General features: G+C 53.2%; 11 protein-coding genes across 13 annotated transcripts; 4 read left to right on the top strand and 7 right to left on the bottom strand.

The window, feature by feature from the left end:
* Positions 1-1,548: 1,548 nt before the first annotated feature.
* On the top strand, positions 1,549-8,336 carry PRKRIP1 (PRKR interacting protein 1; the record flags this gene model as incomplete). The annotated part of the gene is made up of 6 exons (XM_079545154.1): positions 1,549-1,668; positions 2,063-2,141; positions 3,549-3,649; positions 4,427-4,512; positions 6,240-6,307; positions 8,221-8,336. The coding sequence occupies 6 exons, from the start codon at positions 1,549-1,551 to the stop codon at positions 8,334-8,336; spliced, it is 570 nt and encodes a 189-aa protein (XP_079401280.1).
* A 3,975-nt stretch (positions 8,337-12,311) lies between these two features.
* Positions 12,312-18,407, top strand: ORAI2 (ORAI calcium release-activated calcium modulator 2; the record flags this gene model as incomplete). 2 transcript variants are annotated; one of them, XM_079545056.1, is made up of 3 exons in its annotated part: positions 12,312-12,424; positions 13,259-13,499; positions 17,862-18,407. In XM_079545056.1, the coding sequence occupies 3 exons, from the start codon at positions 12,312-12,314 to the stop codon at positions 18,405-18,407; spliced, it is 900 nt and encodes a 299-aa protein (XP_079401182.1). The 2 variants fall into 2 exon arrangements, with proteins under 2 accessions (XP_079401182.1, XP_079401183.1); XM_079545057.1 differs by lacking the exon at positions 12,312-12,424 and having other exon boundaries at positions 13,272-13,499; positions 17,823-18,407.
* Positions 18,408-25,048: 6,641 nt separating this feature from the next.
* On the bottom strand, positions 25,049-27,198 carry ALKBH4 (alkB homolog 4, lysine demethylase; the record flags this gene model as incomplete). The annotated part of the gene is given in 4 exon segments (XM_079545270.1): positions 25,049-25,690; positions 26,422-26,619; positions 26,940-27,029; positions 27,031-27,198. Coding segments are annotated over 4 exon segments (1,098 nt in total).
* A 963-nt stretch (positions 27,199-28,161) lies between these two features.
* LRWD1 (leucine rich repeats and WD repeat domain containing 1) lies at positions 28,162-39,953 on the top strand (the record flags this gene model as incomplete). Its single annotated transcript, XM_079545050.1, has 15 exons — positions 28,162-28,241; positions 29,579-29,813; positions 30,256-30,375; positions 31,386-31,538; positions 32,463-32,603; positions 33,216-33,554; positions 34,148-34,274; positions 34,502-34,611; positions 35,074-35,281; positions 36,799-36,871; positions 36,956-37,096; positions 37,401-37,498; positions 38,060-38,221; positions 38,792-38,916; positions 39,813-39,953. The coding sequence occupies 15 exons, from the start codon at positions 28,162-28,164 to the stop codon at positions 39,951-39,953; spliced, it is 2,253 nt and encodes a 750-aa protein (XP_079401176.1).
* A 550-nt stretch (positions 39,954-40,503) lies between these two features.
* Positions 40,504-41,605, bottom strand: POLR2J (RNA polymerase II subunit J; the record flags this gene model as incomplete). 2 transcript variants are annotated; one of them, XM_079545062.1, is made up of 4 exons in its annotated part: positions 40,504-40,539; positions 41,036-41,210; positions 41,330-41,419; positions 41,553-41,605. In XM_079545062.1, the coding sequence occupies 4 exons, from the start codon at positions 41,603-41,605 to the stop codon at positions 40,504-40,506; spliced, it is 354 nt and encodes a 117-aa protein (XP_079401188.1). The 2 variants fall into 2 exon arrangements, with proteins under 2 accessions (XP_079401188.1, XP_079401189.1); XM_079545063.1 differs by lacking the exon at positions 41,330-41,419.
* A 227-nt stretch (positions 41,606-41,832) lies between these two features.
* Positions 41,833-48,597, bottom strand: LOC306954209 (ras GTPase-activating protein 4-like; the record flags this gene model as incomplete). Its single annotated transcript, XM_079545271.1, has 20 exons — positions 41,833-41,936; positions 42,059-42,123; positions 42,197-42,317; positions 42,387-42,522; positions 42,605-42,742; positions 42,813-43,127; positions 43,197-43,334; positions 43,604-43,790; positions 43,863-43,975; positions 44,151-44,215; positions 44,471-44,624; positions 44,706-44,829; positions 44,905-44,996; positions 45,069-45,200; positions 45,289-45,370; positions 45,566-45,689; positions 45,772-45,833; positions 46,038-46,151; positions 46,333-46,389; positions 48,533-48,597. 20 exons carry the CDS (start codon positions 48,595-48,597, stop codon positions 41,833-41,835), a joined length of 2,388 nt encoding a protein of 795 aa, XP_079401397.1.
* Positions 48,598-49,697: 1,100 nt separating this feature from the next.
* On the bottom strand, positions 49,698-51,179 carry LOC306954210 (uroplakin-3b-like protein 1; the record flags this gene model as incomplete). Its single annotated transcript, XM_079545272.1, has 6 exons — positions 49,698-49,797; positions 49,873-49,996; positions 50,076-50,152; positions 50,337-50,568; positions 50,639-50,782; positions 51,125-51,179. 6 exons carry the CDS (start codon positions 51,177-51,179, stop codon positions 49,698-49,700), a joined length of 732 nt encoding a protein of 243 aa, XP_079401398.1.
* Positions 51,180-51,721: 542 nt separating this feature from the next.
* Positions 51,722-52,774, bottom strand: LOC306954211 (uroplakin-3b-like; the record flags this gene model as incomplete). The annotated part of the gene is made up of 5 exons (XM_079545273.1): positions 51,722-51,875; positions 52,021-52,141; positions 52,239-52,315; positions 52,381-52,591; positions 52,663-52,774. The coding sequence occupies 5 exons, from the start codon at positions 52,772-52,774 to the stop codon at positions 51,722-51,724; spliced, it is 675 nt and encodes a 224-aa protein (XP_079401399.1).
* A 3,054-nt stretch (positions 52,775-55,828) lies between these two features.
* Positions 55,829-77,527, bottom strand: DTX2 (deltex E3 ubiquitin ligase 2; the record flags this gene model as incomplete). Its single annotated transcript, XM_079545051.1, has 10 exons — positions 55,829-56,053; positions 56,257-56,346; positions 56,779-56,940; positions 57,032-57,190; positions 57,279-57,349; positions 58,325-58,369; positions 63,295-63,426; positions 68,129-68,187; positions 72,628-73,222; positions 77,221-77,527. The coding sequence occupies 10 exons, from the start codon at positions 77,525-77,527 to the stop codon at positions 55,829-55,831; spliced, it is 1,845 nt and encodes a 614-aa protein (XP_079401177.1).
* Positions 77,528-77,585: 58 nt separating this feature from the next.
* LOC306954213 (G2/M phase-specific E3 ubiquitin-protein ligase-like) lies at positions 77,586-86,647 on the bottom strand (the record flags this gene model as incomplete). Its single annotated transcript, XM_079545274.1, is given in 13 exon segments — positions 77,586-77,606; positions 81,246-81,485; positions 82,882-82,962; positions 83,099-83,174; positions 83,665-83,771; positions 83,896-83,944; positions 84,151-84,224; positions 84,228-84,284; positions 84,289-84,408; positions 84,634-84,735; positions 84,826-84,852; positions 84,854-84,911; positions 86,502-86,647. Coding segments are annotated over 13 exon segments (1,158 nt in total).
* An 11,486-nt stretch (positions 86,648-98,133) lies between these two features.
* LOC306954214 (PHD finger protein 7-like) lies at positions 98,134-100,066 on the top strand (the record flags this gene model as incomplete). The annotated part of the gene is made up of 7 exons (XM_079545275.1): positions 98,134-98,454; positions 98,558-98,659; positions 98,885-99,009; positions 99,084-99,246; positions 99,370-99,476; positions 99,565-99,681; positions 99,913-100,066. The coding sequence occupies 7 exons, from the start codon at positions 98,134-98,136 to the stop codon at positions 100,064-100,066; spliced, it is 1,089 nt and encodes a 362-aa protein (XP_079401401.1).
* Positions 100,067-111,920: the final 11,854 nt, after the last annotated feature.

A 111,920-nucleotide genomic window follows, 5' to 3' on the forward strand; every position in this document is an offset into this window, starting at 1 on the left:
CAGCCATAGTGGTGTCTGGCCATCACTGATTTGCTGTTCTCCAGCAGCAACTGGCACAGTTGCTCACACCCCCGCTTTCGGAAGCTGTGTTTTGGACCCCGAGCTGGGAGAGCTGCAGAGACAGGAGCTCACAAGCTGGGAGACAGCATGAGGAAGATGTTTGCATGGCAGCAGCCAGGGCTGTGGCTGCAGGGATGCCTTCCAGGGCCAGCGCAGACAGCTGGGAACTCAGCCAGCTCTGAATTCAAGCCATTCTTTTATAAATCAGGTTGGTAAGACAAACACGAGGCATAAACTAGAGCCATTTCCATAGCAACCTCAGCAGAGGTAAAAAGTCTTTTGTAAACAAAGAGAGGACTGAACCTGTGGATCCGCTCTGATTTTCTTCACGGACGAGAGAAGAGCATGTGGGCTTAATAAATTCAGGTCAATACAAATGACCCATAAATCTCAGATGGAACCATTCCCAACCTCTGCGTTCCCTTTTCTCTCCCCTCTCCTCATGCACAGCACGGAGCTGTCTCAACTCAGCGCCCAGCTCCGTGCCCCAGCTTATCTCCATAAAGACACAAAGCCCGATGCCCCTCTTCTTCCATCACCGTTGACCTTTAGTAGCTAATTCTCTGACGCACACGCAGCCCCAGCACATGCCATGCCATTTCTGTATGGCCACAGCAGCTCGATGAAAAATTTGGCTTGTAGAGAGAGCTGTATCACGGCCAGCTCTAGCTTCCATTCCTCCAGGCAAGCATAGCTAGGGGTGTGCAAGCCCTCAGCTGGTCCATACGCTGACTGGGCAAAGCCCCTGTGTTAATTAAGCACAGATGAGGCAGCGACCCTCCTCATTACTGTGAGTCCATGCCACGGGGAATTGTGTTGCAGCTCCTCACTGCCAGCGGGCACAGCCTGCTAATTGCCAAAGTGACACGAGCAGATGGTGTTGCAGCCGTGCCGGGAGGCACCAGGAAGCACCGTATCGCTTACACCATCACGGGGCAGGGATTTGGCTGGGGCCAGGGCGTCCGTGCAAAATGCTGAGAATTCTCTCCTCACAGAGCCTGGAGTGTGACGGATTTTGGAGCGGCCTTGCTAACAGATCCCACAGGGGTGTGGGGTCACTGGGTGCAGCGCTGGGGGCAGTGGGGTGATAGGAGATCTGCCGAGCTCTGCTGTGGGGCTGGAGAAAGCAGCAGCAGCAACTCGGAGCAGCCCTCAGCTTCCAGCAAGGCCGCAGCGCACCGCCTGCTCCTTCCTCACAGCCCTCACCATGCCTGAGGGGGCATCACTTGTGCAGTGTGCATTTACTAATGACACATCCTGGGCCTCCCTAACAGCGAATACCCGAGCCCTGAGGAGGCTGAGGCACAGCTCACGCAGCCCACGCTGCCTCCTGCACCTCCTCTGAGGCGCTCCGAGCAGTTTGCGGCGGGCTGGCAGAAGGGCAGGGCCCAGGCCGGCCGCCATTACAGGCCGCTCCCATCGTGGCGGCCACGCCCATCGTCTTGCGTGGCGACGCCGGAAGTGGGCGGGGCGCTGCGGGACGGGAAGATGGCGGCGCCCTCGGCCCCGCGCCCGCCCCGGCCCCGCAAGGAGCCGCAGCCACTCGTCATCCCTCGCAACGCCGCCGAGGAGCAGCGCCTCCGCCTCGAGCGCCTCATGAGGAACCCGGTGAGGGGACGGGAAGCGGGCCGGCTTCGTGCTTGCGGCCGCGAAGGGACGGGTACTGAGCTCGTGTCCCACCCTGGGCTGTGAGGGAAGAGGCGCCCTGCGGGGAATGGGGCAGCCCAGGACTCCGATGTCTGCCTCTTGCTGTGCATTTTCCGGGAGCTGGTGGGAAATCTCAACCCTTGGGCTCTAATGAGGCGTCTTGACCCTTGTCCTGAGAGGTGTCCTCTGGTTCCTGCTTTCTGCCCGCTCCCTGTCAGTGGAGATGTATCCACAGCTGTGCTCCTTCTGGGGTCTGTCCTGTGGTGGAAGGGGCTGCGGGCATGCACGTGCCATCCTGTGTTAGAACTGTAGGTGTTGCCCCCGGAGGATGCTGATGGTTGGTTTGTTCTTACAGGAAAAGACTGTACCAATTCCTGAGAAGCTGAATGAGTGGGCGCCACGGCCTCCCCCGGAATTTGTCAGAGATGTGATGGGTAAAGGCACTGCTCTTCAGATAACTGTAGGATCAGCCATTTTGAGCTTAGACACTATTTAACAGAAAAACTGGAGGTGATTCCCTGTTGGCAATCATTTTGTTGGAGAAAAGAGGTATAAAATGAGCTTTTTGAGTTGTTTTCTCAACGTCTCATTGTTCGTGGGCCTTGCTTTAATCAAAGTCAAAACCTGTGGCACTCCAGTAGACAAGCTACATGTAAAGGAGTAATTTGTGCTGTAGTGATCACAAGGCACAAGTAAATTGTCTTTTCCACAGGTATGAAAGTGTTCTGGAAGCTTACAGTTGTGAATTACCTCTTTTAATTGATTTGAGTCTGAATCTTGGGTGGTGAGAGGCAGAGGCATGCAGGGATGTGACAGCACATGGTCAGCTAGGGAGCTGACAGCCATGGAGGGAATCCAGCCCAAGTGTTCTGCCTACGCTTCTATCTGGAGGAATTAGGGTTAGTATTTGTAGTCTAAAGTGCATCTGCATGTAGATCTGCAGATTCTTTGGAATCTTCATCTTATTGATCCTTCCTAAAGGCCAGCTTGTTCATATTTCAGAATAACTGATCTAAGATCAAAAGTTTTACATGTTTTTGTAAACTGTTCTCATTATTACAATTCCCTCATAGGTTTTTCAAATAGCTTTGCCAGGTGCTTCAGTAGAGCTGTTTTGTTTTTTTAGGAGCACCTGACGTGCTGGGATTCTGTTGGTATCAAAGTGCCCTATTGCAATCTCGTGTTTTAATTATTAGGTGTCTTCTTTTAAGAATGCTTTTGTGTACTTTGCATTGAGAAATGGCTTAGGAGGCACAGGGTGAAAATGAGTGCCACACTGAAAGCTCCTCTGAGACTTTAACATGTAGATTGGTGGTAGGAAAAGAAAACTGTAGGGATTTTGTTCATGAAGAAACGTACAAAAACTGTCAGTGGAGTCAGTTTTATGTGGGAAACAACAGTGCAGTGGGTTTTATCACCTTTCAGTTGATCTTTATTTTTTTTGTATGAGATGGGGAGAATCAGTGAGAGGCAGCCTCAGCAGGATGTTGTAGTTCACCCCTGTCTAGGAGACAGCAAGGTGTGCGTTTAACTCGAGGTCTTGTGCTTCTGTGTCCAGCTAAGGGTGAGTTCTCTTCAGGGAAGTAATTGGGAGGATATGGTGATTGCTGTTGGTCCTGACTGGTAGAAACTGCATTGAAATGTAAGAGTTTGCAGCTCACTTTGGCTTTTGATTGGGAGTTGTTTGCTCCTATATAAAATGCAGACACACTCTGTGTTGTTAATAGACTTTCTTTGTACACTGCACTTTCAGATATCCGGCCCCCCAGCATCTAGCTGTAGTAATTTGTGAGCATCCAGTGTGTATTATCTTCTAGCAGACAAACCCCTCCTTATTGCAGGTTCCAGTGCTGGAGCTGGCAGTGGGGAGTTTCACGTGTACCGGCATCTTCGGCGCCGAGAGTACCAGAGGCAGGATTTCATGGATGCCATGGCTGAGAAGGTCAGCAGGACTCTCTATTTTTTTCTCATAAGCCTTTGGTGTCCATTGCTATTTTTTTTTTTTTTTCCTTATAAAATCATGTGCAAACAATTCAGTTCCAAACCACTTCTCATCAAAAGAAAACATCAAAGGAATATGTGACACGTGGTGTCTTTTGTCAGCATTAAAACGTTTGATGCTTTGTGTCAGACATCCCCCATCTTCTCTGTTCACTAGAGATCCTAATGTGTAATACGACAGATGAATTTTTGTGTTCTCATGTGGGTTTGAGAATGCTTTAACAGCTGTTAGAAATGTCTCTAAGTATAAAATGAAATCCCTAATACCAGTGTCTTGCACAGACAACATCGAAGCAGTTGCATGCACGCAGAATACAGATCTGTTAAGAGTGTCTCCTCTTTCAGGGAGCATTGTTGTTATGTTCTCTCTTGGCCAAAATGAGTCCTCTAATTCACATGTTTCTGTTTGTGTCTCAGACTGTCCTCTTGTTTTTATTGATACATTCTTTAGGGCAGAAGCCCAATGTCACTCATCTGTTTTGTTGAGGATTCTTTCCTCTGAAGTGCTCAGTGGTTGGCTCAGGCTGCAGGTTACCAATGCTGTCTGTATACAAGTCTTCCCTAGAATTATGTGTTTTGTTAACGAAGCAGCCAGACAAAATCTGGCAGAGCTCCCTTCTGTATTTTGCTAAAGGACTTCTCCCTAAAAGGACATGATTTTGAAAAGAAGTATTTTAATTTAGGTTGTGACCAAAGTATAACATGTGATCAATTACAGCAAAGACTAGATGAGGAATTCCAGAAGAAACTGGAGAGGAATAAGATGATTGCAGAAGAGCAAACAGCAAAACGCAGAAGGAAGCGGTAAGGGCAGATTGCTCCCGGGAGGTTTGACATGGAAAACCTCATGCCCTGTGCCTCATCTGCAGCTACATCCTTTGGATAAATACTCTTGTTCTGTGTCTGCATCAATCAGCCAAGAAATCTGTCTGCATAAATTAATTTCATTAATGTCATTGGTTTGTAAAGGCATCTGTAAATTTGACACGCTTTGCTGGTGTGGTTTTATTTTCAGTGCCGTTGCAAGCAAGATAACGTTGGCTGCTTGAGCAGCTTTTGCTGACACTGTCACACTGACTGCAAGAAGCCTTACTGTGTATTTGTTTGAGCAGTGTCAGGAAAGTTCTGTACACACGTCTTGCTTGTCTGTAGCAGCTGACATCAAGCAACTCGAGTGCGAAAGTGGTGCTGCTTAACGGATGCTTGTATGGATTAGGAGTAGTAGGGTGTGATGGTGCATGACGTGCTGCCAGTGTGACTAGCCCAGTTCAGTGCATGGGTATAGAAAAGGCTGTGCAGTGTTGTTAAAGTCAGTAGCAGTTTCTACCTACCTCAGTAATATGCTGGCTATCTATTAAGTTAAATAGAAAAAATAAGAAATATGAAATCATTCCTTTCCCACGCGTTTTAGGCAAAGTGAAACAGAAGAAATGGTCTGAGAATCATTAGCAGAGATGTAAGATGTTACGTTCCAGTCTGCCATGCCTTTCAGAAATAGCAGATATCATGGCTGCTTACCTCTGCCAGCGTCTGGCCCTCAGCAGCTTCTCTCTTGTCTTTTTGAGAATGAGCATTTTGCATTTTGTAGCTGAGAGCTGCTGCTGAAAGGCCTATGCAAAGTGACTCACTGGCACATTAGCACAAATGTGCACAACACAAACACTGCTGCCATCTTACTTTACATGTAGTGTGGTCCAACAGATGGCCAGCACATCAGATCTGGCTGCTGCTTCTTCCTTGGCTGAGAAGCAGAACAAGTGTTCGAGCAGGAAATGCTGCCCAAACACGTAAACACCTCCTTGCATTGAATGGTCTTATGGTGTAAATATCAAGCAGTTGTGGCACGCAGGAGACCCCTAATGTATCTCACCACTTTTCTGTCCTGAGCTCCCAGGTGTGGTGTTGGGGTCTTTCTGTAGAACCCTCTGACTGTGTTGTGAGGGGAACACGAGTCCCAGATTGCTCTGCCTGGTGTCTGCCATTAGACTGCCTGTCTGTCTTTGTTAGGTAACAGAACTGAGATCTCCTCTTATCATCCCCAGTGTTATTCCAATGATTAAGCACAGCCGAAGGTGAAGATCAAAGTATATTGCAGCATTATTATTATTATTATTATTATTATTATTATTATTATTATTATTATTATTAAAAGCAGATTACTGATAATGATTTTTTTCAGTGTTGAATTCCAACAGCTTGGGATTTTGATAAAGTTTTCTCCACATTTTTATAGGTTGAGTAGCTAAAATGTAGGAACAGTTTCATTCTTGTTCCTCCTTTGTTGTGTTCTGGAAGATCCTTGTTTATCGTATGATTTCAGTTGTAGTTGCATCCATAGGACTAAAACCAACATAGAAAAGTTTCTGTTGGTCTTATATCTACATTTGCTACCACTTGTTGAGACCAAATTTGCACTTCTCTGAAGTCTTTTCCTGGGATGTCTGTAATAGGTCCTTAATCAGTGTGTAATTACAGTGTGCAGACACTTTACAATGTTGGATTTATGTGAGTCTTTTTTCCTTGCTTTTTAGCCAGAAGCTAAAAGAGAAGAAACTGCAAGCTAAGAAAAATAAACTTGAACAAAAGAAGCAGGAAAAAGGTCAGTGAGATTTAGTTTTCTTTTTTCAAGTCTCAGTTCTGTTTTCTAATAACCCTTAGGAGGGCTTATCCCACCTCCCACCAAGCATTCTTCATGGATAGGACTGAGTCTCAAGTGTGGTACTTCTGTTCGTCTGTCGAAAGTCCTCTTTGAAAGCCATATTTTTAGATGCACCTGAGAAAAAGGGGAAAAATGCACGGCTTGGACAACAGGAAGCTAAGTTATGGTTACGTATGTAAGAAATTAAGCCACCTTGGTGCCATCTGTTCCACACAACTATTTCATTTCATGTAGAAATAAGCTCTGCCTCTGTTCTCCTGCCGTCTTGGAAATAAACGTTCAGCGGTGTCGGAACAGATGTTTGTTCAAATGTTTGGATGCTCATTGCTTCCTTTTAATGAGTGAACTTTACCTTAATTTTTCAAAGAGCCGAGCCCATTGATCACAGTAAGTCTGGGAAGTTAACACAGTTGCTGGTAATTCTGCTAGAACATAACTTGTCTGACAGTTCTACTTTATTTCTGCTCTTGTTTGGATCTGTTTCAGCTGAACCACTGCCAGCCTCCCATGTAGATGTGGGAGGATAGATTAATCATTAGGTTAATTGTACTTGTGACAGCAAGGGAATGTAGCAGACAGAGTGCTTTTGGTCTGGTTTGTTTTTAAAAGCTACTTGCACATAAACTGTGACTGGGGGGAGAATCTGAGTGTGAGCTTAGTGAAATAGAATGCCTGGCTCTGCAGGGGGGTTGGGAGAGGGAGGAGCCAGGACTCTGTGCTACAGGACTGCCACGTAAAATAAGTCATCTTTGGGGAGCCGGGTTCTGAGCCCCTCTGTCTTTAGAACAGTTCTTTGCTTGTTATACTTTGTGATTCTCTATTTTAAAACCAAATAAATAAGCTGGAAACCACATACAGCTGTCTTTAGTCTGCTGAGAACAGGCTTGTCTTTTACTAGTTTTGTGTGCCTTGAGATCTGAGAGTTTTTTTCCAAATCAATTGAAGTGCTTGTCAGACCTGGTAGGCAAGCATTTACGTAAAGAAATGAATAGGACTTGTGGCCATCTTTCACCTTTGTGAAGGAAAGCTGTTAAGAAGAAGGGTTGGCACGAAGTTTTACAGTCCAACACAAACTGATAGGATTGAACTTCACCACACGGTGGCATCGCACCACTGATCCTACACACTGCGGTCAGAGCCTGAGCTGAGCTGAGTTGACCTGAGAAACAGGGAGGTAGGAGGGGTGTGACAGCAGTTATGGCTGTCAGATCCAGGTTGCTCTTTATGCCATACCTAATTTCCATATGCATTATTTAATTTCTAGAAGGTGTTTTCTCTTCTGGTCTTTCACTGGTTTTCTGTGATCCCAGCTAATCTGGCACCTACCTTAAAGGGTTCCTGTGCTTGTAATAAACTTAACAGTCTGTTAAAGGTTTTGGCACCCTGTGGAGTTCCTGTGAACCTGGATAGATGCTGAAATGCATGGAGCCTGGCAGGCAGCTTCCTGGTGTGTGCATTCTTTAGCAGTGTTTTGTGATACTTGAAAGTTTGTGCCAACACGCAGGGGTGAGATTGGGAATGAGATAATCTATGACTTTAGCACCTGACTGCCTCTGACTGAGATAGCATTCAATAGGAGGTGGAGTTCTTTAATGTTGGGCTTGTCACAATGGTAATGCAGCTTGAGTGCTGGAGGTAAGGGACTGCTTCTCCAAGGAAGAATTTGGTATTCAGAGCTCTGCTTCACTCACTGTTATGAGATTCTTCACACGGAGGACACGTGGGGCATGTTATCTAACGATTAATCTGTTGGTACTAATTGGTATGATCTAATACCTGTTTGTACTTCGTTGTGAAGTACATGAGGAGGAGGACATGGATGTGTTACCAGTTCTTGTGGTTTCTGTTTTTAGAGTCTGATCAGTCTCAAGAGCGAGTCAGCAGTGAGGATGACGAAGAGGATTGCAAGGAGGAGGAAGAGAAGGAAGATGATGCTGAGGAGCCAAGTTTTGTGATGGGAAGAGGATGAGGCCTCTGAGGGACAGCAGGAAACACCGTTCATTGCTTTACATGCAGAAGCATGAAAGTCTTTCATCTCAGCCAAGCAGAACCCATTGGTGAACGTTGTATCTGCTTAATGGTGAATGACCTTCGCATCGCAGGCCTGAGAGATGTCGATAGAGAAATGCCAAATAAGAGATTTTTTTTCTTAATTGCTTGTATAACTGCTGTGCAGTCTGCTCTGTTTGCTCTAATGAGTCAGCCATAAGTCTCTGTGACCTTAGAGTTCTTTCTGACACGGCCCAGAGTGTTTTTCTGTCTGAAAACTAAAACACACCCATTACCATTTAAGGAAAATATTACTGTGAGGACTACATAATCTAATGTTGTCAAAGCTGGTAGCAACCAGATACCTGAATCTAAGGGCAGAGTTCAGGCTGAAATAGAAAAGTGGTCTGTAGCCAGGCTGTCATGCACTGTGAGTGTTCTGAATCTGGGGTTTTGTATGGGGTCATCTCTAACCCAAGAAATCAGTTTATGTTCTAGACAAGTTCTATAGATTTTTAAGCCAGATCCCTTTTCTATTGCTAAAACTTTCCCTATTACTTTTCTTCCCTGTTTTTTAAATTAATAAAAGGGATGTGTTGGATTGTTCTGTCTTCTTTTATTTGAAGAGGATTTTGGTGCAATGAAGAGGTGTTTGCAATGCTGCAGGAAGGAACAGAAAGGCCAAGCGATTTGGCACATGAAAATATGGAAAAAGGTGATAGCTGCATTTCATATACTTTTTGCTTTTGGATTTGATCATTATTAAGGTTTTCCTAAAGACTGTGTGTGTAAAACCTCCAAATCTGTAAAGCAGAAGGGGTTGGAATGGAAGAGCATTGCTTGTGTTAAGCTTCATGTAGTGACACCTGGCTTTCCCTCTGTTGAGCTCTCTGCTTTGAACTGAGTTCTCTGGTAAGAAAAAAAATAATCTGTATGTATGTTTGTTGATGCTTAAATGAAAAGCAAATGCATTAATGGTTTTACTTGTAAATTAGGTTGTTGTCTTTTCAGTGCATCTTGAACTAGCAGTGCCCGCATCACACAGCATCAGCATCTGGAATGTGGCGCTACTTCTTCTCAAGTTCTTGTTAATGCCAAATTATTTAAAGCAAAAACAGTGAAAAGGAATCACTTGTTAGTTTTTAGTCCTTGAACAGTGCTGCCAGAAATCCGGCACTCTGTGCTGGCTTTATGCAGTGGTTTCTCAGTGGTATTTCTGTGACAGTGGGGGAGCAGATGTCATCAAGTGCTGTTTTGGATTAGATCCCCTGTGCCTCCATACCCCAGCTCGAGCTCCACATGGAACTCTTGTGTTAAATCTGGGTAGAACCACGTGCTTTGGGTAAGTTGTGACTGTTTCATTCTGTAGTGCTTAAGATACAGACTGGATGTCCCACAGTTTTGGTGTTATCACAGTGTAAAGTGCTGAGTTAGGGGAATTATTTCACTCAAATCCCCTTTGGGTAGGTACGCCCTGTTGATGCATCTGTGATGTGGGACAAGCCATGTTGTGGTGTTTGTTAGCTTTTGGTTGGAGGGAAATTGAGAGCCTTGCAAATAAACAAAGACTGTTCTGCCTGTGAGCTTGTCAGGCTTTTGAGCTGAATAAATCAGTGCTGGTTGGCATTAAGCAGAGCAGGCGTGTGCTGCACGAGGACTTCTCACAGTTGGGAAGAAGATGGACTTGAGTTGGTCTTGGTGAATTAAACACAGGTTGTATGACCCTGCCCTGGCTCCTCAGGACACTGTGCTGCCCATCCTGAATTATTCACGTGCTGCATTTGTGAGGAGTGCTTGGTTTGTATGTGAAACCCATAAGAAGCCAAGAGAATGTGTTGCCGAGGGTGGTGTCTGCCCTATGGCCATCCTTTTAGCGGCAGGGTCCGTATTCGGTATGCGTTGCTCTGGGTTCTGATAATACCATGCCATGCTGTGGTGGTCTTCCAGAATACAAAGACACTTATGAGTGAGGGAAGTTTTGGTGTGAAGACAAAGCACAGGTGCTGTGACATCTGTATGGGAGAAGCATCATCCATGGGGCGGAAAAATGGAAGCGCTCCCAAGTGCAGTAAAACAAAGAACAGTTCAGGAGTTGCTTCTTGCTCCAGATACAGCAGCAGTAATGTGAAGATTTTAAACAGCCCCAAAGCGTGACCTGCTTCCATTAAGTTCTCACTTTGGATTTCTTTCCAGAGGAGTCAGTCTGCATCAGAGAAAGGAGAGATGTCACCAGGGACCTGAATGGGCTGCCCCACTTCCACAGGAGCCAGCAGCGTTAGTGCTGTGACCGTGCGGAGGTATTCCTAATCTCAGAGATGAAAAGCACGGTCAGGAAAATACGTTTGTCTCTCTACCACGTTTCTAGGAATTGTTTTCCTTTGTTGCTTCCTCCCTTCCCCTGTGCTGATGCTATCAGGATGACAGACCGCTGTGCCATTGAGCTGGAGCACTGCGCTGCTGCCTCCGAGCGCTTTATCTCGTTTTCAGGGCAGGAGCTCCTTCCTATTTCCCGTAGTCTGCCCCCTCCCGTGCTCCTCTGATGGGTTTATGCGGGATTTCCTGCTAAGTCAACAGAGGAGGAATGCAGGGAGATAGCAGCAGCTCTCATAGCCCTCATTTACAAAGGGCGGCTCCTTCAGCGCTCAGCACTGCCTCTAGCGTAGGCTTTTGCTGTATAGTAACCGTAATAAAAGCGCATTTACATCCCGTGCTACCGGTACGTTCTCTGTGCAACGATGGAGAGCTGGGATCGCCGCACGCAATGAAGCATCCACCGGCCCGGGCTTCCCCAGCAGTACGCGTTCGGAGGGGGCGGGGCTATCGGCAAGAGGGCGGGGCCTGGCGTAGCCCTGGCCAATGTGGCTGCGGTCACGTGCCGAGGGGCGGGGCTACCGGCAGCCCCCCCCATTTCCTGCGGGTCACGTGGCGGGGGCCCGGCGTTGCCTTGGCAGCGGTGGAGGCGGCGGAGGCTCCGGTACCCGGCGGCTCCCGGGGCGCCGCGCTCGAACCGGCCAGCGGGCAGCAGCGGTGAGCGGGGAGACCGGCCCGGCGGGGGAGGGGGCTTCGTTCTACCAGGGTACGGGTTCAAAGCGGCGGAATCCGGGGTTGGAGGGCGTCTGGGGCTCCGGCCTGGCCGCGGGGCAGGAAGGCACCGGCACGCTGCTCCGCACGGGTCTGAGGGGCGGGGTCTGAAGGCCCACGGAGAGGCTGCCGTGCGAGCGCTGGGAGCCGGGCTGCCTACCTCAGTCGTGCCGTGCAGGAATCCCCGCGCTCGCACCCCGGAGGTCGGATGCAGGGCGCTGCCGGGGCTTCCCTTCCTCCGAGCTGGCGCTGCGCGGGATACCGACATCAATACGAGTCGGCGCCTTGCGTCTTCAGCGGCGGTTTGGCACAGCGGTGACCTGGCACGAGTTTGGCCAGAGCTGAGAAAGAGCCTCCGGGCACGCAGCCTCGTGCTGTGCGGTGCGGTGCGGTGCGGTGCAGCCCCACCAGCGCGTGTGCTTCTGTTCCGAACCTGTAACCTCCAAGGCAGGAGCGTGGATCTCCCCATAACTCACCTCTGGTGCAGACTGCTGCCTGAAAAGGGCTTCCAGAGTGAGGATGCTTCCAGCTGAAGGTACCGTGAGTGTAAAACGCTCCTTTGGTTTTGTGTTTCAGCCCCCGGAGTCCCCCGCAGCCCCTCCATGCCCGTAGGCAGCCAGGTGAGTGCTGTTCCATGGGTTTATGGGTTTCCTTCTGCAGATGTTTACTTACTTGGGAACATCTCTGGAGTTGCTCTAGAGTAAAAATTCATCCTTGTGGTATTTTCAGTTTATTTTTCTAAGGAAAGAAGCAGCTGTGATTGGATGTTCCTGTTCTCCCCTTGTAACCTCTGAATTCGTGTTTCTTTTAATGGAATTTGTCCCGGGCTTGATGTTTCCAACATGCTGAATTCCTGTGTGCTTTATGAAAACAAATGGCAGCGCAGAGACCGTCGGCGTCCCAGCGAAAACAAAGCCAGCACCCCCACTCTGCATATACAGGATGCCATCACAGGAAGCAGTGCCGTAATTCTGCCACTCACAGGCAGTCTCACAGCTCACAGTGCTTGGCTTGCAGCTGCAGCCTTGGTCACTGTTCCTTTTGAGCAGTGTGGCTCAGAGCTGGGGGCAGTTGGTGCTTTTTATCTCGGCTGCTTCCTCCAGTCTCCTGGCAACCATGACTTGATAAGCCCACACCATATGGCGGGGAGCTGGGCAGGGCTGGAGCTGTGCTCCGGCAAACAGCACGGTGCCTGTGACCCACAGGTGTGGGGCTGGGGCTGATCAGTTCTCCTTCAGGGAGCTGCTGGAGATTCAGGGGGAAGTTTCTGCTGCAGGAGCTTGGGAGATCCATTTGTTAACCCCATGCAGCGTTCAGCTCCGTGGCTGCTTTGGGCAAGAGCTGTGCCTGTGTGAGCTGAGCAATGGGTGAATGGAAAAACTGGTGTCCAAAGGGAGCACAGAGTGAGCCCTGCGCACTTCAGTTGGATGTACCCTGGTACGTTAATGCAATGCATCTGGAGCTGATGCACAATGCGGTGTGACATTAAACTGCCAACTTAAAAACCAAACAATGGGATGGTGACCGTATTTTCAAAGTGTATTTTTGTAAAACAAATGAGTGGGGAGGAATGAAAGGGGAAAGTTGAGATGTTGGCTTTGACGTGTAAAGTTGGGTGCTGTGCAACCTCCCCGATCACACTGGAGCAGTTCCAGGTTTCCTTCTGCAATCCCACCTGGTTCTCTTGATCAGTTCTAGCAGGCAGGTGGTTCTGTACATCATTTCCCTACTGACTGAGGATAGCCTCGTTCCAGCACAGCTTTTCCAGCAGCTCATCCTGTCTGCTGCCTCGTCCTGACCACGGCTTTTTTATTTCCACAGTGCTTCCCTCATGATGAGTTCTGAACTGAACGTCCCAGTGGATCCCTCCACTCCTGCTTGCTGCTCTGAGCCTGGCACCAAGGGCATGGATTATCGGGACTGGGTGCGCCGCAGCTACCTGGAGCTGGTGACCTCCAACCACCACTCTGTTCAGGCCCTGTCCTGGAGGAAGCTGTACCTGAGCCGAGCCAAGCTGAAAGCCTCCAGCAGAACCTCTGCTCTGCTCTCTGGATTTGCAATGGTAGGTTGGTTTTGCAGGAACGCTTTCTAGATTATGAAAAAGTAACAACAACAACAACAAATCTCTATTAATTGGTGTTCTGTCCCTGTGAAGAAGCAGGGTGTGCTGTGATGTGCTTGGCTGTCCCAAGACAGTGTGGATACAGGAGCTGCCCACACCTCCCAGTTATCCTCCCAGCCCTTTGCAAACACTGATCTCCTCCCTGCAAACGATCCAGAGAGCTGCCCCATATCCAAGCAGTGCCCCAAGGCCAGGTGTTGCCGGCTGCACCTGCTCACAGCTGTGGTCCTAATCTCATTTTCTGTATGTTTTTTCAGGTCGTGGTGCCTGTAATAAGGTGGAGGCTGGCTGGCAGCCTGCCAGGAAGCACTTTGCATGGCACAAACAGGGAGATCATGTTGTGAGAGGCCCCGCGGCCTCGGGCACAACGTCAGAGGGCTGTGCAGCCTGCAGGGAGCCAAACCGAGTGTATTTTTGTCAGTGCTGCCTGTTGGGAGTAATCCCTCGTCCTTGCTGTGCTCTGTGCTTGGGTGTTAGCTGGGAACTATTGCATAGGTCAGAGCTGTGTCAGGGAGCGCATAAATAAACACCACGAGATAGCGGTGTGGTGCTCAGGCTTTTGAGCTGTGATGCCATCAGCCTCCTCCTCTCCCCTCTGGTTTTATCCAGAGTGAAATCTCTTCTGCAGAGATTTTCTGTCCAGGAAGTGAGCTGCTGCTGAGGTCTGAACACACACATGCAGAGGGCAGGATGTGATGTAAGGGAGCTGCATGGAGGAGATGGGCAGGCTTGGGGAGCTTTCTATGTTTTGTAGAGTTTTGTGGGCTTTTTAAGCTTCTCCCACCCCTGCATCTCCACCCCCAGCAGATGAATGCTCCTTAGCATTACAGTGGGGAGTTCTGTTTTGTTGCTGCCCGAAGTGGAGCAGCATTAAAGCAAGGCGGTAGGTGGGCGCATGTTAGAGCTGGTGCCAGGGAGCTCCCTTTGCCTTGTCTCTAACAATAGGTGTAGTATTATTCATAGACCATCGGCTTAATACAGTAAGTACATCCCAAATTAGTGTTTCTCAGAAACTGGTGTTTTTGCAGTAAGGAATTCTCTTTATCAGCAGCCTGGTCACATTGGCCTTCCAGTGGAAGGTGATGCATCTGTTGCTGTCCATAGGTTGGTAGGCTTGTGCTTAGGATGTGGACACTGACTAAGAGTGGCTATTGATGAAAGTGGTGCAGTTATTTAGAGTTAAGTGGTTCCTGTGCAGCACTGTGTGCCCATAGCATGTAAACAGGTGTCACACAGGGCTTGGCTATTGCTTTATTTACTTCCCTGTCAGTGTGTGCAATTCCAGCCAGTCCCATATTGGCTGACAATTATTACAAGCTGATGGATATTTAATCAACAGGCGGTGGCTTTGATCCAGCTCCTTCTGGACAGGCTGCAGAATAATGCAAACCTCCCTCGTTACGCGATGCTATCTGTGGTATTCCTGGCAGAGGGCCGGGAGGATGTGGCTGCTTCCAGCTCCAGTGCTGCACAGAGGGGCTGCATGGCTGCACGAGCCTCCCTGGGCAGACTGCAGGTGAAGGGGATTGAGAGGGAGCATGGGAAATCTCCTTAATTTCCCTGCTTGGAAAGAAGAGCTGTTCCCACTAGCAGCACTTGTCTAATTGCTGTGGGATATGCATTTGATTTAGGGAGAGGGAAAAGAAGAAGGAAAAAAAAAAAAAAAAAAGCCCAACAGATCTACTGGAGTGATTGTTTGCACAGGCTGCCGAACCATCTGTGTGGATGTAACGTGCTCTATGTGAAACCATTTGTTATCCTCCTGTGTGATACTATCTGTGCTCGTCTGAATTTCTCAAGATGAGCAACTTCTTTGTTGTGGACAATCTGGGCTCCAGTGATCTTTACAAAGAAATGATGAGAGAAAAGCATCATAGCCCATAATCTAACTTGTGCTTAATTCAGAGCACACGCTCCTTTAGCAAACCTACAAGTGTGAGGTCCAGCAGGGCAATCCTTGAGCTTAACATTAAGCCCGTGCTGAAATCCTCTGCTGCTCAGCAGCGTGCTCAGCGCCTTGCAGAGTCAATCCCTTGATACCTTGGCTTCTGCAAGGAGGTTAAAGCAGAGGGGGCTGCTATCACAGAGGAGTATAATTGTATTGAACGTGACATATTAATAGTTTGACAGACCATGTAGCATGCTTAATGGCTTTTAAATGGGTTATGTCAGCTTGTCCTCTTTCTCTTATCCCGGTCAGAGGATGACATGACAATCTGTATGGGGTAAAGCAATAGAGCTCGCTCACCTTGTCTGTTTGTGTTAAACAAACTGTTTTTCTGCCTTGCTGCCCTATCTGGATTGTTGATGTTTTTCTATGAAATACCTCTTACTGAACCATCAGTCAATGTTAAAAATTCATCGTGTTGCACAGCTGAAGCCAGCCCTAGGGAACAGGTTTGTCTGGGAGGAAACATCCAATTAGCTGCAAAGTGCTGCTGATGCAACGGGTAACAGCTAGAAATTGATATGTTGGCATCAGCCAGCCTTTCAGCTCTGATATAAAGCTATGGACTCAACATGCTGGTACAGTTCCTGTTCAGCTTGCTGGATGCTGTGTTGCTGGGTGGTTGAGCCCTCAGGAATGAATGATGCACCTGCAGCTTCTCCTGCCTGGTGTAGCTTGACTGACGATCACTGTGCTGTACAGGTGTGTCATGCAGGGCACTGCAGCAGAGGATAAGTCTGATCTCCTCAAATCTGTGTGCAGGGAACTGGAAAAGGAACACAGGTCAGGTTGATGGCTGGATGTGGGGGGTCTTCAGGGTCTTTTCCAACCAAGATGACTCTGATTAGGGGATGAGAGGTGATGGTCTTAAGTTGTGTCAGTGGAGGCTCAGGTTGGATATTAGGAAACATTTCTCAGAAATGGCAGTGCTGCCGTGGCACAGCTGCCCAGGGAGGAGGGGAGTCCCCATCCCTGGAGGTGCTCCAGAACTGTGGACATGTGGCACTGAAGGATGTGGGCATGGTGGGCTGGGGTTGGGCTTGGGGTCTTCCCCACCCTCAGCAATACTATGATTTTAAGGCAGTGTGGTGTATGCTTTATTTCCATGGACCTTTCTTGCAATGGTGGTGAAGCCAAACCTGTGTTTTTTTTCCCTCTCTGTGACAGGAGCTACTAACAGGAACCTCTCAAAACAAACAAACAAACAAAAAAACACAACCACATATTTCTCACCAGAACACGGGGCTGGGAATGCCCAAAAACTGTTCCAGTGTTCTTAGCATCTCTTACATTGTTTGTAGTTGATGTAGGAATAAAGCCTGGGCATGCTGCGACTGCCATTTCCTACCCCACACACGTGTTGTGTCCTGCAGCTAGCAGATCTGTTCAGACCTGACCTGCTCTCTCCTTCGGGCTGCTGGTGATTTCAAGGTAACTGCAGGAAAGACAGCAGTCGTAGCACTGCTTCCATGCTCCTTAATCCTCTTCAGGGCCACCAGCAGGGACAACTTAATTTCCCAATGCCTAAGTAATGTTATAAGTAATGCCAGAGTGAATGGTGCAGATCATTACACAGAGCCTGGAATGGCTGTTCATACTTTGCTTCATTAAAGTAACTTAAAATGAACAGCTTCAGAGATTTGTTAGCTGATAGGAACCTGCTTTTCTGAACTCAGAGAATGGAGTTGTCACTGTGCCCGTAAGCCAGTAGCCATCCAGCTCCCTTCAGTAAGTTATGAGACCTCAAGGGAGATATTTGGGGATATAAATAGCTTGTATCCAGGCATATTTGTAATAAAAACCAACTTAGCGTTCGGAGAATAGAAGGCAGCTATTTTAACTATGGACTAACTTGGATTATTATGAAGTAGCTCTCATTCTTCCCTTGGGAGGCCGGGTAGGCAGGCTGGCAGCCAGCCAGCAGGGCTGCTGCTTTTGCTCTCCTGTACACTCACCATGTTGAAACTTCCTGCAGCGAGCGGCCGGCGGTGAGCAGAAGAGGAAGGTGTGAGAGCAGTGAGCGGGATGGCTGCCTGCGGGCTGTGAGCTGCGTAACGAGCTCCTGTGCTGCCTGCACGGTTTGGTGCCATTCGTATGGCTGCAAGGAGGGAGCTGCTATTTTGGAAAACTGCAGCACCAAACCGTGTGTGTAAAGCTTGAGATAGACCAAGCTGCAGACAGTGTGTGCATCATCAAGGGAAGGGGCTGGCTGTTTAGGCTGCTGTTAAAAGTACTCGAGTGTGTGCTTGCCCTTAGGTGCTCTTCCTGAGTAAAGATGCTTTCCTGGATTAAAGCCTTGAACGGTGGAAAACCAGCAGCCGTTGAGTAGTGGTCTCTTGTTCTTGTTCCCCCAGGTTGCCATGGTGGAGGTGCAGCTGGAGATGCAGTACAAGTACCCACAGATGCTGCTCATCGCATTCAGCGCCTGCACGACAGTGCTGGTGGCTGTTCATCTCTTTGCCCTTCTCATCAGCACCTGCATTCTGCCTAACGTGGAAGCAGTGAGCAACATCCACAACCTGAATTCCATCAGCGAATCCCCACACGAGCGCATGCATCCCTACATCGAGCTGGCCTGGGGCTTCTCCACGGTGCTGGGGATCCTCCTTTTCCTTGCGGAAGTGGTGCTGCTGTGCTGGATCAAGTTCCTGCCCGTGGACTCCATCCTGAAGAACGACACCACCACCATCCAGAAGCCCAGCGGCCACGCGGGCTGGCAGGCAGCTCTGGTCTCCACCATCATCATGGTCCCAGTGGGGCTGATCTTTGTTGTCTTCACCATTCACTTCTACCGCTCTTTGGTGCGGCACAAAACGGAGCGCCACAACCGAGAGATCGAAGAGCTCCACAAACTGAAAGTGCAGTTAGATGGGCATGACAGAGGCATGCAGGTGGTGTGATGGGGGCTGAGGCCGAGAGCAAAATGCCTGTTTGGCTGGCTGGTGGGGCACACTGGTGGTGGATTGTTTGGAGGCTTAAATATGTAATTGCTAATTGCCTGCCATGTATAGCTGTGGGTTCTAACGCCGTTTCAAACTCTGTGGTCTCTGGTCCTACACACTTCTGTACTTAAGTGGACACTGCCATGGAGCTCAAGGTCAAATCTTTACATTGGCACAAGTAGCCAAAAATCTGCATTATTTTACAAATGCGATGTTCTGTTGCCAAAAGTAAAACTGCATCAGCTGTCCAAAAAGGCTGTGTGTGTGTAGGACCTGTCTTAGTGTCAGAACTCCCTGGCTGTCTGTGCAGCAGCAATTAACTGGCAGTTTGTTTCTAGAGCTGAGCTGATTAATGAAGGTATTTGCACCCAACCCGAGGATGTTTGGAAAGCACAATAGGAACTGTCAGTGTTCATCGCCTTTGTTCCAAAGCAAATGTTCCATAAACATATAACCAGGAAGAAATCAGCCTTAGCTTTTATGTTCTTTTCTCACTATTCCTTTCCATGCTTCTACAAATTCTAAATGCAGGGGGCTGGGGACTTCTGTTGTTCTGTCTTCAGTAACATGTGTCACTTTAGACTGAACAGATGCCAAGATCACTTGTTTGTTTTTTTTTTTCAATAAGAGCCCAGGGAAGGCTTACAGGTGTTTTAGTTTTAACAAGGACATTCCTAAAACAGAACAGTGACGAAATTTAATGAGATGAAGCTTTGAAGGACTAGAAAAGCGAGTTTCAGGGAGGAAAAGTGGCAGCAGACAGTGGTAGAAACTCGTCCCTGTGTTGTTTGCAGTTATGTTCTGTTGGAATGTCTTTTTCATGGTGTGCTGGAGAGAAATGAGTCCCAGTCCTCCATTTTTTGCTGGTGCTGTTTGTCAGCTGTAGCATTTGCCTGTTGAAAAGGACCGCTTCCTTCTCCCTGCACCAAAGCAGGCAGCTCCTCTGGGGAACCTGGAGCTGCAGGGTGAGCCTGGTGGAGCTGGACCCAGTGGAGATCTGTGTACCATTAAAGAGCTATCACGTTTCATTTGGGCTGCTGCTTTTCCAGCATTAAAGAAAGAGACACTTTGCTGCTCGCAAATCCTGCAGCATCCTTTTGGGCAAAAACTGCCATAAAAAGTATTTCAAGAGAAAAGAGTTTTGCCAGTCATCAGCTCTTCTAGGAAATGTGAAGCTTTCTGACACAGGGCTGAAAGAAACATAAGCCCATTTTCTTGGCCCTGATCCTATGCCCATTTCCTGCTCTGCACTCAAACACTGCAGTCAGGATCTCCCAGCTCCCAGGCTGCGTAGGTTCCTGAAATCGTTACGGATGTCTGTAATGTTCTGTTTAACGATGGTCCTTTTTTCCACTGGGATCTGAGAAATCTAATGGCAGCATGTTCCATGTCAGCTTCCCAGAATGGGGAGGACACTCAAATCCCAGTGAGACCTTCCCTGTGCCTCTCTCTGATGAGGGTCTTGGGAAACTAACTCTCATTTCTCTTGTTTACATGTGAGTTTGAGCATTGCTGAACAAGTTGCTTAGCACCGTGTCTGTGCCTTTCATCTGTTGTTCTTGCCACAGTTGGCATGTACCATATTGGCTGATGTGCAGCAGAGAAAATAGTTGTTGTGTGTGACATGACTAGCCTGTACTTATGCACATATGCAAAAAATGAGGAGTGTCCTCCGGGAAGTGGATGGTCATGAAATTCATACCATCCCCTAGCAGCCCGCCTCTCTTCCTCCTCTTCTTACCAAAATAAAAGTTAAAGGTTTACGTAACAAAATCAGAGTTGAGTTTTCTGCCAAGTATTCCACACGTAGGCTCTTCTTCCAGCAAAATCTCTGTTGCGAAGCCAGAGCTACAGCAGATAGGATTCATGTCATATCCGTACTTTGCATTTTTTTCTATAACAGCAGTAGTAATTGGTCTCTGTGCGCTGTGGAGCCCAGGAGGTTTGAAATCGGTTGTAGAGGAAAGTACTGTAGCTTTTTTTTTTTTTCTTTCTTTCTTTCTTTCTTTTTTTTTTTTTTTTGTAATAAAGAAATTGTCAAATCTCACAGTGTGTACGTGATGCTGTGACAGCAGTGCAGCTAATGTGGAAATATAATAAATTTCAGCAGGTGGAGAAATGCAGCAGAGACTGTGCGTTGGCTTTGCAGAACGCCCTGGTGAGGCTTTGGTGGGATTTGGTTCACAGCAGGCTCAAGGCAGCAGATCTGTGGCTGGAGAGGGATTGCCTCACTCCACGAGGAATCGGGGGCTTCAGGTGGTTTCCCGATGGTTTACATGCTTAAAGCTGCATAATGGTGTGCTTTCTTCAATTCGCTCACAGCTTTGATTTCTGTTTCTCTGTGGGCATTGGGTTCTCCCCTTCCATGGGAGTATTTTTGCTTTTTGCCACCTGGGTTCTCTCTCTCTTACCCATCATCTTTGTGCTGTACGTCCTCTTGGTCCTTTTCCCAACAAGAGCACTCAGTTTCTCACCTCTTCCTCCGACTTGTTTACGTTTTCACTGCTGTTGGGTCCAGACTTGCATTGCAGTAAGATCTCCCGTGGTACCAGCAACAACAGAGACTTAATTAATCTGTAAATGAGTGGGGACAGTGTGCCTGTCCAGATGGCTGCTTCTGTGCTGCGGTGCCAGAAAATCTTCCCTGCTTCTGCTGCTGCCCCATGGCTGGCAGCAGGACTCCATCAGTCAGCAGGGAGATGCCTGCCTTTCCACACTGTGCTGCTATCCTGCAGCCTGGCAGCACCAGCTCATGTTTCGTGCCTGGCCTGAACACCTTGTCCCAATCAGCCCCGGCTGTCTGTCACCGATGTGTCTTCAGGTATGGAGTAAGCTCTGGGATACCTGTGTGTGTGCTGCTCCTGCACTGGGGCCAGGGTGGTGTTTGTTTGCTTTCTGCACCAGCCAGGGGCCCTGCGGTGCTGCCCTCATCCTCAGCTCTCCTCACAAGCTCTCATTTTGCTTAGGCAATCCCTCCAGCCTGTTCAGCAGAGCTCAGCCAGGTCTCGGGGCTCACCTTGCTGCAGGGAGCAGCCACAACCCCGTCCCAGGCCTTATGTTTCTCAGGGCACCTCGTGCCAGCAGCAAGATGCCACCGTGTGCTGCAGTGCTGCCTCCTGGAAAGGGGAGCAAGGGGTAGTGCAGCTTTGTGTCACCCCACGGCTGCTTCCCTCATTAGCAGGAGTCCAGCCTGGCCACGAGTGCAGGCAGGCACCCAGGGCAGTGTCAGGTTCTCTTGTTGGCCCAGCTTGGTGGCAGCTCCTGCTCCCTGATCCCCCTATTTTTAACATGGGCAGGCTGTCAGGTCCCAACCCATCCCATTGCTTTGGTGGGCAGCAGCAGCAGCCTCAGCGCTGATGCAAACAGAGCTGTGCTAGACCTGGCTGCCTGGACCCAATCCAGATCAATGAAATGATGTCAGGGCTCAGACCAGAGCATGCTGTGCTTAGTGCTGCAATACGTGGAAGAGCTGAGGGGGAGATGGTGGAGCATGCATCTCCTGGCTTCCTGGCTCTGAGGGCCCAGGGTGGCGAGGGCAGCTGGAGACTGGTGGATTGCAGGGCTGGCTGCTCCCATTTAGTGCCTTTCTGTGGTTTTATGTAGGATTTCACCGTGTCTCATCTCCCTTCCCTAAACTAACAAAAAGTTTCAAGATTCTCTATTTTCACAGCTTTGTTATCTTCTTCCCTTATCTTAAATCAGCTTCCTCAGCAGCCTCCCCTAGAGCCACAGCCTCGAGCTCAGGCCGAACACAGACAGACCTGTGCTTATCTTCTGATTATCCTCTCACAGGCTGCCTCCTCTGTGTGATGTCAGACCAGAAAGTGGCTCATGCAGTGACACACTGGCTGAGCTGAGAAACGCCCAGTGAACACCCCTGCACAGGGCTCAGAGCTCGCCTTCTCCAGGCTGTGACCACCAGTGCGACGCTGACTGCTGCCCACTAGGAGAGAACAAACCTCTGTATGTGTGCTTCACCAGCACTCGGTTTATCTCTTCGTGAGCAGTGCTTAATGTAGAACAAGGTATGCATCTCAGCTGTGAGCAAAACCAGACAGATGTGCTAAGTTTTGTGCTTCTTGCTGATTTCATGCTGGTGGGGTTTTTTGTTTTTGTTTTTTTGAAAGCTAGCTGAAGTCCTCCAGCATCCTCTATGGGTTAATTTGTGCTTTACCTCTTGTTATTTAAAGCTGACATAGATATTACATGTGACCTTTTAAAACACACAAAGAGATATCAAATAGGTGCACTTGCTTTTAATGAGAGAATGGTTCTTGGCACGTGTTTTACAAGTGCTAATTGGGGTTAAAAAGATAAACAGCTCTGATAGGAATTCCTATAATTTGAAGTTTGTCATACTAACAGAGTGGGCAAAAGTACTTTTAACACCTAATTAATTAAATCCTCCTTATGCTTTTCTTAAATTTCTGCAATACTGCTAATCCAGACCTGACCATTAATATCCCACAGCACAACTGTGGCTCTTTATGTACATTCTCTCCTAAAGTTTTAAAAAGCCAAACAGAGCCAATGTGTTTGTAATTGTAATTGCAGTGTGAACAGAGGTGGTGCCTAGGAGAGCGTTCAGCAGGTGAAAAATATAAAAGGTGGACATAGCAGTAACTGAGTCATGGCTACATTAAGTTTTGGACTGTAAAACCATCTTGACAAAGCCCTCAGTTCCTGGCTTGCAAGATAATTATTTGCAGATTTTAAACTGAAGATATCGAGTAGGCAGGGCTGGAATTTTCTGGCAAGAGCAGCAGCTTGCTGTACATCTCAAAGAAAAATGCAGCTAACAAATGCAGAGCACAAAATGAACTAATATTGTTTATCTCATTATCGTGGCACACTGATTCATCAGCAGCCAGCATCTGCTCCCATTGCTGAGACAATGAAACAGTGGGTACCCGTGCCAGAAGGATTCTCACAAGCTGAGAGCATGATGGAAAAGTAAAAGGGAATGTTGGAAATAATGGTCAAACATTAATGGAAGCAGTTGATTGCTGTATTTTGCTATGTGCAGAGCAGATTGCTGAAGAGGCTGAGCACCGGAAGGCAGCAGGGTGGTGGTAGATGTGGTCTCAAGGCTTGCCCTACCTGCAGAATGGGTTTCCTTGCCCAGCTCTCTACTGAACCCCAGCAGTCTGCCAGCCATCTCCTGCTTGGCCCAATGTCTTTTAGTGCAGTAGCAGCAATGGAGGGCCTGGAGACAGCATGCTATTGAGCCCATGGGTGCTGGCAGCACAGGGCTGATGGCACCAACCTGCCTCACAAAGGTTAGGAATTGCAATTTTGAGATTTCCGTGAGAATTTTCTTCTTATAAAGCTCAGCTTCCTCACTGCAGTGACAGCCTTCTGTCAGAGAGGGCATGCTGGAACTGCTGCTGAGGCAGTGATGCTGTGGGTGTGGGTGGAGGTTTGCAGTTTAGGACTGCCCACGGAAGCAGTGCTCGCTGATCCCTGCTGCAATCACTGTGTAGCTGTGTCCACAACGGCTTAAACACAGGGCTAAACTAAAACAGCTTCCCTGCAGCCCTGAAGGAGCATAGCAGTCATCATTTCAAATGTCCTGATTCACCTGATTTTTAGTAACCTAGTTTAGTCGGGCTGAGGAGCTGCCTCCTCCGCAATGCCTGCAGCAGAGGGCAGTCTGCAGCATGAATGCATTACTGATATGTTAAAAACCACATGCTGTGCCAAGGAAGTATTTCTAGGACAGGATATAGCTGTACAAGGATGCTGAAATCTCACCTAAGAAACAGGCCCCTTTTCCTAACAAAACCAGACAGCATTGCAAAGTATCATTTCATTACTATATCTGTGACAATGCTGAATGGTTTTGCTGATACAACTGTGTGTCATGCTTCTTCCACAGCACAGCTTCATTTTCAAGAGCACAGAAGTTAGTTCTGAACAGACAGATGGCCCTCAATCAGCGCCTGCTACAAGTGATGACTTGAATCTTAGGTACAAGGCATGATTCACACCTGACTGCTGGAGGTGCCAAGAAAAAAAATATGACAGCCACTGGTGCTGTAGTCTGTTGCCCAGCTTATTCCCAAAATCTGACTCTCAATACTGAGAGCTGACAGTGGGGTTCAGAGATGACAAATGACCAGAAAATAACACAGTCTGTGAGAGTCTCTGGTCTGAGCTGTGCCAAGCTGTCTCTGTGGAAGAGTCAGCATTGGCCCTCTGTAAATGCAGCTCTTTGGTCCCAGGAGATACAGGTCACACACAGCATTTATGGCTTATCCTCACTGTTAAAGTATAAATCTTCAGCAAAGGATAATTACTTTAATTAGTTCTTAGCGTTGTACTATCTGTGGGGAGATGCTTGCCTGCCCCCTGGAGAGCTTCTCTCTCAAGGAACAATCTGAAGTGGGTGAGAAGACAGGTGTGGACCTAGGGCACAGGTAACAGTAAAGCAGGATGACATAAAAGCTGCCATTGCCCAGGACAGCCTTCACAAAAAACTGTTAACATCCACGCATACCCAGTTTCTTATGTACACTTCAGAAATAAATCAAATTCTACAAATCCTGGTTTTTATTTTTCACATTTCTTAAGACACAATTCTAGCAGCCCTTTGCTGATCACACCGGTGTCCCTTGAAAGGAAAGAGCTCTCTCCAGCAGTTCTCTGCCCAGCTCCTCACGCCTTCCTCCAGCCCTGAACTCTGCAGACAGCTCTCTGAACGTGACACACACTCGCCGATGCTCGATATGCCTGCGGTGAATGGCGTGCTTCCACTTGTAGCGAGCCTCACCATACAGCACCACCAGAGATCTCCTGGGTAAGCGAATGGTAACAGTCACTTCCTTACTTGGGACGAGCCTTGGGGATAAAAGGCAGCTGCTTCCCTGTTTGCCTGAATTCTCACATGGTGACGTTCGTGTAAGAGATCCAGGGGGATTTAATTCCCTGTTTTCATTACTGAAAGTAGGAAATAATTGGATGCTGTCCTCTGAATCACAAGACATGGACAGCACAGTTTTTGAGAGCAAGTTTAAGCTAACCAGACGTTCTCCCCACAGCCACCAATCATCAAAATGTGGGTCAATGGCAGAACCTCTTTCTGGCCTGTAGTCCAGATTGCATTGTTCAACAGGCATGAAGCCACCTAGCACAGAGCAGGCCTCCATCTGTGCCACAATCTTTTTACTAAAACTTGGCAAGCCAGTAAAGCCACCAGCTTTCAACCTCTGTTTCTTGAAGTTCACTTTGGGTCCATAATCCTGTTGGAAGAGGGGGAAAAAAAGACAGCATTAAAGGAAAACCTGGGACAAGACCCCAGGCTACGATCCCTATGGGGTCAAGGCTTTTGAGTTCTGTTCTCTTCCAGCAGCTCCTCACCAGTTTCCAAAATCACAGAACCATTAAGGTTGGAAAAGAGCTCTGAGACCACTAAGTCCAACCATCAGCCCATCCCCACCATGCCCACTGAGCCGTGTTCCTCACTGCCACATCTGCCCTTTTCTGGAAAACCTCCAGGGATGTTGACTGCATCGCTTCCCTGAGGAGCTGACTTGGACAGGCTACATTAATCTCTCTGGAATTAGGTTTCTTAGCTGGCAAGCAAAAAGAAAAACAAAAAAACCCTTACTTCTCTCACCTAAAAATGTGTGAACTCTCCCAGAGAGGCTGTGGATGCCCCATCCCTGGAGGCATTCAAGGCCAGGCTGAATGTGGCTCTGGGCAGCCTGGTCTGGTGGTTGGCAACCCTGCACGTAGCAGGGGGTTGGAACAAGATGAGCACCGTGGTCCTTTTCAACCCAGGCCATTCTATGATTAATGCCTGAATGCGCAACTGGAATTTGCTTCTGCGAGCAGCTGATTTTAATCAGAAATCATTCTTGAAATTGATTTCAGAGAAAGTTCCCAAAGAAGAGCTGTTAATGAAATATGTAAGCGGATTGGGTTTGAAATGCAGAGGGATCTAAGAAGAAATGTGCTTGTAAAGCCAAACCTGCTTCTTTCGACCAGACTGCGAGGGCTTCCATTCATCCCTGTCCATCAGTTCAACCACCTCCACTTCTTCATCCTCGCTAATGAACTCCTCCGCCAAAAACACCCCTGGGAACGGAAATGCCCAGCCAGCAAATGGGGAGCACTCATTGCCTTCAGCTAAGCCCGTTGCCGGACAGTAAGTGAAATTATCCTCCCCCTGCGGAAATAACAAGAGATGACAAACACGTGAGGGGGGAAGCTCTCATAACGAGCCGTTTCCCTTCATTACCCCAAAACCTCAACGTGGAAACCGTCTGCCCGGCCCGCGGAGGTGCGAAGGATGCTGAGCACAGCCCGTCCCTGTAGTACCGTCTCCGTCCCGCAGCGATGCTGGAACGCAGCTGACGCCGTCCGGGGCGCAGCGCCGTCGCGCCGCCCTCAGCGATGCGCGCCCATCGCGGGGGTCCCGCACGTTCTGAAGGACCGCGTGCCGCCCCGCCCCCCGCCGGCCCCGCCCCGCCGCCCCCTCCCCGCTACCTGTGTGGGCGGAGCGGCCTGCGCGGGCCCCTCGCAGAGCAGACAGGAGCGGATCCCCTTGCAGCCGCAGCTCGGCCCCGCGCCTCCGCTCGCCGTCGCCTCCTCCTCTTCTTCCTCCATCCGCCCGGCTGAGCGCGGGACGCGGCCGTTCTCTCCCCCTGCCCGCCCTCGCGGCCCGGCCCGCTGCAGGTGAGGGGCGGCACGCGGGCTCGGTGCAGGCCGCGCGGCCGGGCCGGGGGCGGCCTCGCTCTCCCGGCATGCCTCGCGGCGCCGCCGGGGCCCGTAGCGCTGCTGTGCGCCGCGGGGGCTGCTGGGAGCTGTAGTGCCGCGCGCAGCCGGGGGCGCTCCGGGCCGCGGCGCGGCGGGGCGTCGCGGGGCACCGGGCGGAGCGGAACGGGGGGCCCCGCTGTTCCCGAGCGCTTCCTGGCGCGGGACTCGTGCCCGCAGCGCGACGCGGCCGGGCCGGGCCCGGGGCGACCTGCCGCCGCTCTGCCGCCGCGTTCGGGTGCAGCCTTTTTGTTTCCCTCCTCGAGGCCGTGCCGCAGCCCCGTTCGAAGCACTGAGTGCCGAGCGTCCGGCGCCTGTTGTGTGCGGAGGGGTGGGGGGACGCGGCTCGGGGCCGGCAGGGCAGAGCTTTGTGCCGGGTGCAGGTAGAAGTTGCTTACATTAAGGGCGGCCCGGCGAAGAAACGGCCGTACCGAGCGGCGGGTGTTGCTATGGGTGGTCATTAATCCCGAGTTTGAGGAACGCGGAGGCTGCCGGCAAGGAGTCCGGCCGTGTGGGCAGCTCTGCGTTCTGTATCGCCTCCCCCAGAGGACGCGGCTGCTGCAGGTGAGCTTATCCTAAGCCCTGCTGTGGGGCCGTCCTCGGGCCAGAGCCTGGCTGCACTGCACAGCCCTTGACGCCGAGAGCCCTCGCGGTGCACGCAGCTCATCTGCAGCCAGCCTGTGGCTCGCGGAGCGAGCTTTTGGGACGGGCTGGGTGGGCTCGTTCGGGGTGTGCGCCCACCTTAGTGAGTAGCCCCACTGTTCTCATCTCAGCCGTAGAAAAAGAGCGCTTCAAACACAGCAGCAGAAGCAGTAGCCGACCTCATCACGTTTTTTTCTCCCCTTTGGAGTCGGTCGCAAAGGATTTCTTCTTATCCCTGTTTGTTTTCCCAGGGGGGCTACGAGAAGAGTTCTTACAGCTGCTTGGTGATTGCAGCTGGAGGACGAAGATAAACATGTCAAAAATTACTACAGAGCTTCTTTTGGAAAGAGCGGTTCCGAAATCCACGAGGCTCCGAAAGATAGAGACACTGAAGTAAGTGCAAGCAGGCCTGTGGAAAATTCCAGATGAATTCAGCACGGGTAATCCTCCTTCCAGGCATTTCTACTGAAATAAGAGAAATCATGACAAAGCCTAGAATTAGAGATGGTGTTCTCAGTGCAGGAGCAGTGAGCTGCCACAATTACTGCCTCTCTTCACCATATATGTTTCCTGGGTTCTGATTTCCTAATGCTAAGAGGTGTTCCTTCCTTCCTCAGAAACCACTTCTGTCTTTGGTAGCAGTTGCTCAGTGTAAATAGGAGCAGTGCTTCTGGTCTGGATCTACAGGATTTTCTTAATGTTTTGGCATTATGTCCATTCCCTTTATTTTCCCCTCCATCACTTTGCTCTAAATCCAATTATATTACTATCTGCAACACTGCAGAAAGGGAGAGTGAGCTGACATGCTTAGCAGCCTCTAAAGCAGTTTTATTGCTCAGACTCTCTCAGAGGTCACTGAAAGTAATAAATGACTTTCCAAGTGGTAAATAACAGTGGGATGTTTTTTAAATTGAGAACTGGTCACTCCAAGTGACTCATCTAGCTGATTTCTGGCAGGTGTCTGTGTTGTTTTTGTTGCTGATGGAGGAGCTCTGTGTTTCATATGTACGTACAAATAACTTCTCTTAGTTTGTCTTTTGCTGAAATAATTGTTTTCAGGGAAAAACTTGAAAATTTATCCATAGAGTGTGGGTTGCAGGAATCTGGGTAACAAGGTGGTGTTCAGGTGGCAGAAGCAGTGAATTTCTAGAAGTAGTTTTTCCATGCAGCTACATGCCATGATTTTGAAGGGTAATATTTCTGAAAGTCCATTTGGGGAGCGCTGTGCTGAGTCTCTCCCAGTCCTTGTCTGTTCCCAGCCCCAAGTGATGCTGCTGCTTGGAGTCACAACAGCAGTCACACTCAGTCTTGCAGGATTTTCAGCTTTTTGTGCATACTTTGGCTGGTTAGGCTTCTGAGATGAGGAGTGGGAAGTGATCTTGCTTTCTAAGTTCACGTACCTGATTTATTTGCATTTTCTGTGTATGGCCCTTTATTTACTAATCATTATAGGTGGAGATTCTGTTTGTTAGAGGAACTCAGGCTTAGGTCCTCAGGAGACCCTGGCTGACAGTGCTGGAAGTTCCCTGTGGGCTTCAGCTAAATGGGCTAATCAACCCTGCACCATCCTTCCTGTAATACACAGTTTTCAGTTTCTCACTGAGGATGGCTGCTTTTTCCCTTCTCAAACCAGACTGAGGGGTGTCCCAAGATGTGGCCTCGTACCCTGTAAAGGTCAGCACTCGTTTTGCACTGAAATGCAGGTAGCTGATGTTCTCTTTTCCTTTCAGCCTGTCCAAGCTGCAGCTGAAGACTGGGGACTTAGATCCACGTTTGTTTTCACGTCTGAGGCATCTACAGAAACTGGATCTCTCTGATAATTTATTGGACAAATTTCCCAACAGTCTAACCCTGCCTGATCTGCGTGTCCTCAACTGCAACAACAACCAGCTGGAAGATGTCACTGCTCTGAAACAGTTCCCTCTGCTTGAAGAGCTAAATTACGAGAACAATGTGTACCTCACAGTGAGTTATTTCCCATTCTTACAAATATTACGTAGAGGGGGAAATAAACAGCAATTGTACCTAGTTCTCATGTGTTACTCTTAGGCAACAAGTGAGGGCACCTTAGAAAGCACTCAGTGCTTTTACTCTGCAGGATGTGAACAGAGTGCCCTGCCTTGCAGGCAGGTCAGAGGCCAGTTTCACCACCACCACCACCTTGTGTTGGTGTCAAGTACTGCAGAAGTGCGAGGCACTTGTCTGCATTGCTGAAGATCCCAACTTACAGAGGAATCCTAATTTACAAGTGAAAGTTATTTGGGTCAGAAACGCTGAGAAGATTTTATGGAGTATGCTTTCTCACATAAATACGTTCTGCTCTTCCTTGGCTTGTATTTTAATAAGCAATAAATGAACTGAAGCAACCACCATGTGTACAATTTTTGTAACTCTGCTGTCTTTCTAGCTCAATGATGATTATAAAGTGATGTTTCTTTTGCAAAATCTTCGGCTGCTCAATGGCAAGGACATAACCAAGCTGGCTAATCACGTGAGGCGTGTCAATAGCCGTAAGCTGACCAGCAAGGTAAGATGGGCAGTATTTTCTTCACTTCTGAACACCTGCAAAGTAACTAAATACCGTGCCACAGTATGGGATGTACTTTAAATGCCTCATTACTGCTTTCTCTGGTCACTGCTTGCATTTGTTGCCACTTCTACCTTCAGTTTCAATCAGTGTGAGGACATTCTGCATTTCCATAGTGCTGACTCTGTTGGAGTACTAGGCTGCAAAACTGGCAGGAACTGACAGCCAGAGAATTCTTGTCTAGCAAAGAGGATTTGTCATGAATGCTCCACAGGGGCAGGAGCAGCGAGGGCTGTGTTTGAGCCTCCAGTTTCTAGGTCACTCAGTTGCCATGCAAATATGGAAGAAACTGAGTGCTTCCTTACCAGCTGCGCGCGCCTCTCCATCTAGTTGATGTTACTTGTCGTGGCCCCAGGAATGGGAGTTCAAAACCAGGCTCAGGGTAATCTTGATTCTCCCAGCACGCTCCAGGAACAAGGACTTGTTTGTTCTTTTGCTCTGCGTGCCTGGAATGGTTCTCTCACTTGCATACGTGGTCATTCAGCTCATGACAAATTCTCCCTTCATTGTACCCAAGGTTCAGAAGCCTTTTGGAGCCCAGATATCTGGATTTACAAATAGTGGTGGTGTGTGTGCTGTGCTTGTGCAACACTTGAACGGCAAGAAAACTCAAAGATGCCCATTGTCACGTAGCTGTTATAGTTACCTGTCAGGTGCATTCTGGCAGTGAAGCATGGTGTGAGACTTCTTAAGAGCACTTGCTGTGAATCTAGAAGCACGAAATCAGGCATTGGTCTGAGTTCATGTTCTTTGCCACACAAACTTGGATCTGAGGGACTGGATTTTGTTTGCACTGAAGTTGTGCTTCAAGTGCTGATCAAATAAATCGAGTAAGTGCCATCATGTGTATAGTGGAGCCACAGGGTTAACAGCTGAAATGTTTTTACAAGTACTGTTGTGCTTTAGTTTTCTGTAGTACACTGTTGAGTAAGCCCAGTCTTTCTGTCTAGGTTACTGCTCACTGGGAAGAATTCTTCCGTGACCAACTTCCTGAGAAGTACACAGCTGAGCAAGTGAAGTCCATCAAGAAAAAGTTCCTGAAGTCAGTTCAGACTAATGTTGTGTATGGACCCAGCTCCCTGAGTGAATTCACCCGCTGGCGGGTGAGCTGCTTTTCATTGACACTCTTTTCTTCTGGCAAGGGCTCTGCAGCCTGATCCTGAACAGCTCTGATTGAAGTACTGTGTGGATTTGGGCTCAGAGGACTCTTTCAGGAGGATGGTATCTTTTCTTTTTCTCGTTGTTTTGTTAAGCAGTTACAGGAGCACCAATGCAAAGTGTGCACCAAGATGCAATGATTGTCATTAGACATCGGTTTTTAATTCATAAACAATAATGACAGTTGTACTAATTAACAAGACTATGGTATTCCTAGTACTTAATTTTACAAACTGCAGATCACTTTAATGGCAGCCTTTAATTTTGTGGCTTCCATCAAGGAAGCTGTATGAAAGGAGAAAAGGTAATGACAGAACTGTAGTTGCTCCTAGTGAGGAAAGCTACCATTTCATCTATAACACAGGGTTGTATGTGCATCAGCTTCCATCACTCCTTTGTCTTGTTTTACTGCTGGGATGTTGTTTTGTATCTTGGAAGTCCGTGACAGAGTGAAGTTCTTGGATCAAGTAGTGCAGACACAGTCAGCAATGCAGGCTGCCACTGATGATGTTGTGTGTGGAGGTGAACAGTCCACTCCAGCTGGCAGTGTGATGCACTGCAGGGTGGTGATCATCTGCAGAAGTCATTGTAGTCACTCATTTGCAGTGCAGATCTGCAGATTCTGGTCTGTCCTGGGCAGTTTGCAGCATCCACACGATTTGTATGGTTGATCAGAGAGGCGTGGTGCTGGTGCACCAGCCTGCACATTTCAGTATGATCAGTGAAATAACCTTGTGAAATTCATGTAGAATAGGGGGGAAGAACATACTTAAAAGCCCAGCAGACCAACTCTTGTCATGGCATATCAGAGTTTGGCTGTGGTTTCTTATTGTCTTTCTTTTGTATCTATCAACGTATTTGTTTATAAGGTGAAAATGATTGCAGAAGAGTTTCTGACTTGCTCGCTGGGTCTGGAGTTAAACACAGATACTGAAACAGAAGAAAACATGGATGAGAATGAGGAAGAAAGTGCAGAAAGCTCCAAGGAAGCTGCAGAGGAGGAGGCTAAGGTAGGTGATTTACATTAATGATTCACTTTTCTTTTTAAATTAGATTTTAGCAAATTCAGTAATGCTTGTCAGTTTCCTTTAGTGACCCTGTGCTGACTGTAGGGGCAGCCTCAGGCTGTGTTCCACAACTGGGACTTCTTTATAGCCAGATTGAAGCCATCCCAGCAATAAGAAGGTTGGGTTACTATTCAAGAAGACAGAGCTGTTCCATTCATAGGAAGCCCAAAAGATTTCATGAGTATAAACCAACCCACTCCACCCATCCTTTGGGGAAGCAATATTTCTGATGAGAGAACTGGGCTGACATGGCAGGCTGAGATGGTGCTGGCCCTCTTTGGAACAGCTGCAGACTGAATCTTCTCAGGCCATGGGCCAGATTTGTTTTTCCATGTATGTAAATCACGAGTAACTGGGGCAGGAGAAATGAATTGCAAATCGGGCTGTCATTAGCTTCTGCCTCTAGGAACTCTGAGAGTCTGAGCTGCCTGATTTTTGGAACCCAGTCTATGACTCCAGGAGGGTACTGGGATTTGAATCAAGGCTCTTTCTTACTTGCAAACCATCTGCACATCTTGGGGAAGCTTCTGCAGAAACTGACAGCATGTCTTACAGGTTACGGTAACTCCCAGAAAGAGGAAAAGAAATCGTTCAAAATCACGTTTTGGAAGGAAGAAGTCCAGGTCCCAGGCAAAGACTGAGGAGACGGTACCTAATCCCAGAAATTCCAGTCAAGAGGAGGATGATTCAGCTCCTGATAAAGCAAGAGCATCGAATGAGCCAGCCAAAGAGGCAACCCCTGAGCAGGGAGATGAAGGAACACATAAGAATGGAGAGAAGATTCCCAAAGGGCAAAGCAATAGAAGATCCAGCCAGCTGCCAGGAGAACAGAAAAGCCAGGAACAGGACAACGGGGTTGTTAACTTGACCCCAGTGAAGAACTCCAAGGCCAAGGTATGTTTATCCCCCCCTGGGGACAGGTTTTCAACCTCTTGGTTTAGTGGGAGGAGCTGCACTGAGATGTCAGCAGAGCTCTGCATATCTTGGAGCTTGTGACTGGCCAGGTATATTGTAAGTTACAGTTTTATTCTGTGTTTTGTTTTAAATCTCTGAAATTTCAGGGAAGGCCCCCCTTTGGAGACAGTGAATTCTCTGCAAGGAGTGGATGGACCAGCACTCTGAGGTGGTGCTCTGAAAGCCTGTTCTTAGAAATGGGACTGGCATGACTTGCTGTCAGGTCAAGCTAATGGCTGCATGGGGGAAAGCGTTTCCCTCTCAGCTCTTATCAGTGGGGTTTTAAAAGGGTTTTTCACGTTTCTCTACACGAGAAAAGAAAGTTCCATGCTGGGGTCTGCAGGGCACACCTTTTCCAGTTTCTTTTTCAGGGGTCTCGAGCATCAGTGGCATCTTAATCTCTCCTGCCCAGGAGGGCTGAAAAATACTCTGGTTTAACTCAGATTGCTGTGTTTGGTAGAGGGTTCTCCCACGGCAGTCACAAACTGCTGTTAGGGGGAATTAATTTTCTAAATGTGGATGGTTTATTGTAGGAGGATATCAGTGTAGAGCCATTGCATTTTCTCCAGTGTCACAGTAAAGGCAACAGCCGCGAGGATTTTAAAACGCAGCTCTGGTCCTGTGTCTTCGAGCCATTGCTGGACTGTGCACCCAGGAAAGGTGAGCTCTTAAAGAGGTTTGCAGGATTCCCTGAACCCCCTGGCTCTGGAATCCCAGCAGAACCCATGTGTTAGACCCCCAGCTTCATCAAGCTGTAATCTCTGTTGTCAGGAAGAGATTTGTGTACATATTTTGCCTTTGAAAACAGGAGTCTGGGAGAGCACCAGGCCGTGGGCAGTCTTCATGTGTTATCTGTGAACTTCTCACCTTCTCTTTTCATCTTTCAGATCCCATTGTGAGTTGTTCAAGAACTGTGGCGACGTGTGGAGGGGAGTCTGTCTGTCTGATCGACTGTGAAACAGGGGTGGTGCTGAAGAAGTATAAGGTGGCTACAGAGGTGGGTTGCAGATGTGAACGATAAGCATTAAATGGAAATTCCATAATCCTTTTTAATTCCATAGATAAAATTGTAAACAATTCTGAAAGAAGGTTGCAAGCATTACTGTGGGCAGGTCTTAAAAGATGGGTAGTAAATATTTCCTGCTAGTTCTTCTAGCCTGGTTTGTTTTCTTTTTCTTTTTTAATCAGTTTTATGCTTTTTTTTTTTTTTTTTTTTTTCCCCCCAGAGAGGCATAAGTGTGTGTGTGTATCCAGGCTGCTAAGGAAGCTTGACAGCATAGACTAATAAACACCCTGTTTTGATAGGTTTTGTTCTTCCGAAGGTGTTCTGAAACGCAGTGCTTATGCCTGAATGGTCGTGTCAGCTCACCTGGATTGCTCCATGGCAGCTGTTACATCTGAGCTAACAGCCTTCCTGCTGACTCTCTTTCATGCTGTTCTCTGTTTCTTTCTGTCCTAGGAGTTCTTCAGTGTTGCATGGACAACTCTCCCAATGGTGATCAGTGACAGTCGGAAGAAATCTCATAACATCTTGGCAGCTGCAGGGAGGAGAGGGATTGTCAAACTGATTCATGTGGCAGCTGACTTCTGCTATGGAGAAATAAAGGCTCATAAAAAGCCCATTGCCACCGTCTGCTTCAGCCCGACTCAAGAAACTCACCTCTTCAGTAAGTCAGTAGTTCAGAATCTTAGCTTCAGCACCTAATCTGGAAAAGGTTGGGCTTCCTTCACAAGGGGAACTGTCACCTTGCAAGCAGGTATGGGAAACTGAGTGCTTACTGGGACCACACAGGCATCAGTACGGACAGGTGAATGCAGGGAGTTCCTTTTGGATGGCATTAGAACACAGCACGGGCAAGTTGTTTCAGACAGAGTCTTATTCCTTAGCTGAGGTGCAGCAGCTCCAGTTTCTCACTTGGTAGCTCTCTGCTGTGCTGGCTCTCAGGGTGGCTGCCACACACTAGCCACAAACAGTTCAGTGTAGGATTCGTTCCGCAGGGACGGGTAAGAAGAATGACAGGCAGAACGGCTGCTGGGGGCCAGGCAGCCAGCTAGCAGGGCTCTCATCAAGCATGGCAAGAGGGACATTGCAGCATGTCGTGGCCTGTTGGGTTTTGTTGTTCTAATGAGCAAAGCAGTGCACTTAATTGCTTTGAAATAAATGAAAATCTGTGCCTCGTCAGAAATTTCTATCTGGGTCCTGAGGTGGAAGTGAGCTGCAGCAGGCAGGGCTGCTGAGATGAAGGCTTAAGGAGCGGTGGGAAATGAACCATCTGTTACAAATTGCAGCTGCATTGTTGGGTCTGTAAAGTAAGCTGTTACAGGGACATTCAGACCACACCTGCACCCCACAGCACATTGTCCCTCTTGCTTACAATTGCTCACATCCTGGAGTGGTTAGAGTGCTACACCAACCATTACAAGTGGAATGTCTTTAAAACATGGGCAGCTGCAGTGGGTACTTCACAAGAGTAAGCTCAACAGTGTAAAAAGCAGAAACCTAAAGAGATTGGGAAGTAGCTAGCACATCCCTGTAATGCTTAGTGCAGGGTTGATGAGCTTGACAGAGTTGCTCAGGCTTTTTTTTATTTAATAAAAATCTCTTGTAATAAATTATGTCTGCAAGCTTGAGGACAAGACACTAACTTGTTTGAGTTAATGCTAATTGATTGGCATTCTGATCACTGAAAATACTCTCTTGGCCTTGTTACTGCTGCCACTCAGTCAGCTGGGTGACAGAGACAGTAAGAGTCTTTTATTTTAAATCTGTCCCTAACTTTCCCAATGGGAGCTACTGTGGATGCAAACACAAACGTGTGGAATACAGCGGAATCTGTCTGAGAGTAGGGACTGTAGGCTCCACAGGAACCCACTGCCAGAAATGGGAACTTGAATGAGTGCTAATTAATGTTCTCATGAAGCCACAACTTGGTAACAGACACCAGGAACCAAACTTTCCTTTTGTCTGCTCCTCTTAGAGCACAAGAATGCAAATGACTGAATGTCTGACAATGTCTGTGAGGTGGTGTTTAGCTGGGATCCTCAATGACTGCTGCTGTACTTTAGTGAGCTCTGTGATGCCCCAGGCTTAGTGTTACAGCTCCTGACAGGTAGAATTGCCAGCTAGCATGAGAAGAACCAAACGAGCAGCAGTGTCACTGCCTGCCTCTTCTGTGTCCTACAGCTGCATCCTATGACAAGCGAATTGTGCTGTGGGATATTGGAATTCCAGACTGTGACTACAATTTCAAAGCAAGGTAAAGGTACAATATACCAGATGTGGCCAGTCTAGGAGGCTCTAGCTATTGCTTTGCAGCACCACTTCACTGTTCTCTTTTTAGCCAGCTGCTGGTACTGGAATGTTTGTCTGTGCCCTTACGGATTGCCCTGGTGCCCACCTGCCCAGAGCAGTACCTGCTGGCTGGCTGTGAAGAAGGCTGCTTTACGTGGAATATCAAACTGGAGAAGGAAGAGAAAAGCAGGTGAGAGCAATAGTTGCTTTCTGTAACAACAGAAGTAGTCCTAGCTTTGTTTCATATGGAGGTCTGTGCCAGGAATGCAGCATGGCTCACTAAACTTAAAGGGAGTAAAATAGCAGTCCCTGAAGCAAGCAGGCTCCTGGAAATTAAAAAGTCCAGGTATCTCAAAAATTAATTTCAAGTGGGGATTAATCTGCTTTATCTGGAATGAGACTAACGTGGATTTCCATTTCTTGGGTTCTGTATCTAAGCACATTTTCAGTGCTGCTCATTCAGGGCCTGAATTATTTCACTCTTCCTTCCCCAGGCCTTTTGAAGCCTCATTCAAATTTCCTGATGAGGAGGGAGAAATGTCAGCATCTCACAGGGTTGACGGTTTGGCTTTTCTGAATGATGATGTTGTAGGTGAGTATAAACACGACAGCCAGATCCACAAGAGGTGAGGTACCTCGGTGTGAAGGACAACGCAGAGGAAGTAAATGGGGTGTGACTGCATCTGCTGTAGATTCTGGAGTGCTGTGCTCAATGGAGTTTCCTTCTAGACTCGCTTATCTTTGTGTAAAGATGAGGTATGGAGTCACATCTGAGCAGAGCTGGAAAAAAGACGGACTCAACACAGCACACCTTGCTTAGCAGTGCTGAAGTGGGAGGGAAGAACCCTTTGCTGTTCAAGGGCTGCTGGAAGCCCTTTGCAGAGGATTGGGAGTTCCCACAATTTGGAGGCTCTGTAAGACCTAGGGTGGGTCTTTCTGAATAGCTCTGCCTGTTGCAGTTTTGGAACATGTGTGGGACTAAGAATCCCCCTGAATCCTCCAATTATCCTGAAATAAGGTAAAAGAAGTGGAAGTGCTTGCTGCTGCTGTCAGGTTCCATGTCTTGAAAGCCACTTTCTGGATGGACTGCCTTCCCCAGCTGTTTTGAAGCACTTCTCAGCACCTTACATCATCTTCCACTTTTCTTCCCTAGTTTCCAAGAGCTCCAAACCAGGATGCATATACTTATGGAGCTGGAGTCGATCTTTTGACAGTAAGGGGAAAGGAAGCCAGAGAACAGTGTCTGCAGTTATTCTAGCTGAACTGGAGTGGTCCACAACAGACTTGTCCTATCTCACACTCAGCACCTGCCCAGGTAAGGCAGCACCCTTCAGCACTCGCAAGCATCAAGGCTGCACCAGAGGCAGCCATACTGCTCAAGGTTTACTTGTTCACAGTTGCAAATGTCTCCCACTCGCTGGAGGAGCCTGTTGTTTAAAGCAGAGGAGTGGATTTAATTCCCAGGCTGAGAGAACGTAGCAGGCCTGCCCCCCGTGAGCAACAGGAGCCCTTAACTTGCAGCACAGTGCAGCTAATGGGCACCTGCTGCATGTAAATACTTGAGACTGTTCCTTGACTTCTGAAGGCAGAGGGGTTTTACCTTGGTGTGGTGCACCTGTCCCAGTGCAGTGTAGGACTAACAAAGAGTAAAGAAACCTGATCTGAGCATCACTTTTCAAAATGATGAGACTGTGGAGTCTGAATGGAGGCTTTTTTTTCCAGAGCTGGGTAGTTTAGTATTGGTTTTTTTGTGCCAGAAAGATAACTTTGCTGGAATGTGGCATCCTCTGTTGAGAGGATAAAGCACTGCCTTGAGCTCAGCTTTATAGACCAATGTACCCTCAGCTCCATTCTTGCTTTTCTGCTGTTTCTTTTGGTCTTACAGCAAAACTGCATGTGTTCTGTGGTGATGAGAAGGGAAGTGTGTGGATATACCACCTCTCAAACTACACCACAGCATGGAGCTCTGCAAAGGGAAAACACTCAGACAAGAGAATCCCACCCACACAGGTAGGTCTCATTTACCCTTTGTGACAGAGCTGTGCTCCCCTCCTCCCCAGGGCAGCTCTCCTGAGCAGCTTCACAGCAGAACATGCCTACTGTCTTCTCTACCTAACATTCATGGCCAATTAAAACCAATCTCCAGAGCGTGACCACGGCCACTTCAAATCACACACACACAATTGTGACAGGGATTATGAGCTGCAAAGCAAATCTGTTCGCTCTCGTGTGCTGTAGCTTGACTTTTCCTAGGAAAAGGCCGCTCTGAAAAAACCACAGTGGTTAAATGATACGACCTGGCTGTTCCTGCACTGCTGTCTGGTGTGCAGCCACTGTTTCCCTGCCTGGATGAGTAGAGGGTGACAGCAGCAGCTGCTCCTTGGCAGAACTGCGTGTGTTGCAGAAGGGCAAGCTTCTGGGATGTGTTCCTGCCTCCCTTTTGCTCATTCTTTCCCTGGCCTATGAAAACACTCCTGTTTTGGGTCAGTACTGTGCCCTTATAGAGGTAGCTGAACAATGACACATTCACAAAGGCTGTGAGGCACATGAGCTCTAACTGTATGTAAATATGATGTGACCTCGTGTTCCATAAACGTAAGCATGCTCAAATCAACAGTCAGCTGCTAGAGGAGTGAGGGGGAGCTGCTTTCAATTTTTCCTTTCTGATCAAGTCCCTCTTGCACTGAACTTCAATCCTTCAGTAGGACTGGCATGTACCTGCCTCCCTCAGGCAGGGGAACAACCTTTCTATTCAGCTTCACCACGTTGGATGTGAGCCCTCTGTTCCAGCAGTAGACACAACCCAGGCCCAACTGTCAAACCAGGTGTTGCAATAATTAACATTCACCAAGTTTTAGGAACAGTGACACCATTCCTTTTCTACACAAACTCTGTTCTCCTTGCAGATTCTCAAGTGGCCAGAGCTTCGAGCAAATGGGGAGCACCTGAGTGAAGTCTACATAAACAACGTGATAACAGACCCTACTTTCACTTACCTTGTTGCTCTCACTAGTGTGAACATTACAGCAATTTGGAAGAAGTCATAGTTACTTGTTATAGAATTTCATTCCCATGCTTTGAAATAGTGCAGTATTAGTGACTGTTACCCATGTAACCATGAAGTTTTCTAGACCAGCTGTTACGTGCAAAAGGTACAGAGTTTGTTAAACACATCCAGTCATCCAGTTCTTTTTTCTGTAAGTTTACACAATTTGTGCATTTGTTTTATAGAAACAACACTTAATAAAACACAGTAACAAATCTGCTGCCAGAATCTGGATTTCTTGAAATGGAAAACCAGGAATGTGATCTGCTGCTGCCACTTAGCATCTCCAAAGTACAGTCAAATTGAGCTACAGCCTGGTGCACATAGCGGCATTAAGGCTCCAAGTAGAAAAGTAAAAATCATTGTAGTGAATTAAGCCATCAAATCAAACAAGACTTGGCAGACACAAACCTCCCCTCCCAATACTGCTGCCAAAAATAAGCAGGATGAAAAGGAAAGTAATTGCCATGAATGAAGGTTTAAATAAAGCATTCAGCTCCCAGACGCATCATTCTTCATCAGAAGTGCAGTCCAGTCTTGGTGTGCTCATTTTACTCGATTCCTTCCTGTTTGTCTTTGATGGCAACCTGTAAAGCACACAAACAGAACTGTCACTGAGCTGGAGGACGGTTTAAACACCAATCTCATCAGTCTGATATCAAACACCAGAACAAGTGCAAAATAAGGTGTAAGCACCCATGGAAACCTGAGCAGCCAAGCAAATACATAAAAGGGGGCTGGGTTGGAAGGGACCTAAAAGATCATCTAGTACTAAGTCCTGTGTCACAAGCAGGGTTGCCAGGCACTAAATCAAGCATCAGATCGTATATAATTTGATTTTAGTTACAGTGTTTTCTGTGCTAGCAAGATCATGAGAAAATCATTGGTAGCACTGTTATAGAGCACCCGTGTAACTCCTGCAGGGCACATAAATAACCCTCAGGAGGAGCCTGGCTTGCAAGGAAGTTCTGAGCAACTGCTCAGATGAGTTTATTGCCATAAGGCAGCACCACCTCTGGGATATACCATCCCTCCCTTTGGTTCAAAGCACGAGCTTCCTGCAGTGGAAAGAAATGAGCTCACCCTGAATCTCTCCTCGAGGAGGGACAGCTCACTGATCAGATCTGTGATGGCGTTGGTGAAAGCCTCCTGGGGGCTGTAATCTGGTGTTGTTTGGACACGGATGATGATTTTGTGTTCCAGGGGGTGTGGGACCTTGTAACCTGCAAACAACACCTGAGGGTCCTTCAGTAACTGCCTGGAAAGGAAAAGCAGCACTGAACAAGCCTGCATTAAAATATATATCTGAGCTTAAGGAAAGCCTCATTACTCTTAACCAGCCTCCCCTCAAATTTCCCCAGCCCCTCCTCAGCTCACGACTTGATGATGTTCCCCAGCGTGTGGTCCTCCTTGTTGATGGTGAACAGACAGGCGTTGGGCACCTTGGTGTCCTTGTTGATGGTGATCCTACACAGCACAGGGGCCGTTAGGGCAATGTTTCACTGCATTCAACAGCCTGGGCGGCCGTGGGGGGGACTAGAGGGGCACGGTGCCCTCCATCAGTCCTCCCCCCACGGCCGCCATCCTGGTTGCTGCTCACTTTTTCTCGCCTTCGAAGAGAAGGAAGGACTCGAAAGCCGGAGGAGCGTTCATCCCGCCGCCTCACGCTCCCTCCCCGCCGTTCCTGCGGCGCCCAGAGCGCCACTTCCGCCCGCACTTCCGGTGGTGGCGCCCCCTGCCGGGCGGGAGGACTGCGCGCACGTGTCCTACAAAGACTCCGGAGGCGGCGCGGGGCGGAACTGCACCTTTATTGCCACACTCGAGGCACAGCCCCCCCCCCCCACCCCCCCTTCCCTTCCGCCCCATCCCAGCCCGCTCCATCACGTCTGCAGCTCCAGCAGGGCGGGGGGCAGCTGGCGGTGGCAGCGTTCCAGGTCCTGCAGTGCCTCGAAAAGCCGGCGGAGCTCGAGGGGCACCGGGGGTCCTGGGGTGGGGGAGCACGGGGCAGTGAGACCTTCGGGGGCGGGGAGCGGGCCCCAAGCACAGCGCTTCTGGTGGGGACGGGGCGCTGGGGGTCCCTCCCTCTGTTCTCCCTTCCGCCTCTACCTTCACCGCAGCCTCGAGGGCCGTTCTGAGGTCCCCCCTCCTCCATCAGCTGCCAGTACTTTTCCCTGCGGAGAAGAGGGGCGGTTAGCTGTGGGGCAGAGGGCACGCAGGAAGCCGTCCCCGCTTCTGGGATCCAACCTGAGAGGCTGCTGCAGGCCGTGGAGGTGCTGGAAGAGGCGCTGCGCCTCCACGTCGGGCTGCAGCGGATCACTCCAGTCCTGCAGGGTGATGCTGTGCCGTGTCCTGCCGCACCCTGGCCCTGTGGGACAGAGGGGCTGAAAATGGTGGGGACACCTCTCCACCACCCCGCATCCCGACACCCCCGTACCCGTCCTGTCCTTCTGGTGGCAGCAGCTCCATTTGTCCCCCCGGAAGACACCGGGGTGGTAGGCGTGCAGCAGCTGCGGGTTGTTGCCACACACCTTTCTCAGGGCGGACAGCCACTGGTTCAGCTCATTGACGCACTGCGGCGGTGCAGAGCATGGTGACACAATGTGGTGACACAGCGTCCTGGTGGGTGACAGCCCCATCCCTGTCCCAGCCCACCTTGCACTGCAGGTACACCGTCTCCTGCTGCCCGGCCTCATCCACGTAGACCACCTGCATGACGTGGCAGCTCCCAAAGCTCTTCTCCTCCACCTTCTCGGCCGCACGGATGTTGGCCAAAGCAATGGAGCCACACCTCTGCCGTTGGGGACACAGTGCTCGGTGCCCTCCGTGCCACAGTGGGATCCCACCTCCCCTGTCCCCCTACCTCTGCCCCGGGGCTCTTGCTGAAACTGAGGGCCTCACTGGTGAGGCAGAAGTGCAGCTTCTTGGAGGTGGAGGCGAGCAGCGGCCCTTTGCCCCGCGTCTTGTGCACAAAGAGCAGCCCCTCCTTCACCACGGCATTGCGGGGGGCACACGGCCACCCCTCTCCACCCTTCTCCTCCTCCTCCATGCCCACCAGCTGGGTGATGAAGGCCCTCATCTGGGAGGCTCCGTGCTGTAGGGCGGGTTGCAGAGGGGCCAGCCATTCCTCCTTGGCCCGCCCTGCCGCTGGCTCCATGTTGCCCACCATCTGCACAGCCTGCAGACCACAGGATGGTGGAGTCATTGCCTCCAGTGCCACCTGTTCCCCGCTGTCCCCATGTCCCACCTTGGCCAGCAGCAGCAGCGTGCGGCTGGTGCGTGCGTCGGCGTGCGTCTCCCTTAGGTGGAAGAGTTTGGGGGTCATGATGGCTGGCGAGAAGAAGCGGAGGCACAGGAAGCTGGTGACAGCCACGAACTGAGTGTGCTACGGCCACCGGAGGCACAAGATGTGTGAGAGTCCATCCCAATGGCACCATACTTCATGATGCTTCAGGGTTGTGAATCTCATAGCCCACCCAGTTCCAAACCCCTGCCGTGGGCTGGTTGCCCCCCACCAGCTCAAGCTGCCCAGGGCCCTGTACAGCCTGGCCTTGGACAACTCCAGGGATGGGGCACCCACAGATTCTTCATGGCACGGTGCAACACCAAGTCCGCCCCATTCCTCCATCCCCCACCGCTGGATTTGGATCTGACCTGATGCTGGGGGAAGCGTTCCCCAACACGCTGGAAGAGCTGCCGGAAAGCAGCACGGATGACAGGAGGACAGGTAGGAGCTGACTTGCCAATGGTATCCAGCAGCTCCCTGAGGTAAGACTGGAGGAGCTGGCGGCCCTGCTCCATCACCTCACTCTCTGTCTGCACGCGGTGCAGCCCCGAGCACCTGCAGGCACCACAGATCCCATCAGTGGGATCTCCGAGCACCCCCACCCACTGCAGCCCCCGTGCTCCTTACCCAACGTCCTTGATCTCCACCTTGCTGGGGTCCAGCTCCACGTACTTCTTCTCCTCAAACACCCGGGAGATGGTGGGCCCCAGCACCGCATGCAGGTACTGCATCCCTGTCACCTGCCCAGGGGACACAGCACCCAACCTTAGGGGGTTTTCTCCAACGCTTGCCCCAGAGGCAGGCACAGCTCCCCATGCTCTCCCCTTAGGACAGCGTGGAGCTGTGGTGAGCTGGAAAGAGCAGGCTTTGGGGTGAAACTCCCTGTGGAGAAGGGGGATTTGGGGGCAGCAGTACCTTGAGGAAAGATTCCATTGACTTTGAGGCCAGGGAATTGCTCCGGAACAAAGTGTTGGGTTCACCTGTGAAACAGGAGAAAGCCTGTGGAGCAGCCCCAGGTCACCCACCAGGCATTTCCACCCCCTGCACTCTGTTCATTTTCACTGGAATTACGGGGATTTCCCAACCACACATCACCTGCCTCCACCAACTTCAGCCAACTTTAGCCAATGAGTTCCTTGGGATGAACCCAGCAGGTTCCCAACCAGAGCACTCCAGAGGTTTTACAGCACCAAAAGAGGTAAGGAAGACCCAGCCCTCCTCCGCCCGAGGCTTACAGGGCTTGGCCAGCTCCAGCTCAAAAAGCAGGTCCAGAAACTCCTTCACCAGCCCTTGGCCCAAGAAGAGTTTCACCAGGTTGACGGCAACATCCTGCCGGCACTCAGCCGTGGTGGTTTCATCGAGGAGGGTGACCAGGTGCACCCCGCCGGCCTGCAGGGACACGAGGACATGGTGGCACAGTGGCAGCAGGCACTGTGACCACGTCCCATTGGGGCTCTGCAGAGACCTCACCTGGTGCCCTGCCTTCACCTCCTGGCACAGCAGCTGGACCAGGGGCTGGTAGCAGTGAGAGGGCAGCACTGTCTCATCCCGCAGCCTCACCTGTAGCTGCAGTGAGCCCAGGCTGCCCCGGCGCCTATAGGAACATGGAGAGCAGATCCAGACCATGCACCCCACAGCACATCCCTCTGGGACACCCCAAAACACTCACCTCTCCTCCCTGGCCTTGGCTGTGTCTGGATGCAGCCTGAACCAGCCCTCCTGGTGCCCGGCTGCCTGCAGCCCCTGCACGCTGACCACCACCTGGGGAAGGTTGGGACAGGCTCACGTCCCACCCCAGTAATGGGGCCACGTAGGGTGCTTCTGGGAGCTCACCTTGCCCAAGAAGTCATTCTTGCTGACGAGGTCCCAGTCCCACACCTCTACACACAGCTTCTCTGCAGGGGGGTCGGGCAGCTCGAACTCGAAGGCTTCGTTCCAGCGAGGATAGCAGGACTTCTTCACCACCTGCAAAGGAGATGGCTTTGTCCCCATGTCACACACACCCGACCCCCATGGGGACATCAGGGATGGGGATATGCTGAGCTGAGCTCACGGTGCTCTCCTGTGTTTTGCCATTGTAGCTCACACAGACAAAGGGGTCGGACGCACCGTTCCGGTCCTTCTTGGCCAAATCCCTGTGGAGGAGAGGGAGAAATTTCCAGTGAGCCTCCAGAATCCCTACAGTGGGCACCCACTGCTCCCTGTCTCCCCTCCTTAGCTCCCCACTGTCTCAGTGCAGCGGGGAAACTGAGTCACAGAGCAGCCAGGACTCACCAGACACCACCAAAGCTTTCATCCCAGGAGTGGGACGTCCCCATCCCCAACATCACCTGGCCTCCAGCACGGTGCAGCGCAGCCGCTGGCCGCCCTCCAGGAGCTCCACACGGAGGTGGATTTCCCCCTGCACCTCTTCATCGGGGTCCACCTCGCTGAGGCTCACCCAGCCGCTGTATCCTGTGGGAACAGTGGGCACCATGGGCAGGGGGCATGGGGACACGGCTGGGTGTAGGGCTGGGGACACCCCGCCGTCCCCTACCTTTGGGGTGCTCTGCAAGCATGGTGCGGGTGATGCACACCTTCCCAATAACATCATCACGGCTGCAAGACACAACAGGGAGGTGGCATGGAGGGTGGCACTGAGGGGACACAGAGCTCCTAGGCCACCCCTTGCTGCAGGCAGTTTGGATGTCCCAAAGCCCTCAACTGCACAGCCACGTGTGGATTCTCTGCTGTCTGCTATGGGGTTGAGCATTGCCTTTCCCAACCCAACACTGCGTTGTCCCCAAAGCGCTCTGCCCATACCTGAGTGCATCCTCATCCATGACATAGATGGAGATGCTGTGGAAGGTGGGATGGAGCTGCACCTCATACTCTTCCCCCCAGAATGGGGACAGCGTCTTCCACACTGTGGCAGTCCTGTGGGACAGATGGCAGCAGTGACATCCCAACATCAGATGACAGGACTGGTGCATTGCACCCACACTGGGGTGGCTTATGGGTTGACCATGGATTATTGGACATTGGGATCCATGTCTCAAGCCCAAAGCAGAGCTTTGGGAGCCAGATGGGAGAGGGCAGCAGGGCTGGATGTGCTCACCTGACGATGGCCTCATTGTCAATCTTCACAATGCAGTACGGGTCGCTGCTCCCCGTGCTGGAAGGCAATGGCACGACCCCATTAGCACTGCAGTGACCCCGACTTCCCGGCCCTGACCACAGCATCCTGCTGGCAGCTGATGGCAGCTCCTTGTCCAGATCGGAAGGGGAACAAACAAATCCCACCCTTTCCCCAAAGCAGGAGCTCCAGGAGCCAACACAGCCCCCTCAAGCCTCAAAATGGACCCAGAACCCAGATCCTTCTGCAAGGATGGGGACAACCCTGGGGACACTGCGGTGACACAGATCAGTGGTCACAGCGATGCTCAATGAGCTGGTAATAGCTCAGGTCAATGCTCCTGTGTGCAACTGCCAAAAAAACACCACTTTATGGCCAGCTCAGTTCCTGAGGAGGGTGACTCACTGGGGCCGGAGGCGGCGGAGCTGGCGGAACTGTGCTGGCTATGGGGGCAAAGGACTTTGGGCCCTCAATCTGGGGCCGGCAGCTCCCAGGGGTGCTGGTGCCCTGAGCTGCTGGGGGAGAACAGGGGACTGGAGGGGTCCAGTAGGAGCCACGTGGCTGGGATGATGGGTTTGCTTGGACGGTGACAAGCAGCAGGTTGAGGAAAGTAAAATAAACAAGGAAAAGCAAACAGCTGAGAGCTGCCTTGGAGCTGCAGGGACCTTGGCCCCACGCGCTGCATCCTGGAGACCATACGGGTGTCCCCGTCCCGGGGTGTCCCCACGCAAGGCAGCACCGTGTCACGCTGGTTGCTAAGAGCCAGCTCCCCTGCGGGCAGCTTCGACACGAACGCGGCGGATGAAGCCCCATTAACCCCGCAGTATTGCTGACATTTCCTGCCTTGTGCAAACCATTCAGCGGGCGCTGAGCACACACAGCCCCGTGCCGTCTGCCCGGGCAGCGCACACAAAGCAGGAGATGCTCTTTGTCTTCCTGCGCTGGGGATGCAGGGAGGAGCCCAGCGATGTGCCATAGAGCAGAGCGTTATTCCGCCTCTTTATGGACAGCTGCGTGGGGTCCCTGTGCCAAAGCTCGTAGGGGGCAGGGGGCTCACAGGAGGAAGGGAGCACAGAGCAGGCAGGCAGGAAACTCAGCCTGGAAACAGCGTCGGTGAGGGTGGTGAAATGCGCTGAAATCGTAGCGCTGCCGTGCGGGAGCAGAATGGGGCAGCGGTGTCAGCGTGCCCGGGGACACAGCGTGCCGTGGGTGGGTGGCTGCGGGCAGATTCTGACCCGACGGCAGCGCTGTGACATCTCGGATTTCCACGGGGAAATCACAGCGATCCCAATGGAGGAGGGACGGGGTGCCGTAAATCCCGGAGCGCAGCGAAGAGGGGATGGAGCTGTGCCCGTGGCACCATCCCAAGCCGCGTTCTGCCCTCCGAAAGGCAAAGCCCCCCCCCGCGCCGGCTCAAGGTCCCCGCAGGGCATCGTGCCAAGGGACTGAAAAACACGAGCCCTGACACACGGAGCTTAAAAAAGCCAGAAGCTGTGCTTCTTTCCTTGTTTATCCTCTTTTTCCATGACGGCTGCGGGTTTTTTTTTGCTGCTTTTCCAGCATTCTGCAGTGCTCCTTAGTGGCTCCCCTTGGATGGATCCCCCCTGGGCTGTCCCCATGCCACCCAGTGCTGTCCCCAAATCTTGCCCCGTAGAGATGGGAGCTGGGATAATGCTGGGACCACAGACAGACCTTTGGGGGCTGCCAAGGAGGGAAATCCCCACCCGATGAGGACAGCAACCCCTGCAGCAGGTGCTGGAAAAGGGACAGAGTCAGGGGTGGCCCCAAGGCATTCAGAGCTGCTGGGACACCCCACATTCAGGCTGAAGGGAATCCCCAAAGCACGGGCACCGCTGGGAGGGTCACCTCAAAACCATCCTGGGGGAAATCCTAAAGGAAGGGCTGCCCCGGTACCATGCAGGGGGTCATCCCAAAGCCATCCAGAGAGGAAATCCCAAAGCCATCCAGAGAGGAAATCCCAAAGCACTGGGGGAACACATCCTGAAGCCATCCCAAAGAGCTGGGAGGGGGTCATCCCAAACCCACCCTCAAGGGAGACCAATGCATTGGGTGGGAGTCACCGTAACGCCCTGGGGAGGGATTCCCCAAAGCTCTCCCGGGGGCCGGAGGCAAAGCAGGATGCAGAACCGAGATGCCAACCCTCAGCCCCGGCAGCACTCACATGTCCTTGGCGGGCAGGTTCCTGCCCTCCACGATGCGGATGGACAGCACGCTGCGCCGGGCCATGGCGAAGGAGGGACGGAAGGAGCGGGCAGCGGAGCGCGGCCCCGAACCCGCGGCCACGGAGCCCCGAGCCCATGTGCGGACCGGCACGGCGGGCGGCCAATCAGAGAGCGGTTCTGGACCGGTGGGCGGGGATTACGGAAATGGGCGGGGCCAGATATAGGGAGTGGGCGGGGCCTGGGGCTGTGGGCGGGGGGGATCGTACGCAGCGTGGCCACGGGGCGGGGGGCTGCAGGGACCCCCACATTTCTAAGCCCCCCAAATGTGGCAGCGGGACGTGCTGCACCCACAGCTCGGCACCGTGCCTGCGCAGTGCCTGCTCACACACTAAGTGCTCCAATGCCCCAAAATCCCATGTACCCCTGGCGCACTCCCAGACCACCCTGTGCCATCCTAGCCCCTGCACTCAGCCCAGGGACACCACGGGGTCACCATGGGGACACCATGGAGGCACCATAGGGACATCAGAAGGACACCCTGGGGACACCACAAGGGCACCGTGGGGACACTATAGGGAGGGACATCATGGGGACAATGTGCAAACACTGTGAGGACACCATGGGGACACAATAGGGACACCATGTGGCACCAGGCAGACACCATCACCATGAGCACACCTTGGGGACACCCCGGGGCACCCTGAGGGACACCGTGGGGTCTTGGCAGGGGCATCACAGAGACACCGTGGAGATACCACAGGGACACTGTGGAGGCTCCATGGGGACACTACAGGGACAACATGGGGACACGGTGCCCTACAGCTGGGGGCGGTTGGCAGGCTGACAGTGAGGCAGTCATTATCATTGTTCTGGAAATCACAGGATTTTCTGCTTCCTACAACCAAATATTTGCTCAGGAGCACTGCAGGTGTTCCCTTCCCAGGAGCAGGTGCCATGGGGGGAGCCCAGCAGAAGCACCCCGGGCATCTCCAGCCCCTAAGTGATGCACAGAACAGCACAGTGTGAGCTGAGCCCTCCCCCAGTACAGCCCACAGACAGAGGCAGACGCACGGCACACATGAATCTGTTTATGTCCCAGTCCATCTCCGGGGGCGGGGAATGATGACATGATGACATGGTGACACGGTGACATGTTGTCCCCCCTCAGAGCCGTGCGGCCGGCTGGTCGTACACGTGGTGGGTGTTGTAGCGTTGGATGGACGCCGAGTCCGGCCTGAAGCTGCCCACGCCGCACGCCTCGGAGCTGGGGGAGGACACGGCATGGGGACACGGCACGCTGCTGCACCCGTCGCCATCCCTTGTGCCCTATGGGACTCACCTACACAGCATGGTCAGGAAGGCGGCCAGCAGGACAGCCAGCAGCACCGACAGGATGGCAGCGATGGCGATCATGGCACCGCTGCGGCCACCGCCCATCCCAGGGCTGCTCGGGATCTGCTGGGCTGCTGGGAGAGCAAAACAGGGCTGTGCCTCACCTGCCCCACTGTCCCACCCCACTGCGGGCCACCCTCACCCTGGTACCTGTCTTCAGTGTGATGGGCCCTGACCACTGCGTGGTGGCTATGGGCTCAGAGCCATTCCGCGCAAGGAACTTCACCCTGCGGAGGAGATCAAGAATCTCTAGGGCTGGAAGAGTCCTATCAGATCCCCGAGTCCAACCCCAACCTCAGTGCCACATCCCTGCAGCTCTTAACACCTCCAGGGACATTGAGCCCCCCTCCCTGGCAGCCGTGACACTGCATCACTGCCATTTCTGAGAAGAAATTGTTCCTAACAACCCACCAATAGGGCCCAGGGCCGGGCAGGGGCCCATTGCAGTTGGGTACGGAGGCGTCGTGAGCACAGCTGGTCTCGCTGCCCACACGCAGCACGGTGAGCTCCCCATTGGGTTCAAGGCAGCGGTAGTGATACTGCATGGTACCCAGCGTCAGGTAGGCTGAGGTGTTGGCAGGGAAGCGCTGGAAGCTCCACTCGGGCATCTCCGGCTCTGCACTGTCACTGAAGATACTCTTGCCTGCGGGGATGGGGATGGCAGTGAAGGGGAGCACTCCAGTAGAGCCCCATCCCTCCGTCACCCCACTCACCTGCACTGGTAGCCACCACCAGCCAGATTTCGGATGTGTTGTACTCATCAAAGACGCAGCGGGGCTGCTCCAGCACAAAGGTGCTGCCCGTCACACGGCCCCCCAGGTTGGCACGAGCCAGGCGGGGTTGGTAGGACAAATTGACTGCAGCAGAGCAATGAGAGCAGGGATGGGTGGCTGTGGGATCTGGGCACGGGGAGGAGGGCAGCTCCACACAGCCACCACCCGTTTTGGACTCAGATGCTGCAAATATTGTGAAAAGGGGCAGCAGTGCCATCACCAGGGAGACCCCAGGGGACCCTGTGCTGCGCTGCGGGCTGAGCTGGGTGACACCAAAGAGGGTCCCAGTCTGCGGTGTCACCCACAACACCCATCCTCCAGAACAGATCCCCTCTGCATGCACAGGAGACACCTCCAGCCAGCAGACCCCCCCCCCCCCCCAACCCCATTATTTGGGGCCACGAGCCCCCCGTGGTGCACACTCACCCAGGCCGTGGGCTGTGGCCAGCAGCAGGAGCAGCAGGAGCAGCAGCGGGCGCATGGTGCTGGTGCTGAGCTCAGAGTGCGGGCGCAGGGCGGGGGCCAAACGCCTTGTCCCCCCCGCAGGACCCGCCTGCGGCCTCCAACCACCCACATTCCTGTGCGGCCGCAGCCCCGCGGCAAACAGGTCGGGCTCGTTTCCCTGCAGAGCATTACGCTACGGCTGAGTGCCTGCTGGGTGGTGTGCTGAGCACTGTCACGCTTGTGGCACGGGTGGGTCCCAAAGTGCCATTCCCAGAAGGGGACCCTTGGGATGGGTGAACCCACGTCCTGGTGTCCCCGTCCCATGGTGAACAAAGCATCCAGCATTGTATGAGCCGTGTGCCCCGAGATCGTAGAACAACCACAGGGCCGTGGTTTGAGTTAGACTGGCCCCACTGCTCGCAATGCACGTGAGCTCCATCAGCACCCAGAGCCCCTCCAGACTGACCCTGGGGGTCTGTGGGGACGGCACACCCAGCACATCCAGGCCATGTCCTGGTGGTTGGGACACCAAACAACAGAAGAAGACAACAAAAGAAGCAATAAAGGATGGAAGTGATTTTACTTGGTGGGCCATGGGCCGTGGGGCCGCGGCGTGCAGCCACAGATGCAGGCGGGGGGCAGCGTGTGGGGCAGGGCTGGAGGGACATGGTGGGTCCTGTAGGGCAGGTGGGCGCCCAGGTCCCGATGGCACAGGGGGACACACACCTGGGTGCTGTAGGAAGAGATGGGTGAGGCATCAAGCAAGGTCCATGCAGCTCAAACACCCCAGAAACCACCCCATCCCATTGCCAAAATACAGCAACCCTCCTGATTTATGAAATAAAAAAAGTCTTAAAATCCCCGTGCCCCACTCGTACCCCACAGCTCCCAGCATGGCCACAGCCAGCGCGGCACCCAGGCTGGCCAGGATGGCGGCGATGATGACCGCAGTGCTGCTGCGACGTGCTGGTGTGGGGTCAATGGTGCTCAGGCTGCGAGCTGGAAAGGCATGGGGTGAGGGGTGGCACCCGGGGTTGGGGTGGCACAGGGACATTGGGGAGCTCTTCTCCCCTTTGGTTTTGGGGTGGTGGGGTACCTCTCCGCAGGAGGATGGGGTCGGACCACTTTGTCTCCGCTTTGGGGCCGCTGCAGCCCATCAGCAGGAACTTCACCCTGCAGGATGGGCACCTCTGGCACCGGTATGGGGGACAGTGCCATGTCCCATCCCACAACCTCACCTGTAGGGCCCGGGGGAGGGCAGTGGCCCATTGCATGGTGCCCGACCATGGCACGCCGTGTCCCCGCCGACCCGCAGCACGGCTGCACCGGGAGCTGAGCATCCATAGGCGGCCGCTGCCATCTCCAGTGTCATGTAGGCACGGGCGCTGGGCAGCCCCTCATATGGGGGCACCTCAGCTCTGGATGTGGGGTTTTTGAAGGCGGTGGAGGCTGCACGGCACAGATGGGTGAGCAGTCGGGGGTGAACACTCCCAATGCCCCCCACTGCAACACATGCTCACCATCAGCGAAAGCCACTGCCAGCCAGACGGCATCGGAGGCATTGGCAAGGGGGTCAAAGATGCAGCAGGGTCTCTCCAGCACAAAGGTGGTGGCCGTCACCTTCCCTGGCATGGCGTCAGGGGCCAAGCGGGGCACGTAGGGCAACAGGGCTGGGATCACAGCAGTGAGTGGGAGGCCCCCCAGCCACACACAGCCCCTTAAACCCCTCCCCAGCACCGCTACCCACAGGAAGCCCCTCACAGCCCCCCAGATTCACCCAGGCCAGCAGCTGCGTCCATCCCAGCCAGCGCCAGCAGCACCCTCAGCAGCTCCATGGCAGTGTCCGTTCTGCACCGACCCGCTCCGTCCCACTGCTGAGGGGCCGAGCTGCCCCCGTGCCCCCACCAAGCACGGCCCTCCCAGCCCCACATTCCTGCACTGGCTCCACCAGCACAGCAGGACCCTGCGGGCACAGAGGGACAGGGCTCCTCCCAGGTCACCACAAGTCCCAAAAACAGCCCTGAGCTTTTTGACCCCATTCACAGGACACCAAGGATGCAGCCACTGCTGTATGATGCAAAAGGGGAAACTGAGGCACAGAGGTGATACTGGAGCTGCATTTGAAGGACCGGTTGGCAGGACTGAGAAGCCTCGTTAGGGCTGTGGGGGAAATAGGGCGAGTGCCCTTCCACCCCATTCACTGCAGTACTGCCTGAAACCCAGAAGTGCCCCATGACCCCCTGGCACACAGAACCAGATTGTGGGTGCAGCCAGCATTGCCCTGAAGGCAGGGAAGCGCCTGGAGCCATCACACCCCAAACTCACCCAAAACCCAAAGCGCTGAACAGTGACTGGTCCCACCCAGCACACAGGGTGGGGTGGCAGCCAAGCTGCCATCTCCCAATTCTTGCCCCTTGTGGGTTTCGGGGCTAGGCTACCTCCTCCTTTCTCACCCAGTAAGAATTTCCTCACCCCCCCGCCCCCCACTTTCCCTCCCCCCCCAACCCTTGACATGGGGATGCAGATAATGCTGCCCCCGAGCAGGAGCTGTGCCAAGGCTCAGGGCCACCCCAGCAGCAGGGCTGAGTGCTCTCTGCACTGTTTGCCAAGGGCTGGGGCTGCCATTCCTCTGTACGAGAGGATTTCTGACTTCTCCTTCAGATTAAGTGGAAATGGGGCATCCAGAGATTACAGCCCTGCTGGGGAGGGGAAAACCTGGCTGCAGCCAGCCTCCCTGCACTGGGACTAGAAGGCGTTCTGTGCGAGCTTCCTGCTGATACTGAAATGGGAGGAGCTGCTCATTGCAGAGACCTGGACAGACCAGAGAGCTGGGTACATCTGTGAACAGCTATTTTCAAAGGTGAAGGACACAGGAGGAGCAGTATTTCATCAAAACTCTCTGACAAACGCCTTGAGAGCCTGATGAGAATTGCAACCACTTCCCCTGAACCACACATCAATGCATGAGTTTCATGGAAACAAGGGCAGTCAGCCTGCTAACTTTATGGTTTTGCCGCTGGTTTTTTACATTTTAATTAATATATATATATATATACAAAAATAAGTTTTGTTACTTACATACGTTAACTCAAGTATATATTTTGTATGAGGCCCAGAGGAATTTTTCTTCACTCAACACAGCCCAGGCAAGCCAACAGGTTGGACATCCATGGATTACACAGACCAGCTGGGGAGGGGAGAACCAGGCACAGCTGCAGTCAGTTTCCCTGTGCTGGGAGGGAGAAGCTGGAGAAACCCAGGCACAGCAGCAGCTGCTGTTGGGGATGCTCCAGAGCCGTGCCTTCAGTGCTCAGTGGGTGACACCGTGTGAGTCAGGCTGACAACGCAGCACCCAGCCCCACACAGCCGCCAGGTGGGGAGGCTGCAGCTGACTGACATACAGGAGCGCTCACTCAAGGGCTGGCTCCAACTACCCTCAGTAGGAAATTCTTGCTTCATGTTGAGAATTTTCACTTCAGCCCTCTGCTTTGCTCCCTGGGACATCAGCAGGGGATAGAAAGCTGAGCTGTAAACTAGAAACCTCCCTTTGGCAAACAGGGCAGAACATCATCATCTTTCCACAAAGCCCTGCAAACCACAGCTAGCTCAAAAGAGCACCCTGCTTTGGCAGCATCCCCAAACAAAGCCAGCAATCATTCTCTCCAAAAAGCCTGTGTGTAGCAGAGGGTGGGAACTGATGCTCAGAGGGTTAAGCAAAGGGTGCAAGGACAAAAAGGACACTGGGTACAAGCCCCCAGCCCTTAATGTCTCCAAAAATCCTTTCATTTTCCTATGGGCATGACAGAGGGAGGCTGCATAGAGAGGAGCATCACAGCAGCAAGAGGGATGAGGGAAGCAGAGGGCCTGTCACCACCTGGTGGCACCAGCACTCCCTGCAGCACCACCCCATGCCAACGGCACAGAGCTGCATCAGGCACAAAACCCCAGCAGCTGTCCACAGGGACAAGCACAGCTCCACAACTGCTGCTGCTGCTTCCAGGAGGGGGGGAGACAGGGGTGAAACAGCAAGCCAAGCTCCCGGGCTCAGCACATGGCATCCTGCCCCTGCAGAGAGCCGGGGTCCTCCAGCAGAGCTGAGCTTCCCCTCCCTTCTCCTGGCTGGATCAAGTGACACCAGCTCCACAGAGCAGACTGGTCCCTCAGAGGGGGAATCCTGAGCCACCACGCAGGATGAAGGCAAAGCAGCAGCTCTCCATGGAAATGAAGTGTTTATTACAACCAAGAGATACAGGTATCTGCTACAGGGGCAGGAGGCTTTGCTCAGAAGGAGCTGCAATGACAAGGAGGGAGGCCCTCCTCTTTCCAAAGTGCTCTTACGGAAGAGATGCTCCTGTCCCCCCAGACAGCACCGGGACTGGGGTCCTGCCTTCACAAGGGGCCCTGTCACCTCACCACCACTCTCCCAGCTGCAGACACCAACCCTACCTGGACATACAGTCACGTTTTCTACAAAAATAGCTTCCCTCCAGGAAAAAAAAAAAAAAAAAAAAAAAAAAAAAAAAGACTGTACAGAGTACACAGCACTCCCACATGACAGAATTATTGCTTAGGGTGACAGATGGTTAGACACAGAAACTTAAGGCAACACCATTAAGTGCACTGGGTGGGCCCCTGGGCAGGGGGCCACAGAGATGTGCACAGCCCAGCTGAGCCCCTCAACACCACTCATTTTCTGAGGCAGTCCTCGGTGACGCCCTGGGCAGCCAGCTCTGCCAGCACATTGTCCAGGTAGTTGGGGTCAGGGTAGCCGTGGCCACTCAGGTTTGTGTCCATCTCTGTTTTGTGGTGGATCTCATTCCATACCACCGTGTTGCTCTCACCAGTGGTGCTGGAGGTGCCCACTGTGAAAATCAAGCGCCTGTTCCAGGCCACTTTCAGGAGCTCCAGGACCTGGGTGGGGAATGATAGGAAGGAAGAAAGTCAGAACTGTCCTTCAGCAGCTAAAGCCACGAAAGCTGTTTGCCAGAAGCTTAACAGCCTAAATCCCTGCTGTAGCAGGAAACCAAGGAAACAAGATCCCTTCCAACCACTGGTGTATCCCCCTGCCACTTATCTGGTGCCCCAGTAGGAAAACCCATCACACAACACCTTACCTTTCTGCCTTTCTCATTGTCTGGTAGGTAGCAATAGCGAGGAAATCCCCTTGCTGTGTAAGGCATCCCTGGGTTGGGGTGCTCAGGGCCCTGCAACAGAGAAGACGTATTTGGCACTTTCATCCTCAGAGAGCAGCAAAACTGGGGTAAGCACGAGGATTTGGCAGTCCTATATCAAAGCAGCTCTCCACGTGAAAGCAGCAGAGCACTGCTAATTGTAGGAGGTATCTGACAGGTTCCTATGGGACGTGCTACATCATGGGTCCTCCAGGAGGCGCCTCAGCTGGGATACAGGTAAAGCCAGCTCTTCAGATTATGTGAATTCTGGTGGCAGAAAATCCCATACCACAGCTTTTCCACATGGCCAGAGGAAACCCTCAGAAGAATGGCATCTGTGGCAGCTGCTCAGCAATGGGCTGCTTGCAGGCAGCACGTTGGTGCCCTGTGCTTCTGTGGGAGGGAGGGGCCCTCACAGCTTCAGCCAGCAGGCTGCAGCTGCTGCCAGGGGCAAGCTATGCTCACCTGAATGCCTCTGCTGATGTGGTACACAATCTGGATTGTCCCACAGTCCCTGTGGCCAGGGAGGGATTGAGGGAAAGTGGAGACCTCCATTTTGCCTTTGGGCTGAGTGCCAGTTTTCTCTCCATAGATGGTCTTACAGGAGGGGCACTGCAAGCTGCCATCCTGTGGGGAGAGAAGCAGGTGTCAGAGCTCTGCAGTGCATCGCCCAGACACAAGGCACACGGGACCTGGTGGGGATGGACTGGCTCAGTACCTTGTTTCCATTGGAGTACATGGCCAGCACACAGAGCACGTGGAAGGAGTGCTGGCAGTTCGTCAAGCGACCGACCATCTCTGCCTTGATTGTTCTGCATTCACAAGCGTCGCTGTAACCTGAAGGAGAGGCCAGCTTCTCCATGCAGATGATACAGTCCTGGAGAACAAGACAGCAAGGAGAAGGCCACCGTGCAGCACCTTATGGAGCAGCTAGACAGCTCGTGTACACCACCACAACTCCTCACCTCATCTGCAGGAGTGCCCTTCACCTCCACCAGGTATTTCTTCACCACTGCTTCTGGGTCGGTTGGTGCTGCTGCACAAGGAGAGAGGAGAAAGACATCAGACATACCATGAGGTATACAGGCACTGCAAGGTGACAGTAACTGGCCAGCATGCCAATGAGAAAGGTATGGGTTAGAAAGGACAGAAAAGGCTGCTCCAGCCAATCCACAGAAGCCCTCCAAAAGTTCCCCCTGCCAGCAACAGCTGGAGCTGGGACTGAGTGCTGCAGATGGGAGAATCCACAAGCACAAACCTCTGTGTGCTCACAGGTTTCCCATTAAGAGGATGGGAAATGCCACATAGCAGTGGATGCTTGCACCCTGTGCAGCACACTCTGGGGAACCACCTGCAGCTGCTGTGCTCTGGGTGCCCTTCTGTATCCCAAGTAATGTCGGACAGCCCCAGCTGAACTCCAACTCAACTCAAGGACACAGCAGACTCAGTGGGAAAGAATTCTGTCACAGGCTATTAGAGGAGAAAAGGCATTCCCACACCACTCAGCTGACAAGGAACCTTCCCATACCAGGAATAAGACACTGCCAAACCCTGCAGCTGGCCACTTCAGGACAAACCCAGCCATATACTGAGCAGCAGACCTTATCTTGAGTACAGCAGAATTAGCCTTGCATCCTTAACACACAACAGTGTCTTTTCTCTTGAGCTTTTACACACTCAAATCTAGTAGAACACAACACAAGTCAAAAGATACACAGAAGAGTTTTATAACAGGTGCCCTATTTGCAGTACAAGACATTGACATTTCCCTGAGCATAACTCTCTTCTGCCAAGGGAGGAGTTTGCTTACCAAAGCACGGCAAGCACATGCCCCCATCCCCTCTGAAGGGTTACAGGATTAAGCACCAGACATCACACAAGACCCTGGTCTGGTTTGGGCCAACAGCATCAGCCGTCACTCAGCTCCCAGTCAAACCCTTGCTGGGAACTGCACTGCCTGGCCAGGCCTGGATCCAGCCAGTGAGCACTGCACCCAGCTGGAGCTCCTTACCCATCATCAGGCCCATCGCAGAGGCAGCCAGGCTCCTCCACCAGCCTGCAAGAGGAAACATTTGTACAAGTGATGTTAGGCCTGCAGCCGGCAGGAAGCAAAGTGAGACCTGTCACTTGGCACAGGGGGCTCCTCACTCTTCCTGCTCTGCTCCAAGCCTGCTTCTGGGGAGATGAAGCATGAGATGCACCAGTGAGGGCTGCTCTCCTCTGTCCTGGGGCAGACAAATTCTGACAGGGGTTGGACAGCCACAAGCACCAGTGCTGTTACCCTGGGGCTTGCAAGAAAGCTGTACTCCAACACTCCCTCAATGAACAGTGGGTTCTGTTTTCCAGATAACCACTTCTCATGGTAGAGCCAAACACGTAAAGCAGACAGGAAGGACTGCTCACCTGCCAGAGCCAGCATGAAACTGGCAGAGATCTGTGAGTTGGCACAGACCTGGATCAGGCAGGAGACTGATTCCTCTGAATGCCACTGGCAGAGATGGGCAAAATGTGGACAGGAAGAACGCACCTCTTCACTGCAGAGCTAGATCCAGAGCAATGCAAGAGATGAGGCAATGAGCTAACGTGGGTGGAAAGTCATTTCACTAGGGAAGATGGATGAACTGGGTGCTAGGCTCTCCGAGATGAAGGCACAGTCATTAAGACAAGTTATTTTAAGATGGGGATTCCTGGCCATTCTGAAACACTTGGCATCTGGCAGCATGAGCAGCAGGAAGGTACAACTGAGCACAAAAAGCACAAGTCTGTGGTGTGAGAGGATGCTCCTCTGAGCCAGGCAGGAGATGCGTGATGGCTCAGGCAGAGTGGGGCTGAGAGTTTACTGCCCTGGAGCCCCTCAGCCAGGAAGGTGCTAACATGACACATTGAGCATTAAGTCAAACACAGGAACTTGGAAACAGCAGTTTTCCACTTCAGGAGCATGCCAAAATTCCTTGGAAAAGCATTTCCAATGGCTGCCACAAGAAGAGCAGGAAACAAACAGGAGCCTGAGCGAGCCTCCACTTTCCAGCACTCAGGATAAGAGCTCAGCAAAGCCAGAAGCTGCCTCAAGGCTTCATCCTGACCTCATGGGGAGCACTGCTGTGTTGTCCACTCTGCTGGGACCCTGCTCACATGCAGTGGATCAAGACAAAGTGCCAGCCAGAAATAGTGGCACAGGGATGCCGTCTGCCTGAACTGCCTCTGCTCATCCTCAGCTCAGCCCACCACCTCCTGTGGCCAAAGCTGCCCCAGCAGGGTGCTCTGTGATGTCCCTGCCCCAGGCTCCAGCTGGCAAACACAGCGTGGCACTGCTCACATGTGGCAGCTGGATGCGGGCTCTGGTTGGTAACTGCAAGAGACGGTCGCAGAACAGCAGGAGGCTTCAGCTTCTGCTCTGCAAGTTTTGGAGAGGACACGCACACAGAGCAGGCTGCCACCCACCGTCCATCCTCTTCCTGAAGTACTGATCGCACTGACTGCGTTTGCATTCCTGAGGGTCCCACGCTGCCCACAAGACTGATCACAAGTCCTCCTCTATCTTAGCTGGTTTTCAGGTGTCTCTTCAAGGTGACCTACCTTCTGATTTCCTCTAGCTACAGGCTGGAGAGAGCAACGCCAAGAAGATGCATGGACAAGGTGGTACAGACACCAGGGGAAACAAGCAGAGCATGTGTCCAACCAGCAGCAGTGCCTGCCCAGCACCTGGCCACACACCTCAGCTCACCTGCATGACAGATTTAGCAGCTTTAGAGCTATTCACCTTGCCATGCCCCAGAGCAGAGCAGCAGCCTGCCCAACCAGTAGCTGTGGCACGAGCCACATTTCCGCACCGGAATCACTCACGTACTGCACCATTTGCTCTGTGGAAGCATTTGCTTCCAAGCTTTTGTTCTAGCCATCCCCTGGGATCAAAGCCTGCTTAGGCTCCATGGTTTTCAAGATTAATAGAGGACTGGTCAATTCTGCTATTGCATTTTCAATGCTCATTGAAATTTTACCACCAGCTGGTCTAATGCTGTGCTACTGATCTATCCAGGATGTGAAGGAATGTTTACCATCCTTTCATTTACCAAAAGGAATAATGACTTTCCTTAATGCTTCCCCTTCCTCCCCATAGATAATAAGCCACCTGCTGAAGCAGGGCTTTCCAAAGGCAACATTTCACAGATGTGTTTTGAATCCTCACTCAGCAACTGCTTGCAGCAGTGACACCTCCCTCCTGTCCCCAGGAGAGCCATGCAGTGAGCAGCACACAGGTTCAGACAGGCTGTTTCCAGCAAATGCCTTGCACAGTCACCCAACACCCATGGCTGGGAGCTGCAGGCAGCTGGCAGCACACTGAGAGCCCACCAGCAGTGGGCTTCCCCCATACATGCAGCACAGTGTTGGCCTGTGCCAGAGACATCACTGCCAAATAGCAACACCATTAACAAGTCCTGACTAATTAGTGCCTTTGTTGAGCATAACCCAGCTTCCTAGAAAGTTGGATGCAGTTCTGTCAACACCACCTTACCCAGATCAGTGTGCAGGTACAGGTTCAATGTTAAGGCATTTTTCAAAGCACCCCAGCAGGGCTGTGAGGCCAAAGCACAGAGCCCTTTAGGGCACTCTCTTGTAGCAGAGCTAACTTGGAGATTTGGGACAGTGCCACAGCAAAGGGCAGGGTGTGCCAGCAGAGTAAATGCTGCCATGTTTCTGCTGCACCCAAGAAGAAGGACTGGAGCTTGCAGGAGGCAGCAAGAAGGACTCAGTAGGAGCACACTGCACCCACCACCATCTGTTTTCGTCCCAGTTGCTGGCACTCACACTGATGTGCCTGCACCTGGATGCACAGCTCCTGCTGGAGCTCTTAGGGACAGAAAAATCTGAAGAGTTGTGGAGACGCAGAAATTCAGGGCACAAAATGGACCTGTGTCTGCCTATTATAGCTTCAGGGTTTATAAGAAAGAGAACCAAAACAGTCTGACAAAGTCAAGCTCATTACTGTCACTACAGGACAGCACTCCTTGGCCATCAGGAGTGCTGCACAGGTACAGCTTGCTCCTGGGGGCACCAAGACCCTCCTCGTGCAGCAGCCATGCGCTCGGCACTCTGCAGGTACAGCCTCCCTGCCCCCAGCAAAGGACTTCCTCTTGCTAGCTTACTACATCTTGTTTTGGAACAGAGAGGGGCACCCCCTTCCCCTGGATGAGCACTGGAAGCAGCAGAGCTGGCAAAGCATCTCCTCTGCAGCACATCCTGAGCAAAATGGTTGGACTGAATCCTGCTATGCCAGACGGAAGGAGCCGTACTGTGCTCATGTCACAGACACAGCTCCTTCTGCTCACATCCCCTCTCTGCCCCTCAGGCTGGAGGTTCCCTGGTCCCACCAGGTGGCATTGCTGAGCCACAGCACGCAGCTGGCAGTCACAGTTCTCCAGAGCAGCACTGGGCACAGCTCCCACAGCTACCCTGTGCCATACACACAGTGCGAGACCCAAGGCAAGCAGAAGCCTGGCTGCCTGAAGGCAGCACTCAGCAGCCCCTGCCCAACTGTCAGTCAGGGTGGGAAGAAACAGCCCCAGCAAGCAACATGCGTGTGCTGCATCTACACTGATGGAGAAAGGCGCGCTGCTGGAGTGGCAGGGCAGCGGTGGGACATCTCACAGCACTGCAGCCACCCCTCTGAGAGGGAACGTGGAAAGACCAGCACTGTTGCCACACATCACTGCAGCGTACAACAGCTCTGCAGCACTAACCATCATCAGTTCACTGCTGCACAGCACCTGGGGTGCAGCACAGGGCAAGGGCTCAGGAATGCTGCACCAGTCCCCTCCAGCTCTGCCTCTGCTCAGTTCTCCTCCAGCTCTCATGTTCACATCTCCTGCTCTTCCCCGCTTTTCCCCCTGCTTTCTCCTCCCCCTCTCACACATCCTACTCCACATGTAGCATCTCTCATCGCCACCATTTCCACCTCCTTCCCGCAGTTCTGTACATAACACAGTTCTGCAAGGCATCTCCTTCCACATTAAATGTCTGTTTAGTGTCCCCCTTCAGAGGGGGTTTGCCTGCATCTCCTGCTGAGCTCCCTCACTGCATGTGCTGGCTCTCAGAACCAAACACCAGCAAGCTCCAACACAGCCAGGTGCCTCCCTACCACTGCCACGAGGTTCTTCCTGCTCCTGAATGCAGACACGTCCATGCTGGGCACCCATGTCAGGCAGAGCTGTGGAGCCTGCAGCTCCCTCTGCTTATCTGCAGTGAGAAACTGGCTGCCCACCCCAGGACATGATGATCCTCATGGGTCCCTTTCAAATTAGGAAGTTTTATGACACTCACTCCCGCAGTTCCATGGAAATCACACACCATGGGAACCACACTCCACAGCAGATACCTACAGCCTTCAAGACAGAGGGTGCAGGATGCCAGCAGCACTGCAGGGCAGGAGCCAAGCCCTGGGGGCTCATCTCAGCAGGGAGCGACCCAGCCCTACTTGCCACCACACAGCCACCAGAGAGGGTTCTACTACCTTCCATCTCAGACAGGAGTGGAGAAAAACCCATCCCAGTTTGGCCCTGAATGCCCTACGTGACTCAGAAACCTGCTTGGCTGCAGGATCCTCCTCACCTTATGACTCAGCCATGGGCACAGCTCACAAGGAGACCTTCCCTGAGACAGCACCTGGAGAAGTGCCAGACCCCAAGGGTTCAGGGAACCTGCAGAGATCAGTCATGCACAGAGAGCAACTGCACTGCTCCAGATCTCATGACTGATGGAAAGAAGCAGTGCTTCCATAGGGCAGGGTTTGCCTTCTCACCTTGTTGTACAGCCTGTCAGAGCCCGCACGCACCGCTTCATCCTTGGCAGGATGAGCATCACGAGCCAAACCAAGAGAGCCAACAGGGTTCAGGGGAGAGACAAGAGGAAAAGAGGGAGGTAGAACAAGTGCAGAGAGATAAAGAGGAGGAGATGGAAGCAGATATCAGTTTGAGCAGGAACTACCTTTCTTGGACACTTTCCTCCCCTCCTTAACTGAGCTGTGTTTTTTAGTGGCTTTATGGGTGCTGGCAGCTTGCGGCACACAGGTGAGGTGCACGGGGAGTCCAGCGGCTGACATCAGAATAGCCGTCATGCCTACAGCAGGTACGAGATCCACATGCAGGAGGGAAACAACGGGGAGACACATTCATTAAAAAAAAAAAAAACCTTCACACTTTCAAAGAAAATTAAAAAAAAAAAATAGAACAAAACCAAACCCAGGCCCTTGATTCATTGAACATAAAACACCTGGCAGGCAGCAGGATCGGAGTCAGCACAAAGACAGGATCCAGAGGCCTTCAGAAGGAAGAACCTGGGCAGCAAACAAAAGTAGGGAGATGGGGGCATTCTCCAGGCTGGGGTTGAACAGGACCTTCCTCTCTGCTTTGGCTTTAGGGCTCTCAGGCATTGAGTCTGCTTAATGCAAAGCCCTGAAGGCAACGCTGACCCTGGGGGGCCTGGTGTTGCCTGAGCAGCTTGGGCTGAGCACAGACAGAGCTGCCCTGTTCAAACACTTTGAGCCTGAGACTGCTCACCCTCCCTGCCCCAGCCAGCACCAGGACTGCTGCGTTCACCGCACACAGATTATTAAGGCAGTGACTCGTTCACAAGGAGAGCCATCCCCTGAAGATAAGAGCAGCACGCACAGAGCCACAGGACTGACCCTACTGATGGAGTATGACGTTTGCCTGGGAAATTCAAGCCTGTTGAAGGCAGAACATCCCTAAGGTGACACACTGCTTTAAAACTCACATTCCATACACCTGCATGGCGTTCTCAAGAAGAGAATTCCCCCTGCCACAGTCAAAAGCCATTCATGGCTGCAGACACAGCAGACAACCCAAAGCCAGCACTTCCCCAGAAGTTGTCTGTGCTGAACCACATCCTAATGCGAAGGAAATGCTTGCCAGCATCCCCAGGTCTGTGCATAGCTCATGGCCAAAGCTGAAGTTACCAAGGCTTTTGTTTTTCAAGCCCATATTCAACTGAGTTGGGAACAGAAAAGCAAATGCATCACTCAGGACAAAATAAGGTACCAGCCCACACAGCACTGAAGATGGAGTTACAATGGAAACAAGCACAAGCAGTAAGGCTACTTCCTGCCTGCAGCACAATAGAAATCCCCTGCACAAAGCCCATGTAAATGCCCCACAAGCAGAACCAGTCCCCATGCAGCCCCAGCCATGTTCTGTACCAGCTTCACATAAGGTCCAAGTGCAATACACATTCCACACGCTGTTAAGTCTTCCACGATGCAAGAGTTAGATGCTTTTACTAAACAGCACATAAGGACCAAAGACTTTCAGACAGAAAGCATTTCACAAGACGGGATACGAGACACAGTCATTTGCACAGGACTGCCCAAGGAAGGGCCAGGCTGCCCCATGCACTATATATCCCCCAGCACACAGGTAATCCCAAGCCAGAAACCCTGTTAGGCGCTGCCTTTGCTGAGCCAGCTTTACATAACCCCCCTCCCACACCCAGGAGCTGCAGGGACAGAGAGGATCTTTACAGCACAGCGGCACCGAGTCAGTGACCTCACCCCACCACCAGCATCGGGCTGTTCTCAGCATGAGCATCAAGGGAGCAGCATAGACACTGACTGAACATCACATCCACAGATGCCACGGCTTCCTGCAAGTCACAGACTGCTGCATGCTCCCAGCCCCACGCTACACCAGCAGTCCTGCAGCCTCTGGGATGCTTTGAAAACAGCTCAAGCATTCCCCTAACAAAAGCTACTTGCTTTTGGAGGCAGTGAGCAAAGCTGAGTAGCTGAAGCCCAGCAGCTGCAGAGCTGCCACCTGCTCGCACCAGGCAGGTATTGGGTCTCTGAGGCTGTGAATCTCAAACTGCCTGACCCCACCGGAGCCATGAAATGCCATTTCCCAGCCTAATGCAAAGGAGGGAAGTGGTTAGGCTGTCTCAAATGCTCATTTCTCAGCACTGTGATTACACTGATTGCAGAGGCTGACATTTGGTGAGAAGTCCAAAGACCAGCAGGGATTGTCACCACCCACACACATCTGACTGATATGCAAATGCAAAATTAATGCTCCGTTGAGGAGATCAATGCCAGTTTGCTAACTAACATGCAAAATCTGCTGCAAAAGAAAAAAGAGAACAAGATGAAAGCAGAGGCTGGGAAACTGACTGCAGACTCCATGTCAGAAAGCAAGTGAAGAACAAGACACAGAATCCCACCTAAGCTCAGTTACCCACTAACATGGCCCTTCCAGCACCTTGAACAACTTACCCAAAGTTGTCTACCAGCACTGTGAATCACTGCAAAGCAACTAAGTACTTATTCCAGGAACTCTCATTTCACCAGTTGCAAAGGCAACAGCAGGTTCACATGCACAGAGCACAGGCTAAGCATGGGACAAGGAGAGCTGCCCCCAGTTCAGTGCTCTCCCCATAGACAACCTTGAATTGGCAAGAAAAGATTGTTTTCCATTTCTACCTTCTGCTGCCCTCACAGAGACGCACGATGAATCCTCTCTTCCTACAGATGCAAACCAAGAGAGCATTCAGAATGGGTTTGCTCCTGTGCTGTGTTGTTCTTTTGGCTTATCTCAAACACCAGAACAATTCCTCCTTTGGAGTGCTGATACAAGGCTGGAAGTCTCAGCATCCAACAATCCTCCCAGAGCAACCAGCAAGTGATCCCAGCCTTTGTGGAAATGTGTACATGCCAAGTGTGTCTGTATATGTGCAAGAAGCACACGCACCCTTCCCTCTTTTCTCTTGCTCAAAGCATCTACGTGGCCACAAGCACTATGTTACAACTCCAAGGGGTAAAGTTATTTTTGCTGCAGCTCTGACAACATCCACCAGCTCTTCTCAGCCTCCCATGTAAATAAGGCACTTTTGTAATATCTTGTGCAGAATATTAGCATGGGGAAAACACCCTTACGTAATGCACAGAGCACCAACCAGCTGCTTACTCACTCCCAACCCAGCACACCCAACCAGTCACAGCTCAAACACTGTGCTTTAACAGTTTGCTGAGACTGATATTTAGGCATTTCTCTGTACTAACCAAATACCAAGAGTGGAAAGATAGATTAAATGACAGATTTTCCATACCTTAAAATATTAAAGTAGCAGAAAGTAAGAAAAAACAGAACAGGGTCTCAAAGTCAGCTTCACGATTTCTGGAGCCTGGAGCTGTGGAGCTGCAGTGTTATGAATTCCTCACTAAGATCCCAGGCATTCATCACACCACCAAAGCCCACCTTCTCACTAACAGCAGCAGGATCCCCCATGAGCTGCTGATTCAGAACTTCAGATTTCTCCCCTCCCTGCCCCCTCGGAGCATCCCAGGTCTGATCACAGCCATGGGCTACAGAGACAGAGGACCCAAAGGAGATGCTTGCCCTTGGCTGCTTCTGCAGTGACCACTCAGCCCAGCCTACACCACCCTGCAGCCACTCAGACCTCCTACTCACTGCCTCCCAGGGATCTGGAGACCTTTCATATTAACAGGGAACAACTTGCATATGTAGAACAAGGTCACAGTTAACACTATTAACAGCCTGGATTCAGTAGGGCTTGTCAGCCCTTTGCTGCATTTACCCTTATGTGATTAAGTAACTAATTACAGTCAGTGCTAATAGCCAGGGGATGAAACTCAAAGCTCTCACAGTGAGCCCCGCTCACAGGTCATCCTCCCAGACAGAGTGGGAGCTCTGCTCTACACCTCATTTCCAAAACAGGGAGCTGGAGGGGCTACATGCTTCAGCAGCCCTGCATTTAACTTTATGCGGTGCCCTTTGGCTCTGAAGATCTACAAGGCACAATCCTTGCCATAGCATTAAAAGTGGATGACCAGAAACATCAGTGCTAGGGGATCACTAGGGCAAAACCTGCACTCCCAGCACGCACTGTCACACTGCAGTCCTCACAGCTGCAGCCAACCAAGGCAGAACACCACCATCAAGTTCTAGCACTCAGATTTCAAGCACTTGCTGAAAGCTATAGAGCTGCCATTTTCAAGGCAACGCCATTTCATGTTTCACAGGCAAATCTACTCTGAAAAGCAGCTTTGAAAACTGGCACTTTCCTCCTTCTCAGATGCACTTCTTGGGTATATTTAGGATCAGATTCACAGGTTTCAACGATAACTAGCCAGCCTGCATTGTGTTGCCACAGGAGACAGCAACTGATTTAACTTCTGTTTCTTCCTTTCCTTATGGAAATGCATTACAACCCTTTTTAAGCAAAGGGCCTGAGCTTTTTGTAATAAAACCACAGAAAATAATTTCATACAGAAGTCTGCACTACAGCCTTCCTCCTCAAAGGAAGGAACAAGGAGAAAAAAAAACAAGCAGTTGCCAGCAGCACACAGCCTGGCCCAGGTTCCCATAGCTGGAAAATTAGCACCCAAACTTTAAATACACCCACTTGTCCTGATAGCTCATAGCCTGCCTCTAAACTACAATTCAGAAGCAGAGCTCATCTCTCCCACCCCAAGACTGACTGCACACCAGCTAGCATCCTGCTTTTACATTAGCAAAGTGCTGATCCATGCTAACCAACATCAAACCCTTACCTCAGCTAGAAGGGAACAAAGCCTTACAACAAGCTCTACTGAGAGAAAGCAACTGCTAAGGTCCAACCTGTTCTCTCTCAAGTCTGTTCTTTCTGCTGTTTGGGTTTTTGGACTAGAACGCTTTCACTACTAAACACAAATCAGTTTCCTTAAGGGCTGAAAGGAAAAGTAGGTGCCAGAGAAAGCAGTTGCTCACATAACCTTAAGAACAAAGCAGATAAAGCAAAACAAGATTGTTACCTGCTAAGGCTTGGTTCAGCTTGCTGGGCTTGGACATCTTGACAGGAAGATTTAGAGCACTATAGAGAACAAGAAAGAGAAAAATTGCAAATCAACAGGTGAGTGAGAGCTAACTGAGCTACAGCAGCACACAGCCTAGATATTTAACAGGCTTTAATTACTCAGGTGAGGCTCACCTGGGACCCCCCCACCCACAAATCCCACTGGCCCAGCAGCCATACTTAGGGAGCCCACCCCTTTATAAAGCAGGGTTCTGATGGCTGCTGTCCTTGAAGGTACTATGAAATATATGAACAAGAGGAGAAATACTGAAAGAGGCTAAGAAGAGTTTGGCACCTGGTTTAGAGGTTAACAGACAGTGGACACCAAGCATCCCTTTTAGATTCCTAGCTTGCTTTGGTAGCATTTCTCAGTGCTGGCAATGGCACCTTAAGCAGTTTAGGAAACGTGGGTAGTTGTTCAGCAGGAGATGGAAAGGAAAGCAGCAGCATAGAAGCTGAAGGGATTGCTAGGAGCAAGCTTGACCCCAGCTTGAAGCCCACCATGCTGGCACAGAAAGTCACCTGTGGGTTTTGCCTTAGGTGGCACACGGGCACAACAGCTCACGGGCAGCAGCTGCAGTCACCTCCCCAAATCAGCCTCAGTTGCACCTGGCCACTACTTTAGGAGGGCCGTTATCAAGTTCCTGAAGCCACCTTTTGTCTCTGAGAACCTAGTTCTCTCCAGCTGGGATGCAAAACCTGCTGCTGTATTCAACACAGCATCACAGGCAGCAGTCCCTCTCTGCAGCCCTGCTAAGATCCAGCAGTGACACATCCCTACCTTGCTGTTTCCCTGCCTGCTGTGTTTGCAGCAGGTTCCTGTATGCTCCGATGCCCTGAGGGAACCCTGGGTCTCAGTGTACTGTTGGCAGTCTCCAGACCTTTAAAAGGCCCTCCACACTCCAGAAGTTCCCTTCCTTTCCTGTGTTTTCCCCTGCGTTGCCCCTAACGTTGCAACATTTTCAAGTGATGCAACCAATTGTTCTCACCGCAGCCCAGTCCAAACTTCTCTGACCACAGTGGAAAGACTCCTTTCAACTTCAAAGGGCTCCTAGACCCTCTTCATGACTTCTTTCTTCCCCAATTTTGCTCCTTCATCACAGTTCCTTCTCACTTATTTTTCTCTCCCAATGCTCCCCCATCTTCTCCCAGCAGAAAGCAGCCCGTGACACTGCGGTCAGTGACAGCACTGGTCTGTGACAACAAGCAGCTTTGTGCCCAAAGTGCTGCAGCAACCTGGCTGCTTCCATCTCCCCTTCCCCATGGAAAGGAAAAACACAGCAGAGCTGAGGATTCAAGGAAAGGAAAGCCAGAGCTGATCTGGGAGGGGGATGACGAGCACTTTGGGAAGATGGCAGAAGGATTCTTTCCTTTCTTTCCTATGTTGCAAGGTCCTGTCAAACCCTGGATGCAGAGCTTCTGTGAAGTGAGAAGAACCCTCAAGACGAACAGTAAAAGCAAACTGTGTTAGCTCTGACCGCAGGAATGCTTTAAGCCAACTAAACTGATGACACAGGAACTACGTTTTTATTTCACATGGACTACAAACACGCAGACTCAGTCTCCAGTAGGACGTGCTAACCTATCCATGTGAACACGGGGGCAGGGCTGCCACGTGCAGAAACCTGCAGAAACCCCAGACACGAGGCTGACGAAACCAAGGGAAATTCACACTGTGCCGCCTCTGCCACAACGCTGCCTGGGCAGATCCGAAGCCGCAGTGCGTAGGAGGAAGCGTTGCCATGCTAAAAAAGGTGCACAAACGCAACTCTGCGCTTACGTTGGGCCTGAGGTGGTTTTTTTTTGGAGAAGGAGGAAGGGGGTAATGAAGAAGGATATTGCTATGGCTGCGTAATACATATTGTGCCTTGCCTCTGAGTGGGTGCGTCTGTTCCCACACCTCTGCTGCCCAGAGATTCCCAGCTGTTGCCTGCGTCTCTGAGCCAAAGCTCAGGCTGTGCCTGCAGCAGCTGAAAGTCAGTGCCTGCAATCTCTGAATGCTCCCTGCTCTGCACCTCCTGAGCGCATGGGAAGATCTGGGGCTGCAGCACAGGATGCTTCCCAGCATGGCTTCACCCAGGGATGGAAAACTGCTGGAGGCAGTGCTGCCTTCTGTTCTCCACACAGCCCTTGCCACAGCACACTCCATCTGCGGCTCTCAGTGTAGTTTGCAAGGAGGCTGGATTTGCTATATTTACAGCATGGGAAGAAACTGAGGCACGAAGAAGCAAAATAACCTGCCCACATTTATTTCATACACTACAGCAGAGCCAAGAATATTAACATCTACTTATGCCTTGGCTTGCTCCAGCCAACACTCCTCTCTGTTTTCCAGAAACTCTGATCCTCTTGAGAGCATGGGGAAATTAAATCTGCAGCATGCAGTGCCCGAGCTCTACCCTGACCTCCATCCCTGCAGCAAGCAGGTAACATTCCCTAACATTCCCCTGCCACTGCTACTAAAAGGGTGCAATGTGCCCATGCTACCACCAACCTGCACTGGAGTGAGCCCTGCCTGTCCATGGGAATAGCTGTCACTGCCACACAGAGAACTGGGCAGTTCTTCAGGATTAATTACATCTCTCTCAGCCCTACAAGAGAGAGGATTTCTTCAGGGCTGACATTTTTAGCTTCATTTCCTACAAGATTGGGTGCATGTAACTGGGTGTACGTAACTGCACTGCCTTTCAGTCTCCAGTAACTTTTGAGCTGTCAGTTACAGCTCAGCTCCAGCAAAGCAGGAGCTGGACTCCCTGCAAGCTTTGTAAATGTCTGCCAGGGGTGCGTGCTTCAGGGTAAAAGGCCGTACAGTGCACACAGCACAACCTTTATTAGACACCAGAGAATCCCTCAGTGCCACCACTCCCTTTCCTGCAGCACACACTGCTCTGTCACAGGCAGCACAGCTCCATTTGCTGGTGGATGTTTGTGCAAGCTGCACTGATGGCCGCAGGGAGGGAGCAGCTGAAGAAGGAATTGCATGGTGCAGCTAAGACAGCCAGAGACACGCAAGCCCTTCCTGGGACAAGGAGCGCAGCATAATTAGCACCTCATCCTTGCAACCTCAAAAGCCTCACTAGTGATGCAGAGGAACTAACCCACAGAGCTAAGCTGAGGGGAAAGACAGGGAACACGGGATACAATAACTAAGGAATGCTGCGGGCTTAGGAATTAAATGAAACGCATTGTTAGTCCACGCTACTCCGGTTTCCCTTAATTGGCAGAAATGAGGTATTTTCTGCTGGAACATGGCCTTCACGAGCCTGGGAACATAACCCCAGCCAAGAGCAATTACCCCAACCCTGCACTATTTCCAACTCACCACATGGGAAGGAAGGGGAAAAGCCATCCTGGGCTGTCAGCTGGTGTTGAAAGAAGTCCTTTCACATAATGAACTGCAGTGGAAGACAGACTGCCCCATGTGCATTCATCTGTCTGGTCAGGGGAAAGGACAGAGCCCTTGGAAAGCTAACGTCAAAGGACTATGAACACCTCCAAGGAGAGAGGTTCAGCAAGTGTGAAAGGCTTAAGTCCTGCTTAAGACACAAACTTCAAAACTCTGCTAATTGCATGGAGCAGAGTACACTTTCTCCGCCCCTCTGATCTCTTATCTATGCCTTTACCTGGGCTGGCATGGACAGGTAAAGCAACTCTGGCAAGTTTGCCTCTAATTGCTCAGATGCTCACAGTGATGCTTGAGATGATTACAGCACAGAGCATACACACTGCTCTATACGACTGAAGGAGCAGTCAAACAGCCCTTACACAACCCTCAGTTCAAAGTGACAGCAGCTGGAAGATGCTCAGTGTATTATCATCAGCTCTTGGAAAGAAGACAGGCCACGGGAGACCAGCTTAGAAAACATACTGTGTGCAGTGAAAGCTATGAGTATCTTGCTTGGTTTGGGTATCATAGATATCAACCCAGCAAGAAGACAGAGGAAAGTGCTCCACTTTGTGAAGGAGACATTGACTCTGCCTGCTTCAGCCCCAGGGATAACCGACTGTGGCTAGGCTAAGCAGCTTGTGCACAGAAGAGAAGAGGGCAGCATGGGGAGCCCACAGGAGGCTGCCTTCCATTCAGCCTACAGCACCTGCAGGGCTTGAAGAGAACTGAAGCATATTTTGAACGAAAAAGGAATGCCTGTAAGTCTCCTTTGCGTTCATCTGTTATCTCCCTCAAAATGCCACCTTACATTTCCTCATGCTTGCAGTATCTCAACCTGACCTCTTCCTCCAGTGGTTCAATGTGGCTTTCCTGGCTGACAGGGATGAAATTTCAAGTGGGAAAAAAGCAAGGGAAAGCAGAAAGGAAACCTCCTTATCCATCAGACACCAGAAGTCTGCCTCCTTTTAGGGAGAAGAGCTTAGCAAAGAGAGGCTCCTAAACAACAGAGACCTGAGTACAGCAGGTCTCTGGCACACACACAGCACTCAAAGGCGAGTCGGGGTCTGTACCTGACTCCATTAGAAGTAGACAGTCCTGTGCTGGGGCCCACAGCACCTCCAGCCTGGGGCAAAGCCCAGCTGCTCTGTGCATTGAGTCGCGGCGTCGACCTCGCTCCAGACAAAGCGGGTTTGTTATAGGGCACAAAGCCGACGCCAGAGGAACTCCCTGACGTCGTCCTACCAGAAACCTGAGGTGCAGCAGAGGAATTGGGGAAGTTTGTCACGGAGTGCCGGAACCGCGTGGTGATGGGGCCAGTCCCACCGTTCAGCCAGCACTGCTGGCACGAGCAACCCGTCCCCGTGTGAAGGGGAGCCGGGGCGGCCGTCACGGGGTATGGATTGTCCACCCGCCTCCGAACGCTGCGGCAGAACCTCGTGGTCTTGTTGGTCTGCACTTGAGCCACCAGGTCGACCTCATAGTTGTAGCCTAAGGGGCCGAGGTCCACCCGCTGGTGCCTGGAGGCGTGGGCTTGCTCCAGGAACACGCAGACGTTCATCTCGTAGGGGAACCAGCCACGTTCGTCGTTCTGCCACTCCCAGATGATGCCCTGCTCGGCTGCTGAGTCCCTGGGAAAGAGGTGCCTGCGGACTGCCCGCATCGTCCCTGGTAGGAAAGAGGGGGAAAAAAAAGCACTTTGAGATCAGAGAAGTGGACTTCAGTGATGCGTTTCTACACAGATCTGCGGTGTTTAATGAAGAGCGCTAGCAGACCTTCTCATCCCAATAAAGGTGGTTTTCACAGAGCTCAGAGGAACAGAACACCTTGGAGATCTCTGTCCCCCAGCCAAATCTGATTGAGGGCTGGCAACAAGTTCAAAAGCTGCTGGGAAGAAGGGTGGGAAGGAGAGAGGATGCGGAGACCAACACACCCAGGTGCGAAGGAGCAGCAATCACAGATGCCTCACTGACTTAAATAAACAAAATCCAGGCTGATGCACAGATCTGGTAAAAACTTCCCACATCCTGAACAACAGAGTAACTATAGAGACACAGCACCTACAGAAAGTGCTGCTGGGGCTGAAGGCCCACTTCCCTCTGCTGCACAAAGGCCTGGGCAACCCTCCTCCCATGAGAGGAGTCCCATGAGGGCAGGACAAGGGCTTCAGAGAAGGAAGGACAGACCCAGCTTCTCTCAGTTCCTGACTGCTGCCAGACGAGCATAGAGAACCGCAAAGTCATTTAGAAGCTGCAGAGAACTCCACATAAAAGAGCACTGAAAGCAGACACGCTGTCATTGCAAGGCTCCTCAACAGCAACTGCAGGAGCTCAAACCCCCCAGAAGCCAGGTTCTCCAAGGGGATCTTGCTCAGTTGCTTCTTTAAAGCAAAAAACCTCCTGAGAAGGAAGTGAGCCACCTAACAGGACAGAAGCTGAAACCTCTGCAAAAACAGGCTCCTGCAGCTGGGCCAGAACTGCTCCTCGCAGTGGGAAAAAACCTCAGCAGCCCACTGCATTAAGAGAAGCTGGGAATACCCTGGGGCAAGTCTGGGAATGCAGGCAGGTGGTGGGGAACAGGAATATAAAGCGCTGTTAACACAAAGGAGTTCAGAGAACAGCACCAAGAGGGAAAAAAACAAAACAGTCTTTAAAGCAGTTGCGAGGGCTCTGACCCTGAACTCCAGGAAAGAGGTGAAGGAGCACATCAACAAACAAGTATCTGCACTTCAGCCCTGCTGAGAACTGCCCCAGGATGTTCTCGTGGCTCTGTGGGACTCCACACCACCTGCATCAGAGGGCAACCTGTGCTGCAGCTCTGCCAACAGCGTGGAAGTCGTATCTCTGCTCCAACTGCACTCCTAAGCTTCTTTGTGAGCAGCATTGGTGGTTTCTGCCTGAGTGCTTTGGTGGCCAGACCATGAGACCCTGTGAAATTCCATACCTGCCCTGTAGGATGGCTCAGCCAAAAAAAAAACAGACTCCTGTGGGATAAGGCCTAGCTCTGGCAAAAGCCTGGGTGGAAGGTGTCAGCAGAACCAAGCTGACCTTCCCCAGCCAGAAATCAGTGTCTGACATGGGAAAGCAGAGAACACAGCCAAGAGTATACTCAAGCAACGACTGCTCCCGTTCAGCAATCAACTCCTGCCAGGTTTTAGAAAGACTGAGTGCACAAATCTATGTTCTCAACAACTGGGGAAGATCTGAGCAGAGGGAAGAAGGATGAGATCAGATTGGGATCAACATGGTGAGAGAAGCCCTGCGTTTAGAGATGGATGCTGGGAACCTGCTCCCAGCAGAGAGGAGACCAGCACAGGTTAAAGAAGGTGTTGGAAAGCTAAGCAAGACACACAGGTAAGAAATCAGCAAGGCAGTCCCTGCTCCAGTGGCAGGTCAGAAGCTAAAAGCAGCACAGGGAAGACTTCAAGTGTTTGCAAGTGACGTGCAATTTTAAGATCCCCAAACTGCAGTGGTGAGAGGAGATTTTAAGAGTCAGTAACAGGAGGCATGTGCCTCATGGAAGAGGTCCCCTTCCCCCAGGCTGGCAGGGAAGCTGGCATTTGTCTCCCGAGTGGGCAAACAGCTGTGGCAGGAGGACAACTCCTGCTGCTGCCTCACATTCACTTCCAGCTAATCTGCCCAAAGCAGCAGCTGAAGCCTGCAGCTAATCCTGCCCACAAGATCCTCCTGCACAGCTGTCACTCCCTGTTGGTAGAGATGCTAGTCCCATTAACACTGGCTTCCTGTTATTCTCCCTGGCTTCCTTTGAAGAGCTATTTGTCTGTCTAATAGCTAATGAGCAGAATACAACAGCCTATTTTTTGCTCTGTTTAAAGATTTTTCATGGGGATGTTTCCTGCAGAGATTCTTTTCTCCAGCAGATGACAAAGGTCAGCTGGCTGCTTCCTCAGAAAGGTTCGTGTTTAAGGCAGAGCCCTGCAGAGAGAAAGTCTTCCTTAGAAGTGGGCCACAAAAAGGGGATATGAGAGCATTCTCAACAGTCACACAAACATAGGAACAGTTACCCACGCAGGGAGGCTCACAGACCTGGCTGCTCTGATCAGCATCCCTCCGAATCAGTGGGAAACTCTGCAGGAGAGCTACAAAATAGAATGAGCCTTTTTGTTGTTAAAAGACCACCACAAACCTCATCCACAAAAAGAGGACATCACGTCATCCAGCATCATTTCAAAAATGTACTGTGCTGTTTCCCTGAGATGACTAAACCCAAAGCATCCTGCAACGGACAATATAACTAGATGCTTTGAGGCCTTTCACAAAAGACTAAAGAGATACAAGACACCTGCACACGTGAAGAAAGATGCCCCAGTTACACTGAGACACATCATTCAGCCTCCCACAGGTAATCAACCTCCACAGGCTGAGATCTCAACCTCACCCAGCTGGGATGTGTCCTGGCAACGGATGGCATTCTGGTGAGGGAGGACCTGCAGCCCAGGTGCTGGATGGAGCACCAGCTGCATGGCTCCTGCACAAGTGCAGTGTGAAAAAAACAAGGAACAGCTGCTGGTGCCAGCTCTGGTGGTCTGTGCTGTGTTGCTTAAAGCCACAGCCTTCAACAGAGCTTCCAGGCCATGCTGAGCCAATCCTGCCAGTGCTCAAGACGCTTCTAGGGAAAACTCACCTCAAGGTCACTGGTAAGCACTATGAAGTCAGAATAAAACACGGATGCAGCTGTGATGAGCATTCACCACTCCAAGCACTTCCCTTTCCTGTAGGAATTGTCTTGTTGCAGCTGATTCAAGACAGTGCTCATTTCTTGCTTCAGCTGGCAGGAACCCAGCACAGTGCCCAACTTTGCAGCCTGGTGTGATGCTCAGGCAGCGTGCTAAACATGACTGCGTCCTGTGGCAAGGGGTAAGGTGTTGGCAAGGGGGAAAACTGATGCACGAAGAATTTTCCATTCATTTAGGGATGTGTAATGTAGAATCTCCCTGGATTTTCTGAAGATAAGAGCATACACTCCACCCCTGTTTTCTGAGCTACAGCTGCTCAGCACATCTGGAGCAAAAGAGGGCAGGAACCATATCAGCACATTCTGAGCCAGTAGCCCCAGTGACCTCAGAAAATCAAGATGAGAATGAAAATTAAACTTCAGCCCTGTAATTATGAGCAGCCCATCCTTCCTCCCTGGGAGGGAGCAAGTAAGCCTGGAACAGCAGCAGTGGGAGACTTTTGTGCAGCTGCATTACATTGTTCTGCCAGAGGCAGGAGGCTTTCACAGAGCAGCTTGCACAGGATGGCAGGCCAAAATAGAGCAGCCGGTACACCTGTTGCAGAGAGAACAAGGGATGCAGCCAGGAAGGTTTCAATTGCAAAAAGGCCTTTTTGTGGACTGGTCTTGTACGCGTGAGGGCTTGGGCGGGGGGCAGGCAGAAAGTTTCCAGCTCTGAGGAGTCTAGCTCACAAGCTCTGAGCTCCAGAGGTCTCACGATGAGGCTTTTCTCAGCCCTGTGTGCCTGGCACAGCCCTGCAGATTCATCAGCCAACACTGCTTTGCTCACATGCCGGGTGGCACACAGCATCAGGAGAGAAGATGCAGCACACGGCAAGTGACAACAGTGTCAGCAGAGCTTTGCAGGGCTTTCTCTTTAAGCACACAAGCAGGCTTACAAAAATGCTGGCATGAGAAGGAAGCTCCCTTACCTGTATCCTGCCGGAACTGTGTCAGGCTTGGGATGTCGATGACATAGGGGGCCAAGCTAGCATCCGCATGTCCCAAAGAGATGCTGCTGCTGACAAGCCCTGATCCTGAACGCCGTCCCTTCTGCTGAGAGGCCTGGAAACCCTGCTCAATGAATCTGCACACATCTCCTCGGTATGGCCGCCACCGGCCAAACTCGTCCTGCCATTCCCACACCGCCACTGCTGTGGAGCTGCTGTGTCCTGGGATGGAGACAGGGGCTCCAGGGGGCCCGGCTGAGCTGCTTCCAGCTCCCTGAGCTGCTGCCATGGTCTCCCCTGAGGTCTGGGCACACGGAGATCACAGGCAGCAGCTGCGCCAGCTGGCTTTACACCATCTTCTGGGGAACCTGCAGGGAGAGACACAGAGCACAACAGAGCTGAGAATGACGTCCCAGAATCAACACACCTCAAAGACACAGCACACAAACTCAGCCTTTCGCAGAAGATGCTCACTGCGCATTTAGGAGACTAAAGAAAAGGGAACACTCTCTGGTCAAGGGCAAATGAGTACCACCACCTACAACACACCAATGCGACGTCTTTTGCAAATCTGGAGAAAGAGCTTCCTGAGAAGACTGCTTCCAACACCAGGCACAACCAGAGTCTGCAAAAGTAGCTCAGGGCTGCTGCTGATCTGTGTTAAACTTATCTGTCAGCACTGAGCCAAGCTCAGACCTGAGAAGTGTGCCAAGCACCGCACCTGTATGCAATGATGACTTGGTTATGCAAGCAGTTCCTGAAACTCTGTGCTGTTCTAAATGCAGGGCTACAATGCCAGCTCCATTCTGGCCTCAGACTGTGGGGATTCAAGAATATTCAGAGCAGAAACTGTGGAGCAAAACAAACGGCATGAGAAAGGAGAGATGTGTGATCGCCGCATGATAAATGATCCTGATGGGAGGAAGAGCACATGGCTAGGAACGACTCATGACTCTGACTGGATGAGTGCCTGCGCGCTCAGATAAGGAGTAGACCAGAGGTGACTTTGTGGAATGTTTTGTTGACATGTAAAGGAGGGCAGGAAAGTTACAAAAGAGAAAGTGGGAATGCATATAAGGGATGCTAGAACCTGCAATAAATGATTTGGATTGTCCACATCTGAGTCCGTGCCTTCAGACACTGCATCTGATCACTCCATTTTCATCCAGGATCAGTCCCTTGACTCCTCCTGTGTAAGGTAAGGGAGCTTCCAGCATCATACATGTATACCAAGCCAGAAGAGAATCCTTTATGCATGTAAGCCAGCAAACCACAGAAATAAATTTGTTAAGCTTCATCTGAAAGAAGAATTGGGAGGAATAAGTGTGCAAGTAGCAGGAGGAACAGAGGGGACAGTGAACAGCCTGTGCTGAGGACAGGATCACAGCATGCCTACCTGCAGCTTCTGGGGCTGGAAAACAAAGAGTATCTTAGAACAAGGGACAGTTTGCATCACTAACAACTGAAGCCAGATGCAAAAAGCCATTATGAAATGATCTGGGGAAGAACAGAGAATGGGGTAGGAGCCTTAAGACATCCAGATATGGACATAAAGGGAAGCAGCTAAATCCTAACACTCACACACCAAAGACAAAAGATCACCAATGATCTTAGCCCCTCAAGAAATATAAAACAGCAAACCCAAAGCCACCCAAAAAACAAAAAAGAAGAAGAATTACACAGTAGTGGTGACAGACAAGTTATTAGGAAACACAGGCAGAATGAAGATGCTATTAAGACACAGCTGTACTATGTATGGTGTCATGGGCAGTGCCCCACATGCTGTCACAAGGCTGCCACAACCCACCCAGCTGGCCAAGAACCAGGACCTCCAAGGTGAGGGAGTGGAAGAGGGGGATTGACAGGTGACAGCTCACTTAGAAATGATGACCACTCACTTAAGAAAGAGGTGTTGGTTGTGCTGACAACATTATCAAATGTTAGGAGCAGGGATACTGCTCACACATGGTCACCAAGCTGTGTCCAAGAGGCAGAGTACTGATAGCTCACATTCCTGTGCTGCTGTGCCGTTGCAAGGAATTCTGTCCAGACCATCTGGACATGTCTATCTTGTGCCTGAACGCCAGGCAGAGCATTTGGAAATCTCTGTGGCGGTGCTGGTGAGCAGCTGGCTACAAGAACACGAGTGTGAATGAACAAGATTCATTTGGGTTTAAAAATAAAGTCACCTTCTCCCTCCTAAGGTCTCACGTTGTTGATTGCTCACTTCACTCCAGTCAATAAGGAGCTATGAGCTTCCTTCCTGCCAAGCAGAAAAGTTCAGGCCTCCCAAGAGGCAGCAAAGCTGTGGGTGGCTTCCACTGGAGGATGCCATCTGCAGGGATGACATCGCTGCCGGATGGGGAAGAGCCCACGCTCCACACAGCGTCCCATCCATCCTGCTCACACGGCTTGCTAGCTTAAAAAAGAAACACAATGAAAAAAAAAAAGAAGAAAATAATCTAGCAAAGGACAGACTCACCCACGTGTCTGCATTTATGAGATGAAAGCAACGCTTTCCCAGGAATGCAGAAATGACAAATTGCTCTGGGTCACCAACAGCGCACTCCGCTCACAGCAAAAAGCAATCAGTCACAGCAGTGCACATAGGTTGGTTATTTTGCTGCTCCAAACGCCAAACTCAAGCTGTAGGTGTTGAACTCAACACCTGCCTCCACCAGATCATTCTAAGGCAGGTTTCACACCACACATCCACACCCTCCCTGGACTGAGTCAGAGCAGGGCTCGGGGATGGTCTGTCCATCCCATGGCGCAGCTGCATACCTGCAGCAGGTGCTCTGAGCCTCAAAATAGAGAACTGCACCATTTCCCCCCCCCAGTTGTTGCTGACAAATATGCAGCCACAAGCAGAGAAAGAAGAACAGAGAAAGGTTTTTTGGAGGGAGTCAGCAGTTTGTTTTTTCCTTCTCTTTTTGAAGCACAGCAGCAGATGAAGAAAAGCAGCGCGCTGAGCACCGCATCTTCAGCCACCATCATATTTGATACTGAAAACTGGCAGGTGACAAAAGCCTGCTCTCACACCAGGGTGGCAGTGACACTTTGGACATGCCAGCAAAAGCAAGCAGACCTGCTGCATGTGAGCACAGCTCTGACATTTGCTTCCCCACTTGAAAGGCGAAATATCCCCTGTGCTGGACTGCTGCTGCACAGAAGCGGAGAGGACTTGGGGTGTCCTGTTCCTGTAGCCCCACAGCTGTGGATGTGCCACAGGCTCACAGCCTGCCCCAAATGATTATAGGGATCTGCCTTCTCAAAGCACAAACTTTCACTATTCCAGCCACACAACTTCTGCTCAGGAGGCTGAATTAAGGTTTGTTTGCTGTGACCTTTAGCACCAGCACAAGTGCTGCAGCATTTGCCAGCCTTCAGCTGGGCGCATTTCAGTGGTGTTTGCCAACACCCAATTCATTCCCTGCTCTTTGAGCCCCATCTGGGTTCGTTTTTTAGCAATAGGAGTCAGTACATTAATTTAAGAATCAGTATATCAGTTTAGCAAAACAAATGCATAAGCAATAGTTCTAAACCTCTCCATTTCAGCTTCAGGGGATAAGCAGTCATGTTTTCCCTCAATAATTTTGCACTGGGGACATGAATAGAAGGCATTTATCTTATGTCTCAATGATTTTGCCTCACTAGAAGTTCTGCGTTCACAAAAATACCTTTATCTTTTGCCCCAAAGCACGCAGAGGCAATTCCCGTCGGGTTCCACACGCGCTGTTTTTAAGAAGTGCCTCATTATGACCTCACAAGCTTCCAAAACGGGGAACTGGGCCGGCGGCGGGTGAAAGCATCCAGCGACGGAACCGATGGAGAACAGAGGGGCAGCGCTTACGCGGGCACCGCGCTCACATTCGCGGAGCGGCCCGGCCCTCCCGCAGCCCCGGCCGCCCGGCACGGCGCAAAGGGCCCCGAGCCAAAAGCACAGAAACGAGAGCGGCAGCCCGAGCCCCGAATAAACCCCTCGGAACTGCACCCGCCGCACCAACCTCCGCCGCGTCTCCACAGCCGACAGGCTCCGCGCAGCCGGAGACCTCACCGCCCGCAGGCCCCGGGGAGGCCCAGGAGATAACAGCGGCGCCGTCCTCACGGCCGCACAACGGAGCGGCTCGCGGCGCGGCGCGGCACGGCGCGGCCCCGCTCCCGTACGGCGTCCCGGCGGCGCCGCCACTTCCCGGACGCAGGCGGAGGCGGCAAGCGCGCATGCGCGGCGCAGGGGGCGATGGGAGCTGTAGTGCGGGGCGGAAGGGGGCAGGGAACGGCGTGAGTGACGTGTGAGCGTGCGTGCGTGAGGCAGGGAGTGACTGCGTGAGCGTACGACAGTGCGTGAGCGGGCGCGTGTGCGAGTCACAGAACCAGGAAGGCTGGAAAAACCACAAGACAGTGCAGTGCGACCACCGCCTCGCGGCTGTGCCGCTCTGAACCACGGCCCTCATGGCACCGCTTTGGAACTAACTGTACTGGTGGCCGCCCCTCCCCTGCTGCTTCTCATCTGCTGTACAGACCCCAGGGCTGCCCCTTCCGTGCCGCAGAACCTCACGCTCACTCCGGTTCAGCTTCACGCGGTCGTCAATTGCCCAGCTCTCGGATCTGTGAAGATCTCTCTGCAATTAGCAGCTCCTCTCTCCTCCTCACCTGCTGGTGATTTCAGTACCACCAGCAAACTCGCTCAGAACAACTTTAGCCCTACAGCCAAATCACTGATGAAGTGAGAGACAGCTGTCCAGAAAACCGAGCCTTGGGGAACCCTGCCAGTTTCAGGCCGGCCTGATGGATCCCCATCTTTAGAAGCCTTGGGGCCCGGCCCATCAGCTGTCTGCTGGCCCATCGCGTCAGTGAGTGCTTTCCTTTGGTCAACTAGGTGGGTAACCTTGTCAAAAAAGGAACTGAAGTTGCTTAAATGGTTCATCTCCTTCATGAAGGACTGCTGGCTGTGACCCATGACCCACGCACAGCCTGCACCCTGCAGGGCATTATCACCCCAAGCACGTGAGCAGGGTGACTCCTGCACGTGGCAGAGGCACATCCACTGCAGGAATGCCCTGCACTCACCTTCCTACTCTGAGAAACTTCAGTTCATTTCTGGGGGGGATGGCACCCGCTCAGGCCTGTGCCGTGGTGGAGGGATTGGGTTCTGGGGCACTGAGGCACACTCATCCCCTGTTCAGTGAGAAGTGCCGTCCCACTGGGCACAGGTAGCCCCTGGCCTTACAGGAGCTGTGCCTCTCGTAGACTTTGTGGAAGGTTCCCACTTCTTCCCAATCTGCAGGTGCGTTCTCTTCCAGAACCCATAGAGGCGTGCTGGCAGGACAGGCTCTGCATTCACGAGCACTGCCTGCTGGCTGCCCAGGCCTTGGCTCCCGGCCCCAGTGCTGTGCCACCAATGCTCCTGGATGCAGCTGCAGGATCCCGGTTCCCTCCTGCAGGAAGCTGTCAGCGCAGCTCGGGTGGTGCTGGCTCCTTTGGCTTCCTGCTGGGCCAGGACCGCCTGGGGCTGCACCGATGCTCTCCTCCTGTGTGCCGCATCAGCTGAGCTGCCCTGCAGCGTTTCTGCTGCACACTCTGCCAACACGCGTGAACGGATTTGGAGGATAGAGATTGTGCCTCGCCATCAACAATCTCTACCTTACAGGAGCGTTGCAGGTCGGCGAAGACGCTGAGCTCAGCACAGCACAAGCTGGACTCGCGGCAGTTCGGCGACGGCCACTGGGGTGGGAGTGTGGTGGACCAACCCCAGGGCTGGCACCCCGCAGTGCAGGGATCCCAGTCACTCGGGGGCTCTGGCTGCCATCGCTCCGCTGGACTCTGGAGGTTGCTGCTCTGCAGCTTCCGTGCTCCTTACGGGACCCGCCAGTGCTGCACCACCGTCACGGAAGACACCAGTTCTTCGGAGAATGGCAACTGCAGTGCTGTGCACACTGGTGGGAAGTGCAACACGGCCACAGGGACGTGTGCCTGCACCCATCTGCGTGCCCCTCGCAGCCCCTTCGCTCTCACACCCAGCACGGCAATCCTTGCTCAGCAGCCCAGCTGCCGGCACCTCGGCTCCAGCGCAGGAGGCTGTGATGCTCCAGGGACTAAGCCAGAGCCCAGCTGCCTGCACCCAGTGTTCCTTAGGCTGTACACTGTACACTTAGGCTGTACCACTGCCCCTCCAAGACAGGGGTGGGCACCCAGCCGGATGGACACGGCCATAGCTGACTATAGCAGGTGGGCCGCAGCCGAGGAGCAGAGGGCCAGGAGGAGCAGAGCGGCCAGGACGGCTGCGGAGCCCTGTGTGGTGCTGAGGGACGTTCCCTCTTCCACCTCCCAGGCTGCATCCCTGTGGGAGGGAGCCCGGGACAGCTGAGTGCAGTGCGAGGGGAGGTGGAGGGGGGGGCGGGCGGTGGCAGGGCGGCGGGTGCTGACCTGTCTGGGATTTGGATGCCGAGGTGGAACATCTGTGCCTGGAAGGTCTGCGTGTCCTGGCAGAGCGGGCAGCGGAAGTGGTGCAGGGCAGCGCGCAGAGCTTGGGCCTGGGGAAGGCAGAAGATGAGCTGGGGGCCCGTGCGCATTGCCCCAGGGCTGGGGACGATGCCAGGGTGGCAGGGTTGGGTGGTGCTGGGGATGATGCTGTGGTCTGGAGGCAGTGCCGCCTGCCTGGATGCACTGGCGGTGGAACTGAGCGCCGGTGCAGGAGAGACAGGCGCTCCATCAGCACCAGTGCCACAGGCAGTCTGTGGCAATGTTCAGATAACCACAGGGTCTCCTGGGGTATTTAATCTTGGAGGTTCTAGTGGAAACAAAGTCAATTTTTTGTTTGGTATTTAGCAAGCAAACAGCATGAGCACGTCCACTTCTGCCCCTTCTACAGTTCCTGCTTCAACATCTCTCTCATTTGGGAATTTCTTGAGTAGCTTGCTGTAGCAGGGACGTCCCTCCACCGCCTCCATGCAGAAGGCACACTGGGGGTGTTGCTGTCGCAGAGGTTACACCCGCTCAGCCCCTGCCCCATCCATCCTGCAGCCCTGCGTGTGCCCGCACTCACTTGTACTGCCCAAAGAACTGGGAGACGCAGCCGCGTTCTCTTCCGCAGGGGAAGTGGAAGGTGCGGGAGCATCTGCGGTGATGGCAGCGGACCGAGGCGCCCTGGTTCTGGCAGACGCAGCATTTCTGGGGACAGCAGTGCGGTGCTGGGCGTCAGTGCCGTGCACACACAGGTGACCCTTGCCCAGCAGAGCACGGTGATGATGTGGTGGGCCACGTGGCTAGGGACCCCGCAGCACTACTGAGTTGTGATTTGTGCAGCCATGGGTCTTCTTGGACAACCAGGGCTCTGCTGGAGTCTCCCAGCCACGTGGCACGGGGACCGAGGTGGGGACGCGGCGCCCTATTCACCTTCTGTGCCACGCGCTGCAGCACCTCCTCGATGTCCGGGATGAGGAATCCAAAGAATCCCTCATCGTCAGCGCCGCGCTGGTACAGCCCGCTGGCGTGGTACTGCAGGAGGCAACCGGGGACCTGTTAGTGCGTGTGGGGGGCAGCGGCGGGCACGGGGCTGGGGGCTGGGGGCCTGGGGTTGGGGCTCACCAGGCAGTTCTCATGGATGCAGAGCCTTGTCCTGACAGCACGTGTCTCCATAGATGTCGGGGTTGTGCTCTGCGTGCTGGCACAGCCTGCACCCTGCAGAGCATTATCACCCCAAGCACGTGAGCAGGGTGACTCCTGCACGTGGCAGAGGCACATCCACTGCAGGAATGCCCTGCACTCACCTTCCTACTCTGAGAAACTTCAGTTCATTTCTGGGGGGGATGGCACCCGCTCAGGCCTGTGCCGTGGTGGAGGGATTGGGTTCTGGGGCACTGAGGCACACTCATCCCCTGTTCAGTGAGAAGTGCCGTCCCACTGGGCACAGGTAGCCCCTGGCCTTACAGGAGCTGTGCCTCTCGTAGACTTTGTGGAAGGTTCCCACTTCTTCCCAATCTGCAGGTGCGTTCTCTTCCAGACCCTTAGAGGCGTGCTGGCTCCGCATTCACGAGCACTGCACGGTGACTGCCCAGGCCTTGCATGGCTTGGGTTGGAAGGGATCCTAAGGATCAAGCTCCAACCCCCCGCCCACAAGCAGGGTTGCCATCCTCCAGCTCTGGTCCAGTCCAGGTAGCCCACGGAGCAGCCACAGAAGTTGCCTCTGAACTTCAGCACCTTCAATAGACAAGTTTCCCCCTGGACCAAACGCAGCCCGAACGCTCTGCTGTGCGCGCGGTGCTGCCATTGCTGGTAGCAGCATCCCTGCTTCGCGGCACAGCTGGCAGAGCAGCTGGCTGAGGACAGGCTATCCAACTTGCAAGGACCCACAGGCATCACCCAGCCCGGCTCCCGGCTCCGCAAAGCAGCACCCAGCCTTAGGCCACGTGTCACAGAGTCCCACGGGGCTCCCGCAGCTCCCAGCTGTGCCCACCGCCCTGCAGAGCTGCTCCGTGCCCGGCACCCGAGCGTTGCAGGTCGGTGAAGACGCTGAGCTCAGCACAGCACAAGCTGGACTCGCGGCAGTTCGGCGACGGCCACTGGGGTGGGAGTGTGGTGGACCAACCCCAGGGCTGGCACCCCGCAGTGCAGGGATCCCAGTCACTCGGGGGCTCTGGCTGCCATCGCTCCGCTGGACTCTGGAGGTTGCTGCTCTGCAGCTTCCGTGCTCCTTACGGGACCCGCCAGTGCTGCACCACCGTCACGGAAGACACCAGTTCTTCGGAGAATGGCAACTGCAGTGCTGTGCACACTGGTGGGAAGTGCAACACGGCCACAGGGACGTGTGCCTGCACCCATCTGCGTGCCCCTCGCAGCCCCTTCGCTCTCACACCCAGCACGGCAATCCTTGCTCAGCAGCCCAGCTGCCGGCACCTCGGCTCCAGCGCAGGAGGCTGTGATGCTCCAGGGACTAAGCCAGAGCCCAGCTGCCTGCACCCAGTGTTCCTTAGGCTGTACACTGTACACTTAGGCTGTACCACTGCCCCTCCAAGACAGGGGTGGGCACCCAGCCGGATGGACACGGCCATAGCTGACTATAGCAGGTGGGCCGCAGCCGAGGAGCAGAGGGCCAGGAGGAGCAGAGCGGCCAGGACGGCTGCGGAGCCCTGTGTGGTGCTGAGGGACGTTCCCTCTTCCACCTCCCAGGCTGCATCCCTGTGGGAGGGAGCCCGGGACAGCTGAGTGCAGTGCGAGGGGAGGTGGAGGGGGGGGCGGGCGGTGGCAGGGCGGCGGGTGCTGACCTGTCTGGGATTTGGATGCCGAGGTGGAACATCTGTGCCTGGAAGGTCTGCGTGTCCTGGCAGAGCGGGCAGCGGAAGTGGTGCAGGGCAGCGCGCAGAGCTTGGGCCTGGGGAAGGCAGAAGATGAGCTGGGGGCCGGTGCGCATTGCCCCAGGGCTGGGGACGATGCCAGGGTGGCAGGGTTGGGTGGTGCTGGGGATGGTGTTGCAGTCTGGAGGCAGTGCCGCCTGCCTGGATGCACTGGCGGTGGAACTGAGCGCCGGTGCAGGAGAGACAGGCGCTCCATCAGCACCAGTGCCACAGGCAGTCTGTGGCAATGTTCAGATAACCACAGGGTCTCCTGGGGTATTTAATCTTGGAGGTTCTAGTGCAAACAAAATCAACTTTTCGTTTGGTATTCAGCAAGCAAGCAGCATGAGCCGCTGCTGAGCCGTTCCACGACAGCCGAGCCGAGCCGAGCCGAGCCGAGCCGAGCCGAGCCGAGCCGAGCCGAGCCGAGCCGAGCCTCCCCTGGCGCAGCTCCGTGCTGTTCCTCCGCCCGTCCCGTCCCGTCCCGTCCCGTCCCGTCCCCACACAGCAGACACCAGCGCTGCCCCTCCGCTCCCACGAAGCACCGAGGGCTGCCGGGACGGAACCGCAGCCGCCGGGACAACCACAGCTGCCATGAAGGAAGGAGCTGCGCTCCTTCTCTCCACTATAGCACGCCGGGCATCCCAGGGCGCTGCGGAACCCGCGGCCCCGTGCACAGGACCCTCACGGCGGGCCGACGACGACCGCCACTTCATCTCGCTAGGCGCGCCAACGACAACGCGAAGCTCTTCTGCAGAGCCATCGCGAGCAACACGGCGACCGGCGCAGCCGCGAGCCCGACGGGCAACGGGGCCGGGCCCCGCTAACGAAGCGCTTCCTTCCGCGCCTCGGAGAGAGCGCGGCGACGACCGCGCGCACCTCCGCGTCCGCACCGCGACCAGAGCCGCGCGCCGCTGACGGAGCGGCCCGGGCCGCGGCGGCGCAGACGCGCTGTGGAAGGAAGGGCGGAGACGGCGGCCGAATCCCCGCGGCTGCCCAATCAGCGCCCGGCGCGCGCGGCGAGGGGGCGGGGCCGGGCGGAACGCGGGGCCGGGGACGCCGCGCGGCGCCGCCATTTCGCGAGGGCCGCGCCGCTCTTCTCGTCCGGCCGCGCAGGGCGCCGCGCCGCCCCTTCCCCGCTGCGCAGCCCTGCGCTCGCTCGGCCTTCTCCGAATGCTTCGTTAGCACGGCCGGCCCCATCGCCCCGCAGGCCCGCGTCTTCGCTGCTTTTCTTTGTGCCGTCGATACATCCGAAGAAGTCTTCCCTGCTTCCCCTGATAGCCCTTGCGAGATTCAATGCCGGTCGTCCGTGGCCCACCGCGAGGCTCCTACCGCGGTGCTGTCTGCGGGGCGGGTGCTCTTGGAGAGGGACAGGCACCCAGCCTGGAAGGGCCTCGACAGGCTGGAATGGTGGGCCCGGGCGAATCTAGGGAGGTTCGACGCAGCACAGTGCAGGGTTTTGCAGTAGGGCTGGAGGAATCCCAGGCGTAGGTGCAGACTGGGAGGAGAAGTCCTTTGGAACAGCCGGGCACAGAGGGACCTGGGGGCCCTGGTGGATTACAAACGGAACGGCAGCCAGCAGCGTGCTCTGCAGCTTGGAAAGCAAAAGCTGTCTCGGGCTCCATCACGAGGGGGGTGGCAGCAGGGACAGGGAGGTGATGGGGCCCCTCCACTCTGCCCTCGCGAGGCCCCATCTGCAGTACTGTGTCCAGGTCTGGAGCCCCCAGTACAGGAAAGACAGGGAGCTGTTGGAGAGGGTCCAGAGCAGAGCCACAGAGATGAGCAGGGGGCTGGAGCAGCTCCCCTACGAAGCCCTCCAGGCCGAGGGAGCTGGGCTTGTTCGGCCTGGAGAAGAGAGGGCTGAGGGGTGACCTCAGCACAGCTTTCCAGCACCTGAAGGGAGCCTGCAAACAGGAGAGGGAGGAGTCAACTCTTTGAAAGGGGAGGTGACAGCAGGACAGGGGGGAATGGTTTGAAGCTGAAGGAGGGAAGGTTCAGGTTGGACGTCAGGGATGCTCTTGACTATGAGAGCGGGGAGGAGCTGGAACAGGCTGCCCGCAGAGGCTGTGCATGCCCCCGTCCCTGGAGGTGATCAGGGCCAAGTTGAGCGGGGCCCCGGGCAGCCTGCTTACAGGTATATACAGATGTATGTTTACATACGGATTAGATACGGAGGTTGGTGGCCCTGCCTGCAGCAGGGGGGTAGGAGCGTAATGGCTGTTGAGGTCCCTTCCAACCCAGGCCGTTCTGGGATCCTATGACGCAGCCAAACAAGCCTCGTCCCAGCAGGCCACAGCTCGACAGGAGGGGGCAGCGGCATTTCTCAAGGTCAACCGCGTATTTCTCTCAGTGCGATGCACTCTTCATGGTCTCTGTCCCATGAAACCCCCTGCCCAGCAATGCTGCTGGGAGACGGAAACGGAAGGAGAGCTGGGGGCAGGCCTGGTACAGAGCAGAGCCCTGCAGCCACCCAGCTCCAGTCCTGCTACCCCGGGTACCGATGGCACTTGGCTCCAGGGGCACTTTGCTCCAGATGAGCATGCCGTGGACGGAGCTGAGGCCGCGATGCCCCAGGTGGCTGCAGCTCCCTGCCTGCGCCCTGCAGACACGAAGCAGCGTGTTGGTGAGGAAGAAGGGGAGCACAGAGGACTCGCAAAGGCGATGTGCCTCTGCCGTGTGCTGGCGTTACCCTGCAGCACAGCAGCGGGTAGCGATGCTACCATCCAGTGGCAGTGGCAGGGCGTGGGCTGTGCCAGAGGGCAGACCAGGGCCCCGAGAGGCGTGCTGGCAGGACAGGCTCTGCATTCACGAGCACTGCCTGCTGGCTGCCCAGGCCTTGGCTCCCGGCCCCAGTGCTGTGCCACCAATGCTCCTGGATGCAGCTGCAGGATCCCGGTTCCCTCCTGCAGGAAGCTGTCAGCGCAGCTCGGGTGGTGCTGGCTCCTTCGGCTTCCTGCTGGGCCAGGACCGCCTGGGGCTGCACCGACGCTCTCCTCCTGTGTGCCGCATCAGCTGAGCTGCCCTGCAGCGTTTCTGCTGCACACTCTGCCAACACGCGTGAACGGATGTGGGGGGGAGAGGTTACAGAATCACAGAATCGCAAGGTTGGAAACGACCTGCAAGATCATCTGGTCCAACCCCCCTCCCATTCCTATCAGTACCACAAGCTACTAAACCATCTCTCGTAGCTCCTCATCCAGGCAGGCGCCCCTTCAACACTGCCAGGGATGGCGACTCCACCACCTCCCTGGGCAGCCATTCCAGTGCCTGACCACCCTCTGAGAGAGAAAGTTTCTCCTCGTGTCCAACCTAAACCTCCTCTGGTACAACTTCTGGCCGTTTCCTCGGCTCCTACTATTTGCCTGGGAGAAGAGGCCAGACCCTTTTGCACCACAGCCTCCCTTCAGGAAGCTGCACAGTGCAGCGAGGTCTCCCCTGAGCCTCCTCTTCTCCACACTGAACAATCCCAGCTCCCTCAGCCGCTCCTCATAAGGTTTGTGCTCCGCACCCCTCACCAGTTTCGATGCCCTTCTCTGCACACATCCCAGGGCCTCAATGTCTTTCTTGTAGTGAGGGGCCCAAAACAGCACAGTACTCGAGGTGCGGCCTCACCAGTGCAGAGTACAGGGGGATGCTCACCTCCCTGCTCCTGCTGGCCACACCATTTCCAATGCAGGCCAGGATGCTGTCGGCCCTCTTGGCCACCTGGGCACACTGTCGGCTCATGTTCAGCCCAGGTCCCTTTCCTCTTCACACTCATCCAGCCGCTCATCCCCAAGCCTGTAGCGCTGCATGGGGTTGTTGTGGCCAAAGTGCAGGACCCGACACTCGGCCTTGTTAAACCTCACCCCATTCACCTCGGCCCAGCGATCCAGCTTACCCAGATCCCTCTGCAGGGCCTCCCTGCCCTCAGGCAGATCGACACCACCTCCCAGCTTGGTGTCATCTGCAAACTTACTCAGGGTGCACTCGGTCCCTTCGTCTAAGTCGTTGTATAATCAAGATGCTATAATTGCAATATAGTTGTTTAATCAACAGATATCAAGATGTTGTAATCACAATATAATCGAGAGAATCAAGCAAGGTAGACAATGATCACAAAGAGAAGAAGCGGAAGAGCTTACCCTTCGGCTGAGCTCACCAGAAGACACCAAGAGAGGGGATCTCCAGAAGAGATCCTTCCCCTCTGGTAGCCAGCTCTTCAATAGGTCTAGGAGGGGTGGAGCCTGGCTCCACCCCTTCCAGCAGCACAGGTGAATTGCCTTCACCTGTGCTCCTCTGGCTGACTCATGGCTCGCCTCAGGTGATCAATCAGAGGTTCAGGCCGTGACTCAGCAGTTCCCATACACTCCACCCCTTCACGGCGTGAACCACTGATCAGGTTAACAAAAGGGTGAGCTTTCCCTAATACAGAGATCCGGTATATCGCGACGCTTATACAATTTTATCGCGACGTGTGTTGGTACAGTTCAAGACAAGTGATGATTAGTGAATGTCCATGTTCTTCTATGGGCCAGTGCTCGATGATGTGACTGGAGGCATGAGGTCCTGAGGTGCAGGTCCGTTCTATGCTCCATCAGTCCCATGCAGACCATCACCGGGTGTTGTACGTGATCTGACAGCAACACTGGAACACTTGATGGCGTTTTGCTCCTTCCGGTGGTCCTGAAGGCTCACAGACTCACGGGGAGTAATACAGATGTTTTACAGGTACCAGGAGGGGAAGGTCTGCTCTCCAGGGCAAGATACAGGCCGTATTTCTGTCTTGGGTCAACACTTCCGCTTGTACGGGGGCACGTCCTGGCCGCCTGTACCACACCTTTTGGCCGGATATCTGCGGCTGCATAACGATATCAGGCACCAAAGGAGGTGTCCTGATCTGCCACAGGGACATGATGGGGGTCCCTTTAGCAATAAAGATCGGAGTGTTGACCACAATATCAGTAGGCCATGTACCTATTACTGGAGGGACTACTGAGCCTCCCACCTCCAATAGTCTCCCCCAAGGTGCAAGTAGGCCACACCACTTGGGTCCTACCTGCACCTTCCAGGGCCATTTTATTTTATGGGTACCTGGCTCTAAATTTTCAGGGGCAGGGAGCAGAAGATTATTTTCATTACCAATCTGGGGTCTTACCTGATGATCAGTGCCCGTAATTTGGATCCTAAGCGGGGTGGCCCATGTTGTCTGCAACATTCTCAGGGCACTGGGTCTGCCGTCTCGAGGTCTTTCATTCAGGTCCCGCAGGGTTTCATACAGTCTTTTTGTCCACCCCTGCAGGGACTGGGAGTCTGTCTTCAGGGCAGCCTTAAGAATACCATTATAACGTTCGATGAGGCCTGCCCCCGTTGGATTATATGGCAGGTGGAATCGCCATTCGATGTTATTTTCTTCTGCCCAGCGCTGTATCGTTGCACCAGTAAAATGAGTCCCTTGGTCGCTCTCGATGACTTGCGGTGTCCCGTAGGCAGACATCAGTTCAGTGAGTGCCTTGATGGTATATGCCTGGTTTGCTTTCGGTACTGGATAGGCCTGCAGTAGCCCACTTGCAGTATCGACACAGGTCAGGGCGTATCTTGCCCCTTCGGAACGAGGAAGGGGCCCGATGTAATCGACCTGCCATCGCTGGAGAGGATTGTGTCCCCTAGCAAGATGGGCTGTTGTTTCGGGCAACGATCTCGGTCTCATCTTGGAGCAAGCGTCGCAATCCTGGCATGCCTGGATGATATCAGATAGTTGTATGGGCAGTCCCCATGCTTTAGCAGCTGCCCACGTTGTCTTTTGTCCAGCATGCCGTAGCTTCTGATGTAACCAGCGGGCGATGTTCTCAGATGGTGAATTCTCAATCCATCGAACTCGGGCCAGTGTGTCGGCTTCATCGTTTCCTGGTGACTGTAGGGGCTGATGACCAGAAACATGGCAGACACGTACAGTCCTGTGTTTGACCGTATTCCATATATCTAACCACATGTCTTTGCCCCAGATCGGTCGGGCATGGATAGTCCATTCCTGGGTGGCCCACTGTGCAATCCAAAGAGTGAGCCCCCGGTACACAGCCCAACTATCTGTGCAAATGCTCAGGATACCATCACCGGGTTCCTTGGTTATAACCATCCACACGGCTCGCAGTTCTGCCCATTGGCTGCTCTGACCATCCCCCTCATCGAACCAGATTGTCTCGGTGGAAGGATGATATGCTATTGCTCTCCACTTGCTCGGGTTGCCCTTGCTGGACCCATCTGTGTACCAGGCATCTTCAGGGATAGGATATTTTCCCTCCTGAACGGGACTCTTCTCTGGTGGAGCGACCAGTATTTCTTTTGGTGCATCACTGTGATACGTCACTGGGCCTAGGATCTTCTGGAGTTCTTCTTTCAAGGGTGATGAAGACAGACTGCTCCTTTGGCTGAGATAGGCGACCCATCGTGCCACTGTTTGTGCTTGGGCCACCCCTGTCTTAGGAAGGTGGGTCAGATCTTTCACCCACCCCTGAATTGGCAGAGTGGTCTTGACTATAACTGCAGCTGTTTGAGTTATTGGCTCTACTGCCTGTAATGCCGAATAGGCAGCCAATAACTGTTTTTCAATCATACTGTATCTTTCTTCTGCTCCGTGCCAAACCTGAGACCAGAAACCAATGGGGGTCCGAACAGAGCTCTGGCGTTGCCACAGGCCCCAACCGAAGCCGTCTTGGGTAACATGAACGTCCAACTCGGCTGGGAGGGTAGGATCGAATATACCCAATGCCTGAGCTTGTTTAACTGCCAATTTCGCTTGTTGGAAAGCATCCTGTTCGGTTTTCCCCCAGTCCCATAGCTGCCCCTTTTTTGTGAGTCTGTATAGTGGCCGTAGCAGCTGCGCCAGGTGAGGTATAAAGGAACGCCAATAACCCAATATACCTAGAAACTCTTGCAGCTGCTTTGATGTTGTAGGGACTGGAAACGCCTGAACCTTATCTATGACAGCACTGGGTAGCACTTTGGTCTTTCCTGACCAAACCACCCCCAGGAATTTTACGGACAGGCCTGGACCTTGCACCTTTTGGGGATTTATAGCCCATCCCCTCTGTTGTAAATAGGCAGTTAATGAATCTGCTGCCTGTCCTACTGCCTCCAGTGAGTCGGATGTCAACAGGAGATCGTCAATATAATGATATAGGTTAACATCATCAGGTTTTCTCCAATCAGCCAGGTCACGCGCCACTAGATTGTGACAATACGTTGGTGAATGCACGTACCCCTGTGGCAGGACCTGAAAGGTCCACTGCCTGCCTCCCCACGTAAACGCAAACTGATCTTGCGATTCCTCAGCAATTGGAATACTGAAGAACGCATTTGCTAGATCTAGGACACAATGATAGGTTTTTATCTCCCTACTCAATGTGTCCATTAGGGAGGCAATATTGGGTACAGCCGCATGAATAGGCGGCGTGACCTTATTTAATTCTCTGTAATCTACTGTCATCCTCCATGTGCCATCCGACTTTCGCACTGGCCATATGGGGGAGTTATACGGGCTGTGTGCAGGTCTTATAATACCCACTTTTTCTAATTCCTGCACCGTTCTCGATATTTCATCTTGCCCACCCGGGAGTCTATACTGTCTAACGTTAGTAATCCGGCGCGGTTTCGGCAGGCAAACAGGCTCATGTTTCGCATGGCCTCTTAATATTGCCTGCACCGCCCGGATACTGATACATCTTTGTCGAAGCCTGAACTCTCCCACAGTTGTTTGGAGAGCCAGACCCCATAGAATATCTATGCCCAGGATGTATTCTTGGACTGGGGCGATAGACACCTTGTACTCCCGGGGTGGGAGACGCCCAACCCCCAATTTTAACCATGTTTGGGTGACAGGAATAGTCTGTCCCCCAAAATCACCAATCATCACTCTGTCACCATCAAATTTTCCCGGATCTCCATAGATAACTGATGTTTCTGCTCCCGTGTCTACCAATGCCATTACTCTCTGAATATTTTTTCGGGACCAATAAATCGTTAATTCTACATAGGGCCTCCGGTCCCGTCTGGAGGCCCTACGGGGACTAACATCCCTTGTCACTCCATGAATTGGGCTAGGGCCAATTCTTTTGCTTCTGATGGCTCAGGCATTGTGGCCCGAGACACCTGAGGTGGCTTCTTTTTTCTGTTTGGAATAATAAAATCTTCTAGGTTCCATGTTGTTGTTGGAACCCTCTCTATAGCTCTTACCCTTGGTTTCTTAGGGTAACTCTGGAATTTTTGATTGTCCTTTAGTTGTCTCCAGAGCTGGAGAAGGACACGGTTGGGCTGGCGGTCGATCTTAGCAAATTGGACCCCAGCCCGAATTAAATCATTAAACATTTGTTTTTGGGATACCCTTATGGGTCCCGATGGAGGAGCTCGAGTAGCCGGCATTTTGGTTTTATTTACCGGCAGGACCTCTGCTTCCTCCAAAAACCGAATATTGCGCCTACTCCGCAGGCGTTCTGTTTCTCCCAGGTCGGCAACTAACTGGGCAGCCTGCTGGACTACGGCTTCTGATGCTACAAGGGGATTCAATATGGAGACTAAGGTGCCATACAGATGGGAGGGAGCTTGCTGTAAAATTAAATCTCTCATCCCTGCTGAAAATTTAACCATATCAGGGCCATCAAATGTATCTTCATAGATGGCCTCTCTTACACCCAGTTCGCGGATATAGTTTTGAAGGTCCTCCATGGAGGACCACATGCCTGTATGTAAAGGTATGTCTGATTTATTCGGCCATACCATACGGCAGGCTGCCATTAACCATTCTAGTATGGAATGGTTTTCATCACGATATTGATTACCTACATATAACCTCTGTCTGAGAGCAGGATGGACGGTCATGGTGGCCAACTTGGCTATTTCTGGGCCATTCACCAAGACACTTTCTGCCCCAGAGTCCCATAGTCTCAATAACCAAGCTGGGACACTTTCTCTAGGCTTCTGCCGAAATCGTTGTACTAAGTCCATTAGTTCTGTTGCCGTGTATGGCCGTGCCGTTACATGTAAATGAGTCTGGGCAGGGGGCCATTGATCAGGCGGCGCCCCTGCCGGTCTGTCCTGTACTTTTTTTGTTTTCTGGGTTACAACAGGACGGATTTCCAGGGGATCAGTCAGAATAGGACATTCAAGGTCTGATTTGGATTTCTTGTTCTCCTGATCAACGAAGTCTGTTGATTCAGGAGTCTGGTCATCATTTATTGAAATGCTACGAATTTGGCCTACGGGAAGATGTAGAATTGGCTTCTTCCCTGTTAAAACGCCAATTTCGTGCTCTAGCTTTTCAACGCGGTCTTTCAAAAGCTGATTTTCCGTTTCTAAAGTATTATTTCTTAAGTCCGCATGATTTAAGGCAGTTAATAATGGCCATGCCACCATGGAGGCAGCCAGTTGTCTTTCTTTAGTAGTGAGGACATCCTTGCCAAGTCCTTGAAAATAGTCCGCCATGCGATATGGGGAGATATTGCCCATAACGCGTAAGGGACCCCATTTTTCAATGATAGCAGCTAACTCATAATAGGGCGATCCCTCAAATCCTGGGATCTGCCCTGGAATCATTTTCTCTAGAGGAGTATTGTTCTCCCCCTTGACCCATTTATAGAAATTCCATAAAAAAGACATGATGTTAATTTCAGTATATTTGGCCTGCCTGGCTCGCCAAGTGTATAATCAAGATGCTATAATTGCAATATAGTTGTTTAATCAACAGATATCAAGATGTTGTAATCACAATATAATCGAGAGAATCAAGCAAGGTAGACAATGATCACAAAGAGAAGAAGCGGAAGAGCTTACCCTTCGGCTGAGCTCACCAGAAGACACCAAGAGAGGGGATCTCCAGAAGAGATCCTTCCCCTCTGGTAGCCAGCTCTTCAATAGGTCTAGGAGGGGTGGAGCCTGGCTCCACCCCTTCCGGCAGCACAGGTGAATTGCCTTCACCTGTGCTCCTCTGGCTGACTCATGGCTCGCCTCAGGTGATCAATCAGAGGTTCAGGCCGTGACTCAGCAGTTCCCATACAGTCGTCAACGAAGATATTAAACAGGATGGGCCCAGCACCGACCCCTGGGGGACACCACGTGAAACAGGTCTCCAGCTGGACTTCACTGCATTGACCACCACCCGTTGGGCACGGCCCTCCAGCCAGTTCCTTATCCAACGGAGGGTAAAACTGTCCAAGCCAGGGGCAGCCAGTTTCCGCAGAAGGACGCTGTGAGAGACCGTGTCAAAGGCTTTGCTGAAGTCTAAGTAGATACACCAACAGCCTTTCCCCCATCTACCAGTCTGCTCACCCCGTCGTAGAAGGAGATGAGGTTGGTCGAACACGACCCGCCTTTCATGAGCCCATGCTGGCGAGCCGTGTGATCTCTCCCAGGAGGATCTGTTCCATGACCTTCCCTGGCGCTGATGTCAGGCTGACAGGCCTGTGCTTTCCCGGATCCTCCTTACGGCCCTTCTTGTAGATGGGCGTCACATCAGCAAGCCTCCAATCCTCTGGAACCTCTCCAGTCAACCAGGAGCGCTGGCAGATAGCCGAGAGCGGCTCAGCAATCACCCCCGCCAACTCCCTCAGCACCCTGGGATGAAGCCCATCCGCTCCCATGGACTTGTGACTGTCCAGATGGAGGAGGAGCTCCCTAACGGCCTCCACCTCAATCTCCGGGGAGACATTCTGCGTATCAGCCCAGATATCCAGATCAGGGCACAAAGTGGTCTGACTCTTAAAGGCAGATGTAAAGAAGGCGTTGAGGACCTCAGCCTTCTCCTTGTCATCTGCTGTGGTCACGTTCCCCGCCGCATCAATTAAAGGACAGACGTTATCCTTGGTTTTTCTCTTGCCATGGGTGTATTTGTAAAAGGATTCCTTATTCTCCTTTACTGCAGTGGCCAACCCAAGTTCAAGACGGGCTTTCGCCTTCCGGACTTCCTCCCTGCGGCACCCCATTGCCGCAACGGCGCTTTTCTCCCTGCAGCCTGGTCACCAAGAACAAGAGGGAGCTACGAGCAGCTCCCTCTGCAGCCGGAGCACTTCCGGGTGCAGGCACTGCTGGAGCTATCCAGGACAGAACAGCTGCTCTCCCACCGCTGCGAAGGGAGTGAAAACACAGAGATGGTGCACAACACATCACAATGCTTGCTGAGGAGTCAGGAGCTCTGACGCCTAAATAAATCTCTTGCACTAGGAAACTGGGGATTTTGTGGTTTATTTGCGACACCATCTTCAGTCTGCACCCACACAAGACCTGTGAGTTGATGTGTCTCCCAACTCCCCACTGGAGCTGACAGCCCCCCAGCACAGCCCCCCCACAGGGGGCAGATGTGGGCATCCCAAAGCCACCCCTCAGGGCCCCCAGCACCCCGTGGGGCTGTGAGTGCCCCACCCCAAGCCCTGCTCATCGTGACATCGGCACCGCGTCACCAGCACCCGCGTTCTCACGGTGACATCACAATGTGCAGGGCAGCTTCACACTGCGCTCGCCCCTGTCCCCCCAGTCCCGGGTACCTCTGGATCGAGGAAGCAGCACCCCTGCTTTGCTCCGGAAGTAAAGCCCAGGAATGGAGCTGAGGTCTCGACGCCTCAGTGCGCCACATCCCAATCCCCCCACCCGCCGCCCTGCGCCACGGCCCAGGCCCGAACGGGAGCCGTCTCCCCCAGGAATGAGGCCAAGCGTCTCTGAGGAGGAAGGTGAGTGCAGAGCATTCCCGCGGCGGAAGCGCCCCCGCCACGTGCAGGAGCCACCCTGCTCACGGGCTTGGGGTGATAATGCCCTTGTCCCCATTGCAGGCTGCAGGCTGTGCCGGCGGGCAGAGCACGACCCCGACATCTATGGAGACATGTGCCGTCACGACCGGCTGTGCATCCATGAGAACTGCCTGGTGAGCCCCAACCCCAGCCCCCAGCCCCCAGCCCCCAGCCCCCAGCCCCGTGCCCGCCGCTGCCCCCCACACGCACTAACAGGTCCCCGGTTGCCTCCTGCAGTACCACGCCAGCGGGCTGTACCAGCGCGGCGCTGACGATGAGGGATTCTTTGGATTCCTCATCCCAGACATCGAGGAGGTGCTGCAGCGCGTGGCACAGAAGGTGAATAGGGCGCCGCGTCCCCACCTCGGTCCCCGTGCCACGTGGCTGGGAGACTCCAGAAGAGCCCTGGTTGTCCAAGAAGACCCATGGCTGCACAAATCACAACTCAGTAGTGCTGCGGGGTCCCTAGCCACGTGGCCCACCACATCATCACCGTGCTCTGCTGGGCAAGGGTCACCTGTGTGTGCACGGCACTGACGCCCAGCACCGCACTGCTGTCCCCAGAAATGCTGCGTCTGCCAGAACCAGGGCGCCTCGGTCCGCTGCCATCACCGCAGATGCTCCCGCACCTTCCACTTCCCCTGCGGAAGAGAACGCGGCTGCGTCTCCCAGTTTTTTGGAGAGTACAGGTGAGTGCGGGCACCCGCAGGGCTGCAGGAGGGACGGGGCAGGAGCTGAGCTGCCGCCTCCATCCATCCTGCAGGTCCTTCTGCTGGCAGCACCGGCCAACCCAGCAGGTGAGGCCGCTGCAACAGGAGAACCCGCAGTGTGCCATCTGCATGGAGGCGGTGGAGGGACGCCCCACCTACACCACCCTGGTCTGTCCCTCCTGCACCGGCGCTCAGTTCCACCGCCAGTGCATCCAGGTAGGCGGCACTGCCTCCAGACCACAGCATCATCCCCAGCACCACCAACCCTGCCACCCTGGCATCGTCCCCAGCCCTGGGGCAATGCGCACGGGCCCCCAGCTCATCTTCTGCCTTCCCCAGGCCCAAGCTCTGCGCGCTGCCCTGCACCACTTCCGCTGCCCGCTCTGCCAGGACACGCAGACCTTCCAGGCAGAGATGTTCCGCCTCGGCATCAAAATCCCAGACAGGTCAGCACCCACCGCCCTGCCACCGCCCGCCCCCCCCCCTCCACCTCCCCTCGCACTGCACTCAGCTGTCCCGGGCTCCCTCCCACAGGGATGCAGCCTGGGAGGTGGAAGAGGGAGCTTTCCATGACCTGTACCAGCGGCACAGCTCCAGTGACACCGGCCTGTGCCTGTGCCCACTGGGAAGGGACTACTCTGAGAACACAGGGTGAGTGAGCTCTGACGCCAAAGGCATGGCGACCTGGCGCCTTCATCCCCTCCTTGCAGCTGGGATGGAGGCTGGCCAGGATGCTGAGCTCAGCACGGCACAAGCTGTGCCCTGGTAGCTCAGTGCCAGCCACCGCCGTGGGAGCGCACGCACGCACCACCCCACGGCTGGCATCCCACAGCCCTGGGACCCCCGGTGACCGCGCGGCTCTGGCTTCTGTCACTCCCACAGGCCCTGGAGGATGCTGCTCTGCAGCTCCTGCGGTTCCTGCGGCACCCACCAGCACTGCTCTGCCATCGCAGAGGACGCGGAATCGTGGGAGTGCAGCGGCTGCAGCGGTATGGACACCGGTAAGAAACGCCGCACGGGGACGTGGTCCCCATAGACACGTGGCCGTACGTCCTCGGGAGACGGCCTCCCCGTTGGAGCCACGATGGGCACAGACATGTGCACTGCGCTCATCTTCCCGCACCTTGCAGCCCCTTCAGCGTCAGCCGCGGCGCAGTGATCCCCGCACAGCACCCGGCTCCTGGCACTTCGGCTCCAGCACAAGAGGCTGCGACACCGCGACGCTCAGCTGCCTGCGCAGCCCACGGCAGCCCCGCAGCCACTGCGCCTTGCCAGCCTCTGAACAACGGCCTTGCTGGTTGAAGCGCCACAGCAGAGTTTGCTGATGTGCCGGAGCACTGCAGGGCGCGACACCACCACTGCCACGACTCTCCTGCCTGCGCTTCCCTGCTGAGCTGCTGCTTCCTCTGCAAGAGCGAGCGATGGGAGCCCAGCCAAGATGTCAGCACTGTGGAAGATGCCACTGCAGGGAGCTGAGACCAAGGGTTTCGATAGTCCAAGTAATTTCTCTTGGCATCGAAACTCCTAACTCCTTACTGTGACTGCTCATCCGATTGTGACTGCTGCCCAGAGAAGCCGTGAACGGCCCATCCCTGAAAGTGTTCAAGACCAGCTTGAAGGGAGCCCTGGGCAACCTGGACTGGACCTCACCTGGACGATGGTGACCCTGCCTGTGGCCGGGGGGTTGGAACTTGAGCCTTACCACCCCTTCCAACCCAAGCCATCCTGTGACTCTATATGTCAAACACCTATTCCTTTGAATTGTTTTCTCCATCAAAATAAACATCTTATTTAAAACTTCACTGACTTGGATGGAGTGGAACCACTTAACATACTTACAGCTCCTCACTCTCAGCCCCAGCGCAACAACAAAGGCAACAGCAGTGCTGCACATCCTTACCGAAAGGACAAACGCCACAGAAGTTGCCTCTGAACTTCAGCACCTTCAATAGACAAGCTTCCCCCGGACCAAACGCAGCCCGAACGCTCTGCTGTGCGCGCGGTGCTGCCATTGCTGGTAGCAGCATCCCTGCTTCGCGGCACAGCTGGCAGAGCAGCTGGCTGAGGACAGGCTATCCAACTTGCAAGGACCCACAGGCATCACCCAGCCCGGCTCCCGGCTCCGCACAGCAGCACCCAGCCTTAGGCCACGTGTCACAGAGTCCCACGGGGCTCCTTCAGCTCCAGCTGTGCCCACCGCCCTGCAGAGCTGCTCCGTGCCCGGCACCCGAGCGTTGCAGGTCGGCAAAGACGCTGAGCTCAGCACAGCACAAGCTGGACTCGCGGCAGTTCGGCGACGGCCACTGGGGTGGGAGTGTGGTGGACCAACCCCAGGGCTGGCACCCCGCAGTGCAGGGATCCCAGTCACTCGGGGGCTCTGGCTGCCATCGCTCCGCTGGACCCTGGAGGTTGCTGCTCTGCAGCTTCCGTGCTCCTTACGGGACCCGCCAGTGCTGCACCACCGTCACGGAAGACACCAGTTCTTCGGAGAATGGCAACTGCAGTGCTGTGCACACTGGTGGGAAGTGCAACACGGCCACAGGGACGTGTGCCTGCACCCATCTGCGTGCCCCTCGCAGCCCCTTCGCTCTCACACCCAGCACGGCAATCCTTGCTCAGCAGCCCAGCTGCCGGCACCTCGGCTCCAGCGCAGGAGGCTGTGATGCTCCAGGGACTAAGCCAGAGCCCAGCTGCCTGCACCCAGTGTTCCTTAGGCTGTACACTGTACACTTAGGCTGTACCACTGCCCCTCCAAGACAGGGGTGGGCACCCAGCCGGATGGACACGGCCATAGCTGACTATAGCAGGTGGGCCGCAGCCGAGGAGCAGAGGGCCAGGAGGAGCAGAGCGGCCAGGACGGCTGCGGAGCCCTGTGTGGTGCTGAGGGACGTTCCCTCTTCCACCTCCCAGGCTGCATCCCTGTGGGAGGGAGCCCGGGACAGCTGAGTGCAGTGCGAGGGGAGGTGGAGGGGGGGGCGGGCGGTGGCAGGGCGGCGGGTGCTGACCTGTCTGGGATTTGGATGCCGAGGTGGAACATCTGTGCCTGGAAGGTCTGCGTGTCCTGGCAGAGCGGGCAGCGGAAGTGGTGCAGGGCAGCGCGCAGAGCTTGGGCCTGGGGAAGGCAGAAGATGAGCTGGGGGCCGGTGCGCATTGCCCCAGGGCTGGGGACGATGCCAGGGTGGCAGGGTTGGGCGGTGCTGGGGATGGTGTTGCAGTCTGGAGGCAGTGCCGCCTGCCTGGATGCACTGGCGGTGGAACTGAGCGCCGGTGCAGGAGAGACAGGCGCTCCATCAGCACCAGTGCCACAGGCAGTCTGTGGCAATGTTCAGATAACCACAGGGTCTCCTGGGGTATTTAATCTTGGAGGTTCTAGTGCAAACAAAATCAACTTTTCGTTTGGTATTCAGCAAGCAAGCAGCATGAGCCGCTGCTGAGCCGTTCCACGACAGCCGAGCCGAGCCGAGCCGAGCCGAGCCGAGCCGAGCCGAGCCGAGCCGAGCCGAGCCGAGCCGAGCCGAGCCGAGCCTCCCCTGGCGCAGCTCCGTGCTGTTCCTCCGCCCGTCCCGTCCCGTCCCGTCCCGTCCCGTCCCCACACAGCAGACACCAGCGCTGCCCCTCCGCTCCCACGAAGCACCGAGGGCTGCCGGGACGGAACCGCAGCCGCCGGGACAACCACAGCTGCCATGAAGGAAGGAGCTGCGCTCCTTCTCTCCACTATAGCACGCCGGGCATCCCAGGGCGCTGCGGAACCCGCGGCCCCGTGCACAGGACCCTCACGGCGGGCCGACGACGACCGCCACTTCATCTCGCTAGGCGCGCCAACGACAACGCGAAGCTCTTCTGCAGAGCCATCGCGAGCAACACGGCGACCGGCGCAGCCGCGAGCCCGACGGGCAACGGGGCCGGGCCCCGCTAACGAAGCGCTTCCTTCCGCGCCTCGGAGAGAGCGCGGCGACGACCGCGCGCACCTCCGCGTCCGCACCGCGACCAGAGCCGCGCGCCGCTGACGGAGCGGCCCGGGCCGCGGCGGCGCAGACGCGCTGTGGAAGGAAGGGCGGAGACGGCGGCCGAATCCCCGCGGCTGCCCAATCAGCGCCCGGCGCGCGCGGCGAGGGGGCGGGGCCGGGCGGAACGCGGGGCCGGGGACGCCGCGCGGCGCCGCCATTTCGCGAGGGCCGCGCCGCTCTTCTCGTCCGGCCGCGCAGGGCGCCGCGCCGCCCCTTCCCCGCTGCGCAGCCCTGCGCTCGCTCGGCCTTCTCCGAATGCTTCGTTAGCACGGCCGGCCCCATCGCCCCGCAGGCCCGCGTCTTCGCTGCTTTTCTTTGTGCCGTCGATACATCCGAAGAAGTCTTCCCTGCTTCCCCTGATAGCCCTTGCGAGATTCAATGCCGGTCGTCCGTGGCCCACCGCGAGGCTCCTACCGCGGTGCTGTCTGCGGGGCGGGTGCTCTTGGAGAGGGACAGGCACCCAGCCTGGAAGGGCCTCGACAGGCTGGAATGGTGGGCCCGGGCGAATCTAGGGAGGTTCGACGCAGCACAGTGCAGGGTTTTGCAGTAGGGCTGGAGGAATCCCAGGCGTAGGTGCAGACTGGGAGGAGAAGTCCTTTGGAACAGCCGGGCACAGAGGGACCTGGGGGCCCTGGTGGATTACAAACGGAACGGCAGCCAGCAGCGTGCTCTGCAGCTTGGAAAGCAAAAGCTGTCTCGGGCTCCATCACGAGGGGGGTGGCAGCAGGGACAGGGAGGTGATGGGGCCCCTCCACTCTGCCCTCGCGAGGCCCCATCTGCAGTACTGTGTCCAGGTCTGGAGCCCCCAGTACAGGAAAGACAGGGAGCTGTTGGAGAGGGTCCAGAGCAGAGCCACAGAGATGAGCAGGGGGCTGGAGCAGCTCCCCTACGAAGCCCTCCAGGCCGAGGGAGCTGGGCTTGTTCGGCCTGGAGAAGAGAGGGCTGAGGGGTGACCTCAGCACAGCTTTCCAGCACCTGAAGGGAGCCTGCAAACAGGAGAGGGAGGAGTCAACTCTTTGAAAGGGGAGGTGACAGCAGGACAGGGGGGAATGGTTTGAAGCTGAAGGAGGGAAGGTTCAGGTTGGACGTCAGGGATGCTCTTGACTATGAGAGCGGGGAGGAGCTGGAACAGGCTGCCCGCAGAGGCTGTGCATGCCCCCGTCCCTGGAGGTGATCAGGGCCAAGTTGAGCGGGGCCCCGGGCAGCCTGCTTACAGGTATATACAGATGTATGTTTACATACGGATTAGATACGGAGGTTGGTGGCCCTGCCTGCAGCAGGGGGGTAGGAGCGTAATGGCTGTTGAGGTCCCTTCCAACCCAGGCCGTTCTGGGATCCTATGACGCAGCCAAACAAGCCTCGTCCCAGCAGGCCACAGCTCGACAGGAGGGGGCAGCGGCATTTCTCAAGGTCAACCGCGTATTTCTCTCAGTGCGATGCACTCTTCATGGTCTCTGTCCCATGAAACCCCCTGCCCAGCAATGCTGCTGGGAGACGGAAACGGAAGGAGAGCTGGGGGCAGGCCTGGTACAGAGCAGAGCCCTGCAGCCACCCAGCTCCAGTCCTGCTACCCCGGGTACCGATGGCACTTGGCTCCAGGGGCACTTTGCTCCAGATGAGCATGCCGTGGACGGAGCTGAGGCCGCGATGCCCCAGGTGGCTGCAGCTCCCTGCCTGCGCCCTGCAGACACGAAGCAGCGTGTTGGTGAGGAAGAAGGGGAGCACAGAGGACTCGCAAAGGCGATGTGCCTCTGCCGTGTGCTGGCGTTACCCTGCAGCACAGCAGCGGGTAGCGATGCTACCATCCAGTGGCAGTGGCAGGGCGTGGGCTGTGCCAGAGGGCAGACCAGGGCCCCGAGAGGCGTGCTGGCAGGACAGGCTCTGCATTCACGAGCACTGCCTGCTGGCTGCCCAGGCCTTGGCTCCCGGCCCCAGTGCTGTGCCACCAATGCTCCTGGATGCAGCTGCAGGATCCCGGTTCCCTCCTGCAGGAAGCTGTCAGCGCAGCTCGGGTGGTGCTGGCTCCTTCGGCTTCCTGCTGGGCCAGGACCGCCTGGGGCTGCACCGACGCTCTCCTCCTGTGTGCCGCATCAGCTGAGCTGCCCTGCAGCGTTTCTGCTGCACACTCTGCCAACACGCGTGAACGGATGTGGGGGGGAGAGGTTACAGAATCACAGAATCGCAAGGTTGGAAACGACCTGCAAGATCATCTGGTCCAACCCCCCTCCCATTCCTATCAGTACCACAAGCTACTAAACCATCTCTCGTAGCTCCTCATCCAGGCAGGCGCCCCTTCAACACTGCCAGGGATGGCGACTCCACCACCTCCCTGGGCAGCCATTCCAGTGCCTGACCACCCTCTGAGAGAGAAAGTTTCTCCTCGTGTCCAACCTAAACCTCCTCTGGTACAACTTCTGGCCGTTTCCTCGGCTCCTACTATTTGCCTGGGAGAAGAGGCCAGACCCTTTTGCACCACAGCCTCCCTTCAGGAAGCTGCACAGTGCAGCGAGGTCTCCCCTGAGCCTCCTCTTCTCCACACTGAACAATCCCAGCTCCCTCAGCCGCTCCTCATAAGGTTTGTGCTCCGCACCCCTCACCAGTTTCGATGCCCTTCTCTGCACACATCCCAGGGCCTCAATGTCTTTCTTGTAGTGAGGGGCCCAAAACAGCACAGTACTCGAGGTGCGGCCTCACCAGTGCAGAGTACAGGGGGATGCTCACCTCCCTGCTCCTGCTGGCCACACCATTTCCAATGCAGGCCAGGATGCTGTCGGCCCTCTTGGCCACCTGGGCACACTGTCGGCTCATGTTCAGCCCAGGTCCCTTTCCTCTTCACACTCATCCAGCCGCTCATCCCCAAGCCTGTAGCGCTGCATGGGGTTGTTGTGGCCAAAGTGCAGGACCCGACACTCGGCCTTGTTAAACCTCACCCCATTCACCTCGGCCCAGCGATCCAGCTTACCCAGATCCCTCTGCAGGGCCTCCCTGCCCTCAGGCAGATCGACACCACCTCCCAGCTTGGTGTCATCTGCAAACTTACTCAGGGTGCACTCGGTCCCTTCGTCTAAGTCGTTGTATAATCAAGATGCTATAATTGCAATATAGTTGTTTAATCAACAGATATCAAGATGTTGTAATCACAATATAATCGAGAGAATCAAGCAAGGTAGACAATGATCACAAAGAGAAGAAGCGGAAGAGCTTACCCTTCGGCTGAGCTCACCAGAAGACACCAAGAGAGGGGATCTCCAGAAGAGATCCTTCCCCTCTGGTAGCCAGCTCTTCAATAGGTCTAGGAGGGGTGGAGCCTGGCTCCACCCCTTCCAGCAGCACAGGTGAATTGCCTTCACCTGTGCTCCTCTGGCTGACTCATGGCTCGCCTCAGGTGATCAATCAGAGGTTCAGGCCGTGACTCAGCAGTTCCCATACACTCCACCCCTTCACGGCGTGAACCACTGATCAGGTTAACAAAAGGGTGAGCTTTCCCTAATACAGAGATCCGGTATATCGCGACGCTTATACAATTTTATCGCGACGTGTGTTGGTACAGTTCAAGACAAGTGATGATTAGTGAATGTCCATGTTCTTCTATGGGCCAGTGCTCGATGATGTGACTGGAGGCATGAGGTCCTGAGGTGCAGGTCCGTTCTATGCTCCATCAGTCCCATGCAGACCATCACCGGGTGTTGTACGTGATCTGACAGCAACACTGGAACACTTGATGGCGTTTTGCTCCTTCCGGTGGTCCTGAAGGCTCACAGACTCACGGGGAGTAATACAGATGTTTTACAGGTACCAGGAGGGGAAGGTCTGCTCTCCAGGGCAAGATACAGGCCGTATTTCTGTCTTGGGTCAACACTTCCGCTTGTACGGGGGCACGTCCTGGCCGCCTGTACCACACCTTTTGGCCGGATATCTGCGGCTGCATAACGATATCAGGCACCAAAGGAGGTGTCCTGATCTGCCACAGGGACATGATGGGGGTCCCTTTAGCAATAAAGATCGGAGTGTTGACCACAATATCAGTAGGCCATGTACCTATTACTGGAGGGACTACTGAGCCTCCCACCTCCAATAGTCTCCCCCAAGGTGCAAGTAGGCCACACCACTTGGGTCCTACCTGCACCTTCCAGGGCCATTTTATTTTATGGGTACCTGGCTCTAAATTTTCAGGGGCAGGGAGCAGAAGATTATTTTCATTACCAATCTGGGGTCTTACCTGATGATCAGTGCCCGTAATTTGGATCCTAAGCGGGGTGGCCCATGTTGTCTGCAACATTCTCAGGGCACTGGGTCTGCCGTCTCGAGGTCTTTCATTCAGGTCCCGCAGGGTTTCATACAGTCTTTTTGTCCACCCCTGCAGGGACTGGGAGTCTGTCTTCAGGGCAGCCTTAAGAATACCATTATAACGTTCGATGAGGCCTGCCCCCGTTGGATTATATGGCAGGTGGAATCGCCATTCGATGTTATTTTCTTCTGCCCAGCGCTGTATCGTTGCACCAGTAAAATGAGTCCCTTGGTCGCTCTCGATGACTTGCGGTGTCCCGTAGGCAGACATCAGTTCAGTGAGTGCCTTGATGGTATATGCCTGGTTTGCTTTCGGTACTGGATAGGCCTGCAGTAGCCCACCTGCAGTATCGACACAGGTCAGGGCGTATCTTGCCCCTTCGGAACGAGGAAGGGGCCCGATGTAATCGACCTGCCATCGCTGGAGAGGATTGTGTCCCCTAGCAAGATGGGCTGTTGTTTCGGGCAACGATCTCGGTCTCATCTTGGAGCAAGCGTCGCAATCCTGGCATGCCTGGATGATATCAGATAGTTGTATGGGCAGTCCCCATGCTTTAGCAGCTGCCCACGTTGTCTTTTGTCCAGCATGCCGTAGCTTCTGATGTAACCAGCGGGCGATGTTCTCAGATGGTGAATTCTCAATCCATCGAACTCGGGCCAGTGTGTCGGCTTCATCGTTTCCTGGTGACTGTAGGGGCTGATGACCAGAAACATGGCAGACACGTACAGTCCTGTGTTTGACCGTATTCCATATATCTAACCACATGTCTTTGCCCCAGATCGGTCGGGCATGGATAGTCCATTCCTGGGTGGCCCACTGTGCAATCCAAAGAGTGAGCCCCCGGTACACAGCCCAACTATCTGTGCAAATGCTCAGGATACCATCACCGGGTTCCTTGGTTATAACCATCCACACGGCTCGCAGTTCTGCCCATTGGCTGCTCTGACCATCCCCCTCATCGAACCAGATTGTCTCGGTGGAAGGATGATATGCTATTGCTCTCCACTTGCTCGGGTTGCCCTTGCTGGACCCATCTGTGTACCAGGCATCTTCAGGGATAGGATATTTTCCCTCCTGAACGGGACTCTTCTCTGGTGGAGCGACCAGTATTTCTTTTGGTGCATCACTGTGATACGTCACTGGGCCTAGGATCTTCTGGAGTTCTTCTTTCAAGGGTGATGAAGACAGACTGCTCCTTTGGCTGAGATAGGCGACCCATCGTGCCACTGTTTGTGCTTGGGCCACCCCTGTCTTAGGAAGGTGGGTCAGATCTTTCACCCACCCCTGAATTGGCAGAGTGGTCTTGACTATAACTGCAGCTGTTTGAGTTATTGGCTCTACTGCCTGTAATGCCGAATAGGCAGCCAATAACTGTTTTTCAATCATACTGTATCTTTCTTCTGCTCCGTGCCAAACCTGAGACCAGAAACCAATGGGGGTCCGAACAGAGCTCTGGCGTTGCCACAGGCCCCAACCGAAGCCGTCTTGGGTAACATGAACGTCCAACTCGGCTGGGAGGGTAGGATCGAATATACCCAATGCCTGAGCTTGTTTAACTGCCAATTTCGCTTGTTGGAAAGCATCCTGTTCGGTTTTCCCCCAGTCCCATAGCTGCCCCTTTTTTGTGAGTCTGTATAGTGGCCGTAGCAGCTGCGCCAGGTGAGGTATAAAGGAACGCCAATAACCCAATATACCTAGAAACTCTTGCAGCTGCTTTGATGTTGTAGGGACTGGAAACGCCTGAACCTTATCTATGACAGCACTGGGTAGCACTTTGGTCTTTCCTGACCAAACCACCCCCAGGAATTTTACGGACAGGCCTGGACCTTGCACCTTTTGGGGATTTATAGCCCATCCCCTCTGTTGTAAATAGGCAGTTAATGAATCTGCTGCCTGTCCTACTGCCTCCAGTGAGTCGGATGTCAACAGGAGATCGTCAATGTAATGATATAGGTTAACATCATCAGGTTTTCTCCAATCAGCCAGGTCACGCGCCACTAGATTGTGACAATACGTTGGTGAATGCACGTACCCCTGTGGCAGGACCTGAAAGGTCCACTGCCTGCCTCCCCACGTAAACGCAAACTGATCTTGCGATTCCTCAGCAATTGGAATACTGAAGAACGCATTTGCTAGATCTAGGACACAATGATAGGTTTTTATCTCCCTACTCAATGTGTCCATTAGGGAGGCAATATTGGGTACAGCCGCATGAATAGGCGGCGTGACCTTATTTAATTCTCTGTAATCTACTGTCATCCTCCATGTGCCATCCGACTTTCGCACTGGCCATATGGGGGAGTTATACGGGCTGTGTGCAGGTCTTATAATACCCACTTTTTCTAATTCCTGCACCGTTCTCGATATTTCATCTTGCCCACCCGGGAGTCTATACTGTCTAACGTTAGTAATCCGGCGCGGTTTCGGCAGGCAAACAGGCTCATGTTTCGCATGGCCTCTTAATATTGCCTGCACCGCCCGGATACTGATACATCTTTGTCGAAGCCTGAACTCTCCCACAGTTGTTTGGAGAGCCAGACCCCATAGAATATCTATGCCCAGGATGTATTCTTGGACTGGGGCGATAGACACCTTGTACTCCCGGGGTGGGAGACGCCCAACCCCCAATTTTAACCATGTTTGGGTGACAGGAATAGTCTGTCCCCCAAAATCACCAATCATCACTCTGTCACCATCAAATTTTCCCGGATCTCCATAGATAACTGATGTTTCTGCTCCCGTGTCTACCAATGCCATTACTCTCTGAATATTTTTTCGGGACCAATAAATCGTTAATTCTACATAGGGCCTCCGGTCCCGTCTGGAGGCCCTACGGGGACTAACATCCCTTGTCACTCCATGAATTGGGCTAGGGCCAATTCTTTTGCTTCTGATGGCTCAGGCATTGTGGCCCGAGACACCTGAGGTGGCTTCTTTTTTCTGTTTGGAATAATAAAATCTTCTAGGTTCCATGTTGTTGTTGGAACCCTCTCTATAGCTCTTACCCTTGGTTTCTTAGGGTAACTCTGGAATTTTTGATTGTCCTTTAGTTGTCTCCAGAGCTGGAGAAGGACACGGTTGGGCTGGCGGTCGATCTTAGCAAATTGGACCCCAGCCCGAATTAAATCATTAAACATTTGTTTTTGGGATACCCTTATGGGTCCCGATGGAGGAGCTCGAGTAGCCGGCATTTTGGTTTTATTTACCGGCAGGACCTCTGCTTCCTCCAAAAACCGAATATTGCGCCTACTCCGCAGGCGTTCTGTTTCTCCCAGGTCGGCAACTAACTGGGCAGCCTGCTGGACTACGGCTTCTGATGCTACAAGGGGATTCAATATGGAGACTAAGGTGCCATACAGATGGGAGGGAGCTTGCTGTAAAATTAAATCTCTCATCCCTGCTGAAAATTTAACCATATCAGGGCCATCAAATGTATCTTCATAGATGGCCTCTCTTACACCCAGTTCGCGGATATAGTTTTGAAGGTCCTCCATGGAGGACCACATGCCTGTATGTAAAGGTATGTCTGATTTATTCGGCCATACCATACGGCAGGCTGCCATTAACCATTCTAGTATGGAATGGTTTTCATCACGATATTGATTACCTACATATAACCTCTGTCTGAGAGCAGGATGGACGGTCATGGTGGCCAACTTGGCTATTTCTGGGCCATTCACCAAGACACTTTCTGCCCCAGAGTCCCATAGTCTCAATAACCAAGCTGGGACACTTTCTCTAGGCTTCTGCCGAAATCGTTGTACTAAGTCCATTAGTTCTGTTGCCGTGTATGGCCGTGCCGTTACATGTAAATGAGTCTGGGCAGGGGGCCATTGATCAGGCGGCGCCCCTGCCGGTCTGTCCTGTACTTTTTTTGTTTTCTGGGTTACAACAGGACGGATTTCCAGGGGATCAGTCAGAATAGGACATTCAAGGTCTGATTTGGATTTCTTGTTCTCCTGATCAACGAAGTCTGTTGATTCAGGAGTCTGGTCATCATTTATTGAAATGCTACGAATTTGGCCTACGGGAAGATGTAGAATTGGCTTCTTCCTGTTAAAACGCCAATTTCGTGCTCTAGCTTTTCAACGCGGTCTTTCAAAAGCTGATTTTCCGTTTCTAAAGTATTATTTCTTAAGTCCGCATGATTTAAGGCAGTTAATAATGGCCATGCCACCATGGAGGCAGCCAGTTGTCTTTCTTTAGTAGTGAGGACATCCTTGCCAAGTCCTTGAAAATAGTCCGGCCATGCGATATGGGGAGATATTGCCCATAACGCGTAAGGGACCCCATTTTTCAATGATAGCAGCTAACTCATAATAGGGCGATCCCTCAAATCCTGGGATCTGCCCTGGAATCATTTTCTCTAGAGGAGTATTGTTCTCCCCCTTGACCCATTTATAGAAATTCCATAAAAAAGACATGATGTTAATTTCAGTATATTTGGCCTGCCTGGCTCGCCAAGTGTATAATCAAGATGCTATAATTGCAATATAGTTGTTTAATCAACAGATATCAAGATGTTGTAATCACAATATAATCGAGAGAATCAAGCAAGGTAGACAATGATCACAAAGAGAATAAGCGGAAGAGCT

This window comes from Tetrao urogallus (genome assembly GCF_951394365.1).
Source record: "Tetrao urogallus genome assembly, chromosome: 20".
In the NCBI taxonomy this organism is placed as follows: Eukaryota; Metazoa; Chordata; class Aves; order Galliformes; family Phasianidae; genus Tetrao; species Tetrao urogallus.